Source organism: Papio anubis, chromosome 2 (genome assembly GCF_008728515.1).
Source record: "Papio anubis isolate 15944 chromosome 2, Panubis1.0, whole genome shotgun sequence".
NCBI lineage: Eukaryota > Metazoa > Chordata > Mammalia > Primates > Cercopithecidae > Papio > Papio anubis.
Window position 1 is genome coordinate 8,843,643 of NC_044977.1, and position 144,179 is coordinate 8,987,821.

Below are 144,179 nucleotides of genomic sequence, written 5' to 3' on the forward strand. Positions count from 1 at the left end.
GTACAGACTGAAGAAATAAGGAATACTGGAGAAAGTTACAGTTAATGGTAAAAACTATAATGACTTCATAATTTTGCCAATTTAACTTAGTTTCAGCAATTTTAAAACCATCAAAACTCATGCATAATAGAATTACATACATCAATAAGCAAGTGCACATTCCCGATATTGACACAAAACCCTACAAACTAAAAAACACTTCTAGATAAACACCACATAATGTTCATTGAATTTTTTCTTGATTTTCCAGCCAGGTAAAAAGTAAAAATGACAGTGAATTAGGCACCAAAGATACAAAAAAATCCTTAGAATAATTCTGCAAAATAATATAATTTCTTGTGACTCTGTTCACTACATGGTGTGAACAAACTAAATAAACCGCATTTTTAACATTGAATTATCAATGTAAAGGGACTGGTTTAAATAACAAGACTTGTGTTCCACATGGCAGTATGCTGCCACAAATGGATACAGCTCCACAACTGCATTTCATTATTTGTGTTCTGAAAAACTATTAAAGCAGTTGCTGACAATTTCATTTGTGCCTACAATACTTGTTGCTGACTCTGTTTTCATATACTAAGACACCGAAAGATCATTCCATCATATTTGCTGCTTTTCAAGCCTATAAAAATAAATAAATTTAAATATGTTAGTCTAATATTAAAAGAAACTCTCATTCTGTACAATAATTTCTATCAGTATTGCCGGATTAAAGGTGTTTTTTTTGTTGTTGTTTGACTCTATTTTAGTATTTATGTGCTTTACCGATAGCAGACTTTATTAAATTCTATAAAAGAATCATACCTCCTATATGACACACACTTCCGTAAGAATATAGGACAATACCACAAAGAAGATTTAACAAAAATGGTACAGTATTCTTCTATGGGATTTCATCTAGGATAAATCAATTTGCTGTACACTATAGAATATTTGCCTATGGTTATAGATTTGTCTTTTAAGAATTTTGGTGACAGTCATCATCTTGGCCAGTGCTCATTGGTGCTAGCTTTCTTTCACTTGTTCTACATACAGATGTGGAATACGGAAATACAAAAACAGGTCAGATTTAGAAGTGTACTTCAGGCTGGGCGCAGTGGCTCAAGCCTGTAATCCCAGCACTTTGGAAGGCTGAGGCTGGTGGATCACCTGAGGTCAGGAGATCAAGACCAGACTGGCCAACATAGTGAAACCACATCTCTACTAACAACACAAAAATTAGCCAGGCGTGGTGGTGGATGCCTGTAATATCAGCTACTGGGGAGGCTGAGGCAGGAGAATTGCTTGAACCTCAGAGGCGGAGGTTGCAGGGAGCTGAGGTCGCGCCACTGCCCTCCACCCAGGTGATAGAGTGAGACTCCATCTAAAAAAAAAAAGTACTTCAGATTTCTCATAGACTTTTAGTAAGTCATCTATAAAGAACCTTTAAAATTTAGATATAGCACGTCTTATGTCAGAACAAACATTAGACTAGGTAAAGCTTGGAAATAATATATTCCATTCCATCCCATCGTCTAGCTCTTCAATCTATCTACCATTTTGATTATCTAAATTAATTTACCTATTGCAAAAGACTTTGGAGAAGAGTTTGGATACTTTCTTTCTTTGGATTTAACCAATCAAGAAGAAAGGAATTCTTTACTGAGTAATTTTTCCATCTTGACAAGGTTTGATTTTCTAAATAGCTACCATAATTGATTTAAGTACAATATTGTACCCACATAGGAGAAGAAACTAAAACTGAGCCAGATTTACACAACGTAGGTTAGGCATTACCAAGAAGTTGCACCTGAGACTGATCATATGCCTCCATTTCCTCATCTATTAAATGTCAATAACAAAATAGCCTGCACGAGAGAGCATTAATTAAGGAACAATGGTGTAAAGTGCTTATATTACCTGGCACAAATTAAGCATGCTAAAGATGTTTTTGCTCATTATTTACTATTTGTTTATTCAAACTTTTGTACTTTTAAGTTCAAAGAATTCAATTTCTCATCATTTAAAATTTGTCCATTCTTTTATACTTGCAACATGTCTTCTAGCCTCAATTAATGAGTTGAAAAAAATAAAACAGAAAAGAGTTTAAGATGTATTCAAGTATATGAAAATTTCTTTAAGTACCAATTAAAACAGCAAAGAGAGTTGTTACAGCATATATTGTTTTTGTTTTTGTTTTTGTTTTTAAAAAAGAATGAGTAGTTGTTTGTGTACTGAAAAGACAGAAAGGCCATTGAGGGTAGAAAAGAAACCCATAGAAAGACATTTTGTAGTTAAGAACATAAAAATGTGAGATCTCAGAAGGTAGAAGACTACATTGTAAATATAGATAAATACACCACTTGTGGGGCATGCAAAGCAGTTAAGCTTCATTATATAAACAGACTAAATTATAATTATAAAAACAGAAATTGTATCAAGCATTTAACATGTACCAATTGTAGGAGCAAGTGCTTATGCTCTTATATACTTAAAACAATCTTATGAGCTAAATGCAGTTGTTAGTCACCACTCACTAAATGGTAAAGCTGAGGTTTAGACAAACTATTCATTTGCTTCCACTGTCAAAGTCTTTATTTGTACGTAGGCAAGTAGAATCCTGAACTTTTGTTCTTAAACACTGCAATAGTCTACAATTTTAATCAATCATATTTTTATATTATAATGTAAAATACAAATAGTCCAAAGACGTTGACTTATTGTGATTACTTAGTAATATTTAATTGTGAAAATGAAATTTTAGCTTGGAATCTATTAGCATAAATGTATCTTTGAAGTACCGAAAATGTCTCATGAAATTATTTTTTATATCATAGCTTTGTTGTTGACCTTCCATAGCACTTTTCTATTACCTTTTATGGTCCTATTTTTTGTATGTAATTCAAATATAATAGTCTGAAAGTTTCTATTCCAAGTTTTATTTTATTTTTAACTAGAATTAAATGTCTTTATCAGCTCATATGTCAATACTTTTAAGAATGATACATATTTTTTGATAGGCAATTTGGCAGTGGCTATCAAAACCAAATTACATACGTTATGTACACATACATATCTGATTCTCTAATTTTTTTTAAATTTCAACTTTTATTTTAGATAGCGGGGTATATGTGCAGATTTGTTACCTGGGGATATTGTGTGATGTTGAGATTTAGATCCCGTCACCCAGCTAGTGAGTGTATATATCTGATAAGAAGTTTTTAACCCATTTCCCCTCCCTCCACCCTCCGGCATTAAACAGTGTCTATTGTTTGCATATTTATGTCCATGTGTGCTCAATGTTTAGCTTTCACATTTGGTTTTATGTTCCTGCATTAATTTGCACAGGATTGTGGCCTCCCACTCCATCCATGTTGCTGCAAAGGACATGATTTTATTATATTTATGGCTGCATGGTAGCCCATGGTGTATATACCACTTTTTCTTTATCCTGTCTACCATTGATGAGCACCTGCATTGATTCCATGTCTTTGCTATTGTTAATAGTACAGTGCTGAACATACAAGTGCACGTGTCTTTAAGAATATAAATCATTCTACCAAAAGGACATATGCACTCATATGTTGATCACTGCACTATTCACAATATCAAAGATATGGAAATATTCCTTGGTATTTACGCATAAAAAACATATCCAAATGGTATACTGATTTTGGTTTGGTCAACTCAAATTTATGCCTAATATTAAATGATAAAGATTTACCTGTTCTCTAGCCTTTACAGTGCTAGAGTCCATGACCTAAAACTAACACATACAAAAAGCTTTGGGATCAGACTCAGCTGAATTCAAATCTAACATCTGACATTTATTCAATCTGGCTATGATTGTAATTTCAGAAAATTATTAAATTTATTTAATGCCCAGCTTCCTTGTTTTCACACTGCAAATAATAATACTTAGCCTGTATGTTTCCAGTAAGGATTATAAGATGTAATATTAACACGCTGAATGCATTGACAGATATAATAGGGTTTCAGAAAATAGTACTGCCAATGTCATTTGTTTGGTTATTGCTACTGTTGTTATCACTAAGATGTGATCAGCCTAGCCTTCTCGCAATGTCACCTATCCTAGTTCCCTTGACCATTGATGTTCATTTGCTTCCAGATTTTCTGTGTTAATGTGGAAAATTTAAAAAAAAAAAAAAAAGCCATTCTCTCTTTAAGCTCTCTCACCAGGGAATATCTACTCACTAGTAATTAATTGACCATGGAGTGTATGTAATACCCAAACTTCTACTAGGAGTGACTCTCTTGAGGGAATGTTCTGTGGTATATCTAATGTTTTCAGTATAGTGAAAAACTTGAAGCAAAAGCTTTCTGAGACTTAAGATAGAGTTTTCTTTAAACAAGTTAGGATCAGAGTAATACACTAATATGGTTTGGCTGTGTTCCTACCCAAATCTCATCTTGAACTGTAGCTCTTACAATTCTTACATATTACGGGAGGGACCCAGTGAAAGATAATTGAATCATGGGGGCAGTTTCTCCCATACTGTTCTCATGGTAGTGAATATGTTTCAAGAGATCTGATGGCTTTATTAGGGGAAACCCTTTTGCTTGGTTCTCATTCTCTCTGATGCCTGCTATGCTGTGAGACATGCCTATCACCCTCTGCCATGATTGTGAGGCCTCCCCAGCTCTGTGGAACTGTGGGTCCAAGAAACTTCTTTTTCTTTATAAATACCCAGCCTTGGGTACATCTTTATTAGCAGTGTGAGAATGGACTATTATATACATTTAAAGAACTGCGTGTTCATGCTAGCCCCTACATCTCCAAGCTCCAGTACTACCAACACAGCCCCAAGCTCCAGTGAACCCAGGGACCAGCTCTGCCCCAGTAGACTACAGCACCTACCCAGTTCCCAAAAACTCAGGCTCCATACCCACCACCATGGACCCCATGTGTATTAATTCATTTTCACACTGCTGAAAAGAACTGCCCGACACTGGATAATTTATTTAGAAAACAAAAAGAGGTTTAATTGACTCATAGTTACACATGGCTGGGGAGGCCTCAGGAAACTTACAATCATGACAGAAGATAAAGGGAAAGCAAGGCACGTCTTACATGGCAGCAGGTGAGAGAGACAGCAGGGGAAACTGCCACTTATAAAACCATCAGATCTTGTGAGAACTCACTATCACAAGAAGTGCATGGGGAAAGCCACTCCCATGATCCAGTCACCTCCCATCAGGTCCCTCCCTTGACACATGGGAATTATGGGAATTATAATTCAAGATGAGATGTGGGTCAGGACACAGAGCAAAACCATGCCACCAGGACACAGGCTTAACTCATTGTCCCAGACACAAAGCCCATGACTGTGGACCTCAGCACCAGGCCAGAATGTGGACTCATGGTCAGAACTGTTCTTACGAAATAATATAGCAGGCCCACTCTAGTACCAGGCCAGTTTCCATGGCTCCAGGCTCAAAGATTTCCAGGCTTCTAGCCTACTTCAGTGGACCAAGGGTTGAGGCCTAAAACAGTAGACCCTAGTGCCAGGCTTTACTCCACAGATCCATGCTCCAGGCCTTTCCCTGTGGAACCAGGTTCCAAGTCTAGCTGATGGTCCCTGGTATGCAGCCTACTCCTTGAACCTCAGTTCCAAGCTAGCAAAATGAATAAAAAGGACTAATAATAGCTTATGAGATTTCTGGGACAGAATCAAAAGAGCAAATTTTTAAATTATAAGAGTATAAGGAGGAGAAGACAAAGAAAAAAAGCCAGAAAACTTATTTAAGTAAACACTAGAAGAAAACTTTCCAAATGTGAAGAAACACATAAGTATTCAGATACAGAAAGGTCAAAGGTCTCCAATCATATTCAATTCAAACAAGACCATAGCAAGACATTTTATAATCAAACTGTCTAAAGCCAAAGACAGGCTGGGTGTAGTGACTCATGCCTGTAATCCCAGCACTTTCGGAGGCTGAGAAAGGAAGATAATTTGAGGCCAGGAGTTCAAGACCAGCCTGGCCAACATGGCAAAATCATGTCTCTACTAAAAATACAAAAAAAAAAAAAAAAAAAAAAAAAAAAAAATTAGCTGGGTATAGTGGTGCAAACCTGTAATCACAACTACTCAGGAGACTGAGGTACGAAAATTGCTTTAACCCAAGAGGCGGAGGTTGCAGTGAGCCAAGATTTTGTCACTGCACTCCAGCATGGGCAACAGAGCAAGACACTGTTTCAGTAATAATAATAATAATAAAGTCAAAGACAAAGACAAGATCCTGAAAGCAGAAAGACAAAATATGCAAATGACATGTAAAGGAGTTCCAATAAGACTAACAGTGGCTTTCTCAGCAGACATTTTAAAAGGCCAGAGATAATGGGATGATATATCTAAAGTGCTGAAGATTTTAAAAAAGTGTCAACCAAGAATATGTTACACAGCAAATCTGTCCTGCTGAAATGAAGGAGAGATAAAGGCTTTCCCAAACCACCAAGAGCTGAAGGAGTTCATTACCACCAGACCTAAGTTACAAATAGTAAAGAAGTTTTTTCAACAAAATGAATGAAAAAAAATGCTAACTAGGGGCCAGGTGCAGTGGCTAATGCCTGTAATCCTAGCACTTTGGGAGGCTAAGGCAGGCAGATCACAGGGTCAGGAGATTGAGACCATCCTGGCCAACATGTTGAAACCCCGTCTCTACTAAAAATACAAAAAATTAGCTGGGTGTGGTGGTGCATGCCTGTAGTCCCAGCTACTCAGGAGGCTGAGGCAGGAGAATCACTTGAACCTGGGAGACGGAGGTTGCAGTGAGTCGAGATCACGCCACCACATTCCAGTCTGACGACAGAGTGAGACTCCATCTCAAAATAAAATCAAAAAAAGAATGCTAACTAGGAACCTAAAAAGTTTTATACAAAAGTATAAAACTCAGTGGTAAAAGTACATAGTCAAATTCAGAATATTCTAATACTGTAATAGTGGTGTATAAGTTAGTTATATCCTTTGCATGAAGGTTAAAAGAGAAAACTACTGAAAACAATAATAGCTACATAACTTGATAAGGAAGACACCATAGAAAAATATGTGAATTGTGAAATCAAAAATATAAAATGTGAGGGTAGAGAAGGGTAAAAATGTTGAGTTTGGTTTTGTTTTCTTTGAGACAGGGCTGCATTCTGTTGCTCAGGCTGGAGTACAGTGACACAATTATAACTCACCGCAGCATTCAACTTCTGGTCTCACATGACCCAGTCTCCTAAGTAGCTAGGACCAAAGGAGGAGTGTATCACCTTGACTGGCTAACTTTCTTTTCTGTAAAGATAGGATCTCACTATGTTGCCCAGGCCAGTCTCAAACCCTGGCCTTTATCAGTCTTCATGCCTCAGACTCCCAAGGTGCTGGGATTGCAGCCATTAGTCACCACACCCAGTGGAGATTTTTTTTTGTGACCAACGTTAAGTTGCTATCTGCTGACAACAGCCTGTTAAGGTTATGTAAAAATAAAAGGTGTTTTACATAAGCCTCATGGAAACCACAAAGAAAACACCTGTGATAGACACACAAAAGATAAAAAGTAAGTAATCAAAGCAGATCACTAGAGAAAATGATCTCATCATAAAGGAAGACAATAAGAGAGGAGAAGCAACCAAACAACAAGAAAACAATTAATACAATATAAATATTAAATCCTTGCCTATCAATAATACCTTTACATGTAAATGGATTAAATTCTTCAAACAAAAGAAATAGAGTGGGTAAATGGTGAAAAAAAAATTCAACAATATGTTCCCTATAAGACTTTAGTTGTAATGACACACACAGGATAAAGTGAAGAAATAGAGAAAGATATCCCATGCAAATAGTAACCAAAAGAGATCCAGGGTGGCTATGACTGTTTCAGACAAAATAGAATTTAAGTCAACATTTTTCATAAGACACAAAAAAGGTCATTATATAAAGGAGTCATTTTAGCAATAAGCTCTAATAATTTTAGATATACATGCACCTAACATTGGAACAGCTAAAGATATAAAGAAAATGTTAACATAACTGAAGGGAAGTTATATAGAAATACAATAATATTAATAGCAGGAAGTCTCAATACCCCAATTTCAATAATAGTCAGACCATCCATACAGAAAGTAAGGAAAACAGTTAACTTAAACAACTATAGACATAATGGACTTAAAAAATACATATTGGCGATTCCCTACAACTGCCGCAGCATACACATTCTTTACAGGTGAACATACAACTGCATTGGGAGAGATCATATGTCAGGAAACAAAGTAAGTTTTAAAAATTTAAGATTAAAATTGATCATATCAAGTATCCTTTTAGACCACAATTGTATGGAACTAGCAATCAATAGCAAGAGAAAAATTGTCAAATTTACAAATAAGTAGAAATTAAACAAAACACACATGAATAAACAATGGGTTAAAAAATAAACCAAATGGGAAATAAAATATATTCCAAAGCAAATGAAAATGGAAAAGCAACATAGCAGAACTTACAGGTTACACTGAAAGTGATTCAAAGAGGGAGATTTATGGTAACAAATACATATACTAACAAAAAAGAAAACTCTCAAATAAACACCCAAACTATACACCTCAGTCAACTAGAAAAACAATAACAAGTGAAGATCAAAGTTGTTAGAAGAAAGAAAATAATAAAGATCAGAGAAGAAATGAATAAGATAAAAAATTAAAAATGGTATTAAAAATAATGAAACTGAGTTGGCTTCTTTTGAAAACATAAACAAATTCTAAAACCTTTATTTAGACAAATAAAAAAGTAAAGAAGACACAAATAAATATATTCATAAATGAAATAGTAGACATCACAATTGAGGTCACAGAAATACAAAGAGTCATAAAATACCATGAACAATTATACACCAACAAAATGGATAATGTAGGAGAAATGAACACATTCTTAGAAGCATACAATGTACCAAGACTGAATCATAAAAAAACCCAGAAATTTTGAAAATAACAATAAAAGTAAGGAGATTGAATGAGTATTCAAAACCCAACCAATGAAGAAAATTCCAGGACTTAATAGTTTCACTGGTAAATTCTAGCAAACATCTAAAGAAGAATTAATGTCAATTGTTCTAAAACATTTCAAAAAATATTGAAGGAAATGAACACTTAAAACTAATTCCATAAGACTAGCATTACCGTGATACTAAAGCCAGGCAAGAATAAAACAAGAAAAGGAAATTACAGGCTAATAATCCTGAAAAACATAGGTGCAAAAAACTTCAACAAGGTATTAGCAAACCTTTCTCAACAGCACGTTAAAAGGATCACACGCCATGATCAGGTAAGATTTAGCTCTTAAATGAAAAGATGTTTCAATATACACAAATCAATCAATATAATATGGCACATTAATTAACAGAATGAAGGGTAATAAGTACATGACCATTTCAATAAATGTAGAAAATGCATTTGACAAAGTCCGACGTATTTTCATGATAAAAAATCATAATATCTTAGATATAGAAGAAGTGTAGCTCAACATAATAAAGGCCATATATGGTAAGCCCACAGCTAACATTATACTCAACTGTGTATATCTAAAAGTTTTTCCTCTCCTCAGAAACAAGGCAAAGATACCCACTTTCATGACTTATTTTCACTGTAGTACTAGAAATCCTAGCTAGAGCAATTAAAACAAAATATATCCAAATTCTAAAGGAGGAAGTAAAATTATTTCTACTTGCAGAAGACATAATGTTATATATAGAAAAGCTTACAAATAACACCAAAAATCTGTCAGAACTAATAAAAAAATTTGTAAACTGATACAAAAAAAAACTATTACATAATATATATATCATAAAAAATCAGAAGATTTTGTATACTTTATCTGAAAAAGAAATTAAGAAGATAATCCCATTCACCATAGCATCAAGAAGAATAAAATAATTAGGAATCAATTTAACCAAGGAGGTGAAAATTATAAAACATCAATGAAAGAAACTGAAGAAAAGACAAATAAATGGAAAGATAGCTCCTATTTATATACAAAGAGAGTTAATATTGTTAAAAATGACTCAAAGTGATCTACAGCTTCAACTCAGTCTCTATCAAAGTCTTAATGGCACTCATTACAGAAATGTAAAAAATAATCCTAAATTTCACACAGAACCACAAAAGACCCCAAATAGCCATAGCAATATTAAGCACACAAAATCAAGATGGAGGCACAACACTGCTTCATTTCACAGTATACTACAAAGCTGTAGTAATCAAAACAATATGGTATTGGCATAAAAACAAACTCATACATCAATGGAACAGAATACTGAGCTCAGTAATAAACTCATGCATTTACAGTCTAACTGGTCTTTGACAAATATGCTAAGAACACACAGTGGATAAAGAATATTCTCTTCAGTAGCTGGTGTTGAGAAAACTAGATGCACACATGCAGTAGAATAATATAGGATCCTTATTTCACACTATCAACTCAAAATGAATTAAGACTTAAATATAAGACGTCAAACTGAAACTACTAGAAGAAAACAGAAAAGTTTATTTACCTTGATTTGAACAAGAAATTTTTCGATATAACCTGAAAAGCACAAACAGCAAAAGTGAAAAAGACTAATGAGACTCTATCAAACTAAAAAGTGTCTGCACAGCAAAGAAAGCAATCACCAAAGTAAGAAATAATATATAGCTGGAAGGAAACATGTGTGAACTATACATCTGATGAGTAGTTAATGTCCAAAATATATAAGAAATTTAACACATTAGCAAGAAAACAACCCAATTAAAAACAAGCAAAGATTCTAAGTAGACATTTCTCAGAAGAAGACATATGAATGGCCAACAGGTATGTGAAAAAAATGTTCAATGCCACTAACTACCAAGGATATGTAAATTAAGACCACAATGATATAGAACACCATACCTGTTAGAATGGATATAATTTAAAAAAAAAAAGTTATGATAAATATTGGCAAGGATGTGGGGCAAAGGGATCTCTTGTAGATTTTGATGGAAATGTACACTTTTACTAACATTCTGAGTATGAAGAAATGTGTAAAGAAGAGTATGAATGTTCCTCAAAAAACTAAAAGAGTGGGCAAAGGACATGAATAGACAATTTTCAAAAGAAGACATACAATAGGCAATAAACATATGGAAAAACACTCAACATCACTAATCACTGGAGAAATACAAAGTAAAACCACGAGGAAATATCATACACCAATCAGTATGACTATTATTAAAAAGTCAAGAAAGAATATATTAGAGAGGATGTAGAGAAAGGGATACTTTACACTGCTGGTGGGAACGTAAATTAGTATTAGTACAACATCTATAGCAAAATAGAGAGATTTCTCAAACAACCAAAAATAGAGCTAAAATTGGATCCAACAATCCCACTACTGGGTGTCTACCCAAAGGAAAAAAAAAAACACATTATTTTAAAAAGATGTCTGTACTTGTGTGTTTATTGAAGCACTATTTACAATAGCAAAGATATGGAATCAACGTAAGTGTCCATCAGTGGATGAATGGATAAAGAAATTGTGGTCTGTATATACAATAGAATATTATTAAGCCATAAATAAAGAATAAAATCTTGTATTTTGCAGCAACATGAATGGAACTGTAGGCCCTATCTTAAGGGAAACCACTCAGAAACAGAAAATCAAATACTGTATGATCTCACTTATAAGTGGGAGCTAAATAATGTGTGCATATGAATATAGAGTGTGGAATAATAGACACTAGAGACATAGAAGGGGGAAGGGTAGAAGGGGGATGAAGGATGAGCAATTACTTAATGGATACTATGTACATTATCCAGGAAATGGTAACATTAAATACCCAGACTTTCACCACTACATAATATATCCATTTAGCAAAACTGCACTTGTATGCCTTAAATTTACACAAAACAATTTACAACGGAAATATCATATTATACAACAATCCCAGTTCTGAGTATATATCCAAAGGAAATGAAATCAGTATCTTGATGAGATACCTGCACTTCCATTTTCATTGCAGCGTTAGATATGGAATCAATCTATGTGTCCATACTTTGAAGGAAGGATGTGTATGTGTGTATATATCACATATACATATGCGTGCACACGCGCGCACACACACACACACACACAGTGCAACAGTCAGTTTTTAAAAAGATGGAAATCCTACCATTTGCAATCCGAGGATCAACCTGAATGACATTGTGCTAAGTGAAATGAACCAAGCACCCAAACACTAATACTGTATGATGTCATTTATATACGGAATCTAAAAAACTGGAAGTTATAGGACAGTAGAGTGGTGGTAGGCAGTGTTGGAGGGTGGGAGAAGGGGGGTGATGTTAGTTAAAGGGTATAAAGTTTCAATTATGTAAGATGAGTAAGTTCTGGAGATGTACAACAAGTTGGCTACAGTTAATAATAGTTCTTGTATTGTATACATAAAACTTGCTTAGAGTGTAGATCTTAAATATTCTCACCACAGAAAAGTAAAATGGGAGGTGATAAATATGTTAATTCGCTTTATTGTGGTAATCATTTTACAACATATGCATATATCAAAAGCTCACATTGTATACTGCAAATATATACAGTTTTTGACAATTACACCTCAATGAAACAGAAGAGATAAAAAGAAACTATATGTTATCCCAGTTGCCTCTAATGGGATAATTTTTTTTCTAAGACTGACGTATTCCAGAATATTTGATGCTACACAGGGTTTTCTCTGAAAACTTATTGCTTTTTAGACAATGTTGATATCTCTCAGTAGAAGTAAGAAATGGCATTTTTCCAGAGATCAGAGTTTAGAAAAAAATATTCAGATTTTTCTGACATATAGAGTTAAAGAGGGGGAAGAACAAATACTGGCTGTTTTGCTTCTCTACCAAATAGTTGAGTCTTATGATTTTCCTCAAATATGGGTGTTAAAAGAATATCTGGAATTAGCAAATGGAAAAAAACATGTAAGTATAATTATTACCTTTTTTTTTTCAAATTGAACTCTTTTCTCATCAAAAACGTTTGTCATCTATCATTAGTAACCATGCTTAAAGACAATTGTGAAGGCTTGATTCTTGCATAAATTTATATGTAAATGATATAAAATTTTTAAACAATTTTTCCTTTACCCAACTTTTCTCAAAAAAGACAAGTTATAGGTATGTGAATGTTTACATATGTGTATATTTACTGATATGGTTTGGATCTGTGTGCCTACCAAATCTCACATTGAATTGCAATCCTCAGTGTTAGAGGTGGGGCCTGGTGGGAGATGACTGGACCGTGGTGACAGAGCTCTCATGAATGGGTGAGCACCATCCTCTCCATGCCGTTCTGATGACAGTGAATGAGTCAGTTACCATGAGATCTAGTTGTTAAAAGTGTGTAGCATTTCCCCGTGCTCTCTCTTGGTCCCGTGCCTGCAATGTAAGATGCCTGTTCCCGCTTTGCCTTCCACCATGAGTAACAGTTCCCTTAGGCCTCCCCAGAAGCAGATGCTGCCGGGCTTTCTGTACAGTCTGCAGAACCATGAGTGAATTAAACCTTTTTTCTTTATAAATTACCCAGTCTCTGGTGTTTCTTCATGCAGTGTAAGAACTAATATAAAAAAATTGGTGCCAAGAGATGGGGCATTGCTATAAAGATACCTGAAAATATGGAAGCAGCTTTGGGACTGGGTATTGGGCAGAGGTTGGAAGAGGGTGGAGGGCTCAGAATAAGACAGGAAGATGAGGGCAAGCTTGGAACTTCCTAGATACTTGTCAAATTGTTGTGAACAAACCTGCTGAGAGTGATATGGACAACGAAGTATGGGCTGAGGAGGTCTCAGATGGAAAGGAGGAACTTACTGGGAACTGGAACAAAGGTCACTTTTGTCATGCCTTAGCAAATAGCCAGGGTGCAACGTGCCCCTGCCCGAGGGATCCATGGAACCTTGAACTTCAGAGTGAACATTTAGGGTATCTAGTGGAAGCAATTTCTAAGCAAAGGGTCAAGATGTGGCCTGGCTCCCTCTAACAGCCTATGCCCATGTGTGTGAACAACAACAACAACAAAATGATGTAAAACTGGAACTTACATTTAGAAGGGAAGCAGATCACAAAACTTTGGAAAATTTGTAGCCCAACGTGTGAAAGAAAACCCCATTTTCAGGGGAGGAATTAAACCAGGCTCAATAAATTTGTGTAAGTAAAGAGGAGCCAAATGCTGATAGCCAAGATATTAGAGAAAAGATTTGTGGCAGCCCCTCCCATCACAGACCTCAAGACCTAGGAAGACAGAATGGTTTCCTGGGCCAGGCTCAGGTCCTCCTTACCCTGCACGGCCCAATGTAGCCTGTGGACCCTGCTCCCTGTACCCCAGCTACTCCAAATCCAGCCATGGCTAAAAGGGGCCCAGGTACTGTTTCAGAGGGTGCAAGCGGTAAGGCTTCACAGCACCCACATGTTATTAATCCTGCAGGTGCACAGGGTGCAAGAGTTGAGGCTTTGGAGTCTCTGACTAGATTTTGGAGAACGTGTGGAGAAGCCTGAATGTCCAGGCAAAAGCCTGCTGCGGGGATGGAGCTCTCATGGAGAATCTATACTAGGGCAGTACAGAGGGGAAACGTAGAGTTGGAGTTCCCACACAGAATGACCACTGGGGTATTGCCTAGTGGAGCTGTGAGAAGAGGGCCACCATCCTCCAGACCCCAGAGTGGTAGATCCACCAGCAGCTTGCACACTCAGCCTAGAAGAACGGCAGGCAGTCAATGCCAACCTTTTAGAGCAGCCACAGGGGCGAACCCTGGAAATCTATGGGGCAGAGCTGCCCAAGGCTTTGGGAGCCCAGTCCTTTCATCAGTGTGCCTTAGATGTGGGACATGGAGTCAAAGGAGATTATTTTTGGAGCTTTAAGATTTAATGACTACTCTACTGGGTTTCGGACTTGCATAGGGCCCGTAGCCCTTCTCTTTTGGCCAATGCCTCCCTTTTGGAACTAGAGTACTTACCCAATGCTTGTTACCCCCCATTGCATCTTGGAAGTAACTAGTTTTTGATTTTACAGGTTCATAGGTGACAGGGATTTTCTTTGTCTCAGATGAGACTTTGGACTTTGGAGTTAATATTGGAATGAATTAAGACTCTGCGAGGTTTTAGACCATTGAAAAGAGATAACTACATTTTGCAGTGTGAGAAAAATGTGAGATGTGGAGGGGCCAAGGGTGGAATGATATGGTTTGGATCTGTGTGCCCACTAAATCTCATGTTGAATTGTACTCTCCAGTGTTGGAGGTGGGGCCTCATCGGAGGTAACTGAATCGTGGGGGCAGAGTTCTCATGGATGGATTAGCACCATTCCCTCAGAGTTATTCTCATGATAGTGAATGAGTGAGTTATATGGGATCTGGTTGTTTAAAAGTGTTTAGCAACCACCCTCAACCCCTCGGCCCTGCTCCTGCCATGTAAGACACGTACTCCACTTCGTCTTCCACAGTGAGTTAAAGTTCCCTGAGGCCTCCCCAGAAGCAGATGCTGCCACGCTTCCTGTGCAGCCTGCAGAACTGTGAGACAACTAAACTCTTTTCTTTATAAATTACTACAACTAGTCTCAGGTAGCTCTTTATAGCAGTGCAAGAATCAAATAATATGCTTACACACACACACATATATTTACTTACACAAAATATACACTTTTAAAAATCCCAGGTTATTTCTTTATTTTCCTTTCACCTTATTCATATTCCATTTTCTTTCTTTGATTCAACATAATCCCACTCATTCACCTTCTGTTATATTTCCAGTAAGTTATACATATCATTACTGCAACTATCTTAATCCTGCAAAACAAATTCTCACAACTACTCTCATAGATTTTGAGAGAGTGAATTCTTCAAATGTCAGTCATCAGCTCTGTATTTAAAATATCTCACCTGACAATCACTAAAATTCCAATTCTTACTTTGGTTCAACTTCACTTATGATAACATAGAACATAGAACATTATTAATAAGTAAAGGGTAATGCCACATTTTATATTCAAACGTGCCACTGTCTGTCCAGATCAATAGAACCTCCCAAAAGTGAACCCATAATTTCAAGCAGGAATTCAACATGCTTGAATAGTGATGCACAGAGGTTAGGTTTCCTGTGTTAGGCTAGCAAGACAGCCAACACAAGTTCTCCAGGGTGGCATTCATTACTTTAACAAATTTGCTGTGGTCAAAGTTCTGCCCTTCAGTACTGCAGATACATAAACCTGATTTTGTCAGCACATCCAGAGAGTGTCCATCTCTCAGGACCAGCTATTGACCAAGTTCACGTGACTGATGTATAAAAGCAGAAAGTCAATTGTTCCGTGGATAAGGTGCAATGGGTTCTTAACCCTCCTTTTGGCTACTACTCTTTGTTGTTTGTTTTCCACTTCTAATCAAATGATTCCTGCTTACTAAAAGTGCAAGTGCAAATTCTTCCACCCCATAGTGTGCTGTCTGCTTACAGAATGGAAAGCGGAATCAAAGTATCCCCCCACTTTGTTGCCTACCCCCTTTAAGAATATTTCAGGGTTTTTGAGTGAATTACTCTAAAGGTGTTTTTCATATGCACAATTCTTTTTGAATGGAAAAGATAGGAAACCAGCCCTCTACATTTAAAAAGTACATACAAATAAAATCAAATTTAAAGAGGAAATGAAAAGAAGCAAAATATTGCTTAGAATTTCTCACACCCTGAAAGTTTAATGACTGTCTAAATCTTTCCTGGGTCTACCCTGTGTACTGAACACATGACCTCTGCTTTCTTCTGCCATTGAACAAAATATTTCCAGAAAACTGCCTTGCAACATTTCTGAACTTGACCCCAAATGGACTTTTTAGAGGGTTCACTGACCATCAATTACTCTGATAAGAGTCAGGAAATCATATGTTTAATAACAGATATTTACCCTATGAGCCATGGAAGCCAAACCCAACTTCCCATGATACCTGCAAAAACAAAGAGATTGACTAGAAAGTGCCTGTATAGTACTGCAATGATTCACACAAGCTTTCCCAAGGACAGTCCTATGATAAAACATTAGCTAATGGAAAATAAAAATCACTGATGCTCTGATGTCAATTCAGGGACTAAAAGCCACCAGTGAATACCAGTGAATTCTTTACATGATATAAGACTCTTCACCAGCAACGATTTCAAGCAATTCATATTTTTTAAGTCTTTCTTGCTCAATTTAGAGAGCATCCTTGGAATCTCTTCTGGTGGCAAGACCATGTTTCCCAAGTTGTCCAGGAAACTGTCAGTTTTTGTCTGTGATCCTGGCAGAAGTATTAATTATGGTCAGTTCTCCGGAAACCATCCTAGTTTCAAAAAGTAAACGATATTGTTTCTTGCCTATAGGACCAAACCCAGAACCAATAGCTGAGGACTAACTTCCTTGTTTAGAATCTATTTCTGTCCAAAATGCCATCCTTTCTTAGAAAAAAAAAAAAATTGTACTAACATAGCTGTATTGTCAGCTTTATCTCTCACCTAGAGGGTGCAATCATTGCATAACTGTCCATCTTGCGTCCTCCTTTTAAGGAGTTCCATTTAGCTTAGGATAATGTACAAGACTCTTAAAAATGTCAGAAAAGCCTTGAAATGTCAATTCCAGGTCAGCCTGTCCAGATCTTATACAACTTTCACTTTTGCACACATGACTTCAGCCACTATGGCTTTCCGCTAATCTCTTTTAAGCTATGCTCACTCTTGTCACATGGTCTTTGCATATGCTGAATGAAATGATTGCTGTTTTCTCCTTACTTACAACTAATAATTCTATACATTTTTCAGATCTCAATTCAATGATCATTTAAGAAGTCTTCCTTGACTTCACTGAATTAATATTCATTCTAAAACTATTCATCTCTATTGTACAAAGTACATAGTCATCTCTATTGGCACTTTTTACATATGACTGACTCCTGAATACACTTTTGTCATCTTCACTAAACTGAAAACTTCATGAAAGCAAAACCTGGAAAGTTTTGGAGACTATAAGTCCCCAGGATCTATTTCTATTCCAGACATACATTAATACTTTAATAATATTCGTTGAAATTGTAGAATATGATGCAATGAAGTGAAGGACACTTACACAACCAATTACAAATTAGCTTTCCACTTTCTATTTGCTTAATTTTACCCTACTTCTAAAGCACTGATGCAGTATGAGGAAAAAGGAAGAAAAAAATGTATAACATACAAGGATGAATATTGGGGATCCTACCAGTCTGTGACCAGAAAACCATATGCTATCTTCTTTATATTTGTCATTCCATCTCAGAGTAAGAGAAAGAAAAAGCAAATGTTGAATTAGAAAAGTACGTGACAGAGTGAACATTCTTTATGTCTTCCCAGCGTATCTTATTTATTCTAAGACCTTGAAAACAAGGATCAGAAGAGGGAAGGTTATACTAATCTTTGAGAATTGACATCTTTTTTTTCTTTTTCTTTTTTTTTTTAAATTATACTTTAAGTTCTGGGATACTGGTGCAGAACATGCAGGTTTGTTACATAGGTATACAAATGCCATGGTGGTTTGCTGCACCAATCAACCTCATGTACATTAGTTATTTCTCCTAATGCTATCCCACCTCTCGCCCCCAACCCCCAGACAGGCCCTGGTGTGGGATGTTCCCCTCCCCGTGTCCACGTATTCTCATTGTTCAACTCCCACTTATGAGTGAGAGCATACAGTGTTTGGTTTTCTGTTTCTGTGTTAGTTTCCTGAGAATGATGGTGTCCCGTTTCATCCACATCCCTGCAAAGGACATGAACTCATCCCTTTTTATGGCTGCATAGTATTCCATGAGGTATATGCGCCACATTTTCTTTATCCAGTCTATCATTGATGGGCATTTGCATTGGTTCCAAGTCTTTGCTCTTGTGAAAAGTGCTGCAATAAACATAGCTATGCATTATAAATCATTCTACTATAACTAACATTTTTAAAATAGAAGAACATAGACCTATCCCACTTCTTTCTCAGTTCCCATCTCTGTATTTATACTTTGGATTAAAGTAACTTAGCAACAGTAATTTGCTCTTTACAAAGAGTTACCTACTATTTTCTATTAATTTTATTAAAAAGTTTTTAAAAGGCTTATACAAGGAGCTAGTATGACATTTTTTAAAAAAATAATATTTTTAATTGCATTTCTTAAATATATATATAATATGTATACATATATATGTGTGTGTGTCTATGTATATTGTCCAACTTGTAGAAGAAAGTTAAACATACTTCATGTATTTAGCCCCATCCAGGTATTCAAAGCCTAGCACCTAATCTAGATTTCCCACACAGTACATTGTAATAACTATTTATTATTTTATAATAAATAATAAAATTTATCACAAGGGCTGAAATCTTCAAATCCATGAGATTTGTGCATTTTCTGTTTTAATGAGATCTGCAAGGGGAAACAATATAAAATTTGCTTATTTTGCAAGGAATTAAAACAAAACAAGGAGTTGGGTGTATTAAATGTTCAGTGGCATCAAGCTAGAAGAGTATCTCATCATCCATCTCACAGTTAAGAGAGCTTCATGAACAAGACGGGTAGGAGAATAATGAGATGAATACAGGGAAGAAGGAGAGAGGAAGGATAATGTGTACAGAGGGTTCAGGTTATTGATCAAAACTCCATCCAAGAGAAGTATCTGGATGGGTGCTGCTGAAGTTTATAGGTGTTACTTTCGTTTATCTATGATTTTACCACTGACCAACTTCCCTGATGAACGTATTATTCTTTTACCAGGTATATTAATACATTTATTCAGGAAACAGTTAAGTCACATAGGCCTTGAAAGTATTCTTTCTCTTTCCAGTGACGTGTATATTTCCGCTCTGCTCTACTGTCATTATTTAACAGTTAATCTCTCAAAGAGCTGTTATACTTCACTTATTTCTGAATTCTTGAGTGATATCTCATTATAGGCCCAAGTTAACAATACTTATATTCACATATGAAATACTTCTCAGAAGTTCTACTTATTAGTCCTTATTTATATAGTGTAGAGAGTTTTCTTAAATACAGTCGCACTGAACTAAAATTCATTGTTTAACCTACTAATTAGGCAAACTGTGTCTCCGCTTTTTAATGCACAGCACCACTTCACAAATTCTAGGTAAAAGACCAAGCATGTCTTCATTAATTTGATTTTGAAATTAATCATTCTCAACAAATGAAGATTTTATAATTAAATACATTTATTGAACAAATTGTCTTTTTGTTTGGTATGATAAAGGAGATTTTTCACCACTCTTACCAAGAATCCTTATATAAAGATCTATATGTGTCTGTCTCCTCTTTAGGAAATTAAAAGATAAGACAGGAAATATAAAAATTGTCCATATTAATTATAAATTCGTACTTAACATACCTATTAAAATGATTTTATGTACTGTAAGAATGATTATGATTGTGATTCATCACAAAGTTCCAAAGCTTATTCTGTCAAAGCAAATTTCCCATCATACCTGTAAAGTTTAATCTTATTGAGATAGTAACTTGTGAACTCTATTTCTAATTTGGCTGGAACCACTAGTGTGACTCTCAGTGTTTACGCTGGCTTAAATATAGCTAATTGGTTCTATGTAACAAACCTGCACATCCTGAACATGTATCTTGGAACTACATATATACATAAATTTTATATTTATATATAAACCATATATATATATATAGGGAGAGAGAGTTAGCTACATAGTTATATAATTATATATAACTACCTATATATACAGCAATTTTGTGCATTTTTCAGATCTCAATACAATGATTATTTAAGAAGCCTTCTTTGACTTTGCTGAATTAATATTCATATTTACTACTGTTACATATATAGTTAGTTGAAGTTGAAGCCTATGCCCATAGCTGACAGCAGTTGTAATTGCACTAGTCAACTGCCTCCCAAGTTCAAAACTCAGCATCAGATTAACTTTATATTTTTGAAAACTAAAAATAAAATAATGAGGTACAGAGAAGTTAGACATCTCCATGTGCCTACGTTGCTTCTAGCCTTTCAGCAGATAGCGTAGCTACAGCTTTCTGATGGAAATCTAGAAGGGAAGAATTATAATATATAATACATATATTATACTATTTGAAAGAATTTTCCTTGAAGTTTCAAGACATGGAAACAAATATACCTTTCCCATGTGGCCTGTGAACTAGACTCTTGCTATTCAAAGCACGGTTCATGGAACGTCAGCAGCAGCATCATGTCGCAGCCTGTTAGGAATGCAGAATTTCAGGTCCTATCCCGCACATACAAAATTAGATTTTGCTTTTATCGAAATCCCCAGACAATTCATATATGTACAATGAACTTTGAGAAGCAGCGGTCTAGAAAACCTTCCTCAAATATATAAATTACATTTCTTATGAGTTTCTTAGAAACGTGTGTTAACTATGCATTCATTTCAATGAATTTAGAAGTTATAGCTGCATATTCATTTCTAGTGAAAAACACTAAGTTCAGTTCAATAAGATAATTCAAATGTTTTTACTAAGCAAAACCCAAGACACCTTCAAACTAAGCATTACTAACATTAAATTTTAAACACAAATGTATTTCAAAGAGATTTAATCTATATATTTTGAGTTAATTTACACTTAAATTTTTAAAGCACACTTTGATGTCTACACAGTTTCAAGAGTGTGTGTGTGCGTGTGTGTGTGTCTTTGTTCATACCAGGAACTTTAGAATATTATGTATGAATCCTGAAATATAAAACTAAAGTTTTAAAATGTATTTAACTTAGAAAACGATGATTTACAATTCCAGTCAAAATTAACATTACTTAAAATAATTTATTGTACCAAAGCTCCAAGATAAAGAAAAATCCATTTAAAGCAATCAATTTGCTAGTTTTAAGACTATGCAGGAAAATATAGTGATAGGCTTTGATTATGCAATTTTAAGTAAAATGTTAAAGCTACAGTGACATATGTGGGTGAATACTTAATTTTTTTCCCTCATATTACCTCTCAAGTAATTTGCAAATATTAAGGCTAAAAATGGAAACTTCTTCAGAGGTATGTCATTAGATGTAGGTGAAAGATTGATAGTAACATCCTTAAAAAAAGATCCAAGAAAGTGCAATAACTGCCAAATACCTGAGCAAAAAGTGGAGAAAAGAAAGGAAGAGACAATTAGTGGGGTGTAGGAAGTCTGAAAGGAAGCATAAATTATATAATCAGATCTATCATATTTCCCATAAAATGAGTAAGAGAGCTATATTAGCTTCCTTTGTAAATGAGTCAGGAATTGGCCAGGCACATACTCATTTGTCTCCCTTTCACTAACATATTTGTCTTCTTTCTTCTTAAATCAAATAAATGATCAATATGATGTAGCTATGGGGATATTGACTTGGTTCTCTTATAGTCTCAGAGAATTAGCCTTACTGATATTTTGGTTATATATAATTCTTACTTAAACTAATACTACTGAAGATAATAATCTATCATATAATTTTAAGGGCATGATAATTCAATTAAAAACAGATTTAATGAGAATTGCTACTTCTCTGAATTACCAATATACTCTCCTGATTTGTTGAAAGTTCATTGTGCAAAAAAAAAGAAAAGTGTTTTCTTTCTATTCTTTATTCTATGCTCAAAGTTAAACAGAAGATGTGAATCAAGCTAGAATATGTCAACTGTCTTCTGCAAGCACAGCCAGCTTGCAGGTCTGTAGCAGACGTATCTCTTACTTGGCTTTGTTTCTTTCATTTCCTATCCTCCCTCTCTTCCACTCTTCCTTCATTTTTTCTTCACTTTTTTTTTTTAATTTATTTTAAATGGGGCCATACATTTAGTGAAAAAATCCAATCAAGAATGTAACCAAAAAAAGAAAATTTTAAGAACCTGATAGCAGGAACTCTGCCTCTTTTTTTTTTTTTTTCTTTTTTTTATTAATGTCTCTTCAGTCTCTAGCACGGTGCACTGTCAGGCCTTAGCATCATGCATTGTGAATGGTGGGGCCTTAATAAATGCCATTTTCCTTAAGGTTCTCGCTTTCACACTCTCGCTGTCTCCCTCCCTCTCTCTCTTTAAACTAGTTCATGCACTTACTGTCTGAATTTCTAATTTCAGACAATACTAAAGACGGCCCTAATGAGACTGTCCTGAGAAATGGCACCTTGTCCTCAGATTTCTCAAAGAGTCCCTCAAAATCACAAAAAAACAAGAACCGAAACCAGTCTATGCAAAACCAAGTATCTGGACAACGCTGCAGTTGCTTAAGGTCAATTTTCACCTTGCACCAAGCTCAAGTCTAGGGCCATCAGAGTCCATTAAACTTAGGTAACAAAACAGGTAGCAAGAACACTAAGCTTAACAAAATGTATTCCCTAAGGGAAAGAGAGTTCTTGATTTATGCTGTTTCTGCATATTACAGTTTCTTGCAATCCAGTTAATATTGCCTAAGTGCAATAATAGTACCTTTATGCCCTACTTCTAACCCAAAATCACTAGTTTTTGACCACATTTTTTCCACTCCAATCTATTCAACTCCTGGGAATATGAGAGTAGAAGAAGCCAAACTTTCTAAAATCTTTACCTGACTCATATACTCAGGTATTTCACACTGTAGCCCCCAAGGGTCCTTATTAGTCCTAGGACCTGTCTAATAAACTTGGATATTGGCAATCTGCCTGGTAAAATCTGTAGATAAATTAACACTTTGTCCAGTCCTGATTTCCTGATATGGATCAGTCCTTTAAACTAATTTACTTATTTCCTACTGAATAGAACTATGAAATTAGAAATAAAGCTTAATATATCTCAGTTCAGGCTACCTTAAAAGAAACTGAAACATTGTAACTGTAACTGTTTGGAAATTTTAGTGTATTTGATTTTGAAGAAAAATAATCATCCAAAAGAGCTTGGCTGAGATCTGATGGATTTTTTTTTCTTCTAATCAAACAGCATATTTAATTGAAATTAACTTCATAACTTCATTGCAGAACCAACACTCTATTTAGCTTGGGGAGTAAATAAATTTTTTTATAAGTATTAGAAGATAAATAATAACTCTTTGTTATGAAAACAACTTAAATTACTGGTTGGGTTTGAAACAGAGGTTGTAAAGTTACTGACTTTTCACTATATATCCTAAGGAAACTTTGATGTTTACACTATGAAAATGCATGTAATTAAAAAAAAACCAATAAAACATTAGTATTTTTAAATGGCCAAATCTAACCTCCAAGATCGAAATGATATTTTATTTAAATATAGAGAAATTACAGACAAGTGTTACTATAGAATTTTTCTTGGCTATACTAAGCCAGTTTTCTTAAACCATCTTAAATAGCAATAAGATGTTGGAGAATTAAATGAAAATTACGTATCAATAGATTCAGCAATTCTTTCTACAAAACATAACAGGAAGGAGTAGGAGGAAATGAAGAAACAGGCATCATTTTATCTTAAGAAAATGCAGTATCTTTTTCTTCCTTTTCTTTCAAAAAGCACAAAAAAGCAGCCTGCAGTGAAGGGATTTGAAGAAGCTAAGAAGATGCATTGTTGTACATAATCCGACAGCATAGCGTGAGGGATTAAATTACCAGTGATACAAACAAAGAAACGATACAGAAACAAAACAAAACAGAAAAACAAACAAAAACATACACGTTATAAACAGACATGCAGCTACTTAGAACTTTGATGCAAAAAAATTCTAAATGTTGACAATAAAATAAAATTTTTTTTAATTTAAAAAAGAAACACGTGTTTATTTCCATGGCAATGAGCTATATTTATATCAAATAGAAGACTCGGAGTTTTCAAAACAGTCCTACTTGAGTGACTGTTTGGGAGTCAGACTTCTTGAATTTGAATGCAGATTCTGCTTCTTACTAGCTAAACAAACATGGACAGTATATGTATATACAATCACTCTCTTTCTTCTCCATCCCTCCTCGAACTCCTCTTTATAAAGACTGAGCTTCCAAGACAAAAAAATACACAAACACAGACATACACATATGTATATGTATGTGTATAAATATAATAGATATGTATATATTGTATATAGTAGATATATGTATATATTATATACATATGATATATAATGTGTGCATTATTAGATATGTATATATTTTATATATACTACTACATAATACATATCTAATATTTTATTGTATATGTGTTTTATACATCTAATATAAATTATATATGCATACATATCTAATATATAACATATATACATATGTATATATTATATATGCACATTATATATACATATATAATGTCATGCCAGTGAAAAATTAAATCACATAATTCTATTTACATTGGCAGCCTTGCATAAATACCACATTAACCCACAAGCTATTTTTTTTTCTTTTCAGGAATTCACACGCAAAAAATAAAGGGCGAGAAGTTGGGGGATTCCTTGGTTTTAACATTTGCTGCTTCAACTTACTTTTCTGAAGTAACGTCCATTTAACAAACCTCTAGCTACCTCAACACAATTAAACTCATAATCACTGATCAAAAATTAACATAGTTTGTGTGAGAACATCACACAACACATCAGACCTCTCTAGGAGCATCACCCGCAGAGTTGTTAATGAACAAGCATCGGAGAACATGCCTTGACCTTGTTTCTCTAGATAGAGGGGAAAGAGTACAACACAAAGAGGACAAGAGTAAAAGTAAACCAAGCCAAGCCAGATTTAGAAAAGTTATACATAAATGCGACTCTCCGAGAAATAGTGAATGATGCAACAACCGTATCAGAGGAAGCATATTCATCATTCAAATAGCCAAAAAAGCCCTAAGAACTTTATCTCATTGCACAAATACAGAGACAATAATAGCCAGTCAGGTACGTGTATGTGTTTCATCTCTCAAACTGCTACATATTGTAGCTGCAGGCAAGGCAGTTTAGTGGTTGAGAACTGCAAACTTGTGTTACTCTAACCCTAATACCTAATACCTGCAGAGAACTCAGATTTCAACGTGTGTTACTAATATAATGACCTCACAAAATAGACAATTTTTAAAGTGTTTATGTTTTGTTCATGAAAGAAGACTATGATATTGTTACTCTAATATTTAGATACAAAAAATCTATACTATAAGAGTTGTAAGTGGAAAAGTAAGCAAGTAAATACTTCAGTATAAAAGATGAAAGAAATACAGAAGACCAGAATATGTCCACAAGTACACTAAAAGTAAAGCGGTTTTTAAATAACTATGTATTGGTGGTGCACAGAACCAATTGTCTGGACAATATTTATTCTATATTTAATGGAAGACCTGTTTGGGGGGACATCAAATGTTAAATTATCTTCTCTTAAATATTCCTCACCTGATATAAATTACCATCATCTCAGTTCAGAGAACTGTGCTTTTGAATAAACTAAGGATTTTCTTCCTTGTGTTCACTCAATACCAATGATAATAGACAGGAAACTATATACCATGTGTTTCTGTTAATTAAGGTTCCTTGCTTATAAGCCATTCCAAGAACTGAAGGAAAATATCAATTCAGGAGTCTCTAGATATTATTAATTAATGGTTAAATCCTTTCTATTACTCTAATAAATACGATTTTTTATTTGAAAGAGCTCCTTTATTTAAGAATTTGTTAACATGTAATAGATTCTCCCTTGACAATAATGATAACCAAACTACAGCTTGGAGAATTTCACTAAAATTACTTGTAATTTTTTAGCAAGTTTGAACCAAAATACTATTATCCCAATTCATAAATTGATATATAATTAATTGGCATTATTATTGAGTATTTGGGCATGCTAGAAAGAGAAAAAGGTGATCAGAATTCTGAGTTCTACCTATTCCCAAGGTTATTACATTTGGTTGGTGGAAAATTGAGCAGCAGTGGATATTTGTATTAAATGAAGAGCCACGCACTCTTGGGTCACTCTTCCCTTCACTGGGAGGCGCATTGGGGTCCCTGGAATAACACTGAATTTTGGCATATTTAGAACAAACACTTGCTGCTTTTTGTGGCCCAGTTTAGTCTGAAGGGACTCAGGCACACTGTGCCCCTGGATGGTCATAACGAAGATGAACAACAGATTAGTCTCAAATTTGATCACTGAGACATTGACTCTCAAAATATTAATTGAATGCCTTCTGTGAACCTAGCTTTCCATATTAGCAAAAGTTGTCTGGTGTGAGTACTCTTTTTATAATGCCTGCATGGCAGAACTGAATACCAGGTTCTGGGTCATACTGTGACCACACACATCAATAAATATTTGAAAAACTAAAAATAGCAAGTTTTGGTTAGATTTTTAGAAAGATCTGATCAGCACGGGAGTTTTGACCTGCTCCGTCTCCGACCTGGGCCGGTTCACCCCTCCTTAGGCAACCTGGTGGTCCCCCGCTCCCGGGAGGTCACCATCACCATATTGATGCAGAACTTAGTGCGGACACCCGATCGGCATAGCGCACTACAGCCCAGAACTCCTGGACTCAAGTGATCCTCCAACCTCAGCCTCCCTAGTAGCTGGGACTACAGGCAGGCGCCACCGCACCTGGCCGGGTGCGGTGGCTCACGCCTGTAATCCCAGCTCTCAGGGAGGCAGGGGCGGGAGGATAGCTTGAACCCAGGAGTTCGAGACCTGCCTGGGTAATATAGCGAGACCCCGTTCTCCACAAAAAAAAAAAAAAAAAAAAGAAGAAAAAAAAAGACAATAGAAAGAGAGCATAGATTAGTGGAATGAAATTTCTTTTAAAAGAATCAGTATGTTTGTCTGTTACTGGTGTATAAGAATGCTTGTGATTTTTGCACATTAATTTTGTATCCTGAGACTTTGCTGAAGTTGCTTATCAGCTTAAGGAGATTTTGGGCTGAGACAATGGGGTTTTCTCAATATACAATCATGTCATCTGCAAACAGGGACAATTTGACTTCTTCTTTTCCTAACTGAATATCCTTGATTTCTTTCTCTTGCCTAATTGCCCTAGCCAGAACTTCCAACACTATGTTGAATAGGAGTGGTGAGAGAGGGCATCCCTGTCTTGTGCCAGTTTTCAAAGGGAATTTTTCCAGTTTTTGCCCATTCAGTATGATATTGGCTGTGGGTTTGTCATAAATAGCTCTTATGATTTTGAGGTACGTTCCTCAATACCGAATTTATTGAGCGTTTTTAGCATGAAGGGCTGTTGAATTTTGTCAAAAGCCTTTTCTGCATCTATTGAGATAATCATGTGGTTCTTGTCTTTGGTTCTGTTTATATGCTGGATTATGTTTATTGATTTGCAAATGTTGAACCAGCCTTGCATCCCAGGGATGAAGCCCACTTGATCATGGTGGATAAGCTTTCTGATGTGCTGCTGAATCCGGTTTGCCAGTAGTTTATTGAGGATTTTTGCATCGATGTTCATCAGGGATATTGGTCTAAAATTCTCTTTTTTTGTTGTGTCTCTGCCAGGCTTTGGTATCAGGATGATGTTGGCCTCATAAAATGAGTTAGGGAGGATTCCCTCTTTTTCTATTGATTGGAATAGTTTCAGAAGGAATGGTACCAGCTCCTCCTTGTGCCTCTGGTAGAATTCAGCTGTGAATCCATCTGGTCCTGGACTTTTTTTGGTTGGTAGGCTGTTAATTATTGCCTCACTTTTAGAGCCTGCTATTGGTCTATTCAGGGATTCAACTTCTTCCTGGTTTAGTCTTGGAAGAGTGTAAGTGTCCAGGAAATTATCCATTTCTTCTAGATTTTCCAGTTTCTTTGCATAGAGGTGTTTATAGTATTCTCTGATGGTAGTTTGTATTTCTGTGGGGTCCGTGGTGATATCCCCTTTATCATTTTTTATTGCGTCAATTTGATTCTTCTCTCTTTTCTTCTTTATTAGTCTTGCTAGCGGTCTGTCAATTTTGTTGATCTTTTCAAAAAACCAACTCCTGGATTCATTGATTTTTTGGAGGGTTTTTTGTGTCTCTATCTCCTTCAGTTCTGCTCTGATCTTCGTTATTTCTTGCCTTCTGCTAGCTTTCGAATGTGTTTGCTCTTGCTTCTCTAGTTCTTTTAATTGCGATGTTAGAGTGTCAATTTTAGATCTTTTCTGCTTTCTCTTGTGGGCATTTAGTGCTATAAATTTCCCTCTACACACTGCTTTAAATGTGTCCCAGAGATTCTGGTATGTTGTGTCTTTGTTCTCATTGGTTTCAAAGAACATCTTTATTTCTGCCTTCATTTCGTTATGTACCCAGTAGTCATTCAGGAGCAGGTTGTTCAGTTTCCATGTAGTTGAGCGGTTTTGATTGAGTTTCTTAGTCCTGAGTTCTAGTTTGATTGCACTGTGGTCTGAGAGACAGTTTGTTATAATTTCTGTTCTTGTACATTTGCTGAGGAGTCGGGAAGGGGAACATCATACACCGGGGCCTATCATGGGCAGTGGGGGGAGGGGGAGGGATTGCATTGGGAGTTATACCTGATGTAAATGACGAGTTGATGGGTGCTGACGAGTTGATGATTGCAGCACACCAACATGGCACAAGTATACATATGTAACAAACCTGCACGTTATGCACATGTACCCTAGAACTCAAAGTATAATAAAAAAAATAAATAAATAAAAAATAAACACACACACACACACACACACAAAAGAAAAGGTAAAGTTTTTTTGTCTTTTATTGTTTGTTTATTTGATTCATGTACCTTTGTGTAACATTGGTCGTGCGGTCTTATATCTGTTCTCATGTATCTTACCAAATCCTTCTATTCATGAATATATCCTGTTATTCTTTAGGAGGTGGACTCAATGTCTTCCCATCAAATATTTTCCCAACCACATGACAATCTGTGCTGAAATTATTGGCATTACGGTAATTTCCTTTTTTCTCAACACCAGCTGTCCCTCAATGCACATTCAAAACTAACATCACACTTACGAAGCAGCTGCGGCTTCTCCAGCTCAGAATGATGTAGACCTCATGTTTATACCTTATCAAAGGAGATAAATGTAATAATGCTTTGAAAACAAAACTCTATGTGAACTATTTTTTTTAATTTCCTCTTTCTTACATACTTCTATATGTTTTCACTTTATAGGCTCTTGGTTCATATTAGCTAAACAGTTATCTGTCAAATCTGTGCTGATCCCATCATTTTGCAGGCCCAAAGTTAGCATTAGAGACACAAAAAGAAGAAATAAATAATATCTGTTTTTACAATGTTCACAGGCATATGACAAAAACAGACAATAACATTTCATTAAGATATAGTGGCTACACAAAAGTACGCACACTATTTGTGACTATCTGGCATCCCTGAGGAAATAGGGGAAAAATTTAGAAGTACTTTGGGAATATAGATCATAGTTCATCATGCTATTTTACTGAATATTCTTCTCCCTCTGTCCTCACATATTCTCTTTATTTTTTTACTGGCATGGAAACATAGCAGACATTAATTAAATATATTTTAGTAACTAACAACCAAATCATGTGCATATGGTCATTTAAGAACACAAAAACAAAAGTAATAAGATTATCTATTTCAGAAACATTATCTGTAAAATTAAACACATATTTTTTTAAAATAATCTTTATTTGTTCTACTATTAATACTTATTGATCAAAAAACAGTTACTCTAAAAAGATCATTTAATATTTTAATCTTTAGAACTTTGAAATGGACAACAAACATAAAATTTTTTTCATAAAAATACATCCCAATGCTATTAAATTATGAATAAATTAAAGAATGCATTAAAGCAGATATCTTAATCTTACTCTATAAGTAAGATTTAGATAGATAAATAATTATCTATAACTCTATAGATAATTATTTCTTTTGTACACATCTTTTAGCACTGTATTTTTTAAGTAAATGTTTTTCACTTTAAATTTATCAAACTGAGTCTCAAATGATTTAGAATAAAGGAAGTTTGATCACAGACAGGACAGCTGAACAAAAACATAAATTTCCCCAGATGTTATGACCTGCCTTTAGGCAGAGAAAAAGTTATAACAGCCTAAGGCCCCTCATTCAAGAATTACTCTTTGTTCAGATAAATTCAAACTGATAATTCTTCACTTTCCCAATATTCTTGGGAATTCTCATTCTTCTCCCTTCCTCCAGCCAACAGCAGATCTCACTTGCTACCTAAAATATTCTTCTCACCGATTCATGTCTCATCCAAACAAAATTTCCTGGAAGTATCACAGCAAGCTAATAGTACCCTTACAGCAAGGTCAAGGTTCTCCATGGTTGAAATGATAATGCTAAAAGATGAATCAAGAGACTAAAAACCAAATCCCTTTACTCTCACTGACTTCAGCTCTTCCATCATTGGCTTGTTTCTGTGCTCCCCGTTCCATCATCCTGACCTTGTGAGTGATGTTGACTGCCAGAGACAGAATTTTTCAAAAGGACGTTGTTAAACTCATTGCTCAATCACCTGTTTCTCAGGCCCAAAATCTGGGAAACTGAGGAATAAGGTAGGAGAGGTCTCATTTTATAAATCTGATTGTAAATGCCAAACACTGTTTAATTCATGATTTGTTAATTGATAGTATTTAGGCTCCCTCTGGGATATTTTAGGTTTATGCTTACTAGGATTACAGGGAGTTTAGAAAAGTGATACTTCTGATGGTTAAGGTGAAGCACACTTATTTTTCCTCTGTTTTATATTTGGTAGCTCTTCTAAGAGTAAAGGGATACTTTATTTTAAAATAGTGAGATCTCCAGGTAACAACTGAATTTTGAGCTTCCGTATTTATAAAGGTCATGAATATTTGCCAATTGGTGATTTTAATCAGATTTTAAAGTTAATGGAAAACCTACATTATAGAGGCATAAAATTTAATCAGCACCCTTTTATCTATTTGTCATATAAATTCTTTTAGTCAGTTTCAGATTTTGGATTGGACCAATTTGTAGACCTTTGTTTCAGTTGTTTGTTTTTAGGTAATTACCAGATAGAATTTGAGGAATTGTTCTATATCCTCCTCATATTTGTAAGTTTCTTCCTCTAGAGAGTTTCGGGTCAGTACCATAAGTATTCAGGACCTACCTCAAGTCAATGGTAGCTTTGTGGGTTTTAAGCGCTCATAGCTGAAGTCAGGTTTGAACTGGTCCCTTTGCTATGTCACAAGTATGTCATGGGTGTTTTTCCCTATATCTCTGAGTATAAATATTTTTTTACTTTTACGTTTATTTCTTGCAACAGAGGCAAAAGGGTCTAAGGCACGTCATCTACTTAGGAGTGTGGCCCTCTACAGATTGCTCCACCTGAGCAACTGCCAATGGGCCTTCATTCTTTCTCCTGAGCATTCGATACAATGGAAGTCAGTGCCAGGTTGAGACACAATCAATTACCACAGAGAAAGAATCATTCCGTTGTACCTACTGTTATTCATGGTTTATGCTAGACTTGAGACACACGGATATTTCCCAGCCAAGACACAGGGACTACAGTCATTTTAGGAGAGTTCTAATTCCATACTACTCTCTTTAAATGTCTATTATGAAAACTTTCAACCTGGGTCAGTTAAATCTTTACACTGTTGGTGGAAATGTAAATTAGTTTAACCATTGTGGAAAGCAGTGCGGCAATTTCTTACAGATCTAGAACCAGAAATATAAATTGATTCAGCAATCCCGTTACTGGGTATATGCCCAAAGGATTATGAATCATTCTACTATAAGACATATGCACATGTTTTATTGAAGTACTATTTACAATAGCAAAAACATAGAATTCAACCCAAATGCCCATCAATGATAGACTGGATAAACAAAATATGGTACATATATACCATGGAATATTATGCAGCCATAACAAGAAATGAGATCATGTCCTTTGCAGTGACATGGATGAAGCTGGAAAGCATCATCTTTAGCAAATGAACACAGGAACAGAAAACCAAACACCACAAGTCCTTAATCATAAGCAGGGTTTGAACAATGAGAACACATGGACACAGGGAGGGGAAAAAAACACACCAGGGTCAGATGGGGGGTGAGGAGCAAGGGGAGGGAGAACATTAGGACAAATAGCTAATGCACATGGGACTTAAAACCTAGATGATGGGTTGACAGGTATAGCAAACCACTATGGCACATGTATATCTATGTAGTAAACCTACCCGTTCTGTTCTTGTATCCCAGAACGTGAAGTAAAATAAAAAAATAAAAATTAAAAATGTTGAAAAAAATGTTAACTTGAAAATAACCAAAAATACAAACAAACAAACAAACAAACACCTGTAAGAATAACTTATGCACAGAACAGCAGGGCTCAAAGCTAACACTAGCCAGTAGCCAACAGCTCCATGTGCACACTTGCCAGCAGGCAACAAAACCAATTAGCAAGCACTAGAAGAAAGACAACTCCACTACACATTCCGGTGATATTGGCCATTGTTTGGACATCCTCCACACCCCATGGAAGTTGGATGGATCTCCACACACCTAACCTTTGGTTAAGGTTTGTGACGGACTATGCCACATCTGCATCAACAGGTTATGAAAAGCTTTATAACTAACATAATGAAGCTTTCTACAACAGGCAGGGCAACCTCCCACACAGGTCCAAAAACAGTGTCTTGAGAGAGCAGAGAAAGGAGATTGGCTTGACTTTTATTATGATTAGTAGATGAGTCTAGGGTGAGGGTTCTCATGAATGAGATGGGGCTTGCATGGTTTGAAATTCCTGCCCTTGCCAAAGAAGAGAGCACCCAGTCTTTCTGATCAACTTGACCAACTGTGAAGCAGAGGAGAAAGGAGAGTGGTAGGGCTTGAACACTGTCAGCACTTAGACATCAAATGAAGTTAGAGTCTTTATTAAAATTTCAAGTGAATTTCCTACTTCAGGGTCTTTGAAACTACTAGTTCCTTTCCCATAAGTTATCATTCAACTAATCAAAATGTAAAAAGATGTTGATGATTTTTTCCACTGTTCTAAAATCATGGCTTAAGCTGATGCTATACATCCTTAAATACTTCATGAGAGAGACACAAACCATCAAAACAATTGAGAGGTACAAGTCAGGGAATGGACTGTGTCAGCTCTACTCATCCCCATTGATTACTGTGGGATGAAGATCAGAAAACAAGGCTAGTTGACATTTCAGAGTACCCTGTTCATGGAAAGTGAGCCAACAATTTGAAGATGTGGAAGGCGGCTCTGTAAGATTCCTCTGTAAAGATTGGTAGAAGAAAAAATAATTCTTATTCTTTGTTTATGCATTTACGTAGAAAGAGGACTTAATGATATGCTCCTGTGCTAAACAGAAAAATGAAAAGGAGAATTTGGGGAATAGAGAGAGATAAACAGCTGCAAGACATAAAGGGAGCTATAATCACCTTTAAGTGTATAAGAGAAGCATTCTGCAGGGATTCATCAGACTCATAGAAGGATAGACGAAATTGAAAGAGAGTTTTGGCATTTCACATACAGATTTGGGGAGTGAAGTGAGAAAAGAGATATGGGCATTAGAATAATACACTATAAAAGTCATCAGCTAAAGGTCAGCTAAGACATGAATCCAAACCAAGATGTTCAAAATGCCTAGAGGAGCTGCACAGGAATGAACACCTTATCAGCATGATGTGTTGAAACTCACAAACAACATCAAAAAAATAGTTGTTATATTCAAGCAAGGAAAATACATATATCCTGCCCCGGGTAATTCAGAAGACATTGAATAGTTTAATGTGTAACAAGCAAGTCAAAGTCTTAAATGCGAAAGTCAGATGATTCCAGAAACTGTTTTTGAATCTGTTCTTTTTGTAACCTGTCATTTAGGAGAAAATTTCATTAACATGGTAGCATCTGTGTATAGCTATGAAAACATAAAACTTAAACAAAATGATTCAAAATATATTCACATAACTGGATCCTTCTTAGACTTCAGTTCTCGGGCTATGTGTTTTGTCTCTGTAGGGTTATCTCTGACCACTGTAATTAAGAGTTTTTTACCTGCTGTCATGGGTAGTTGAGTTGAGAAGGTATAATAGACAAATGGAATCTGAAACTACTGCCTTTCTCTCTTTTATACACCTGTGTACACATACACATGCACAGGTGCACACAGACATACACACACACACACATGCACACGCACGCAGTTGCATATAATTATCCACATATGTGTATTACAGTAGATGTGATCAATCTCAACCTTGGGGTGTTTATACAGTAAGAAAAGTAGAAGTCTACAGTCTGAATGAACATTGAGAAAAATCAACATTTGTTAAATAATTTGTCATACAGAAATGAGAGGAAGCAGAGTTAAAAAGTTACAAGTTGAATCAGAATGAGATAGAGTCAAGTTCAAAGAAGGGTGGAGAAGGGAAGAGTAATCCAGAGTGTCAAATCCAGCAAAAACTTTCTGAGATAAATACTAAGACATTCCATTGCAGGTAGCATTTCACAGATCTAAGTATCTAACAAGAGGCATTTGATTAAAAATTTGAGATAAGGAGTTTGACTAGTAAATGGGAAGTGGAAAAAATGTGGCTGAATACCATTCAGGAGGAAGTATGAATGTTCTACTCATGGGGAAAAAAATTTGAAGTATATATCAATAGAAACTTAAGTGAAAAATACTTTCTCTGCCTAGGCTTTTAAAGATCTCAGGTGAAAAATGTCATGTTAGCAAAATATTTCATTAGAAAAATTGGATATTCATTTGGCTCTGAGTCCTTACCCAAATCTTATATCAAATTGTAATTCCCCACATTGGCGGACAGACCTGGTGGGAGGTGATTGGATCATGGGGGCAGACTTCCCTCTTCCTGTTCTCATGATACTGAGTTCTCATGAGATCTGGTGGTTTAAAAGTGTGTCGCACCTCCCGCTTTGTTCTCTCTCTCTCTCTTTCTCTCTCTCTGTCTCTCTCTCTCTCTCTCTCTCGCTCTCTCTCTCTCTCTCGCTGCCACCTGCAGAAGTGCTCACTTCCCTTTCACTTTCCGCCATGATGGTAAGTTTCCGGAGGCCTCGCAGCCATACTTCCCATATGGCCTTCAGAAGTGTGAGTCCATTAATCCTCTTTTCTTCATAAATTACCCAGTCTCAGGTAGTTCTTTGTAGCAGCGTGAGAAATGACTAATACAGGTATCTATTGCATAATTGCCACAAGAGATAATTTTTGACTGGTTTGCAACTTTTGACATCATCCATTGGTAGTAACTCCAAGAAAGCTGTAATGGAATACTGCCTGAGTCACACTCCAGAATTGGCAACTGCCTAGCTGTAGAACTAGTGAAAAGTATTTATTTCCTCTGGATCTCAGTTTATGGATTTAGTTTTTATTAAAATTCTAGATTTTATATTTTATTATACTCACCTGCCCGAAAATAATTCCTATTCCTACACAGTATAGGGAAGCTAGACTGCCTGTACTTACATTCCTCTCTACCATATAGAAGCTATGCAACTTTGGGCAATTGACTTAAGTTCTTAGTGTCTCAGTTGCCTCATTAAGTAAATGGAGAAGATTATAATAATAGTCACTTCATAATGTTATGAGAATAAAATATTATATGTAAAGGCTTTCATAGATTGCCTAGCATAAGATAATTGCTCCATAAATGTTATCTATCATTATATTTTAATAACACACACTGATAGAATACTATAAAGCATATATACACATATATACACATGAGCTCTTATCTGTGTGTTTGTCTATACATATAAAGATAAATACATATATAGTCCTATTTAGTGTACGTGAACATATATGTCTTTAAAAATATTTAACAGATTTGTACTTTACAAAGTTATTTTTCATAAAATCTACATGTGTAAATAGGAAGCTCAAAAAGTAGAATTTCTAGTTGTCCAACATTCTCACAAGAGGGGAAAAAGATTATTTTCATGACTGGAAAAATACAAGTACTTTTAGACAAATATGTACTGGAAACTATAATCCACTTTCCTTTCCTACCATTGCACTGACAGCATTATGAACCAGAAAATTGTTTGAGCAGCCACAGATAAGGAATTACAAATCTAGAGGTTCAAGAGTCATATAAAGCAGATGTAAGGTTAATTTGCATGGTTTAGTTGCCTCCCATATTTTTTCAATATATTTCAATGGCTTGAGACTCTGAAAAACTGATAGCAAATAAAAAGGTTTCTATAGACTGCTAGATTTCGTGCTGACTCAGCTGTCTGAGGGCAAAGCCAATGACTATGGCTTGCATTTCCTTGTGCAGAGACCAGAACATTTTCATTGTTAAATAGAGCCATTAAATATTTAGGGGAGGGTGAAAAGTTTTATGAATTGAGATAATAACAGTGAAAAACTACCAAGGATATTTTTCTCTTAAACAACAAGAAAACACTTTTCTAAGAGTAACTTGAAAATCTCAAGCATGAAATATGATTTGATTTAATATCCTTTTAATAGTCTTTTTAAATGTTGATATTTTAGGTTGGCGTATAAGAAAAAAAAAGCCTCTGATATAAAGCTGAATTTTCTCTTCAGAGTAATAAAAGAACCAATATGGTCTCCTGAACAAAGAACTAGCTGAAGAATTGGGATTCTATTTTTGGCTTCACCAGTGACTTGCTCAGTGACCTTGGACATATCACTTAAATGGCTTTGTGCCTTAAGGTTCCCAGCTGTAATATAGAGATTATAATGCCTGCCCCTACTTCATGGGACTGTAGAACTATTTCAACTGAGTTTGTTAAAAACCCCCAGAGCTTTGGAAACAATCAGAAATAACTGTGAAATTCAAAGTTATATTTTATTAATTTCTTTTTATTGTTTGCTTTGGTTTTCTTGTAGTCTTCCATAATCCTTTTCCTACTAAAATAAATCACTGTGATAAAATTAACAGATGGAGATTTTCATTACATATTAAAAAACACTTCTAACAGTGAAGTAAAATTAAGAATACACTTCTGAGATCAATTGATATAATTTCTACTTTTCAGTATATTTAAAACTCATGATTCAAAAGATAATAATATTATGATCATATAACATAGAACTTCTCACTAAATTTGTAATTGACAGTTTTTGTCTTAATTCTGGGCCTCCTCACAATTCCTCTCCCTGATTTCATTCCATCAATATTGTCTTCTAAGGTCTTTACAAATGCACTGTATTTTATCTCCAAATCCAGAAAACCCATCAATGTCCCTCCCAAATGCCATGCTCTTCTAGATTCCTCTGCATAAAAATATTTGCCCTCCACCATGAGGTTCTGCATAGTTGGAAGACTTTAAGTAAAAGAGACATCTTTTAACTTTTTATACCCTTTTGCAACTTTTTTCTCTTTTTGAACCATATAAATTTATCATTTGTTCAAAATTAATTAAACATTATTTTTTCAAAGTTGTTCTTCTTAAACTCCAAGTTAGAAGTCCCTACCCCAACCACAGAATTGCCTTTTTTGGCCTCTCTCACAATATTTCTTATAGAGTCTTGGACTTTATGCCATAAAATCTTGGAATCAAAGAAGACTCAACATTTTTCACCTACAAATTGGAGGAGCCTCAGTCATCCTTTCTCCTGTCATATCACTTTAGTGTATCCTCCACAATGTTTCCAGAATGAATTTTCTAAAATAAGAATATATGTAAAATTAACTCTCCTTCTCCACTCAAAACAATCTGAGGGTATCTCCTTTATTCCTAGACAAAAGTTTTAACATGGCACACTCAAATCTTTGATCCTGCACTTTAATACATTTCTCTTACAACCCTCAATATATACCATATTCATTTCTGCTTCTCTGTCTTTCTATATAATATTCTCTCTGGCTAGATTGACCTTTATCATATTCTCATGTGGCTAACAAATTCCCTTTTCACACTCAGTTATAAAACATTTACCATTCTGACGCCTGCTCTAAAACTTTACAAAGATCAGTGATACCCAATGTGTTCATGATCATTCACAGGCATGCACAGAGTAGCAAAACATTTGATTTGCCCCAGGTACCTGTTCCCTGCCTATGTCAAACAAGGAGACATTCCACCTTGTTGTTTTAGTTACATACTGTAAACAAATGTTTTCTTTTTTCTTTTTCAACCTATTTGGTGCCACATTTTTTTTTATACATTGTATACCTTAAATATTTATGTATTTACATATTGAGTGTATCTATTTCATTTGTATCCAAACACTGGCTTCAGTCATATATTTAAGCCCTCTTTCATTTCCACAATAGCACATTTTTTACACACATTTCTAACTTTCTGGTCATTTTAGTTACAAAGTACTTTTTGTTGTTGATATTGCTGTTTAAAAATGGCCTCCAGGCATAATGCTAATGTGATGTCTAGTGTTCCTAAGAAATCATGATGTGCCTTCGTGAGAAAAACATGCTGGATAAGCTGCATTCAGGCATGACTTCAAGTAATATTGGCTGTGGGTTTAATGCTAATGGGTCAATTACACATTAAATAAGATGTCCTTAAAACACACACACATAAAACACGGTTATGCACTGATTAGCTAATTAAAATGCTATGATCAGAGGCTTTCAGGAACCTAATTCTGTGTTTTCCTTAGGAGCACTGGTTCTCTGTTTGCTAACCCAATGTTTGTGGTACCTTTCTAGAACACAGTTACCATAAATCATTAGAACTGATTGTATATATATTTTATTCGTAACCAAATACTACCTTCAGTCATATTTTCAAAGACCTCTTCCAATTTCCTAACAGCACATGTCTTGCATAAATTTCTAATTTTTTATTTACTTCAGTTATAAATAAAAGTTTGGCCAACCTTAAAGCATCAATCAAATGCATCCATTTAATGCTGACTTCTTTATATCCCCAAAATCTAGCCAGATATCTACTTTAAGAGTGGGAGGAAAGCTGCAGTTCTTTTACTTTCCCTCTTCTCATGAATCTAGGTTGTCTTTACCTCTGCTGACAGGGAAGGGGACATGTGATTATGTGGGAGTTGCTATAGTTCTCTCTTCTTTGTCCCTCTTGCTCTTGGTAAGACTAACTAGTCATTGATACTGGCTCTGTGGCTGCCATCCAAATGCTGGCTGGCTTTTCAAACCCAATCTTGCACTCTGCATGTGATATCAATGCACTAGAAAACTAATGAACACTTTCTTCAATAACTGCCACATCTTTTTCTTCCTTTAATCATGGTATTATTTCTATTTTGTGTACTTGCCCTTCTATTACCATGGTAATGATTAATGTTATCCTTAGAATTTTGCTTCTCCCTTTCTTTTTTTTTTTATTATAGAAAACCTTCAAACATACACAAAATTAAAATGATGTAACAACCCCCACCCCCACCCCATGTACCTGCAACCCAGGTTTCGTAACTATCGGCATTTTACTGAACTTGTTTTACCCTCCACTTTTTTTCTTGGAGTATTTTTAATTCATGAAATACATATCTCTACATACATACAAACATACAAATACATATCTTTCACAGATAAGCAATTTACTACACCTAACAATATCACCCAATACCGAGTCCATGTTTAATAACCATTTTCAGTATCACCCAATACTTATTTTCCAGGTTGTCTCAGAAATACCTTTTTATCATATTTTTTTCCTTTCAGATAAGGAGCCAAATAAGGCTTCTTGTGTTTATTTGATGTCTCTGAGGTCTCTCTTAATCGATTTAGTCCCTGTCCCAAAGCCCAGCCCCAACATTTTGTTTGCAATGCCATTTAAACTGCTGAAGAACTGGTTATTTGTCCTGTAACCTTTTTTATAATCTGAATTTGGCTAATTAGTTATTTGTGATTACTTTTTTTATTATTATTATACTTTAAGTTCTAGGGTACATGTGGATAATGTGCAGCTTTGTTACATATGTATACCTGTGCCATGTTGGCGTGCTGCACCCATCAACTCGTCAGCCTTCTGCACAGCAAAAGAAACTACCATCAGAGTGAACAGGTAACCTACAGAATGGGAGAAAATTTTTGCAATCTACTCATCTGACAAAGGGCTAATATCCAGAACCTACAAAGAACTCAAACAAATTTACAAGAAAAAAACAAAACAAACAACCCCATCAAAAAGTGGGCAAAGGATATGAACAGACAGTTCTCAAAAGAAGATATTCATACAGCCAACAGACACATGAAAAAATGCTCATCATCACTGGCCATCAGAGAAATGCAAATCAAAACCACAATGAGATACCATCTCACACCAGTTAGAATGGCGATCATTAAAAAGTCAGGAAACAATAGGTGCTGGAGAGGATGTGGAGAAATAGGAACACTTTTACACTGTTGGTGGGATTGCAAACTAGTTCAACCATTATGGAAAACAGGATGGCGATTCCTCAAGGATCTAGAACTAGAAGTACCATATGACCCAGCCATCCCATTACTGGGTATATACCCAAAGGATTATAAATCATGCTGCTATAAAGACACATGCACACGTATGTTTATTGCAGCACTATTCACAATAGCAAAGACTTGGAATCAACCCAAATGTCCATCAGTGACAGACTGGATTAAGAAAATGTGGCACATATACACCATGGAATACTATGCAACCATAAAAAAGGATGAGTTCCTGTCCTTTGTAGGGACATGGATGCAGCTGGAAACCATCATTCTCAGCAAACTATCGCAAGAACAGAAAACCAAACACCGCATGTTCTCACTCATAGGTGGGAACTGAACAATGAGATCACTTGGACTCGGGAAGGGGAACATCACACACCGGGGCCTATCATGGGGAGGAGGGAGGGGGAAAGGATTGCATTGGGAGTTATACCTGATGTAAATGACGAGTTGATGGGTGCTTCTCCCCTTTCTAAAGAAAATTGTAGGATTACTCTGTGCCGCATCAGACATATATGAAGTCTTATTTTTATTTTTAGAATAAAAACCTCTAAGAAGTGAGGCACAATTTCCCATGTCTCCATTGAACAGTCACAACAACCTACATCTCTGCAGACAGTGGAGTTTACACCAGGTTATATTATTCAGGAAAGGCAATACAGAATGAACCCCTGTTTATGGTATCAAAAGTAGAGTGCTGCCTTAAAAAGTAAATTGCCCTGGCATCTGCTTTTAAATTCAGCAAACTTTAAAATAAAACTTGTATTCGAAGTTAAAAATTGGTGACATTTACTTTGGTAAAGTATCTCCTAAAATTATGGTTTTAAATAATTTAGAAGGATTGGTTACCTAAGAAACTTTTAGATCTAAAGATTGGAAAATCGAATATTAGTTTCAGAATATTGTTTCAGTTGCTAGTAGTTTCTTTAGGAAAGGTATTAAAAGAAACAGACAAGCTCAGATAAAAGTAGCCATTTTTCAAGCAGAAATAAAAGAAAAAAGAGAGAGAGAGAGAGATTTTAGAAATTCAGGGCCTTCAAATGTTGAAAAATTCACTGAACTAAGATCAGCATACAAAGACATGAATTAGACAACATTTTGATCCACAACAGTAGATGTATACTCAGTCTTGAAGTACTTTCAATTTACTAATAAGATGTCACTAAATGTGAGTTGGGGTAAGATGTGCACATTTGGTTCTTGCAAGTAACTGTAAGCTGGCTCTAATATCCCAGTCTGTCATCCTCCAGCAGGCTATCCTGGGCTTTTCTCATATTGGTGCCATGAGCTCAAGAAAACCGGTGGAAGTATTCCATACCATATAAGGCCTGAATTAATAACTGATGCACTCTCATTTCCTTTGTATTTTATTGCCCAGAGCATGATACAATGATAGCCCAGAATCAATAATGTAAAAAGAACCCTGAATCATGATACAGTTCGTTACTAAGTCACATTACAATGAACATGTATTTGCCAAACTTCTGATAAATATTGATTATACTACAAATAAGAAAAGGATTAAGAAAAAAATATTAAATGATTGCAGTCATATGTTCTATTTTTAACTTAATGTTTTAACATAAAAAAATAGGTATTCTAGCAAAGTTGTGAAAGATGAAGGAATTGACACAATTTCATTCCACACATCAATCACTGCCAGCCATTAAATCTATTTAGTTTTGTAATTGTTGTTACGTTTGTTACATTTCTGAAGGCTGTAATAGACAGTTTGCTGTGGTAACAAACAGCTCCCAAATTCAGTGGCATAAAACATGAGTCATCAGAGGCTTTATGTCTGCAGCTGCTGCTCTGCTCCATGTGTCTATCCTTTTCAGACTGTAGTTAAAGGAATAACTTCCATTTACACCATCCTTGTTATTAGGATGGTAAAAAAAAAAAAAAAAAAGATAGCTGATAGAAACTTGCAGTTATGTTTACTATTCAGATGTGTTAATTACACCTGCTTACATCCAAGTGACCAAAAACATCACATGGCTATCTATACTCAAAATTAATGTGGTACAGACATTTTCTTTTCCTACAATGTGTAAGGCACTATAATTCACATGCCAGTGGGAAAAAAATGTATTATCCTTTTATAAAAAGCAAATAATTGGGGCAGTAAAATCTACCAAAGTCTGTAGTCTTGATCTCTTATGCAATTCCAAAAGAAGTTACTCCAAAAGTCTTATCCAATCATTGCATTCAGTTTGAAGTCCAGAATTTTTCTGTCCTCTCTTCAGGTCTGAATATAATTCATATCATCTAGAAATCTATTGTATAACATAATACAAATAACAACGATATACTAAAAAGTGTTACCTTCTCACTATATACTAAGCTACAAGAGTGAAGATATACAGATCAGCCACAGTAAGCGTTTATTTTAGGAAAAGGGAAGATGAGAAGCTTCTAGTAGTCAGTGATTCATAGAAATTCTGAAACGTATGTAGAACATATTTTAAAAATCTAAAATGATCATAGGAAATCTTGATTAGGCCATTATCTTCTCCTAAGGATAGTTCCTAATTCTGATATATTCATTAGCCATTAGCTCTACTCTCTGAAAAATTCTTCCTTTTTCATGGTTATCCTTAGACACTTCTTAAATGAGCAATAAAAAGCAAGTGCCTCCAGGTAAACTGTGTCTATGTGAGCTTACACAGCCCAGACTTTCCAAACTCCATGCAAATAAAAAACTTCACATGCTACAAACATTTACCATTGCTAGGAGGTAGAGAATTCCATGAACCTACTGTTATAATTTCTGAAATAAACATCTTCCAATTGATCTACAAGTGACGCTCCTGCTTCAGAAGCAAGTTTATGGACATGAAGAGTGAAGGAGAGGAGTTATATTCATTTCCCAGTGCTGGCAGAACAAATCACCACAAATGAAGTGGCCTAGACCAACAGAAATGCACTCTTTCACAATTCAGAGGCCAGAAAGCTGAAACTGAGGTTGTGGCAAGGTTAGTTTTTACTGGAGACTGTAAGAGAAAATCCATTTCATCTTTCTCTCCTAGTTTCTGGTGGTTGCCAGCTGTCTTTGGGATTGATTGGCTTGTAGATGCATCCCTCCAATCTTTGCCTCCGTCTTCACACAGTGTTCTCCTCTGTGGTCCTGTGTCAATTTCCCTCTTTTTAAAAATGTTACTAATTTTACTTCATCTTAACATGATTATACCTGCAAAGATCCTATTTCAAACAAGGTTACCTTCATTGGTTTCAGGTGGATATGTGTTTTTGGGGAGACAGTACTCAATCGCCCTCTTACAGGAAGCTCAGGAGAGAACACAGGAGGATTGTAGAAACTAAAGTCAAAGCACAGGCAAAGATGTCCTCAGAAAAAGTCCCATATTAAGAGTCAAATTAGTAATCAAAAGTCTGGAAATTGGTAGTGCCTATCACTTGGTCTAGGGATGAAACTTGGAAGTTAGTGGGACTGGAGGCGGAAACCCTGGAAGAACATTTCTCTGCAGAGAAATGAGATAACTAGAGAAGGATAAGTTGCCATTTAAGATAAGACAGTAAACAAAAATTAAAAAGTTACATTGAAAAGACAAAACAGAACAACAAATACTGCCTTATTATTTTAAATATTTGCATTTTACTATACTAACAAAAGATGGTATTTTAAAACTAAAAATATGTCCATTAACTGCCTAGGAATAAAAATGTCAGATAATTTTCATAAAAAATTACCTTAACAAGAGAATAGAAAATAAGAATCAAAATGTTCCAGCTGAGAAAATTTACCACTCCCATCAACATAACCTTTATCTATTAATGAAACATATTTAAATACATTGATGAAATAATGTAATCTTAAAGTAGGAACTTGTCCATGAAATGGTTAGGAATAGGAAACATCAGACCAACTCGAAAAAAAATTACTGTAAAGTAAAACTAGATAAGAAAAATCAAAACATTTAAGGTAATATAATTCTTTTCACAAAGTAATCACAAAGGAGAAGAAAATTGTACCAATCACAAATGAAGAAAATTTAAATACATTCAAAAAAGCATGTGCAAACATAAAAAAAAAGACTCATATTTGAAAATGTAACAACAGAAATAGCAATATTAAAGTAAATGCAATGATTTTTGACTTAGGCAAGAGAAGAAATTACAGAAAATGACAAAACAATCTCAGTATAAAGAAGAAGTTGTAATTTGTACAAGACAGAAGTGATTTGAATAAAAATTTATTAAAGCAGACCAACAAGCCCATAATTTACAAGAAATTGGGTAGAGTACTCAGAGGGATCTTAATAGAAATAGCAATAAAATAAATGCTGCTCTTTTCTCCCCTAATAAATGTTTAAAATAAGGCCAAAAAACAAAATCAAATGCTGCCTATGTAAATTAACTAAGCCTCAGAACAAAACTCAAGAATATTTATAGAAACAAAAAAATCCATGACTCAACAAAGTAAAATTTAAAATATCTACTAAGAGGTCAAAAGTTATCAGCCATGCAGCAGCAGAAAAACACATCCCATAATGAGGAAGAAAACCCATCCATGGAAACTGATCCAAGAATGACACAGGTATTAGAATGAACAGTCAATGTCTATAACATAGTTATTAAAACTATAATTCATTTGTTCAAATTAGAATAGAGATATTGAAGATATATAAAAATAACCCCAATTAAACATGTTGGAGAAAAAAAACTGAATAGTTGAGATTAAAATACACTGGATCAGATTAATTTCTGATTAGATATTGCCAATAAACATATATAAATATTAGTTATTGCAAATAAATATATTCATGAAATTGAAGACAATTTTTTATTTCTTTATAAAAGCTTCAAAATAAAACAGTGAAAAAAAAAACTATTAAAAATAGTGAAAGTTTTCTTACCAGTCCTTGACAGGGGAAAACAAAAGAACGAAAGAATATAAGTAGGTCATGCGCCAACATCAATTTGCCTAAATATGTATAACTTGAAAAAAAAAATGAGGAAGGGCAAAGGGACAAAAAATAAATTTGAAGAAATAAGACCCAGAAAATTTACAAAGTTTAAATTATGTATTCCACAGATCTAAAGAGTTCAAAAAACCAAAGTACAAAAACATAAAATAACTATTCAAAATTAATTCTCAATCAAATTGTTCAAAACCAGTATTAAAGGGGAAATACTAGAAGCCAACAGAGGAAATATAATACCAATGTACAGACATAAGGACGGCAGCAGATTTCTGATCAGCAACAATGTAAGTAAAATGGCACTTAAGCAATTCACTAAAGGTACTGAAAAAGTTGTTAACCTAGAATTTCATAGTAAGGAAAAAAATATTTCAAAAACAAAGGCAGAATAAAGTCTTAAATATACATACAAACGTTCAAATTATTGTCACTATTAGACACACATGAACCAAAATGTTAATGTCTGGAGTTCCTGCAGAAAGAATAAAAATAATAGTAAATGAAATATTGATTTACACAAAGGAATGAGTGGCACTAGAAATGGTAACTCTATGGATGAATACACAATTTTTTTATTGTTTAATTCTTTTCAAAAGATAATTACCTATTTAGAAGAGGATTCTAGAAAAATGTTGGAGTAGGAAGCATCAAAAATCTGTGTCCCCACCTAGTCAACAATTGCACTGGCAGAATCAGTTTGATTTACATATTTCGGAACTCTAGAGTCTATTGAACAATTACAAATTTCAGAAGGCTTGGATGTAAATTGCAGTTAATTTGGGCTCTTAGCTCAGTATTGACTACTCTTCTCCCAACTCCTAGCTTTATGCCAGCAGCTGTGCATGTGTTTCTTGAAAACCCTGCACATAGTTCGGGTGGATGATAAGAATCCCGTCCACCAAACATTAGGAATCCATGTTTTGATTACTGCATATAATTACAGATGTGCAGACATGGAGGCAGGCAGAGACTATTGCACTTCCCAGTCGCATTGTTGCAAGTCCTTCGCCCTACACCTGAAGTGACATCCAGTAGACTTCAAGGTTCAGTACCTCCATTCTTCAGTTCACTTTTTCCCCTTTTGAGAGCCAGATTTTAAAGAACAGAACATCCAAAATCAACCACATGTATGAGGAAATTAAGAAGTCATCGTGCATGCCCAGCAGATGATGTAGGCTCTAAAAAGACCTGAGGAGACCTTAGGTTTACACCCTAGGCTTATCCTTACAACGGAGATGACCTACAGAAGTCTAAACAAAGCCACCACAACAAAAGACAGAGCAAATCCTGAGGACGAATGAGAATCTTATTTCCAGAACTATCACATTATTCAATTCAAATGTCCAGTTTTGATTTTTAAAAAGTTACACGTCTGCCAGGCACGGAGGCTCACGCCTGTAATTCCAGCACTTTGGGAGTCTGAGGTGGGCAGATCATGAGGTCAGGAGATTGAGACTATCCTGGCCAACATGGTGAAACCCTGTCTGTACTAAAATACAAAAAATTAGCCACGCGTGGTGGTGCGCCCCTACAGTCCCAGCTACTCAGGAGGCTGAGGCAGGGGAATCGCTTACACAGAGGTTGCAGTTGGCTGAGATCACACCACTGCACTCCAGCCTGGGTGACAGAGTGAGACTCCATCTCAGAAAAAAAAAAAAAAAAAAAACATGTCATACAAAGAAACAGGAAAGTGTGGCCCATTCAAAGAGAAAAAAAAAAAAAAAAACTTCTCCTAAAAAAGAACTGAGAGAAGATCTAAAATGCAGACATTAAAACAACAATCTTAAAGATGCTCAAAGAGCTAAGATATAAAATCAGGAAAACTATGCATGAACAAAAGGGAAATATTAATAAAATATTAGAAAGCCTAAAAAGAAACCAAGACATAATTCTAGAGCCAAAGAGTACAATAACTAAAAAATTCACTAGAAGGACTCAAAGGCAGATCTAAGCATAATGAAAAAAGACTCAGTAAACTTGAAGATGAGACAATAGAAATGATGAAGACTGAGGAACAGACGGAAAAAAAGATGGAACCCAAGCGAACAATGACTAAGAAAATGAGATACCATCAAGCAGGTTATCATGTGGAAATCCCAGAAGGATAAGAGAGATAAGAGACAAAGATACAATTCAGGGTGGTAACCTATAGTAGGGAGCAGACCTGAACTGAGTTGGTGTGAACATCTGCATACTGAATGAGAGACTGCAATCCTCCCATACACTTGCTCTTTTAAAGTAGGCGCCTGTTTTTTGAACTTGAAGTTGATTTCCCACATCGGTTCCCATCTGGGCCCATTCTGCATCAGAAAAATAAGCCTTTGGAAGTCTTTAATGTGCTGGGAGTGCCTTCTGCAATGGCTGGGTTCTTGGAGAGTAGAGCCACAAATCACTTATACAGTACAGAGATTGGATCACCTATGCCCAGAGACAGCACAGCTTCCCCATTGACTGTGGTCACAGGCGCAAAGGCTGAAAAGCATTCAGCATGTAATGCTTTTGGTATAACCTGATCCAAAAGGCAGCAGTACAAGTGACAGTCCAGTCATTTTTACAAATGAAGAAAAATTTCACAATATCCTCAGGACAGACGTAGGAGGCCAGAAATAGCCAAATATCCATGGGACATTATTCTGTTCCAGCCCCACCTAGGTCTCCTGTTTCCTTTTTCTTTTCTTTTTTCTGAAGACAAGTTCTCTCATGGATGTTTTCCTCCTACACTGGATCCATCTCATCGCTGCTGTTGATGATGTCACAGTGCTCACCTGTCCCAGAAAGTAAAAACGTCCTCTAAAGGAATCTGGAAAGCTTTTAAGCCACAAATAGGTTTCACTTCCTACTAAATAGCATTGGTGACTTCTTTCTTGACTCATCCAGACCTCATGATTGCCAGATCTGGGTTGGCATCATCCGCCATAGTCACTAGTCCGGAGCAGACATCGTGGGCCCAGAACTTGAGTTACTTTCTTCTCTCAGGCATGGCAACTATGTTAGAGCAAGACTAGCCTCAGGGGCTGGGACCCACAGCCATGTCTTGTTCTAGAGAGCCAGGCCTAGGAGGTGCAGGTCAGCTACACCCAGCTTTGCAGACATCCCACACCCAGAACATGCAATTTAATCAATGATGACAGAATTAAGATCAGTTGTTGCCTGGGAAAGTTGGTGCTAGTGTGGTAGGTAGGAAACTGTGATTACCACAGGGCACGAAGAAATGTTTGTAGATAGGTAGATTATGAATATATTCAATATCTTGAATGTGGTAATTATTTTATGGGATGTATACATTAGCAAACTTGTCAAGTTTTGATAAATTTAAATAAATGAATGTTATTGTATATTAATGGTACTTAAATATTTGTATATTAATTTTACCTAAAACCATAGAACTAAGTTTTGTATTTTTAGTAGAGATGGGGTTTCACCATGTTGGCCAGGCTGGTCTCAAACTCCTGACCTCAGGTGATCCGCCCTCCTGGGCCTCCCAGCAGTCCCATTTTAAACATAAATATAGGCAATAAAATTATCTTTTAAAATAAGATATAGTTCAACTGTGCTTTCTCTAATTAGAATTCCTTTGTGCAAAATGTTAGAGAAAGCTGAGTATTGATACACATTGTGTTCAGAAGTGAGGTTTAAAATAATGTTGGTTTGGACCTATTTCTTTATACAGTTATTTTGTTAGATAATTTGAAGTTGTAATAAAAACAACAGATATAGTACCTGTTCACCAGTAGTGTACCACATTTTACAGGAGAAGACACGTGCTGCTATAATCTAATAATTGGTCATGAAGATACTACGAAAATGTCATCATGATAGTAAGTCACCCATGCTTTTGGGACAAACTGCAATCTCTGGTTTCTTTTAAAAATTAAGTCCTTAAAGGAGTGTTTCCCAATTGTTCTCTTATTCATTACCAGTTTTAAAGGTGTAAATAGCTTGCACACTCATAAATTTTTTCAAAGTTCAACTCTTTCTGCTCTAGTGAGCTGCACAGATACGTTAATCCTGAATTGGCAACTTACCACAGGCCAAAATTTCGTACACTTCAGTAGGATTTATGATTTGATTTATAAAACCAATGTTCCATTTATTTTACAAATAGTCAATAATAACAGTGAATATGATACTAAAACTACCTCTCTTGGAATGTATAGGTTTCAGAGATAGTGGAAGTGTTCACCACTTTGAGAATTACTTTGTGGTCAGTTGTTCAGAAGTTATTAGAGTTAATAAATATATTTACTTCTATCACTATATCATTACTCTTACCTACATAAATCCCTGTATTGTAGGTTTCTATGTAAATCTATATTTTATCTAACTTTAATCCTTATACCTGCACATAATAAAGTATACTAAAAATCTGGGACAATAGAGTAACTTCAATAAAATGGATAAACAGACATTTTAATTTCTATAATATTTACTATTAATTGACACAATAGGTTTCATTCACTTATTTGTAGTTATGTACACATCAGAGGGTAGATAAAGGGAACATGAATTACTGAATACTTGCCTCAAACTCCAACTGACTCTGTATAAGCTGGGCTTTTTTATTTTAAATGTTAATTGTTTTAACATGTTAAGTATACTTTTACCTGAGAAACTGAGCAATCACAGAAGCACTAAGACAGTAGTGATCATATTCTAAATAGAGTGTGGGTGTAAAATCTTTTCCTTATGCTGCCAGTTTATAGAGCTCATTTCCATGCCCTGTTACTCTCTAATGTTATTATAGTTAAATTAGAATCTTGCTGGTGACAATTGCATTACATGAAATTTTTCTTTGTAATTATAATATTAGAAAAGGATATGTTGTGAAAACTGTTAGCTTGATTAGTTAAAATTCTAAAATGTGTGCTCTTGTTACATTAGCCACATATTTGTGAAAAATAGTGTCTGTTAGTATCAGATTATAAGTTTAGATTTTGTATTCTAACCAAAACAGATTAAGACCTAACTGAAATATGCGCATTATCCTTCTGAATGTTCCATCTCTGGCATCTTATTCTTATTGTGCCCCAGGAAAGGACAAATACTTTTTATATAAACATGAAGGCATTTTTTAAATGGTCCTTCCTTTCAAATAATTGAAAGAGACAATTTTTCTGACTTTAAACTTGCATTTTAACTTTGTGTTAGAGAAAGATTCAGACCTTCAGCAGAGCGCTCACTACCAGGGATTTAGAAAATACTCTGCCAAGCGGGCAAGACTATGACACGCTCTTTGTTCTTCTAGAAAGATTTTCAAATATTAGAGGTCCAAACAACAATTTGTAGTGCTGAATGGTATGTTTTCATTATCAATTTTCTTATATTCCTGGATAATTTTCTTCTCTATCATTTGCTTCATTTAGAGATCATCCATGGATTTTTGCCTTATTAATATTACTATACACTTTCATCTATACCCAACACCATCATAACAAATAAACAAACAAATCAATGGGAGAATAGGTAGAAAAAGCATATACCTTTCTGCCTACTTGAAGCCTGATATTAATGAGAGATCCAGTTTATAATTGGTGTATATTAGACAAATGGAATTGACTTCCTAAAACATTTCTACTATCTCTGGTCCTGGTCGTGTTATCCGAGAAGTGCTCCTGAAAAAAGGATCTACGTGCAAGTAATTTATTTGAGAAGTGGTCCTGGAAGCATTAGTGTGGGATGAGGAATCCATGGGACAGGAAAGAGAAGGGATTAAGTAGAGGGTGGAGCCATAGGTGGATCACTGTTGTGAGCAAATGGAGTTCATTCCCAATGGTGATCTCTGGGAAATGGTGGAATTGATATCAGCAGGCCACAGCTTTCAGGTCACACCTGGCACACTGCCTGTTTATGTAGCCCCATGCGCACAGAGCACTACTCCCTAGCAGTCTAGCACTGTGAGTTATGGAAAACAAGCTAAGACATCCCCATTTGCCCATTTCTCCCAGCACTTGCATCATCAGTCTATGACTCACCTTACTGCTGCACAGGGCCCATGCCAGCTGCCACCTTTGCATTGGTTTGAAACTTCCGGACACCTAGCATTGGAATCTCAGTCTAGGTGGGAGTCAGGGACTCGTAAAATTGCTTCCTCACTGTCCAGATACCCAAATTGAGTTTGCAAAACTCTTCAGGAAAGAAAGGAGCACAAAGATCTGGGTATTCCTGGGGCAGAGGATGAAACTGATAGGTGGAGATGAAGCCATCATTTCCCACTTCCAGGTGTTCCCTCTCTCGGATTGGTGGTTCTTCCTCTGGAAAAATTTTCCAGCTGTGCCACAGCAGGCCCACCATGTGGGATGACACATCCCAGGAAAATGAAGCAGGGCATGAGTTTTTCTCTCTTTTTACATAAAGTGACTGCACAATAGCCTCAACTTTGCCTCTTGTCAGATAGTACTTACATATTTATTATCCAGCCCGTGGTAGGCTAAATAATGGCTCCAAAGAGGTCTCAGTCCTGTGAATATATTGCCTTCCCTGGCAAAAGGGACCTTACAACTGTGATTCATTTAAAGATCTTGATATGCAGAGATTATCCTAGATTATTGTACATTCCCAATGTAGTCGCAGAGTCCCTGTCAGAGGGAGGAAGGGAGTCAGACAGAGGACGGCAATATGAACACAAAAATAGAGTCAGTGAAGGAGATAAAACACTACACTGCTGGTTTTGAAGATAGATAAAGGATCACAATTCAAATAATAGAATTTGGCAAAGGTAAGGAAACAGGGCCTGTCCTAGAACCTCCAGAAGTAACCAGCTCTACTGACAGTCTGACTTCAGCCAAATGAGAATGATGTTGGACTTCTGCCTTCCAGACCTGTAAGATAATATATTTGTGTTATTTTTATCAACTTGTATTTGTGGTGGTTTGCCTCAGCTTCAATAAGGAACATAACCTAAAAGGTTTTTTGGCTCCTAGTGTGAAATAATGCTTCCCAAATTTTAGCATATGTAAGGGCTACCTAAAGATTCACTTAAAGCAGAATCTGAAGCTCATTCCCCAGATATTCCAACTCCATAAGTCTAAGATATGCCATAGGGATTTCTAAGAAGCCCTCAGATAATGCAACTGCTTCTAGGTGTGGAATTGGAGTAGCCCTGAGGTAGAATGTACTTATAAGTTGTCCTATTTATGAGGCAAGGAAGCTGCTGTAATTTTTCTCTTACACTGTCATTGGATAAGAGCTGTTCCCTGGGCATCCACTTGCCCAGCATTTCCAGCCTGATTTCTAGGTAAGTGCTTCTGGCAAAGTCATCAGGGGGAGAGTTCCAGGTGCTTTCAGTAGCAAGATTTTCTGAATGCATGGAAGAGTGAGGCCAAGGTGATACGGAAGAGTGCACCTAAACTGTGTTTGATCTCTTGTTGCATTACATATACATGGTGAAGAATGGAAGGTTTCTCTCTATCTGAATCATGCTGTTTTAACAAATAATATTGTTAATCCATATGTTTTAGGATGATAGGAAATCTACAGTCCTATTTTATTTATCTTTATTAACTGATCCTCATATCACTGGGGGTACTGATTTTCTGAGATTATTCTGTTTAATAATGCTCCTAGACTACTTGAAAGGCTAATGTTCGGTTTTGTAACACCCATTTTATGTTGGCTGTGCTGATTTTGTTTAATAGATTGCTGTACCTCTACGTTGACTAGGCTTATTTTCCAATAGTTTTCTCCAATTACTTTCCCATGTTAAGAATATTATTACTGAAAAATACCATTACATTCTTTTTCTCTGTATTTATAAAGGCTAAACTATATTATATTTTCAAAATGAGAAAAGAACTTTAAATGATTCTTACCATAAGACCAACTATTATCTTCCCAAAGGGAAAAAAGAGCTTATACCAATAAACAAAAACAAAAAGTTGCCAGAAAGTACTGACATTGGGCATTAGAGAGCATGATGGACAGGGATTGAACCTTGCAGCTGAATGAGCAGGATAAATGATAACAAGCTTTAGCGATAGCAAGACTAAACAACGGGTCCACTAAGGAAAAATAAAATCTGAACATTGTATGTCAGCAATACACAAAGCCTCAGAACAGATTATCCAAGAATGTAACAAAGATGAAATTAGCATTAGTATCTCCAGAGCTTACAAACAACATCATAAAACCAAGATAAGCCATTTTGGTATGCATATAAACAGGCAATGCTAAAGCACTCATTTCTTAATTTAGAAATTGAGATTTAGTTTTAAAAGCTGTAGGGATTAAAGATAGAATTCTTTACTCCAATATGCCATATAGAAAATCATAATGAACATATTGCATGTAAAATAAGAAAGGAATTGGTTTTTGGAAAGGTGAGGACTAAATCCAAAACTGTCTTTAGAGTGTAAAAAATCGGTTTTTATAAGTGAGAAATCTGCAATTATACTTTTATGTGATTAGTGTCTTTAATCTAAAATGTGTTTGGGGTAAAGTTTTAAATTATGTACCAATATAAGAAATGAAGTTTTTTTGGGGTTTTTTCCCCCAAATTTCAACATTATCACAGTTCCATGGTATATTAATGTATAAAATTATTGAAAGCATTATGACCTCAATTAATCATATGGTCACTGATTTTAAGCTTAGAAATGTAGTTATTTTTATAAATAAGTATCCACAAAATACATTTGTTTTGGTTTTCCATTTTGTCATATTAAAATTTTAAATCTTTTCTATCAAAGTCAAGGGAAAATAAGCAACGTGTAGCACAGATGACAAAAAAAAACTCCAATGCAATAGAAATATGCATATGTATACATACACACATATATATTTCTATTGTTACAAAATATATATTATTACAAATATACATATATGCACAAATATACTTGTTACAAAATATATGCGAATTTATTGTTTTTACTGGTGATAAAAAGGAATCCAGGGTCAATTCTGTTTTCCCATAGAACAAACTTAGCTAAAACTTATGCGCCACCAAGAATAAACATTAATCACTTGATTAACCTAATACTATATGTGATTTTAACAGTATTTGGTATGCAACCAGCTTATTGAAAAATAACCGTAACAAGCTTAACAGTATCCCCCCCAAATTTATATCCACCCCAATCACAGAATGTGACGTTATTTGGAATAGTACTTCTGCAAATGTAACTGAAGGATCAAGATCAGTTCATATTGGATTAAACTGGACTTCAAGTCCAGTAAGAGTGTCCTTATAAGAGACAGAAAAGAACATGCAGACATAGACAAGTGGACATGTGAAGAGAGAGTCAGACATTGAAGTGATGCATCTACAAGCCAAGGAATGCCAAGAATTGCTGGCTGCCCTTAGACTCTAGGGAGAGATGCTTATCACAGATCCTACCTTGGAGCCTCCAGAATGAGCTAACCTTGCAGAACCCTTGATTTCAGATTTCTGGCCCTCCAGAATGTAAGATAATACATTTATGTTATTAAAATTATCTAGCATAGGGTAATTTGTCATGGCAGCACTAGAAAGATATATGTAATTAATAAAGAAAAACATAGAAGCTCTAACTTTTATGCTTTGATGAGAATAACTAGTACCTGAATCAGGAATATTACCAGCAATCGAAGGGGATACCACCTTGTAAAGGTATACGCACACACACACACACACACACACACAAAATTTTCATAGGTGAATGTACATTCAGCTTTGCAAACTGATTCAGTTTCCCAAACTGAATTAGTACATTATGTAAACTAAATTAGTACTGACTGTAAACTAATTCAGTCTCCCAGACTGATTGGAGTACATTATGCTCACATCGATAAACCACAATACAAATATGCAAGTTTCAGTTGTTTATGTCTTTGCCAATACTTGATATTTTGCACGCTTTATAATTAGGTGTTCTAATGAGAGTAGTGACATCCAATTGTGATTTTAATTTTTATTTCCATTATTATTAATAAGGTTGAACACCTGGCAATACGTTTATTGGTCATTAGAATTGATATTTTTATGAAGAAATCAGTTCAATTATTCTTTTTCCTTTTAGGCTGTTATCTGTTTTATTGAACTTTAGAAGTTATTTGTATATTTCACATAATAATACTTTCTTAGATGAATATGCTATAAATGCCTTCTCCCAATCTAGCTTAAATTTCCACTCTCATTTTGATGACTTTTAATAATATTATTAATTTTAATGAATTACTATGTATCAGTCTTTCCCCTATGTTTAGTTCCTTATATGCCTTATTTTAAAATACCTTTGGCTACTACAATGTCATAAATATACTCCCACATTCACATATAAGGTTTTACTGTTCCACCTTTTACAAGTGATATAGAATCCATCTAGATTTAGTTTTTGTGTATGGTAAGTCAAAACTCATATATATATAATATAACTCATATATAATTTATATATAACTCATATATTTTATATATATTCAATTGTTCCAACATTATTTTGTAAAGCTAACCACTTACTTTCTGCACCAATCATTAATATCATAAATCAAGTAATCATATATGTGTGAATGTTTCTGAAATTGTCTCCCATGCAGAATATTACATAGTCTTAAATACTGTCACTTGACAATACATAATACACAGTAGTTTTAGCCTTCACTTTGTTGTTCTTACTTAAAATTACCTTGGCTTACACTTGCCCCTTTGAATTCTAACATATATTTGGGAATCAGCCTGTCAATTTAATAAAGAAAGAAGGGAGAAGAAAAAAAAAGGAAATGAGAAGAAAGGAATGGAAAGGAGAATAAAGGAAAGGGAACGCGAAGAAAGGAAAGAAAAGGGGAGGGAAGGAAAGGGGAAAGTGGAAAGGGGAGGAAAAAGGAAGGGAAAAGGAAAGGAAAACTGAAGAAAAAAAATGTGTCATATTTTAACAAAGAATTCATGACTAAGACACCAAAAACAAAGCAACAAAAACAAAAATAGACAAATGGTACATAATTAAACTAAAAAGCTTCCGCACAGCAAAAGAAACAATCAAGAGAGTGAACAAACAACCTGCAGAATGGGAGAAAATATGTACAAAATATGCATCCAACAAGGGTCCTGTATCCAGAATATATACAGAACTCAATTCAACAACAAAAATTAACAAATAATCCCATTAAAAAGTGGGCACAGTATATGAACAGATATTTTTGAAAATAAGACATGCGAATGGTCCACAGGTATGTGAAAAAATGCTCACCATCACTAATCATCAGATAAGTGCAAATTAAAACCACAAGATATCATCTTACCCCAGTGGTAATGACTATTAGTAAAGAGACAAAAGTAACACATTGGCAAGGGTGTGGAGAAAAGAAAACTCTTAAACACCGCTGATAGGAATGTAAATTACTGCAACCTCTATGCAAAACACTATGGCAATTTCTCAAATAATTAAAAATAAACCTACCATTTGATCCAGAAATCCTGCTAGAATCTATCAACTCAAAGAAAAATTATTATATTCAAAAGATATCTGCATTTGTATATTTTTCACAGCACTATTTCCAATAGCAAATATATGGAATCAACTTAAGTGTTCATCAATGGATGGCTGGATGAAGAAAAGATGGTACATATACACAATGGAATACTACTCTCCCATGAAAAATGAAATCGTCTTTTGCAGCAACATGAATGGATCTAGAGGCCATTATCTTAAGTGAAACAAGTCAGACACAGAAAGATAAATGTTTCATGTTCTCACAAGTCAGAGCTAAATAATTTATACACATGAATCTAGAATGTGGAATGAGACAATGAAGACTCAGAAGGGTGTAGGGGTGGGAGAAGGGATGAATAATGAGAAATTACTTAATGTGTACAACATACATTATTTGAATGATGGATACCCTAAAAGCACTGACTTCACTGCTACACAATCGATGCATGTCACAGGATTCCACTTGTACCCCATAAATTTACGTAAATTTTGAAACATGCATTGAACAACAGATAATTATGAAAGGTGCTGGTGTCTTATGAAAACTGAATCATCCAATTTATAAATTTAATATATCCTCTGGTTATTTAGATATTCTTTGATGTTTAATAGTAATATGTACATTTTCTGATAGAATTCTTGATGGGATATTTATATAAAATTTGAATCTATCAATTTTTAAAAATTTGCTTCTAAATTTTAGTAGTCTATTGATTATTTTGGATTTTCTGAGTATATAACTATGTCATCTGAAAATAGATGCAATTATATTTCATCTTCTTCACTCTCTTTTGTTGCTGGATTTCCCTATTAACATATGCTAAATAGAAGTGAATAGTGAACAACTTTGTCTCATTGTCAATTTCAATGTGAAATTCATTATAAAAATCACATTTTCTATATAACTAAGATATTCCTTATTAGAATACAAAGTTCTTAGATATACATCATGTAAGAGTTTTTATTATGTTTTTATTAAATATATATCTGCATTTATGAGATTATAATTTAATTTTTTGTTTATTAATATAGTTAATTACATTCAATGATTTTCAAATATTAAACCACACTTGCATTACTAGAATAAAGTCAGTTTGGGAATTACATATTATTCTCTTTGAATATCTCTGAATTCTACTTGTTTTATTTAGGTTTTATATCATCTATAATGATTATAGGAATTACTATATAGTTTTTCTTTCCTATTAGTAATGTTTTCATAGTAAAGTTATGCTGGCTTTATGTAATGAGCTTAGAGGTGCCCCACTCCCTCAGTTTTCTTCTGGAACAATTTGTGTTATTTCTTATTTCTTCTCCAAATGTTTAGAAGAATTTACTCTGAAAGCCATCTGGAGATTTCTGTGGTAAGATTTTACTTCATATTCAATCTCTTTAATAGATGTAGGACTATTTAGATTTTCTATATCATTACATAGTTATTTTAACATTATTATCTGTTTTACATTTGAAGGCACCATAGTGATGTCACATTTCAATTGCTACTATTAGTAAATTCAGATATCGCTCTTTTTTAAATAAATATTAACAGACTTTTCAAAGAACCACTTTTTATCATTATGTTTTATTGTACTTCTGTTTTCTGATTAGTCAATTTCTGCTATTATATTTAATTTGTCTTTAATTTTACCTGTGTTAAATAGAGGCTGGTATGCATTTTTCTTCTTGAGATGTACACACAATTTTTCTGTCATCACTAATATACAAATTGAGACTCTAAAGTTTACACTAACTTTTGGATGGTTCCTTTTATATTTTTCAATTTAAATTTTTTTTCTGATTTTAATTGTGATTCATTTTCTAATCTATGAGTTATTTAATCGAAATTGCTATTCAATTACAAAATATTTGGAGAGTTTATTGATTATTTTTATATCCATATTAATTTCATGTGGTTAGACAGTGTAACTCTGAATTGATTCAATACTATAAAATTCATTTATTTTTCAATATTATTAAAATGGCCATACTGCCAAAAGCAATTTATAGATTCAATGCTATTGCTACTAAACTACCAATGACATTCTTCATAGAACTAAGAAAAACTATTTTAAAATTCATATGGAACTGAAAAGGCGCCTGAATAGCCAAGGCAATCCTAAGCAAAAAGAGCAAAGCTGGTGGCAACACTCTACCCAACTTCAAACTTTACTACAGGGTTACAGTAACCAAAACAGCATGATACAGGTCCGTAGAGAACCCAGAAATAAGGCAGTACACCTACAACTGTCTGACCTTTGACAAAGCTGACAAAAACAAGCAACGGGGAAGAGACTTCTATTCGATAAATGGTGTTGGGATAATCGACCAGCCGTATGTGGAATATTGAAACTAGACCTCTTTCTTACACCATATACAAAAATCAACTCAAGACGGATTAAAGACCTAAATGTAAAACTCAAAACTATAAAAACCCTGGAAGGCAACCTAGGTGATGCCGTTCTGGACATAGGAATGGGCAAAAATTTCATCACAAAGATGCCAAATGCAATTGCAACAAAAGCAACACATTGACCAATGGGATCTAATTAAAGATCAACAAAAGAAACTATCAGCAGAGTAAACAGATAGTCTACAGAATAGGAGAAAATTTTTGCAAACTCTGCATCTGACAAATGTCTAATATCCAGCATCTGTAAGGAACTTAACAAATTTACAAGAAAAAAAAAAAAAGCAACCACATTAAAAAGTAGGCAAAGGACATGTACAGATTCTTTCCAAATGAAGACATCCATGGAACCAACAATCATATGAAAAAAATCTCAGCATCATTGATGATTAGAGAAACGCAAATCAAAACCGCAATGAGATACCATCTTATACCAGTCAGAATGGCTATTACTAAAAAGTCAAAAAATAACAGATGCTGGTGATGTTGTGGAGAAAAAGAAGCATTTATACACTGTTAGTGGGAATGCAAATTTTTTCAGCCACTGTGGCAAACAATGTAGCAATTCCTCATGGACCTAAAATAGAAACACTATTTGACCCAGCAACCCATTACTAGGTATATACCCAAAGGAATATAAACTGTTCTATCATAAAGACACATGCATGTATATGTTCATTGGAGCATTATTCACAATAGCAAAGACAGGGAATCAACCTAAATGCCCATCAATGGTAGATTGAATAAAAAAAGTGTGGTACATATATACCATGGAGTACTATGGAGTCTTAAAAAAGAAACGATATCATGTCCTTTGCAGGAACATGGATGGAGCTGGAGGCTCCATCCCTTAGCAAACTAGCTCAGGGACAGAAAACCAAATGCCACATGTTCTCACTTATAGGTGGGAGGTAAATGATGAGAACACATGGACATATAGAGAGGAATAACAGGCACTGGGGCTTATCAGAGGGTGGAGGGTAGAAGGAGGGAGAGGAACAGGAAAAAAAAATAATGGGTACTAGGCTTAGTACCTGGGTTATGAAATAATCTGCACAACAAACCCCCATGACTCAAGTTTACCTGTATAACAAACCTGCACATGTAACCCTGAACTTAAAATAAAAGTTAAAATTTTAAAGAAGATACTTATGGATTCTTGGTTTATGATGCAGACTACAGTAAATGTGCCATGAGAACTGGAGGCAATATGATTTGTATTTTCTTTATATCATGTTTTATTGTTATTTTATCCATTTCTTAATGATGTTTCTCGGACTTTCTATATTCCTACAGATTTTTTATTTTTTCATCAGAGAATGAGAAAAATTTTTAATCTTTCACTAAGATTGTGAATTTGGCTATCTCTTTTTAGCTATGATAATTTTTGCTGTATATATTTTGAAACTGTTTTATCATGTGACTACTCATTTATATTTGTTATATCTAACTTGTAAACTCATCTACTTTTGAATACCTGTTTTTCATTTTCTTAACGTTTCTGACATAAAATCAATTTTGTCTAACATTTCTATATCCATATAAGTTTTCTTTTGGCTTGTGTGTTTACTGTACATAATTTAATATCTTTTAATAATGACTTTTCTGTTCTCTTATATTTATAATGTTCTATTATAAGAAATATACAACTTCTTTGTTTTAGTAAAGTATGAGAATCTTTCCCCTTTAATTGAAGTTTTCAAGCTACTGGATTTAACATAATTGCTGATTGTGTTTACATCTGCCATCTTACTATTTGATTTTAATTATCCCTTCCCCATTTTTAATATGTCTTATGATATTTTTAACTAAAACTTTTTCATTGAAATATTTTTATGGAAAAATGTTTGAAAGAGTTTTAGGCTTCGGATGACATTATTTTCCTTTTGGGAAGAGTTACCTTATCCTTTGGTTGAAAGCTAAATGGGGAGATCCCTTCAGTTCAAACAGTGAGTGAGTTGAATGGAGGTAGTGTTTCTGAATTTCTAAAGTTCAAACTATATCATGTTTTCCTTCAGTTAAGCTTTCTCAAATGGAAGTCTTGAATTTTTACTAGAGCAGCTTCATTTAGGTAGGTCTTGAACTCCAATATTTAGCCCCTTAGCAGTCTGAGGCTACAAAAGTAAATGAACAGTCATAATAACTCACAAACAAAAAATTCTACTCTATTTATATTTTCCTTTCTGTTAGCCTCACAAAACTTAAAATGTTGTTTAATGGCTTCAGGGGAAAATCATTAGGTCTAAGAACGTCAATGTTTCATAACTGCCTTCTTTTAAGAATCTTGGTCCTTTAGATGCTTGCTATCCCAGAAACTATCCTATGATTCTAAATAGACTTTATTCTGATACCATAACTAGAAATAGGAATTCACAAATAATTTTTATTCCATGCTTCTGAATTTTTTATAAATGTTTCTGTAAAAGAATTATTCTAGGGCCGGGCTTGGTGGCTCACGCCTGCAATCCCAGCACTCTGGGAGGCCGAGGCAGGCGGATCACGAGGTCAAGACTGTCCTGGCTAACACGGTGAAACCCCATCTCTACTAAAAATAACAAAAATTAGCCCGGGCGTGGTGGCGGCGCCTGTAGTCCCAGCTACTCGGGAGGCTGACGCAGGAGAATGGCCTGAACCCAGGAGGTGGAGCTTGCAGTGAGCCAAGATCGCGCCACTCACTCCAGCCTGGGCGACAGAGTGAGACTCCGTCTCAAAAAAAAAAAAAAGAAAGAAAGAAAAAAAAAAAAGAATTATTCTAAACACATATTTCAGTGAAAATAAATTGAAGGCTGGCTTACAAGAGATAACTGTCTTGAAATCATTTAATCATATTTCAATCTGCGACAAAAAGGCCAAAAATATTACCACTCTTTTGTGGCTTAAGACAAAGTTTTAACCAAATTCTGTCTAAAGGAAGTAAATAAATGATGCTTAAGAGGTTACCTCCTTGGAGGCATTTTAACCAATTGTATGAATTATTACAATAAAACTACAAAAACTATATTTCTACTCAGGAATTTTGCTCTTTCATTATTCTCCTTCCTTTATATTCAACAACTCTCCTTTTCCGTGGGAGTATCCTACTAACATTTAAGTATCACAAGCTTCTCTCATTTAAAAACTAAAATATTCTCTCCAGACCCTTTTTTGTTCTTCAGTGATGCAGCTCTTCTTTTGAGAACCAAATGTCTTCACATAGAAGCATACAATCCCTCTCTTGTTCTTCAGTTCTTACTCAATGCAAAGTGCACTAAAGCCACCAAGGACTTCCCCCTCTTAATCCATAGCAGTTCTTCATTCACTGTAGCCCTCTTTTAAGCAGCCAAAGTTATTGACTATTGACTCCTGGAAATACCATTTTCCCCTAACTTCAGTGTTGCTTTTTTTTTCTGGTTTTCCTTTGACCTATCTGGCTACCCTTCCTCAGATTCTTTTGCAGGCTTTTCATCTTCCGCATTTCTCTTAAACATTAGTGTCTACCAAATTTCTCTCTTATACTTTACTCTAGTCATATTTAATAAAATATATTTAAATGATTTTATTTCATCACAAAACATCATTCATATGCTGACAATTCTGAAACCTGAAACTCAGAGCTCTTTCTTCAACCTCAAATCCACATATTCACCAGCACAATTCAATGGCACAATCCCCATTAACCTCAAATTTAACACAATACAAGCTGAACTCACTAATTCCACCCCCCAGCTAAGTTACTCATCTGTCTGCATTTCCAATTTAATTAAATGACTACAGCTGGCTATCCAAGGAAACTATTGCTCCCAATTAATTACCAAAGTCTAGTCAGTGTATTTCCTAAGTGTTTCTTGAGATCTTTACCATCTCCACTGCCATTATTCTAGGGCATGCTATAATTATTTCCCTTTAAGATCATCGCAAATTTTTCTAGTTAATTTTGCTGCATCAATTTTTATCTTCCTAAAATTTATTCTACTCTATGAAGCCAAAGTGACATTTTAAATATTTGAATTGAGGCTGAGCCACCCAAGATGGCTCACTACAGATGTTAAATGTCATTTCTCCACAGAAAGAAGATCAAAATTATAGGTGAATGGTCATTATCCAAATGGAAACCTGAGGAAATACAGCCAGGACCTGTCAGAGAGCCCACAGGAAGAAGCCAGGGTACAGAAGAAGAAAGCAGCAAACCTCTAGCAAAGACCGACTCTTGCAGAGCTCAGAGCCCCACAGAAGGTTTTGGTGAGGGAGCCTTCTCTGCTCCCTTCACCCTTGTGACAAACTGTTGATTGCCAATTTGTCAGAGGCCTTATGCCTTTGCAACACCAGGCAACACTGTCGAAGCAATTGGGAGCTTCTAAGGGTCAGGGCACTGAGTGGACAGCTTGTGCTAATTCACCTGCACTCCCCTCAGGCATGAATTGAGATAGCATGTACCATATTGGTTGTGCACCCATTGTGGGCCACTGTCCTGCTTGGGGAACCTCAGCTCTTATGTCACTGAACTAACAGATCTCCAGCAAACATATCCTAGAACCTGTTTTGATTTTGTCAACTACAGGGGACTTGCAGGTCCATGGGTTCCCCCACAGATCTAGCCGTTGGCATGGCCCACCCCCTGGAGAGGGGAAAATGCAGCCTTCTAAATGCAACCCTAGGAGACGGAAAAATGCAGCCTTGGGACAAAAGAAATGCATCAATGGTGCCAATTACTAAAAGGGGGCAACAACCACCGCCAGGAAAAGAAATAGACGGGGGCGGAGGTGATTTCTCACTCCTTCTGTCCGCTGTTGTTGATACAGCAGGGGCCTTCCCACCTGCAGTCTCCTGCATGAACCCTTGCAGTCAGCCCCTCTAGTGCTTTTTGCAGCGGCTGCACCCTGTGGTAAGTGAGCCACACCACCCAGGCATGCACAAAAAACAGGGCCCGCCTCTTCCTCCTTAAACCGAGTGGTGGCATCCCAGCAATGGTGGGCAAACAAGCCACAGCTGTCTGCTCTGGACAGAGAGAAGTTCTCTGAGCCCATTTGAATGGTAGCCACCAGATGGGACATTTTTGAGAACCCCAATTGCACAGCAACAAGGAACTCTTCAGCCATCATTAAAAGCTTCCTGAGACTTCACCAGAAGCTGTGCAGATGCTGGTGTCATGCTTATACAGCTACAGAACCATAAGCCAAACAAACCTATTCCTGAAAATAAATTCTCTGGTCTCAAGTATTCCATTTTGGCAGGGTAAAATGAACTAATACAGTATCTAAGGACAATGCTGAAGAAAAATTCTTAAAGGCAGATAAAGAGAGGAGTCAAATTAACCTATGAAGGGAATCCCAAGAGATTAAGAGTGAAATTCTCAGCAGAAACCTTAAAAGCCAGAAGAGACTGAGGGCCATTTTTAGTCTCCTAAAAAATAAATAAATAAAAATTCAAGCCAAGAATTTTATATCCTGTCAAACTAAGCCTCATAAACAAAGGAGAAATAGTCTTTCCTAGACATGCAAACATTAAGGAACTTTGTCACCATTATGCTGGTCCTAAAACAAATGTTTCATTGAATTCTAAATATGGAAAACAAAACACACATAAATAAAATATTCAGAGATCCAATAATGCAATTACACAATTGAGATTACAAAGCAACTAGCTGACAGCACTATGATGGAAACAAAATCTCACATATCAATATTAACCTTGTATGTAAACAGTCAAAATGTTCCACTTAAAAGATGTAGATTGGAAAATTGGATTTTTAAAAAGACCCAACCATCTGCTTCCCACAAAAAATTCAGCTAACATGTAAAGACACTCACAGGTCCAAAATAAGGAGTGGAAAAAGATGTATCGCACAAATGAAAACCAGAAAAGAGCAGGGTTTGCTAACCAGCAATAGTAAATAAAAATAAAAAATTTAAAAAACACACACACAAAGAAGAGTATTAAATAATAATAAAGATTTTAGTTCAACAATCCAACAAGATGCCTTAACTGTTCTAAATATATATGTACCCAACATTGGAGCAACTAGATTCATAAAACAATTTATTCTTGGCCTTCTGAAAGACTTAAACAACCACACAATAAGAGTCAGAGAATATAACACCCCACTTACAGCATTAGACAGATCATCAAGGCAAAAGACTAACAAAGAAATTCTGAACTTAAATTTGACACTTGACCAATTGGACCTAATACACATCTATGGAACACTCCAACAAAACACTGTGAAATACCGCTCAGCCACAAAAAGAATACACATCTATAGAACACTCCAACAAAACACTGTGAAATACCGCTCAGCCATAAAAAGAATGAAACCATGTGTCTTGCAGCAACATGAATACAGCTGGAAGCCATAATCCTAGGTGAATTGACACGGGAACAGAAACCAAACACAGCATGTTCTCTCTTATAAGTGGAAGCTAAACACTGAGCATACATGGACATAAATATGAGAACAATACACTCTGTGAACTACTAGAGGGTGGAAGGAGGAGGTGTGAGGTTAAAACCTTACTATTGGGCAGTATGGTCAATACTTGGGTAACAGGATCCATACCCCAAACCTCAGCTCAAACAATACTCTCATGTAACCACCTGCACATATACACTCTGTATCTAAAATAAAAGCTGAATTCTTTCCTTCCTTCCTTCCTTCCTTCCTTCCTTCCTTCCTTCCTTCCTTCCTTCCTTCCTTCCCTCCCTCCCTCCCTCCCTCCCTCCCTTGCTCCCTCCTTCCCTCCCTCTTTTTCCTTCCTTCTTTCCTTCCTTCCTTTTTTTTTTTTTTGAGACCGAGTCTCATTCTGTGGCCCAGGCTGGAGTGCAGTGGCACGATCTCAGCTCATTGCAACCTCCACCTCCCAGATTCAAGTGATTTAGTGATTTTCCTGCCTCAGCCTCTTGAGTAGTTGGGATTACAGGCGCCCTCCATCATGCTTGGCTCATTTTGTATTTTTAGTAGAGATGGGGTTTCACCATGTTAGCCACACTGGTCTTCCTGCAGAGAAGGCAATGCTTATACACAATTGGTGGGAATGTAAATGAAATCAGCCAGGCTGGTTTCTTCTTGCAGAGAAGACAGATGATTGACAACATTTACAGGTTTCCTACAGTATTATTATTATTAGCACCAGATTATGTGAAAATCTTATTAAATATTTCTGAGCTGCAGTTATTCATTCATTAATACACTAATTCATTTTTTCATTCATCTGATCAGTCATTCACTTATTCATTCATGTCTGTTCATCTGAGATCTATTGGTCATAATAAAAATTTGAAATTATTAATAGACTTTATTTTGATATCAATTATAGTACATATAATTTAATATCTCTAACTAGGTACCAACGAATTCAGTCATGACCCATTTTAAAATCCAACTGTAGGGCTGGGCTCACGACTGTAATCCCAGCACTTTGGAAGGTCGAGTCGGGTGGATCATGAGGTCAAGGGTTCGAGACCAGCCTGGCCAACATGGTGAAACCCCGTCTCTACTAAGAACAAAAATTAGCCGGATGTGGTGGCACATACCTATAATCCCAGATATTCAGGAAGCTTAGGCATGAGAATTGCTTGAACCTGGGAGGCAGAGGGTGCAGTGAGCCGAGAACACACCACTGCACTCCAGCCTGGGCGATAAAGCAAGACTACATCTCAAAAAGAAAAAAAAATAATCCAACTGTATACAAAAGGGATAATTCAATATTTATAAAGGATTTCAAAGAAATGAGTCATATTTCATCTACAAGAGGAGTAGCAAGTGGAAAAAGAAAACCTCTACAATAATTTTTAAAAGAAGAGTTTAAAACTGTTTTCAATCACTATAAAAGCACTATTTTATTCTGAGATTCTTTATTACTGATTTGGTTATTATCCAAAAATAACTTTTTAAAAGTTAACTCAGAGAAATTAAGTATACAATCAAAGATCAAAGAATAATTTGACATATGAATAAGACTTGAATCATAAAATTTAGAGAAAAACTCAAATTGGAAAATAAAGACCTCTGAGTTTTGAATCTCGCACTCTCATCTTTCATGTTGGAAGATATTTTCCATCAGTACAAGTGTGACCGAAAAACCAAATCATGACTTATGTTTCTTTCCTCCCACTTCTTTCAAAACCTGTCACCATCCTGGGCTCTGCTTTTTAATCTAATGGATAGCTTGATGCCTATTTTTAAAAAGATCCACCCCATCTCCGGTTTCTGCAGTGCCATCTGGTCAGTCTGCTGCTCCTAATGGTGCAGGAGTCAGAATATCTGCCACAGTACCTCTGGTTCTTTTTTTGCTGAGATTGTTGTGCAATTGCTTTGGACTGTGGTCTGATTTCAGCTACCTGCAGAGCATTTCTGTCCTTCAAGACCCTTGTCCTTTGACACCTTCAAGCCTTGGCTCCCAGTATTATACTATTGTGATTTTCTTTCATCTTTCTTCTGTTTAGCTAAATCTAACTTATCTCCCATGACCCAGAATAAGTCTCATTTACTTCATTGTAGCCTCTCTTGATTACTTTAGCTGACACTGACCTTTTCATTCTTTCTCTTCTATTATATATGTAATTCAGTTTCACAATTTATCTCATCAATATTCTCTAATTGTTTCATATTTTTTCTATCACCACTGCAGATACATTATTAGCCTCTTGAAGTCAAGGGTCATGCTCTGTATTATTATTATTTTTTAAATATCCATGATAGTAACTCACGCTGAGCTGAGAACACAAAATGTTTGCAAAGGAAAAAGTTGATTTATTCTTTGCTTACATATCAACAAATATAACAACTCAAACTCAGTTTTTCAGCAATTTTTAACATAAAGTACTGTGTAGATGTCATTATACTAAGATTTTTGTAGCAAACAGGATGTATGCTAGAGTCGTATTCTTCTATTTTTCTTTTTCTTTTCTTTTCTTTTCTATTCTTTTTTTTTTTGTTTTTGTATAGCCCAGAGACGGGAATGATAGCATAATTTTGATCTATACAAATCTCAAATGATTCTAATAACTCCATACTTATTATTCTCAAGTTTCTCTACCATGCAACATGACACCTAAATAACATGTTATAGCTCATAAAAACAATTATTAACTCTTCTAGAGGTAATTGACTTATCCTAGGTGCAATTTGGTTGATGAGAATGAGCCCCATTCTGACCTGTATAAAATTTGGGAGATAGCCCACCAGCTGTACTCTCTCTTCCTCCCACCAATATATTATATTTGACCTGCATTTCACTTAACACCAGTTTCTTAGCCCTCCTTGGTCTCAGGGTTTATTACAAGGCCTTTTCTCTTAAACCCCCTCAAAACCAAAACCAAAACCAAAATTCCTAAAGGTTTTTTGTATGAAGACTCTTAAACGTTTGCCCTTTCCCAAATACAAACTTCCTGGGTTCACCCCTAATATGTTCCTTTCCTTCCAATATATGAGCATTTTAATGCCATCTTTTTTTTTTTTTTTTTTTTTTTTTTGAGACGGAGTCTCGCTTTGTCGCCTAGGCTGGAGTGCAGTGGCCAGATCTCGGCTCACTGCAAGCTCCGCCTCCTGGGTTTACACCATTCTCCTGCCGCAGCCTCCCGAGTAGCTGGGACTACAGGCGCCTGCCACCTCGGCCGGCTAGTTTTTTGTATTTTTAGTAGAGACGGGGTTTCACTGTGTTAGCCAGGATGGTCTCGATCTCCTGACCTCGTGATCCGCCCGTCTCGGCCTCCCAAAGTGCTGGGTTTAATGCCATCTTTATTCATTACTGCATTGCCTTTGAAAAGCCCCTGCCCCAGGATTTTATATCATCAATTGAGATTCCTTGTTTCAAAATATACTAATAAGAATGACCACCTCTTAGTCTTAGCAGATATATATGTTCACATTCTGTAATGTTATCTCCTGCAATCAAATCTCAACATACAAATTATTTTATTCTCTTATTAGAATTCTTAAAAATAGTATATATCTTCTTTCAGCTTATTTACTTCCCATTCACTTCTCAACCCACTAAAAGTGACATATTAAAAGCACGGTATCTGCATGGATGACATGGATTAGTTTCATAGCTGAAACCATTTCCTAACAAGAAAACTTAAACTTACCTGCCCTCCATTGTGTAATGTTCAGATTTAAAAACACTAATAATTTCATGGCATTGTTTTGAGTATTAAATCAGAAAAAAACATGAAAAGCAATTAAAACAGCACCTGAAACACACTAAACAATTTTTCCTCCTCCTCCTACTCCTTCTTTTCTTCTCCCTATCATTATTATTAGTACGCATGCATTTTTTTTGTTTTGTTTTACTTTAAGTTCTGGGATACATGTGCAGAACGTGCAGGTTTGTTACATAGGTATACATGTGCCATGGTGGTCTGCTGCACCTATCAACCCGTCATCTTGGTTTTAAGCCCTGCTTGCATTAGGTATTTTTCCTAATGCTCTCCATCCCCTTGCCCTCCAGCCCCCAACAGGCCCTGGTGTGTGATGTTCCCCTTCCTGTGTCCAGGAGTTCTCATTGTTCAACTTCCACTTATGAGTGAGAACATGCGGTGTTTGGTTTTCTGTTCCTGTGTTAGTTTGCTGAGAATGATGATTTTCAGCTTCATCCATGTTCCTGCAAAAGACATTAACTCATTCTTTTTATGGCTGCATAGTATTCCATGGTGTATATACACCACATTTTCTTTACCTAGTCTGTCATTGATGGGCATTTGGGTTGGTTCCAAGTCTTTGCTAGTGTAAATCATGCTGCAGTAACAAACAACACATGCAATTATTTTAAGGAACCCAATGATCTCCCATTTTTCAAATGCAATGGGACACTTTTCTTCCCTTTGTCTCCCTCTCTGCTATGTTCCATTAATTCATTCAAGAAATATTGACTGAGCAACTAGTATGTGTCAAGAATTGAGCTAAGTTTATGATGTGTAGTGATAAATAAAATAAAGAACCCCATCCCTCTCCATAGCTCTTCAAGCTAGAGGAAAATAAAAAATGAAAGAAAAAAAACCAATAATGAATAAGCAAACAAGCAAAAACAAAATGAAGATAATTGTGATGGAAAAATTACTGAAACAAAAGGAACGAGTTATTATAAGAGTAACAATTAGTACTTACTATAGACAAGGTAGGCTTGGAGGTCTCTCTATTAAGATCATATTAAGCATCGACCTAAAGGATGATGAAGAGGTGACATAAGAGGAGTAGACAAACATTTGAGGCAGAAGAAACCAATAGTGCAAAGGCATACTGTTGAAAAATGTCCACCTACCCTCCATCTATCTCTATTTTCTCCCTCTGTTTCCATAAACTACTGCCCTCTTTTACAACTCCTAACTCTCTGATCATCATATTTCAGTTTTCTGATGCTTTTCCTTTACTACCTACATCGTATTAGGGGCTTAAGATTTTACTTTCTGCCGGATGCAATGGGTCACAACTGTAATTCCAGCACTTTGGGAGCCGAGGCAGGTGGATCACCTGAAGTCAGGAGTTCAAGACTAGCCTGGCCAACATGGTGAAAACCCCTCTCTACTAAAAATACAAAAAAAAAAAAATTAGCCACACATGGTGGCACACGCATGTAATCCCAGTTACTTGGGAGGCTGAGGCTGGAGAATCACTTGAACTCGGGAGGCAGAGGTTGCAGTTAGCCAAGATCATACCACCGCACTCCAGCCTGGGTGACAGAGTCAGACTCCATCTAAAAAAAAAAAAAAAGATTTTTACCTACAGATTATTTCATCTAAATTTTGAGGTTCTTTCTCACACATTATCATTCTTTTTATTAGCACTTATGTGGAATTGACCCTTTATCACTTAAACCATGGTTATTTTACTAAACTTCAAATTTCTAAATGTAACATGTTCCCAAACTCATTCAATGACCTTTTATCCTCAATAAATTCTGTTTGTGAATTGTCTACAATCATCAATAGCATAACCATCAACTGAAGCACCTAAACTACAAACCAAAAGAATCATTTATGACCTATTTTTCTTTCTTCTTTTTAGCCAGATTCTTTTTTTTCTTCTTCTTCTTTTGTTCTAGCACTCAGGCTGGAGTGTAGTTCTGCATTCATGGCCCACTGCAGCCTCAACCTCGCAGGCTCAAGCAGTCCCCTCACCTCAGCCTCCAGAATAGCTGAGACTATAGACATGAGCCAATACACCTGGTATTTTTTAATTTTTTTTGTAGAGATGTGGTCTCACAATTTTGCCCAGTCTAGTCTCAAACTCCTGGACTCAAGAGATCCTCCAGCACTGGCCTCCCAAAATTTTAGGATTACAGACATGAACCACTGTGTTCGGCCAAATTATTTTCTATTTTGCATGTTTAATGTAATTTTTGTTTCCAGGTTCCATCCACACTATTTTCCTACTTCAGTAATTTTTCATATTTTTCCTTGATAATTAATTCCTAGTTCAGGCTCCATCTTATTTTTCAGATGAAAGATTATGGGTCTTTCAGTGGTCTCTCTTTCTCCATTCTTGGCCATCCTATTAATAGGCCACAAAGCATCAAAAGTAATCTAAAATAAAACACGACTACACCATACCTGTATTTAAATTTTCTGTGCTCAAATATATACAAGGATCCCGTGACCTGGCCTGGCCCAAACTGCCAACCTCAAAATCTATGTCATCTCTGTCCCATTAAGGAAATGTGAATGTGCCATTGTTCTCCATACAGCATTATTTTCTTCTTGCTATGTCTATTCTAACAGCTATCTTTTCAACCTCTCTTTTCCTGGTGAAATTTGAATCATACTCTAAGAAATATTATCAACTTCTTTCATAATTATCTTTATTCATAGGACTTCCTTACCACTGCACTCCAGGATTGCCTGGAAAAAAAAAAAAAAGCATTTACTTGCATGAAAATAAAGAAAGTGCCTGCCAGCTGCTCAAGCCAACTGTCTTAATATAAGGAGACCCCATACTTTGATGTGTTTAGAGAATGAGCAGTATGAAAGAGAAAAATGAAAATCAAACACAATTACTGATCCCTGGGAAAACATATAATTAAGGAGACTAGAGATGATATACTTTAAACTTTGTGTATTGTTTGAAAATACAAAGCATCCATAAAACATGGTTATTTTAATGCAAAGGAATAAATATCACATAACAAGAATAAATACTTGGTATGAGAAATATGATAAAAGCCCAAGAATGAAAGAATAGGAAAAAAAAAAAAAAAAGATGGAAGGGAAGTAATTACCAACTAAATAGTAGACAACCATTTTTCAAAGAAGAAACAGGATAAAACCTTAGTTCCATAAAATTTCTGAAATATATGCCTAAACAAAAGATGCTGTCCAATGTAGGAGAAAGTAAGACCACTACAACATACTGCTAGACTAATTATCAGAAAAAGTAATGCAAGAACACCATGGAGGAATGTGTTGGTGTTTCTGAAGGAAAATTTGCAATCTAGAAAGAAATGGCCATACAGCAATAATGAAGGCAATAAAGCCACATTCAAATATTAACGGACAAACTTTGTCTATGGCACATGCACCCCTACCTCAGTATGTTCTCCAGAAACATGAAACACAAATCAAGAAGTAGAAAGTCACAGGATCTTGAATATCATAGACTCTAACATGTAAAAACAGTAAAAAGAAGGTCCCAAACTGAAGACCTGGAGAACATCAAGCTGCTATGTAAACCAAGTGCCTACCACAATATCTGACTTCTAATACATACCTAAAAGTATTGCTTAAAAAAATGAATAAGAAGTAATTGAAAAGGATAATGGAAGTTTCCGTAAGACAGGATCGAGGCATAAAAGTCACTTGGTAGTGTGAAAAGGTTGACTGAAATCTTGTAAATCTTAAGAGTGTGATAAATACGCCCCTCCACACACAAGCATACACACACAGACAGCAACAACAACAACAACAACTCAAAATCAAACAAGCAGCACAAAAAGCCTAATACAAATATTTTTAAATGGAACTGTGACCTATTTCTTAGCCAATGAGATGTTTAAAATGGAATATATTTAATCCTAATACTAGGTACTTAGAGTGGCTCAGGTTTAAGATAATGAATAGGCAAGAAGTAAACGTAATCTTAGTGAAATAATTGGGGCCAATTTGAATAATATTCAAATAATCATCATGTGTTTGTTTTTAGATATAAAAGTCAGCCTACGAACAAGTCCAGAAGTCTTTACTGCAGCTGTGAGACAGAGTATAAACAGAAGATAGGACTGGAAATTGTCAAGGATTATAGAGGAAAAGATGGCATTTCTAACACACTGTATTAGAAAGTGGGACTCAGAAAAATACCATCAATGTATACCACATCTTCTTTTTTATTCTATTTTCCACTGATGGACACTTAGGTTGATTATATATCTTTGCTATTGTGAATAGTATTGTAGGCACCAGAGACTCAGAAGACGATAGGGTAGGTGGGGAGTAAGGGATGAGAAATGACTTAATCAGTACAATGTACATCATTTGGGTTATATTTACACTAAAAAGTCAGACTTAACCACTACTCAGTATATCCATGTAACAAAACTGCACTTATACCCCTTAAATTTATACAAATAAAATAATACTGACAAAAATACATGAAACAGGACAAATAGTTTTTATAACATTTATTCAAGTGTTTATCTTAACAAATAAACTCAAAATATAAATATGAATGCTGGAAATAAATGAGGTGGTAAATGTTAGCTAAATCAGGGCCTGAACATATACTATCCAAATCTGACATATCAGGAAGAAAAGACCAGGCGTACTTTCAAGAATTATGCAGGGAATCACCAAAAGAACTAAAATAGGAGTAATAAATAGTTTGCCTCAAAAAGTGGGTCAGAGGTAGGAAAGATAGGATTGTAAGAATATGGCTTTTTCTCATAAGTTCCTTTGTGAAATTTTATTTTTCATTGTGTACATGTATTATTTTGGTAAAGACTCATTTTAAACTATGCATGTAAGTTATATGTTGCAATATATACGGTAGGCCTCCCTTATCTGCTGGGGATATGTTCCAAGACTCCCAATGGATAACACCTGAAACTACAGATGGTACCAAACCCTATATATCTTTTTTTTTTTCCTATACTCACATACCTACAATAAAGTTTAATTTATAAACTAGGCAGAGTAGGAGATTAATAACAATAGCTAATAATAAAATAGTATAACAATATACTCCAATAAAATATATGTGAATGTCCCTCTCTCAAAATATATTATTGTACTGTACTCACTCTTCTTGGGATGATGTGAGATGATAAAATGCCTACATGATGAGATGAAATGAAGTGACCTAGGCATCTGCTTTTGGTGCCTGGATCACGGAGCCATGACAATGTCAATGGTGGGATATCAGGGGCAGATGATGTTGATGACTAACGGGCTAGAGCATTCACAGCGTGGATATGCTGTGTGAAGGGATGACTCATGTCCCTGGAGGGACGGAGTGAGATGGTGAGAAATTTTATCACACGACTCAGAATATCATGCAATTTGAAACTTGCAGATTGTTTTATTTCTGGAATATTCTATTTAATATTTTCAAACTGTCATTGACCAATGACTGAAACCAGAAAAAAGGAAAAATGAAAAAGGGGATAGCTACTATAAATTTCAAACTGTGAAATTAATTTGTACATTTCTTAAAAACTGTTGTATATCGGAGAAGCTTATTTAAATACAACAACTGTTCAAGACGTAATTAGCTTCAAAACGATAGATGAATAGAAAATGTCTCCCAGGCGTGGTATGGGTTTCGCTTTTTTTTTTCCGCATTAGCGGTTATAATTTTTTCCCAATAGAGGTTACAAATAAAATTTGTTTATTTAAAGAAAACACATATATATTTTAAACCGTGGCACAGGAATTGTGTTTTCACTTTGTTTTTGCCTTGATTTTTGTAAAAAACAGAACTTGGACAAATGGTGACAGAAGTGCTAAGTCAACAGAAATCAACCATATTTATATGTTATTTGCTATTTGTTATTTGGTTTTTTTGTTATTTATTTCTTTTGTTTATTTGTTATTTCTCAGCGTTTTGCTTTTGTATTTATGAATTAGCAAATGTTTTTATCTTAGGTCAAAATATTCATTGTACAATATATTACAAGTCCAAATATCCAGAAGTATTTACAGTTAATAGTTGTCAGTAGAAATTTGAATACTACTAACTTGCTTCAACAATTTGGTAATACTTCTTAAAGCTTTGATTTTAGTCTGAGACTGATATTCATACATAATTTGTACATTATATCTCACCTCAAAAATGAGAATAAAATAATATAGGGGATCTAAATCTATCTAGATAGATACAGATATTTTCATATGTGTACTTAAATAGTAACTTTTTAAATGTAGTCAATTGTATTTCCTTGGTAAGTTCAAGAAGAAACTTCAAAAACTCCTTATGAAGCCTCAGGCAATCTGAAAGGCAAGTATGATTCCATTGCACACACTCATATATGTATGTGTTTCTATATATCTATATGTGTGCACATGTTATAATTTTGCATTGCATCTTTGGATCATTTATAGAACATTAACTTTATAGGTTTAAACAATCCTTCTGTCATATATTTAGATGAAATTTAACTTTACCCATAACGTAAAGTCCAACAATTCAAGATTTCTGAAGAGAGAATAAACTATCATTAGGTATAACTTTCTCTTTTATTTCAATTTAGTTATATTCTCACAATCTTTAAAAAGTTTTAGTAGAGTATTTTGTTAATCTCATTCTCCAAAAAAAAGTAGCATGAAACAGACCATTAATGCTTAACTTCAGTATCTGAATTACATATAAGACAAACTGAAATTATAATATTAATTCCCAAGATACCACCCCAACTATTTATCTAAGTTTTAGGTTAATAGAATGAAGAAACATTTAAAACTTTAGAACAAAACTGACTTGGTTCTATGTACATAGCAGATGTGCATAAAAGTATTCTTTAAATGAGTAAATGAGTGAATGAATAAATACGTGAATAATCTTTATCTTGATAACTTCTTTGGCTATAAAGTACAGCTAGGGATAAAAGGTGTTGTTCAACATCTTTTTAAATGCACTTAAGTAGGGTTATATCAGAGACAGGGACATATTTTAACAAAAGTGGACTTTTTTTTGTTGTTTGTCCTTCTTATTCCTATCACATGAAATTTTGAAAACATCCATTTGCTACTCCACAATGTATTTCTAAACTCGTAGGCTGCATATATAACCTGATTTAGGTGTATTTTTCTTTCAGTTATTTATTTATTTATTTATTAGCTATAATATGCCAGTGAATTGAAGTGCTCTGGTTATAATATAATGTTAAGCCTCTTAGAGGTAATGGGTATTTATATGGTGAGTTTTAAGACTATGAATTTTCTATTTTATCACAACTGAATTTAGTTTGTTTCCCAGTTGTTACATATGCTAAAAAATGCCCATAAGGATAATGGAAAAAACAGAAGCCTCTTCCAAATAAAAGTGTCCTACAAATAGCCAGGAAAAATTAGTACATTTTCAGTATACTTGGGTTTTTATTGTTCACCCCTCATAGTTCAAGTTTTGTTTCAGAAATATAGTCAAATAACTTAGAGAAAATAATTGTATGGGCTTCTCATTGATTGTAAAACAGTCCCAAAGCAGAGTCAGGACAAGTAGGTCCGTTTCTTACTTTCCTGAAGTAGCAAGAGGAACAGGCAAAAACATTAGACTTCCCCAGCAATTATTCCACACAAAACACACTTACAAGTAAAAGATGCTGGTCTATCTTCCCAGCACTTGTTCTGTTTTTCTCTTCTTCCAATATACTATGTTAACAGGAACTTCCGACGAACTTTTTAAAGAGAGCTGAAAGATATCTTACAGACCAGTGAGGCTTCATGTCTGGTTCACCTTTGGCTCGAGAACAGTTCACCAGAACAATAGTTTCAAAGGAAATGCTAGTGTTATTATTAACTGAACAATCAAAATATGTACTTGTAAAATATAAGAGGCAATATCCTGTCCTCTCATAATTGGAGCAAAAGTAACACACTTCGGTTCAAAAAAAAAAGTAAAGCTAAAGGCAGGGAACAAATTGTCCATCATGAAAGCAGCTGGCACACTAAAAACTGTAAAAGCTCCAGCTGGTAGCTCACACTACCGCCAACTAGCCAGCTCTTCACATGGGAAAAGTGCTATATGATTTCATGTGAGAAAGCCACAAAACAGATATTTGTGAATAAATATTGGTTTGACAGGAAGTCAGACAAACTAGATTTTTTACTCAAAGACATGTACTTAAGCACAAAGTGCCAAACAGAACTTCTATTTAAAGAGAAAAAAAAAAATGGAGAGAAAATCCACATCAGAGTGTAACTGAAGCAGATGGTGTAAATTGGTCCTTTGTTAGTCTTATAAAGTTTAAATAAAAATATACTAAATTGGAGGGGTTTTTTAAGTTATTTTATCAGGAATAAAACAATTCTAACATAACATCTACAACTTCCGGAATTATGTTTTCTTCAATTTCCAATCCTTTGAAAGTTACACTTCTGATTCAGTATACTCAACCCAAGGAAAACTCATGTAACTAAACTGTTTTAAATATAGGAGTCTCAGAAATCTAATAAATACTTATTGGTTCCAGGATAAGCACTTAGCCAATGCAGAGTACATAACTGCCTTCCTTATGTGAGGTAAAAGATTTTTTTTTTTTTTTAATGAGGCCTCCTTATTTAAAAGATTGTTTTTAAATTTTTAGAGATAAGACACTTCTTCTCCAGAAGATCTTCTTAAAATATCAATATTACATCAACTCTTCATCCATCCTTTACTACCCTGGCATGTATTTATGTATCATCTTAGCTAGCCATGTCCTCAAAATGCATATATTCATTTATCGAAGGGATGAGACTTCATAAAGGTAAATTTGGATATGGTAAATAAAAAGAAATGTTATCCATATATTAAGTGGTAATGATGAGCGCAGACAAATCACTTTATCCATGGAGTTAGGATGGAGTATTTAATCCTATCAATGAGAAGTATCTGCATGTGTATCAGGCTGCTCAGCGGTCTTTCATCAGAATGTAAACCAAAAACAAAATTCTACCCCTCCCAACCAACTGAATGGACCTCTCCCTTGGCCAGGGGCATTCTAATGTAAACCTGAACCATTAGTTCCAACGCTGATGGGAATGGGTGGTTGCACGTGCCTCATTATACCTTGCTCCCTTTTGAATTCAGGCCCAGCTGACTAGCATTACCTTTAAAAGAGAAACCTTAAGACTGACAAAGCTGACTCAGTAGCAATCAGATGCCGATATGACAGACAGCGGGCCCTAAAACAAATCCAAATATTTTACCCCGAAATGTATTTATTTGCCGTTTTTTGAAGCGGCCTTGCAAAGTGTCTCTTGTGGGGAAAATCTTCATTCTGTAGAGAATCCCTTCCATTTCCAGGTCTTCCCTAAACAATGAGAGAATTAACTAAGAGTCTGGCACCATTTTAGGTCTGATAAGAGCTCTAAAGCATGCTACCTAGAGGCTTTATCTACTGATAAAACTCTGTTCCCTGCAATCCTTTATCTTAAACCAGACATCCCTTTCTACTGATTCCAGGTCTTTAGAAAACAACTCTTTCAACTGGGCACGCTGGCTCATGCCTCTAATCCCAAAACTTTGGGAAGCCGAGACCAGCCTGGCCAACATGGTGATACCCCATCTCTACTAAAAATACAAACATTAGCCAGCATGGTGGCACGTACCTGTAATCCCAGCTACTTGGGAGGCTGAGGCTGGAGAACGGCTTGAACCCGGGAGATAGACGTTGCACTGAGTCGAGATCATGAGATATCAAACCATTGCACTCCAGCTTGGGTAACAAGAGTGAAGCTCAGTCAAAAAAAAAAAAAAAAAGAAAGAAAGAAAGAAAGGAAAGGAAAGGAGGTGAAGAGAAAGGAAGGGAGGGGAGGGGAGGGAAGGGAAGGGCAAAACAACTCTTTCAACCAATGGCCAATCAGAAAATCTTTGAATCCACCTACTATCTGGAAGCACCTGCTTTGAGTTGCCCTGCCTTTCTGTGCTGAACCAATATACATCCACATGGATTGATTTGTGTCTCATGTCTCCCTAGAATGTATAACACCAAGCTGTAGCCTGACCGCCTTGGGCACATGTTTTCAAGATCTCCTCAGGCTGTGCCATGGGCCATTGGTCACTTAGACTTCGCTCAGAATAAATCTCCACATATTTTACAGAGTTGGATGCTTTACGTTGACAATACAATTCTTTGCATAGTGATGTTTGTTCACATACTTGTCACTATGGTTGCAAATTAACAGTTGCAATTTGAGATATACCCTCTACATTCAAGACAGGAAGAAAGAAGAAGTACTCAGGAACATCTGATTGATTTTATCAAGAAACGAAATTAGTCCTAACTCTCCTTCCCCGGTGGTGTCCTTTTATTAATCTGTACAGTCCCTACAGTAGAGGAAGAAAGGGAAGAAGAGGAGCAGGGATGTGTGATGATGAACTGCCATCCTATAGCATCTACTAGAGATATACAAGATACACGAACAGAATGATGCTAAATGAAAACATTCGATACTTAATTTTTCTTTGGTCAAGCATTATCCTGCCAAGTGAGCAAAGAAGTTACCTATTTTACAATCTGTGGATGCCCCAGATAATTTCTAATCTGAACCTTTTATAGATGTCAATTTGTTAATTTCTCCAAGGTGAAAAACTTAAGAATACAGAATTCAGAACATCGAACCATCCGCCTATCTTCCTATTGTTCCAATACATGGTATTTTCTTCCAGAGAAAGAAAAGTGAGAAAGATATTGTAGTGGCCATAAGAATGCAACTCACAGATCTCCAAACTGGGAGAGCGTAATTGACTGAGAACTCTTGCTGCTGCATTCTGAGATCCAAGCCTGGGTTAGTGGTGAGGCCCCAACTTCCCACAGGTTGCTCTCACTCAGTGACTAAGTGCAGTAATAGTAAGGTATGTTGATATTGGGAGACCCAGTGTTTCTTTGATGATGGCTTCAGCTTGACTCCAGATGACCCTGTTGAACCTTTCTTAAATTACACAGCAGTCGACGATGCTTCCACTCAGCTTTCCCTGCTCCCGCTTTCTCTGGGGATTCGGTGTGCATCTTACTCTGATGCCTCTCCCAACCATTTCAGCCTCCCTTCCCGTTTCTTCTCACACAGATCTTTGCCCTAGTAAAATCATTGCACATTTAATCCTATCTTGGTGTTAGCTTCTAATAGAACCTGGACTAACACAGATACATTTATTTTCCAGTGTATATGCATTAAGGTTTTATTCGCTACACTGGTTTCTTCTGAGTTTTTATTTTTATAAAATGTTACTATGAAATAACAGACTTTATGTCATGTTCACTAATACATTAATCTCCTTAAAATCTAATTCATCCTTTTTATGAACAAGCATTTTTTCCAAGATAAAACTTCAAGTTTTGAATAATTTCTAGTTGTAACTTTCTCTGATGGACATTTTAATCAACAAAATTAAATTTTAAATGCTGTGCTACTTCATTTTATTTTATTCCCCTATTTTAGTAGTTATACTCTTTTAGCCCATGCTGATGACTTTCACGTTAACATAATGATACATGATTTACTAAAATATAGAAAATGAACTGACCCATCTGAAGTTATAGACGTGTAACTTTCTTCATGGTGTGATAAGCAAAAGTAAAATGCCTTATATCATGTATCTTAAATTCTCTTAAAACTACTTAACATAATCTTAAAGTATTGTCACTCTTTTCTACCCCAAAAAGCATGTAAATGTATTGTTTTGGATTACTAACAGCAGTTCTGACACTTCTGCTAATTTAGTTCAGAATATTTTATTTTATGCAATACTTCATAATTCTAGATAATTCACTATTGAGTTACCTCAAATGTAGGCAGTTTTTATGTCAATAAATGTAGAAAACGGACTGTGAACAACTTCTAAGATTTCCCTAGGTCTCTGTAGTCTAAAACCACCTGGGGTTAACTATTGCATTTTTTTAACGATCAGAAATAATTAAGAATAGACAGTGAGTTATTACGGGTATAATTCACAGTGCCCTAAATTCTGATTCATCTATTCAGTAATCATGCATTATAATCTATACTCTCTAAGTAAAGTTTATGAAAGACTATTTTTTAGTGGTCTCCATCATCTAAAAACTCAAACAAGTGAGTGATGAAGACACTTGAATAAATGAAATTTAGCGTGATAATTACTACCTGCATTTGAGCCTAAAACTGAAAATAATTCTCTTTGCTTCAGTAAGTTGTGAGGCTACATGGGGAGTGATGCTCACCTGGGTTTTGAGAAATGGGTCTGTGAGAAAGAGCAGAGTGAGACAAAAATAAGTGAGGACTATATATGCTAACATAACGGGGCATAAAACAGCAGAAACAACTCAAAAACCAGAAGCTCAATGTGACTGGGTAATAGAGGGGATTATGGGGTTTGTGGGAGGTTACTATTAGAATGGTAAAATGAGTCAGGTCTAGGAAGTTCTTTCATGGTGTGTTAAGGAATTTGAAAATTATCCCATAGACATTGTGAGTTGTTTATATTATCATTAATGCAAATAAATAATATGAGTAAGTAAAAGGACTTTAAACATAACCTTTGTAGCCACGAAAAAGGGAAAGACTTGGGGCAGACATACAATTCACTGAAATAGTCCAGGCTAAAATAAAGACCTTTATTAGGAAGCGCAATCAAAAGGAACTCTGAGACTTAAAAATGGAATTTGCTACCAAGAGGCAGACTAATGGAAGTAATCCTCATTTGTCAGCCAAAATCTCAGTGAAGTTTTGATTATATGGGGTTGGAGGAGCTGAGGGTCCTGCAGCTGGATATTTGCACATAGTTAGCAATATGAGTCTGGAGACTTCCAGAGGAACGCAAGTTATAGAAACAGATTTGGAAGTCACAGACATATACACACTATTGGAAAGTGTGAGATTTGAGTGCTTTTTCAATATAGTTCAGCAAGATTTGCTTCAGAAGTATTTGTGTCTCTCAGACTGTCATCACTGAGGTATTGTAGTGATGAAAAAGTGAAACAGACTGTCACACAGACTTAGGTTCAAATACTAGCCTTGTCATCTACCAATCGTCTATTGTCGAATTATTATCTCTAAAACTTAGTTTTCCTGTCTGTGAATAATGGGGATAATAATAATTTAATATTTCACAGTGACTGAATGAGATAATTTAGACACAGCATACCTTTTCTACAATCGTGAGATATATCAAGTTCTGAAAACTGAAAGTTTGCTTTTTTTTTTTTTTTCTGGTAAGTTTATTGCAAAATCATCTGTTGGCAAAACCTTACCCGACCTGAAGACAGGCTAATGTAGTTCTTGGTAGTCATTATTTACCACATATTGTGTAATATTTTTATGTTTGATTTGGGGATAGTGCCAATTACACCATATATGCAGTGTGCAGGCTTTCTAAAATCTGTGATACTCAAAAATGCAAACCATCTGACACACAGAGTTTCAGAGAAGAGGTCATAACCCTGAATATATAAATTGCCTATATGATATCAATATAGAATACGTTCTTAATAAACATCACCTACTGTTATACTTATCACTACCTGACTCTACGAACCTGCTGTTGATACCTGCCATTCAATCTTACCTTACCCAACATGTTGCTTATTATCTATTTAATATTTTTATGCTTGACAAACTGACCTTGTTTTGACTTTGGTTTCTTATAGATGTCATTTCCTAGGATTAATACTCTTCTTCTTCTTTTCAGATAAACCTCATCCCAACTCCTTCTCAGTCTGAAGGCCCAACAGTAGCCATAGTTGGTGCCTAATTTTCCTAAATCCCTCAAAACTGAGGAGAGCGTATTGAATAATATTCAAGAAAAATATGATGAATGATAAGAGAATAGGATTTAGAATTAAAATTCTAGGAAAGAAAAAAATCTAAAGAGCACAGCAGTCACAGGAGGAAACTAAGGAGAAAGAGAAACAAATACTAAGGTCAAAGAATTCTTGAATTCTCTTGAAAGAGAAATTCTCTTGAAAGATTTGAGTTCTCTTGAAAGATTTGAGAAAAAGGAGTGGTCAAATATGTCACATGTCAGAGAAATACAATCAGATGAGGAATAAGAAACCACTGGATTAAGTGTTAAATCACTGGGAAGCAAGAATAAAACTGTAGTATATTGACACATGGAAGAAAGTGATGAAAATTACTGGAGTTTACATTTCCATAATACATGATAGTAGGTGTATTAGTCTGTTCTTACACTGCTAATAAAGATGTACCCAAGACTGGATAATTTATAAAGAAAAAGAGATTTAATGGACTCACAGTTCCTTATGGCTGGGGAGGACTCACAATCTTGGCAGAAGACGGATGAGGAGGAAAGGCACATCTTACATGGCAGCAGGCAAGAGAATGTGTGCAGGAGAACTGCCCTTTATAAAACCATCAGATCTCATGAGACTTATTCCCTATCATGAGAACATCATGGGAAAAACTGATTTTCAATTTGAAAAAATCATGATTCAATTTACCCATGATTCAATTACCTCCCACTAGGTCCCTCCCAAGACACCTGGGGATTATAGGAGTTACAATTCAGGATGAGCTTCGGGTGGGAACACAGCCAAACCATATCAGTAGGTATGATCAAATCAGGAAATGTTACATGTTTCAGAATATATTCTATTGAACCCTGCTTCTGCAAGTCCAGAAGTACAAGAATCCATGTTTAGTCCCAATTCAGAGAAACAAAATGAATAAATCCACATGGAATACATTATATAACATATACATTTATATATGTTTTATATTTATATAAAATAGAGGTTAGGTAAGACTTCTGCAAAAAAAAAATGTTTTTAACTGTTGCTTCAATAAGAAAAACTTTTGTTGCAATTTTTAGAAGGAAAAAGTAGTATGTATTACTTATTATTTGATGTTGCAAAGCTGATGCTTAACTACACAGACTTTTCTTTTTTCATAATCATTATGACGGCATGTTTTGAACACTATGCATGAGAGAATCACCAAGACCTATAGCAGGCCATGAAGGAGTGAAAGATAGATAGACTTTTGTTGTAGTAAATGAACCAAAAGATAGGGTTGTTTATAAACGATATCATCTTAATTCATATAAGATGTCACAGAATAAAAGAAACAAATATTTTATCCTCCCTTCTACCTTGAATTAGACCATATAATAATGTGCATCAGATATTAAAGAGCTGCTTTTATATTAAATTAATACTTTGGCTTGCTTTCCTACTTTGCTTATACACTCTCTCAGTGCTCTAGGAAATAAAGTCGCCTCTATCTGCTTACAAAGACAGCCAGTTAGTTCTCACTTCCTCTAAAAGTGCATTCTCTCCCCTGCGTCTTTCTAGCCTTGTAGCAGTTAAGAAAATCTCCTGTAGACATATGGGGAGATACTTTGGTGCATTTTCATCAACCTGTGCCGAAATTACAACAGCACATATGCTAACAAATATTTCTACTAAATATGTCCAAATTATATGTATTTCTAAGGTGAAACAATAAAGATATGGCAAAATTAGGTAAAGAAGAAGAGGGCTGAAGTGAGTTGAGGGGAGCTGTGGGCATTAATTTTCACCAAGCCAGGTGTAGAATGAATTTAAATACACACACTAACTCTCTCGTAGATATATTTACATTTATTACACCTAAGACCCAATATTTTATTTCTACAAAATAAGCAACTTAGATTAACCCAGGACATCCTTTCATGCAGTAATTCAATAGTGAATCTCATATTTACAGGAAGAAAATAGGAATCACAAAGTTAACAGTGACTCCATACTATATGTATTTGTTTAAAAAGAGAGGATGACTATTTTTCTTTTCATGCTATAAAATTGGGTCTTCATTGAAAGTAAAAACTCCATAGTTCAAAATGTGTGATTTTACAGGTAATATTGCAAAGTAATGTCTTTAATGTATTTACAGGCAAATAGTGATAATGTCTCGAAAGGATTTCCAAAGAAATGATTTCCAACTAAAAGATAAATATTAACCTAAAACACTATTCTCACATATGTGCCTTAGTATATATTTTTATTTTACTTAAATCTGATGAGTAACCCAGGGCTTGTTTAACATTGCTTCTTTTACATTTTTTGGACTGGACTAAATGTATATGTACAAGCCTTTTAAACATTTAAAAAGTTACCCACATTCATGGACACTCAACCTCCAGGTTTGTTATGGTATTGGTGATACTCTTTAGCTAAAAACAAGGCAAGGCTGATGTTTCTAGATTTATCAAAGTTCATCCTATTCTGGAAACCTGAATGAGATCTCTGGAAATTCATCTAAGTACACTTCACTTTTCTTCACTTCTGGTGGATTTCGTTGTAAGAAAAAATCAAATGGGTTAAGTCACATGGAATACAGCTTCTAACCTCAGCAGGACAAAAATAGATGTACATCTCTATTAAGGATTATATGTGTGCTTGTGTATCACATAGCCTCTAAGCTTGCTCCACTTGGATAATTGCCCAAATTATATTTTCCTGACAGTTTGTACTAGATTAGTTACATGGTTATGCATTAGATTGGATTATAAAATGCAATGGAAAGCTAGCATTGATTCCTTTCAAACTGTATAAAAAACATTACAATGTTCACACAAGCCAATTATTCTATTTAAATAAGATGTTTTAAAATTGTCATTATTCAGTCAGTCAAACCCATATGATGCTTATTATGTTCAAGAATCTGTTCTAAAGGCTTTAAAAATAACACATTTCCACTTCCCAACTACCCTCATAGACAGGTTATATCATTTTTATCATCCTCACTTTCCAGATGGAACATGATGGAGTAATGTAGCTATAAGGAATTTAACTTGCTTATCTAAGTCACAAAAATGGTAAAAAATGGAAATGAGATTCGAACCCAGGTAGTCTAGCTGTACATCTCCAGTATCTAACCCCACTGGTATACTAACAATTTATGTATTTTAGAATCCAGAGTATCTCATCTGAATGCTAGAATATTACAAGCTGGATTATTTTCAATATATCTCTATCATCTTTCAGTGTATCCAGATGTACTGCTCCTGGTAAAAGGTAGTTTAGTGAAAATTATTTATTTTAATTTGCTAGTCACATGAGGAAGGAGACAGGGCAAGGCAAACAGGAGTTGTGAAAAGATGGTTTCTGTGCTCCCACAAATCTTAGCGTAGTTTGTTCCTCTCTCCTCCAAGAACAAAAGCATATATTCTGCCGGGGTCAGGCTTGAGAAAGAAGCGCTCAAAGGGGACCTGCCCTAACAAAGGTGTAATAATATTTTATTTGGTGTAAACAGCACTAAATGTGCCCTCAAATAAACTCTATTCTTCATGATGAGGCGCACAGATGGATGTTATTAACCATGTGTGCCATCTGGTAACTTCCTATTTTAGCTCATCATTCTTGTTAAGTAGGTGCTAAGTCTTTACAATTATTATTTTCGTGTTGTACCCTCTAAATCTGGGTGAGCTGGGGCAGAGTACCAATTGTCCCTTTCTAATTATAGTTCTGTGGCCTGAATGTGAAACTCCAGGAACCAAAATCAGACATCGGGTAAAGTACTGAGCAAGTTGAGCTCTAAATGTTCAATCCCCAAAATAACATCCCACTTTAAGTTTTACATACAAAACAAGAGGAATTATGTTTATATCTCATGAATTACTGTGGTTACAGTAAATAGAAATCTAAAATTTCAGTTGCTCAGGAATTTTCAGTCTACATAAGTATGTAACATTAGCCCACTATTGTATGAAAGTGCATTTAGGAGATTTTTTTGACAAATTAAACCTCTTTATTAACTTCAGACGAATTATAAGGCATGACATATTGGAAGACATATATTTTGTGGTTCTGTGCTACATTAATTACACTGAACTACCTCGTTGTTCATACTATTCATACTATTGGGATGAACCACAATCAGGGTCCTTTTTATTAATTTATTTTTTTGGTCTTGCAAGAAATAGCAATAACATATATGAAACAAAGAGGCAACATTTTACAAGCTTACAACACCTTGGCATTTAAAAACAACTCATTAATTTAAATATTTAATTTGTTCTTATATGTTCAGTTTTACATGTTTATACATTCTTAAACATTTAGTCACTGAAGAATAATATTCAGTATAATAAAAAAATTACCTATAGTTCAGACGTTTGTAAAAGTTGAAATTTGTGTCCTTTACTGTTTTTGCTTTTTTTTTTACATCACAGGATAGGTTAATTGGAAGTGGAATAATAAAAGCATTTCTTTTGTATTCCCTTTTATTTCTAATAACTCAGGTTTGAAATACTGAAAATAGCATAAGACTGGTTTAAATGTGTAAACTCTGTTTTAACGTTTGTAATCTAAATACAAAAGAGAGAAATGTATGGTTTGACTAAGGAATCGAATATTATTAAAGCATGAATACCAGTACTATAGCCATTATATTTCACGGTTTTTTTATCATGCATGTATTACTCAGAGGAAGCTACCTGCTATAACAAATATCCCCAAAATCTCATTTATGTAGCACAGTAAAAGTTTATTTTTTTACCTGTATTCATCCAGTCAGGTTTTGTCAGGCAGCCTTTTATATTCAGGGATCAGGCACCAAGGGGTCCATCCAAGGACCTCGAAGTCCTTCACTGGATTCTTTGCCTTCGGCCATCTGATAAGTAATGAAAGATAAAATTAAGATCATTTCTGCCCACGTTCTGTCAGATAAAATTTGTCATATGGTTCTTCCTAAATGCAAAGGTTGAAAACATGGTCTCTGTTTTCTCAGAAGTAAAAATGCAATAAACTGGTGAAGACATAGCATGGTCTCACATTCTGAGAATCCCTATATTTATCAATAATTCGGATCTTTTTGTCAGTTAATAGCCAAATAATGAAGACAGCTTGTTAAATTCAGTTTTGGTTAAACAGCTTGCTAGCAATTAGCTTCTGATCCACATGCTTTTAGTTCATTTTGGATGCAGCCTACTTAGTATTTCAAGTGGTGTGATTAGGATCCTCAACAGAGAGAATCTAATAACAATCTTCCAAGCTCCTCAGGAGTGCAGTTTCTATTTGTTCAACAAGCTCCCATTTGCCTATGCCTGATTTAACAGTAGAAAACACCTTGCTCTGGCTTCAAATACATTCTGGGTTTTGAAGGGGATGGAATGAGAAAAATCAGTGGTTGGTATACATCTCGTTTACCACATTGACTGCTAGTCCTGCAGCAGGCAAAGCAGTCTTTGAAAGAGCTGCATAATGTCACCCCTGTTCTGGGCGAATACCACATGCCACGTTATCACCTCCTTATTAGTAATAATAAATTGAACCATCATGAATGAAGCATTCAAGATTTACAAACACTTACAACCATGTTTTCTTTAACGAAATGCATAATGTATAAATCAAGTTTAATTTTGTGCTTGCTCCTAGAAGCAACATTGGAGCTCAAAAAGTAAGCTGCCTAATTCTTCTAGAAAAGAAATTAATGTTCAGAATATGTGTAGTAATTTAGAAACCAAACAGTTGTTAGTTACAAAAAGGGAAATCAAGAGCATTGCAAGCAACTAAGCATCTAAGTACAATAAACTTGAATTTGATACAATGCACATGATTGTATGGATATCTAATTTTCACAGTGGAAGTTCATCAGATCTGAGTTGAACTATCAATATATCTGAATTGAATGAAGATTAGCTAGCAATGAATTAATTGCTATCTCCCACTGATAAGACTTCCATTGAATTACATGGGATATAAAGAAATACAGCTATTCTGTAATCCCAGCACTTTGGGAGGCCGAGACGGGCGGATCACGAGGTCAGGAGATCGAGACCATCCTGGCTAACACGGTGAAACCCGTCTCTACTAAAAATACAAAAACAGCTGAAGAGTAAGCAGGTGCCTGTAGTCCCAACTGCTTGGGAGGCTGAAGGGCAGGAGAATGGCATCTTAAACCCAGGGCGGAGCTTTGCAGTGAGCAGAGATCCCGGACCTGCACTCCAGCCTGGGGCGACAGGCAGAGATTTCCGTCTCAAAAAAAAAAAAAAAAAAAAAAAAAAATACAGCTATTAAAATGAAGAAAAACAAAATTAACTATAAAGAGCTTCATAGTCTGATTGCAAACTGAATAGCAATATAGTGAATTATGAAAGGTCAAGTGACTCATACATCAAATTACTGGCTAAAACACCATATCTTAACTCTTGCTGAAGGATGAAAACCATAGCCAAATCTCTTATTTTTTTGCTTTCAAAAAATCCAAAATTAATAACAGTTAGAGCATGTTTTAGCAACCATGTTCCCCACACCACCAGACTCTATACAATTATTTTAGGATGTTTCAGTATGCACAGGCTGTTTTGATTGACCTGACCAGTCAAAGCAGTCCATTGATTTCTCTCAAAGCACATCCTTGACTACAGTTTCCTTAAATTCCTGCTGCTTCTACCATTTAGATTCAAGTGCAAAGAAGAAACATGTAGGTAGAGGAAACAATTATAGTCTTATGTGGAATATATCATTTAATGAGTCACACACATCATTCCATTTATTTAACAAGAAATGAAGAGAATCCTAGACACCCAATTATCTATAGCACCGGAGTAGAATATCATACCCCCTTCCTGTCAACAAATTGAGTTCACCACATCCAGTATCTAACTGTGGTAAACTTATAGTTCAATGTTTTCTTAATAGTGATCTGAATTATTTAACATCTCAGTTGGAGGATGAACTAGAAAACATCTAGATATCTTTTGGGGGTTGCTATGCTTCTTTGACTTTCTTCTATCTATCCCCCAAATCATCTCCTGGGGATAATTGTGAAACCATAACCAAGACATTAGTTATTGAGTATTGTGCTTATGATACAAATATCCCTTTAGGCTGTTGAAGTATATGCAATCTCAAAAGAAAAATAAGCTCCTTTTAGAATAAAATCTGTATACTTTTCAAACAATCAGTACAAAAATCCCCTAAATATGTATTGCTACAGATTTTCACAAATAGAGGCAGGATGCAAAAAAGCATCAAGTTTGAAAATTAAATTGTAAGATCTAATTTACATATAGAAAGTAGAAACAAAAGTTAAACATTTAGTTGTACTTTTTACTCTGAAAAATACATATGAACAGGCTCCAGAACTCAGTAACACAAAAAAATTGAAAATAGTTGAGTTGAGTTGGCCTTTAAGAGTACACATTAGGCAGTAACTTAAATATGATTGAAGGCTCTAAAGAACATAGCCTGATCAAAAGTTCCTTGTCCCTGACAGAACAGGTACTCCTATGTATTTATTATTCTGAGTCTTCTGAGTTGCTTCATTAGGTAATTTTTCTTAATTAGAAAATGAAATTTATTAGCTCCAAACGCATGTGAGTGCCTAGAATTTGGTATTTTCTCACAGAAATAGGAATCAGGACTGGTTGCTGGATGTGGACACGGTAAGATTCAGGAGAGAATAACAAAAATGGGCAGAAGAACACCAGAAACCATTTCCTCATTTGCATTATGACTATGTCCTAAATCTTATGTAGATAGACATTGTGGTTATCACTATGCTTTATAGTTTAAAATAATAATAACATGTTGAGATGGTTATGCTTTATGGAACATGTACATTTAAGAGCATGGACCTTTTTTAGATACACCTCCTTTCCTTGTTCTAAAACATCTGCAAGGAATTTTGTGTCTGCAAAGACACAAAATTGTTCTCTTACCTTTAGAATTTACTCAGAGTATGCATTTGGTATTTCTTTAATATAAATCCGCTTCTAAATGGTCCCTTTCTGGTAATAATATACTAGTAGTAGTAGTAGGAACGATAATAAATGCTTGAGTGCTTACTCTTACAAGGGGTCATGAAGTAATACTGCGACATCTGTATTCAACCAAATGTTTTGCACTGACCAGAGTTATATAAGATTGTACATCAAAATCAACCTTTTAAAGAGACGTCCTTCTGTTCAGCCATTCCCTTGGAAAACATCACCTGGTAATCTACAGAGGAACTGGGACCATTAAGGACTATTGATTAGTTTAACTTTGTTTATAGTCAACAAGGAGGTTGATTGACTTCTGAAACACACAAGTTAATGATTGTCTGTGAAACTCCTGATACCTAATGTCACAATATTAACCTGTAAATTAACATTTGAAAAGTTTGGATTCTTGAGTTAGTTGTCACAAAAATCATCATAGTATCTGTTAAAATAATTATCATTTTATTTGTGACCACTCGCTTCATTATTAGCCTATCCCCATGAAGAGCCACTAAGAATTCTATCACTACAAAGCCAACTTGTATTGAATTACTACAAGGAACAGCGAGTCAAAATTTTTTATAAGCAGAAATTGAATATTCATGCAAAACAACTTAGCTTTCGCTGCCTGGAGACTTTCCACAGCAAAATGAAGGGCCATGCATTACTTGAGGATTGTACAGAGACTGTCTTCAGTCTCTTGAAATTAAATCACTAAGTGAGCTTCCATGTATAAATATAGGGTCACTGTGGCAAGAAGAAGAAACGTACGCCTTCTTGTGGCAATCGAATAATGGCAACAATTTTATGTCACTAAGTCGACTCACGTACAGAAATGGTGGTATGAACGTGTCAATGGTAGTCTAAACTCATCAGCAGACAAAAGCACTGACAGTTTGATTGTTGAAGGAGTATATTCACTGCTCTCACATCTTTGCAAATGGAAAAATGATAGCGAGATTAAAATTGAAAAAAAAAATCTCTGGCCCAGAGTCCTGTGTGATAGCAGTAAAACATGTTAATTTCTTGAAAAGCTGCAACTGTAAGATAGAAACCGGTTCACTTGCAGTTGAATCTGGAACTGTTTCAAAACTGGAGAAGGAACTCAAATTTATAAATACTCTCAGAAATGTCTGCTTACTCAGACTGTTTCAAGACAGTTTTCTCAAGGTAATGAAAAGACCAAAGTCATATACGTCTGCATTTGTTGTTAAAAAACAATAGACAAATTTTAAAATGAAAATATGTATTTTTAGAAGGGGTCCCCAAATCTCCATTATAAACATGTTTTTATCACAGTGAAAAGCTACATATTTTTCAGTGTCTTGTTGACAAAAAAAAGAAAATAGACTTTCAGATTTGACTTATTTAAGTAGTCATGAAAATAAGGTTAGGAAATCTAATTAGGATGTTGACCTAGAGATAGAAACTCTAATATTCTTATGGTAAGTATATTTGTGCAAGAGCTACATACCCCCAAAATCACTGGGAATTGCAAAAAGGAAGTTTCACTGATTTTTTCAGAATCTGGCAAAAAGAAAGTCAAATGTTAAAAATAAAAAGTGATAAAGAAACAGTAGGATGCATGAGCTGCATCCACTGAAGCCATAATAATTGAATCATTCTGCCCCCCTTCTTCCACTGAGATTATAATGGCTCCATACTAGGTAAGCAAGTGAGACTAATAACAGCATCCATCCTCATAAGCATGCCATTAAGGCAGAAGACGAGATAGCGGGAGCAAGAGGAGAAACAACACTATGCATAAATCACTCTGACCTAGAAGACTGAAGCAAACATAAAAAGAAACCATGAAAACACAACTAGTAGCAGTGTCAGAAGATGTACTAGGGTGACTTGGCTATAAGTAGTACATGCAGAAAGGTATGGCTCCTAATGCAATGTAATACATCCAGGAAAGATTTCAAAGGGAAAAAAAAAAAGATATTAGTCATCAGTAAAAAACATTGCTTGGGGGAAAAAAAAAAAAAAAAGCCCTTATTAAAGTATTTGCATGTAAGACCTAATAGCTCAAAGAAACTACAAGAGTTCTACATGATACTATGACACAACTGATCATAAGTAGGTGACTTTGTATTGCATTTTTGCTTTACCAGCAAAATTGGACTAATCAGTACCCTTCAGTATTCAGTAATATTGATGATGTTAACATCTTAGGTTTTAGTAACTATGAAGTAATGATGTTACTGCACGACTACGGATTGTACCCATAGCCCTATGTAGCTCCTTGATGCTATTCCAAACATTATTTATTTTTATAAAATTTTTATTTGTATTTTTTTCTTTGAGATGGAGTCTCAGTCTGTGGCCCAGGCTGCAGTGCAGTGGTGCAATCTTGGCTCACTGCAACCTCCGCCCCCCAGGTTCAAGTGATTCTCCTGCTTCATCCTCCCAAGTAGCTGGGATTACAGGCTTGCACAACCACACCCGACTCATTTTGTATTTTTAGTAGAGACGGGATTTCACCAGGTTGGCCAGGCTGTTCTCAAACTCCTGACCTCAGGTGATCCGTCCACCTTGGCTTCCCAAAGTGCTGGGATTACAGGCATATTGATTTTTCTCTTGGAACGTTTTTATTTTCTCAATATTTGTATTAGTTGTAAAGGACAACCTGGTAGAATAAATAAGTAGAAAAATCAACATCTCAAATAACTTCTTAACATTCAAAACGACACAATTAATTTGCTGAAGTTTAATATTTGAAGGTAATTATAAATCGCTACAATAAAAAAAAAAAAAGATGTAGCAAAGAACTGATGCTTGGTTTTTGATGGTTTGGGGCAGGGATCAGCAAACTTTTCCTCTAAAGGGCCAGACAGTAAATTTCAGTTTAGCGGGACATATGGTCTCTGCCACAACTACTTGGCTCTGCCACTGAAGTGTGAAAGCAGCGACAGACCATAGATAAATGAATGAACATGGCTGTTTTCCAATAAGACTTTATGTATAAAAACCAGCAGTGAGCTGGTTTTGACCCATGGGTCATCATTCATCCATCAGTGGTTTAGAAAAAGGTGAAAGTAAAAAAATACCTTAACTGTAATTTTGGAATCAAATGTATACCAGGCAGATTTTTCCTCCACATCATACGCTGTCTTTCCTCTAAAAATAACATTGTAGGTAACAGTATTCTGGCTGAAATATTCTTAAATCCATGATTAGTTTTAAAAAGTTCTTCTTCATTAGAACATACATTTATTCCCCAAAACTCAAAAACTCATTTTCTTAAAATATGAGGGTGTGAAGTGAAAAAATAGGCAAAGACTAAAGTGTTTAGGAATTAAACATACAGTATAAGTTGTATAATATTGTGCAGTTGTGTCTAGACACATGTTTATTACCATAGCTGGAAGCTGCTTAGATTGACGGTATGATACTTACAAATGTTACCAAAGGTATATTTGTTCACCAAACGTGTGTTAGTTATTGAAACCCTTTCTGGCTCTGTGCACTAGCTCGTGTCGTCATGCTGCTGTTTAGGTCATATTATCAAGAAATGTACGTCCAGCAGCCACTTTCTCAGATCAGAAACTGTACTTTGCTTACTAATTTATGACTTTAAATAAAAGAATCACTGATTCAGAATAAAATAATTTGTCTTAAACTTTGGCTTGTGGATTTACCAGCCCAGCAAAATATTCATTTTTATTCCTATTCATTTTTAAGGGAAGTACCCTTCACTCTTTTGAGAAGCAGAATACTTCACTGTGTGTCAGAATTTTCTGGTGCTCCACAGTAAATAAAAATTGTCATTCAATCAATAAAATGTGTAAAGAAGCATAAAATTGTAAAAGTTACCACATAATGTGGGATTCCCCTGATTTCTTCTAGTGCTCTCCTGCAGAATTTAGAACGATGAGCCCCTTATATTCTTCACATCGCTTTTGGAGTCTTTGGTTGGTATTTTATCCTCTGTCGCACTTTTCCTGGTTATTCATTCTCAGCATTTAAAGTTGGATAGGAAATGCTTTCCTCCTCTAACTTCTGGTGACACAGTTCTGTCCACATGCAGCACTGTTACTTTTCTTTACGGTGTTTGTAGGCAATGGGAGCTATTTTGTAAATGTATCTCTTATATTAAGAATCCCTCCTGAAAGGAGAAAATTTAGTCCCGTAATTCTTAGACTCTTCTGATAGCTCAGACTAGTGTGGTTAGAAAGCACTAGGGGAGCTATACATTGCCCAAAACATCTTTTTAAATACAATTTTCTTGTATGTATTTATGCAGAAAAACGTAACGGTGGACATACACAGAATGCATACATCCTAAACAAGTTAATTTTATTTCGGATTTTGTTTGCCACCAAATTCTATAGTAAAGGTGAAAATATATTTAATTCAGTTGATCTGAATTCAAAATAAATTGTTATAATGATATCTTGAATTACAAAATAGGCATTAAGTTATATTGCAATGTTACACTAACAGGAAATTTGAATACCAAGTTAGCGTTTAATTTTTACTTCACAACATTTTTATAGTTGATATACTGTGGTTTGTCCTTGTATCTTATTTTCCATCAAAATTTCCTTTTAAACTATAAAATTTTCTCAGGCTTGTGAAACTCTTGATTCTTCTATGAATTATAAAATTGAATGCCCTCATTCATTTCTTGTTTGAGTATTAGCAGTACCTGGAGAAGATAAGCCAATAGATAAACATCCACATATTAACCCAGAAGATACTTATGGTTTTAAGAAAAAGGAAAATCATGTCACAAAAATAATATATTCAAACTAATTATGTAACATATACATAAGGTCAGAAGTTTATTTTATGTGAAAAGAGCTTTAAACAAACTGTTTAACTGAACACTTTAGTAACACGGAAAAATCTCTCTGCTTGCTATAAGGTCTGGATATTGCAGAAATAAAAATATATGCTTCTCAGGGTGAACTATTTATCCCAAAACAGCAGAACATTTCTATAGTATTTTGATATTTAATAAAAATTAAAGTAGGATGATACACACATTAGAGACTAAGAATTTAATTCTAACTCACAAAACAAAAAGTTTCCAAGACAGTAATAATTATGGGAATCAAACACAGAGTGAAATATTTAGGTTTTAGCATTTCACATGCTGCCTTTGATCTTGTGGTCACATTAATTGCATTCTCCTATTTGTGTATGAGAATATTTTCCATTGCTTTCAGTTAATTTCAGTCAAACTATTCAAATTAAAGAACATTTTGCTTCTATTAGTATAAAAGCAACTTTGATTAATGCATTTAACTTTCACATAGTGTCAGATTTGTGACCAGTTCAAATAATATTACCTACAGATATTGATTTAAAAATATTTCACAGTTAACTTGAATTTATTGATATTTTTCACTGACTCTCATAGAGCTGAGAAATTATACAATCCCAATAATAGTAGTGTTAATTTAAATACTAAGCAGAAGTTTTTATCCAAAAGAACTCTATTGATATGTATTTGCAAAATTTTTGAGTTAAAAGTATGGCTTGGTTTGAACTTTACAACAAAGATAAACCCATGATAAATAATATTTGTTCATTATTATGCTTAACCAAAAATAATTAAGAGTTAAAGACCTCATGCTTAAAAATAATTGGTGGTGAGATTGTAACTAACAAAGAAGCTCCATGAACCCCAGCAGTAAATGCTTAAGTAGGACATATGGAATAATTTCAAACATATCAGACATTATAACAAATAAATAAATGTGAATTTGCCCTTAATGTTCCTAAGTCAATGATTAATAAAATTATGTTGAATAATTTTATTCCTTATTTAAATATGCTGATTTCTTACTATCTTTTATGGAAAAAGGTATTTTGGAAAAACAAGGCATCTAGATTTATAGCTATAAGATACATTTATTCATTTATCAACAACAACATGCTTGTGCAACAGCAGTTGTCCAGGTTTTCTCATATGTTACAGAGGTAAATATTTAGAATAAACACATACACAAACACACAGACACACAAACACACACAGTGGGTGCTCAACAGCTTACCACATGCCAGAGGAAAAAAGATAAGTAAATAGATAAATATACTTATAATAAGTGCTACAATAGAACAAATTTGACTCAAAATGCAACCTTGAAGTTTTCCCTCACATCAACACAATGTAATTTTACTGGGTTTATGTATTTTTTAAAAATAAACCAATGAAAAGCTTGGATAATTATAACTATTATTTCAAAATGTGACTGTTTAAAGTTCTTTATTTAGACTTTATATATACATCAATACACTGCATCCATAGATTTCTTCTATTATCCAAAATAATGTGATTTTTTAACACGTTTATCGGTTTTTCCTCTCCTATATGTACCAAATTCAGAGAGAAACAGACAATAAATGAGAAGTGTCAGGGTAATAGACAAGGAACTTAGACGTAATCCTAGGACTAAGTCAAATACCCAAATACATACATACATATACTAAACATACTCTCTCTCTCATATGCATATATTATACAGACGTATATGTTTTAAAGCCTTGTCTTTGAATAAAAGAAATTGCTTTGCATATATGTTTAAACTTGAACAAGTATTTTAAAATGGATTGAGTGAGAATAAATGAGTAAATATTCAACAAAATAAAAATAGTATATGCAATCAAATATAGTATGTGTTTCAGACAGTGGGTCTGAGTTTTCGAAGGAGAAAGTTTAGAATCAGTCAAAATATAAAAGATTTGAAAAATTATAAAACTTATCCATGTGAATTATCTGTGCGACATGACTAAAACTAAACCTTTAAAAGATTATGTTGCTAGCACTGTAAAAGTTAGATTGGAATCATGAGCAATGTTGAAATCAGGAAAGCATTCGAAGATACAATATTCTAATTAGAAGAACAAAATATGAAGTCAAAAAGAAGCCATGAGAATGGAGAAGGAGGCTTGATATATGACAATTTTGTGGGTGCATTGCTGAAGTTTTTGGTGAACATGTGGCCATATATTCAAGTCCATGCATTTAAAAACTAAACATTTTCTTGGGGTTTTTGGTATTTTATTTTATTTTTTTGGAGATGGGGTCTCACTCTGATGCTCAGGCTGGAATGCAGTCACAAGATCACAGCTCACTACAGCCAGACACACACACACCCAGCTATTGTGTGTGTGTGTGTGTGTGTGTGTGTGTGTGTGTGTAGAAGTGAGGTCTCTTTTTGAGAGGGCCTACAAAATGGCCAGGCACCATGGCTCACGCCAATAATTCCACCAGTTTGAGAGGCTGACCTCCCCAAGGCGTAAACCACTGTGCCTGGCCATTTTCTTGTTTTTAAATAAATCACTTGACTCATTTCAATATCTAATGTAAACCTTTAATTCAAGGGTGATCACCCTAGGCGCTATTGACATATTGGGCTACATGCCAGTAGTTCCTTCTGATTTGTGACTACCAAAAATTGCAGGCTTTGTATAATGTCTTTTTGGGTGCAAAGTTTGCACCAGTTATGAATCTTTTCTATACATTAAACATTTACCTTTTTAGAAAAAATTTCAATACTTAAGGTATACATTATCTTTGTCTACAATAATTAATTACATAATAAACACTCTCAAATGTTTAGTCATTTACAACAACAAATATTTACTTTCCTCACTCAGAACCAGAGTGTCAGATGGTATTTGGCTGATCTTGGCTGGGCTTGGCTGGATTTAGTCAGCATAGCTCTGGGCTACAGATCAAGTTCAAGTATATTTCATGTGTCTCATGTGGGGCTTAGGTTAAAGGGATAGTGACTGCTGAGGTATACTCTTCTGATCATGATATCAAAAGCCCAATATGGAAGCCCAAACATGTATGTACATTTCAAGCCTCCACTTGTATTGAGTGCTGGAACATCTAGTTGACCAAAATCCAATACTGTAGCAAAGGCCTAGGTGAGGAAAGAAAGTTATTCTGCCTACCATGTGTCTAAGGCAAGAATGTAAAATAAATAATTGAAACCAACTATTTAATCTATTATATTATATCTACCACATACTCAAATGATACCTAGAACATAGTCTGTAGATTTAGATCAATTAATTTACTTATTCTCTTTTTTTTTTTTTTTTTTTTTTTTTGAGAAAGAGTCTTGCCCTGTGGCCCAGGCTAGAGTGCAGTGATGTGATCTCAGCTCACTGCAACCTCCACCTCCCAGGTTCAAGTGATTCTCCTGCCTCAGCCTCCTGAGTAGCTGGGGTTACAGGCACGTGCCACCACACTTGGCTAACTTTTGTGTTTTTAGTAGAGATGGGATTTCATCATGTTGGTCAGGCTGATCTCGAACTCCAGACCTTGTGATCTGCCTGCCTCAGCCTCCCAAGGTGCTGGGATTACAGGCGTGAGCGACCACACTTGGCTACTTACTTTTATACTGATGCATGATTGTACAAGTTGTCACTTATCTGAGACCCACCATAAGACTATAAGCAGACTTTTCAATAGAAACATTGCAGCATAGAAAAGTGGGAAGATATTTTCAAAGTGCTGAGGGGAGGCGGGGGAGAACTGACAACCAAGAATACTATACCTGACAAAACTGTTCTTCAAAAGTCAAGAGATATAGTTCAACAGCTGTTCTAAGTGCCTCCTAGTACACCTTCCTGTACCACAACATCTAGCAAGATAATAAATGGAATTGAGACATTTTGTTACTGACATGAATATAGTAGATTGACTGAACTTCACAAACTCTATTGCAGCTGCTAGTGTAGTTCAGTCTCTGCCAATGTTTGGACTGACATGAGATTTAAATTCAAAACAAAGTGAAGTACAGAGAAAAATATTGCATTTAAGACATTCAAATTGATGATGGACCAAACACCTCATGAGGCAGCACTCTTCTAGAGTGTAGCTAATGTGTAATATCCTGAAGCCAACAGTTGGCTCAGAAACTTCCTATTCTGTTACTTCCTGATTGTAGAACAGGTAGCAATTTCCTTAGCCACTTATGCATTGGTTTTAGAAAATCATTCTTACAAGCTCAGCCTAGAGCCCATTCCTCCAATCTTCCCTAGAATTTTTAGTGTACATAATTCACTATATTACATCTCTTTCTTCTTAATATTGTATATTATACACAAAGAAATTCTAGTTATACATTTGCAAGTATAACCATATGCAACTGGATTCCTACTTCATGTTGTACTAAATAAATTTCATAAAGGCAAAAGGCAACACTTTGTATCAGAAGAAAATGCAGAATAGAACCTTTATGTCCTCAGGATGCAGTTTTTTTTTTTTAAGTACTACGTATAAGATAAATGATTGATAAATTTGAGCACTTGAAATTAAGAACTTTAGTTCATTTTTTAAAAATCATAGAGGAAAATACAAGACAAAAATTAGGATAAAATGTTTGAAAGACATATAAATAAGAAGGAATAAGTATATGTAGATTATATTCAATTTAAAAAGATAGCCTGTTAAAACATGAACAAAAGGCATTTCACAAAAGAGAAAACACAAATGGCCAATATACATATGAAAGGATGCTTAACTCATTTAGTAATTAAAATGCTAATTAAAATCACAGTGAGATACCATTTTCCACATAGTATATGGTCCAAACTTACAAAATCTGATAGTACTAATTGTTGGCAAAGGTATAAAGCAAGAAAAACACTTAAATACTACTGATATCATAAAATGTTTGCTGAAAGGAAAGGCTAGAAAGAAGAAATAAAACAGGAAAGTATATTAAGAGTCACAGTATGGAAACAGAGTGTATATGCAATGGGAGTTCTGAAAATGGGATAGTCAAAGAAGGCTTATTAATGAAGGAAAATTGCATTAATAGATGGCTTCCAAACTATAGTATATCAGCATGACTTCAGGTATTGGTTGAAAAATGAAACCATTTGATGCATTTTGTAAGAGTGATTAGAATTCAAAAACTCAGATGAGAAAAATAAAAGTGAAGCTGAGCATAGATGTTTTTATAATGTAGCCTTCGAGAAACTGAAGGAAGCCGAGCAAAACAGAGACTGATGCCTTGCAGTCACGTTACCACCCTGCAGGGTTAGAAAGAGGTGTCCTTTGAGCAAAAGGAGTTGGAACCATCAGCATTCTAAGTGTTCTGATAAGAGGTCATATTAGGTGATTCAGGTGAGTTAGAATATGAGGGTTTTGACCCATTTATATATGACTTGGGGACAGAGGTGAAGTAGACAGTTAGCTAAAGATATTTCTATCTTCCATGTCTAAATAATTCTGTGTCTACAAAGCCACCATTGGTGGATTACAGAAGCAAGCACATTATAATACTCATACCAAACCTAACAGGCCACATAAAAGTTATAGAAAAATTTTTAGTTCTTTTACAAGAATAAGGTGAAATAATACTTAAGACAGTATTAAAAGCCACAATTTTATTCTTCTGAGTACATATATCAAAGATCCTAAGAAATACTCTCTCAAAGCATCACATTCACCCAATTGAAAATAAAACTACTGTGATTTTTAAAAAGCCAATTGCAAATTTTAGCCTCTGAGAATGAGACTATTGGAAAATTGGACAGTTGAGAGAAGAAAGGTATCTCTTATCGAGTGTTTTCCCTTTATTAAGAAAGAACCATCTAAATCTTTATACAACTTACAAGTAAACAAGTATATTAGTTATTATCGCTCTCTTTCGTCTCTCACTCTCTACCTTCAGATTAATTACTTTTTCATGCTTCATGACTGACAAACTTGACAAGACACACCTTGATTCTTTCTGAGTTTCTGACTTAAAGAATCATGGAAGATAGCCTAATCTCCAAGAGATCATAATTGTTAGAACTACAATTACTTAAACCTTTAATGAAGATTCCCAGTGGCTATTCCTCTAATTCCCATTGAAAAACTGCTTTCCTCTTCCCATTTTTTTTTTTTCTAATTCAGAAGTATATGCCTATGTCTGCCAGCTCAACATCAGCGCTGGTTTTTCAAGTGTGTGACTGGGGCAACTGCACAGGACTTACACTCAGAAGAGACCCATGCTTGCTTCAATGCTCTCTTGTTACTGCCTTTAAATTCTTAATAATATTGTCTTTGAGCTTTTTAACTATCTCCAATGGGACAACGGAGTATCTTTGTGAGCACAAGAGGCACATATAATATGTGTATGCATCATTTCTTGCTGCCCCCGATTTCAGATAGCATAAACAATATCCCATGAATATCAAATTCCAGTGGATCTGTGAGATGAGGGTTTAGTGAGAGTTAAAGAGAGTACAAGATAAGTGTGTGACGTGTACCACCGAGTAAGTGGGGGCGTCGACAGTCCCAAGATGCTATACTTTGTACTCCAAGCAGAATTTGCTTTGAACAAAGAAAGAAGGCAACTGTGTACTTAGAAATATAAGTTACCAAGAAAACGCTATTGTATCCTCACTCCGTGCCTTTTAACTTCATGTTTCATGACTTGATAACTTCCCTAGTTTACAGCCAAATATTACTCTGAAAAGAATGAAGAAAAAGGAGTCATCAGTCATTCCTTTACTTTTTAGTTCTTTCTTACACATAAGTAAGGTAAAGTCTTGGTAGAATATGTGTAAATCAAGAAGTAAGGTGAATAAATTTGTACAGTGGCTCTAATTTTCTGGTAAAAATGAAATATATATGATATGTGAGTTATGAAATTTGAATTTAATAATTTTGATAATCTGCATGTAAATTAAATGTTCTAATATTTGCATTAAAATTGACATAGAACAATATAAAGTTGTATGGTAAAATTTATTTTAATAATTTAACATTTTCATTTCAAATAACCAATTAAAAAAAAACTCAGAACAAGCCAAGAGAATAACCATGAAAAACAAAGAAAAAAAGCTTTATAGGTTAGTAGCTACAATGACTTCCTGTTTGTTGAACCAGTGGTCCCATATTTGTATTTTTTAGTGGGCCCTGAAAATTACGTAGCTGGTACTGGCCAAAGGCACTTTTATGTAGAGGGCTCCAGGTAATAAGCCATGAAATGCAGCATATCTCAGCTCTCACAGCAGCTGAGGGAAAAGGCATAGCCATAAATAATGACAAGAGCATCTACTCCAGTCTAATTCTTGCCCCGCACAAATGTTAACTACTTGCTTCTTAAATTAAGTTCACTCCAGGAAAGCACCCATTATGGTTGATCACAATTTCAGGGAAAACTTACTTACAGGGATGATTGGCGGGACAAAGTACAGCCCTGATGCTATGGTTGATTTGGAGGTTTTAATTGATACTGACTATCTCCCTGTCAGCATCTCGAGTGCCCTTCCTTTCAGCTAGCACTTTTTCTTGTCCATATAGCTAGCCTGAGTTGATCCAGATCTCCAAATTGAGACACTTGAACAAAAAACCTAAAATATCATATATATATACTTTACACAATTCATGAGAAGTGGCACTTGGAGGAACTATAAAATGATGAATGATGGGTCTGTGGGCTCAGTGAACCCACTGTTAAGACAAATCTAGGCAAAAACCTCATTAATTACCTGATTCCTACGAACCCCTACTTTAAGAGATGTTCTATGAAGATATGTATCTGACTTTAGTGTAAATTTCAGAATTTGTGTTCAAAAGCCCTTGAAATGTCTAAGTATTCCATTTCCTCCATGAAATATTATCCAAATCAATGGACCTAAGTCCCTTTGGAGAACAATTCGGGAAATTACTGTACATATTGTCAGTGGTGTTCCAGGTTCTTCCTCATGGGAACCTCAATTTGTCCATTGGCTAATAAATTCCAGGTATGAAACTGGCTTAATTCTGGGCCCTGGGAAAGGAATAGTAACATTTCTACAGGGGTTGGTTGATGTAAGCCTTCTCCTCATCCATTCTTGAACATCTTTGATAATATATGTTAAGCAGTAACCTGGCAGATTGACTTGTCTTTAAGGTAAGTTTTCCAGATATAGCAAATAAAACACAGAACACCACCTAAGTTTGATTTTCAGATAAACAATGAAAATGTTTTTAGTATAAACATGCCCCGTGCAATATGTAGAACATATTTATACTAAAAAATTAAGTAAAATTTATCCAAAATTTATATTTAACTGGATGCTCTACATTTTGTCTGGCAATGTTTCCTCAGTGAAAAAAAAAAAAAATGTTATTGGTCTAGATCCCTTCGAGTCATATTACCCGAACTTGACACTGAGATATTGATGGTCCTGCCAGTCATATCACTCTAGCCTGACACTGAGATATTGATGGTCATTAGGATAATTATGCCTATCTTGCTTCTATTAAGTGTTGCCACTGGATTTCCTTTCCGGGCGTTGATGATCAGTTATGGGCCAGAACCTCCATGTTCCAGCCTATAGAACTATTCAGTGTCACTGTTATCCCACTTAACCTGCGCAGTTTTACTGCCGTGTCAAATGAAAAGTCCTTCCAAGAAACATAGCCAGCAGGGGGAGGGGTCTTCTGTTCTTAAACAATCAATTCGCTTAACATGTCTACTTCTTTGAGTTGTTTCACCACTCCCTCCTTGTTTTCCAGGGCAAGTTCTGACAAGTCTACTCATTTAACGCTCGTTTTTGTCACCACCACCACAAAGTCTCATTACGGCAGTGAATTAAAACTAGTCCTCCCCGCTTTGCTGCCCTGGCCTCTGTTAATGTCTGTTTCCTAAGAAAGTGTTCCCATATGATAAAAAGTACTATTGCCAGAGAAAGGTCCTGATCCAGACTCTAAGAGAGGGTTCCTGGATCTCCCATAAGAAATAATTCATGGCGAGTCCATAAAGTGAAAGCAAGTTTCTTAGGAAAGTAAAGGAATAAAAGAATGGCTACTCCATAGACAAAGCAGCCCTGAGGGCTGCTGGTTGCCCATTTTAATGCTTATTTCTTGATGATATGCTAAACAAGGGGTAAATTATTCATGCCACCCATTTTTAGACCATATAGAGTAACTTCCTGATGTTGCCATGGCATTCGTAAACTGGCATGGCTTTGGTGGGAGTGTAGCAGTGAGGACAACAAGAGGTCACTCTCCTGGCCATCTTGGTTTGGGTGGGATTTAGCTGGCTTCTTTACTGCAACCTGTTTTATCAGCAAAGTCTTTATGAACTGTAACTTGTGCTGACTTATCTCATCCTGTGATTTAGAATGGCTTAACCATCTGGGAGCACACCCCAGCAGGTCTCAGCCTCATTTTACCCAGCCTCTACTCAAGATAGAGCTGGTCTGGTTCAAACACCTCTGACAGTGCCATGTGCGGACTGATATTCCACTCCCCTCGATCTAACACCATCAGTATGTTCTCCAAGTCCTTCCTAATGAAACAGGGTCAAATCCCTCAGTTTATAATTCTTCATCCTGTAATACTTCTCTTCCTCTCTTTCCTTAATAGTCCCATCTAACTAGTTTCATCAGTTAGTTATGCTGATATTTCCCCCTAGTTATAGTTTTGTTTTCCCGTATAGGGAATAGGAACAGATAGAAACACATCCCTTTTTTTTTTTTTTTTTTTTAAAGCATTATCCTATAAGGCCACCTCCCAATTTGAGACCTCTGCAAGAACTATAAGCAAAGGCAATACAAAGTGGGATGGAGTTGTTCCCCTCTAACATGAGGGAGTGAGCCACATCTGGAGGCCCAGAGGGTCAAGGGAATCTGGGTGCTCTATGTTCTCAAGTGGGTATATCCAAATATCCCAATAATTTAATCTCAGGGTTTTATTTTTTCCCTACCAGCCATAGGAGATTTACTGGGACTAAGAATGTAAATGTTCCTGGAGTTTTGAGACTTTTACATGTAATTTCTTAGCCTACTCTTCAGTGAGCAGCCTCCAGCTATGGGAGATGAATATTTTTTAAAACACTGACGTTAAGGCCCTTTGATTTCACATTTCATATTAAATTGATGAATGATTATCCCGAATCATCTTTTTTCTTGCAAACATCATTGGTGCTCAGCAACAGCCACCCAATTTCCCTGTCTTTAAAATTAGTATATTCCCGGTTTGTTTCAAACGCCAGTTATTGCACATTGCATGAACCAGTGCATGTCCCTCCACCCCTTTCTTTCTCATAGGGAAAGTCTTAATGACAAACTTCTACAGAATGCTAAGGACTATTAATATTCCACGTACCCTCAGCAGTGGAGTGCTCATTGTCAAGTAGCCAGAATCAATCATTAGTGTTCCTCCCAGGACCACTTCTAGTACCAACTATTCAAGGTCAGGCACTGCAGAAGCAAAGCCAGTGTCAGGGGTTCAGGTGTGGAAGACTGAGGGAGCTCTCATCAGGAAAACCTGTGAATGTGGGGAGCCAAATAGGAAAGAGGAAGGAGCTGGGCAAGAGTATAGTCTCACATAGATTCTATCCTTGATCTGATTCATGAGCATGCTCTGGAGCATAAATCACATTGCAGAGTCATCCCTCTTAAGCAACACAAATAGACCACAGAGCCCCCGTGTTAAGTCATAAGTGTAATGGACAGGAAATGTAACATCCATCCCAGGTATAAGCTGTTAACATAGCCCCTCCCAGCTAGAAGGTAGGTGTATACCACCCAGTAAATTGAATATGGACAGGACATCAAAAGCACCCACTATGTATAATTGCTTTATATAGTAAATTGTAACTACATTTATTCTTGTATTTACATTTCAAAGGACCCTCCTGATCACTTAAAATATGCTCACTATGCCTACTTTTCCATAATGCTTTTTCTCTGTAAATTGTTTTTTTCTTTTTATCTAAGTCATAACTCTGCTTATCCTGCTCTTTCAATTGCCCCAAACTTTTCTTCACCCACTGGTATTAACCTAAGTTACATAGGTTGAATTATACAGCTGCTCACCCTTCAGCTGCTTCCCTTGTTGAAGTAAATAGACTCTGGCCCTAAGTTGGGGTTCTGTCTCATCTAATATTTATCCTGGGGTCTATTTAAACTTCATTTTTCTACCTTAGCTTTGGGACAATTTCTTGTTCTTCTTTTTCTTTCCCTGAACATCAGTGGCAGGTTTCCCACTGGCTACCATTCTGACCCCTGCTCCCTACTCCTTATCTATAAGTTACCCTTACAAATATTATCTAATATAATTGCTTTCTTCGACTCTAAGGTAAACCATGCACGCTCTCTGCTAACCCATTTTAACCAGGAGGCACACACAGGCAGGAGACTAAGTAAAACAAGTGTTCTTCATAGCTCGCCCTTCATAAATTGCTGTTCCCCTGGGAAGGAGGCTAGCGTATGATTGAATTATCTTCCTTGCAGAAGCACGATGTGCATATGTTGTACCAGCACACCCCAAGTTTTTAGGAACCAAATGAACTGCTAAGATTTACATATTAAATTTCAACTGAGAGAAAATCTCCATGAAGGAAAACTCATTTTAAATGACAAATGGTAATAATAAATATGGAAAGGAAATATAAGATGACCAGTTTACTTTTGTTTGGGTTTTATTTCGGCTCATTTGCTAGGACAAATGTTTTCATCAAAATATTTCTTTGTATTGCACTTTATTTAAGTCACTTATAATCTTACTTAACATAGTTGACCATAATGAAAAAGGAATCCACTGTTCCTTAATGTTATTTAAATTGTATAATATCAGACATTGTGGTTAAATATTACAATTAAACTGTGTAATCAATTGGGTATCAATTTTTATCCAAATAATTTGCTTTTTCATGTTAATAACACAAAGCTACCAGAAACATATTGATCTCTTCATCTATTTTTCATTGTTAATTCTGCCTCTCTGCTCTTTCTTTCTCTAATTGTGGATTTAATGCCATATCATGGCTCTGAAAATAGCCACTAGGAAATAAACTGTGGAATAAATGTCTTTTGTGCCACAAATATCTGGAATATTTTTATCAATATCTGTCAAAACCATATCTGTAAATATTAAATACCATAAAATCCTCAAGACAATAAAAAAATCTCCAGTAATGTAAAACAGTATCATTGCCCCACACAAATAGGCAAAATGAAAAGGAGATTTTTTTCCTCACAACCTCTGTTGCTGCTAAAAGAAAAAAAATTAAACTTGAATAACATGCATCAAAACAAATTCTACCTACTACTATATCAAAAGAAAATATTCCTAAACTACTGAGAACTTTTACATACAGTTCAAATCAGCCATATAATTTTAGTGATTAGTGTTTCTGAGGCAAGCAGGTAATTTATTCAAAGGAATATAACACATATGATTCAATCCTACTAGACAATGCCCTCCCAATTCCCTGAGAATCATTAAGGATCTAGGGAGATAGTATTTCAAATTTCACGGCTTGTTCTATGAGAATCTTTCTTTCTCTACCTTGGGCTACTAGAAATGTTATCCACTGCTTTAGGGAGGAGAGGATAGATACGAAATAAAAATCAAAAGGTGGAGGATACATAATAAGTATAATGACTTAGGTTGACAGTTAAGTTTTAGAGAAAAACAACCATTATTAGTTGTATTGTCCCTAGAGAAAAGCCAAAATGAAAGCTGTCATGGACTGGTCAAACACGGATTAGTGATCAAGGAAATAAGAAAAGCATGAAAGTTTAAAAGCGATAAGCCTTTACTAGGAAAGCCACCATTTGTTGTCACCATGATGGAACCACAAGAAGACAAATTGGTACTCAGTTATCATCCTGGACCACCAGTTGAATGCAATCAGCACATGTCCAGTTCAGCGGCTGGTAGGAGCAGGGATGAATCTGTTTTTGTGAGTCCTTGCATATATACAATATTGTCAGTTTTAAAAAGAAAAAAAAGAAAAGAAAAGAAAAAGAGCATGTAAACATATCGCTGGGGCCTCTCTCCTGCTAGGGAGCTTCCTCAACAAAGTTAGTAAGCTCTATTTACTTCATGGTAAATCCACTTCTGAGCTGGAGTAATACGCCTCTCTTCCTCCAGACTGTGCCTGTGTCCCAACCCAACATTACATTCTTACCAGGAATCTAGGACTCACATACGATTTACTCTCCACCATCAGGAAAATAGGGAGCAACGGAACTTGAGAACAGTGACGGTGGTGAGAAGGAAACTGCACCTATGGAATAGGTTTGATAGAATCCAAATTAAAATTTAAGTGAGTCTGCAAAGGCAGTGATTATAGTGCTCACTCTAATTCTCAGTTTCTTTTTCAAATGTTATCCCCTCTCCTCCTTCCATTCTCTCTCAGCAAATGACCTCAATGTGTAGTTCATGGAGTAAAGGTAATTCATAAAACAGACCTTTAGATTTATGTCACAAACTCACGTGTTTCTTTGCATTTCTACCTACTCTTGCTTCTTTTTCCTCAGTTATAATGAAAACAGTGTTCTTTTGCCTTTTTAAGATTAATTCCTCTACCTGTGTTTCAGATTGTGTCTCTCTCTTCTTCCACAACATCAGCCTGCTAAAAAAGGTTACACTCACTGACGCCACTTTTTCATGACTCATTCAATCCTCAACTCACTTCAATCTAGATATAGTCCCCATAACTTCACCAAGTAACTCTCTCCATGGTACCAATTCGTGCTGGTAACTCATGGACCATCAGTACTTATTTTATCTGATATCACCATTAATTATCTCCTTTTCTTAGAATATTTTCCTCCTTTCTAGCCACTCTGCCACAGCATATTATTTAATTTATCTTTTAAATATTATATTATTTAAGTTTATGTGTTAAGCCCATTTTATTTCACTCTAATCATGCTTCCTAGGCTACCTCATACTATTCATTGTTTCGAGTGCCATCTACATGTTTGGCTTTGATGTCTCCAAAACCAGAATCTCCAACATAGAACTGATTGGATGTTGAAACATGATGCACATATCATATGTATGTTAAATATATTTATTTGACTCTGACAATGGCACTTCAGACTCCACATGTCCAAAAACAAATGCTTCATCTTTAGTTTCAAATATGTTCTTCTGCACTCTTCCTGCTTGAAGAATGACACAGATTTCCACTCAATAATCAAAGAAACAACCACATTATCCCTGACTCCTTCCTTTCCCATATTCCGTATACTCACTTGATTAGCATTTCCCTGGATTCTACTTCCTAATACACCTTATTTCTAATTACTTATCTCTATCTAGACTTCAACTTCCAAAAATTCACATGCCCTTATCTCTCACTTGGATAACTGCAACTATTTCTAACTTCTTGCTTCCTTCTCCAAATTTATCCATACTCTAATCCATTCTCCATGCACCAGACTGAATTATATGCTAACACAAAAAACTTAATAAAATTTTTATCCAAAACTAAAATGTATCAATGACTTCTAATGCCTTCATGTGTAATTCTAAACTTCTTAATTTGGTCTGCAAGGCTCTTCCTTAACTGCCTTCTGTCAGCATCTCTAGTCATAGTGAACTTTCTCTACTTTCAGAAAAGTTAATATTTTCCTTGACTCTAAACTTCCAATTTTTCTGAAATATCCTTCATAAATCCTCTTAGATTATGTGTATTTTCACCTGAACAGTTCCAATCCTTTACTCATCAATTTAGAATCTACGAAAAAGGATGCCCTTCTTGATTTTTGAAGTATTTTCCAATGTGCTCACAAGAGAAAACTGTACGTTCCTCATGAAAGCACTTTCACAATGTCACCGGATCTTTAGGGTGTCGCTTCGCCAGCCAGAAACTTCTGTGGTCGGCGGCGCCTTCTGCTGGAGTAGTGCTTGCACCTGCTGGGCTCGTTCCACCCACTTGGCCTGGCAGGCTGCACTTGGCTCATGCTACTAGCCCGTGCTGATGACCCACACCTGCCGAGGGTGAGCCAGGTGCCCGCAGAGCAGCGAGGGGTGTGGGGTCAAGCGAGCACGGGGTCTGGCCACTGCACACAGCCAGGCACGGCAGCTGCTGTGGTGGGGTGGGTAGCTCCAGGCACCAACACAGGTGTTGGTTCCGTGTGAGGCTGTAACTGGACAGGACGTACCATACGCAGCTTCCACTGTGGGCATCCATGCGTAGATGAGGGGAACATGGTGTTGCCCAGAAGCAGGAACTGCAGAGCCCCAAAGATAATGTCACAGCTCTGGCTCAGGGAGCCCCCAGACCTACCCTGAAGCGTAGCAGCTCTTCCCTCCTACTGTCATCCACAATGTGGTGAGTGGGGGTGTGTTTCAGCCCTGTTTGTGTTACAGTTCTTTTAGTCCTGCCATTCAATGTGTTCCGAGTTCTTCTCCTGCATCCAGGAAGAATGAGGTACACAGACAACAGGAGAATGAGCAAGGTAGAGAGGAGCTACGCTGAGTGGCAGAACAGTTTTTGGGAGCCCTGAAGTGGGTAGCTCCTTTCCACAGGCAGGTCATCCAGATGAGTGCCCAGCTCTCAGTGGAGAGGATACCCACAGTGGGTAGCTCCTACCTGCAGGCAGGTCATCCCAACGGCTTTCTGCAGGCAGATCATCCATCAAATCTGCTGCCATCCACAGAGAGGAGACCCAGAGTGGGTAGCTCCTACCTGCAGGCAGGTCATCCCAATGTCTCTGCAACCCTCATCAGAGAGGAGACCAGAATGGGTCGCCCCTAGCCACAGGCAGATCATACTGTCATCTGCCTGAGTCTGGCTGAGACTGGATATTTTACAGACTTCAGAGAGAATACAGTGCATGCTGATTGGTCCATGGGCAGACCTGGACAAAGCACCATAAGTCCTCACTCCAGTCTGTGGAACTGGCAGCCCAGGCCCCAGGCTTAAGGCCGTCCCTGGCTTGAAGGTGGGGATTCACTGGAGACCCACCCCTTTCCACCCAGGAGCCTATCTGCCTCCTACCATCACTATATGTCATCCGTAGTGCCCAGGCTGTTCAAGCCAAGGGGGCACCTGCAGGCCCACATTGAGCTTCTCTCAGAGCCCCTGGCCTCCGTCCCATGCTCATTGGTGCTCAAAGTTTGGAGGGAGCTGAGGAAGTAGCAGGTTGGTGTGTCAGTGCCACCCTGAGTGTGCACACACCTGGCCAGGTCATGATGGTTCCCAGGCTTAGCCACAACTTTGCTCCAAAATTGGAGCAGGTGCCAAGAGCAGGCAGAGGCCATGCAGTGGGAGCAGGAACTTCTGAGCCTGCAGAGGAACGGGGGGCTTCCTGGGCCCCAAGAGTACAGGTATGCCCAGGTCTGCAGCCGTGGCTGGGCGGCTACTGCTGCACCCAGAAGGGCAGGGCTCTCCCCCCTTCAACTAGGAAGGGGGCAGGGCTCCCACCAGCTTCACGGAGCACACAGCCCCAGCTGTGCCTCCTCACTGCAGTCAATGTCATAGCAGTGGCCACTCCAGATGGGCTGCTGCTGCCACCAACACTATATTTATTTACCTAGCAGTCTATACCACTCTATACCACTATTAGAATGTTTGCAGGACCAATATCTGTCTCATTTGTCATTTCTTGGAACCAGTTATAGCAAGTAGAGGGTAATTGAGAAAATGTGTATGGTACAGAAAAGGTATCTATAAAGACAAAATAGTACTCTGAAATGTCCAACAAAACAAAATGAACTTCAAAAAGCACAATTTACTTATTATTCCAGACATCCCTAGAGAAATGTGGGTCTGATTTAAACTAAAATTTTCAATTTCAACTGAAATACATACAGAAGCAATCCAAAATCACATTAGTATTTATCATGAGCTTTTGGAATTGCAAATAAAAAAATAACATGGGGCCACACATGGTACCATGTGTTTGCAATCCTAGCTACTCAGAAGACTGTGGTGGATTGTTTCTTGAGCCCAAGAGTTCAAGATTGCAGTGAACTATGATAGTACTACTACTCTTTAGCCTGAGTGACAAAGCAAGATGCTGTCTCTAATGAATACATAAATTCATTAAATCATAACATGAACACAGGTTCCTAATGACCTGCCCCATCTCAGAATTCCATGGAAATAACAAATAAAGAAGAAAAAAATTAAAGAAAAATTTTTATTGATGTTAGAAATAAACTGAAAATATGCAGTCCACATTGCAGTAAATCAATGCAGAGTGTTGTGATACTGGCATTCTCACAGGTTGGAAATAATTAATATTAGTACAAATTTCAAGGCCATAAAAATATTTAGTTTTTGGCATAGTCATTCCAGATCTAACGAGTTATATTAAAAATATTATGAGGTGTGTGTTGTTTTTTTTTTTTTTCTCTCCCCAAGATGGAGAACAGGAGGCAGTGTTGGTGTGCCTCTCCCCCAGCTCGGAAGGACTGAATAATGGGTGAAGATTCACACTGTGAACTTTTGTTCCAAGAACCACTGCAGGAACTTGCCAGAAAAACCCAAAGAATTCACAGATCGTTTGAAAGAAGTCACAGGCTGCAGCATATTCTGTGAGACAGGCAAAAACCGTGAATTTCTGGAGTATGAGAGGGGTAGAGCCTGCCTCCAAACACATATCTCCACTGGCGAATCTGAAAATCCAAATCGTGGGAGAAGGTCTTAACCCCACCTAGAGCTGGAACAGATTTAGGAAGTGTATAAAATATAAAAGTAGAAGCAGGAAGAGGCTGATAAGCATTCCCAGTCTCCAGTGTGAACCCAGGAAAGTCATCCCTGATTATGTCTCACAGGGGCCCTCAGGAAAGGCAGCCAGGAAACTCAAGCAGGAGTCAAAGGGTGAAAGAAGCTCCCAATTAAAATTTGTGATATGATTTTGAGTGGGCATCGACTCCCTTGAACAGAATCTGGTGGATGAATGGGAAGTGCTGCAGATACAAGCGCAGGAGCTGTGTGCCCAGCATTGCAGGAAAACAGGGAGGGGCATGGCCTGATAGCCATGATTGCTTTCTCAGAGGGGAAGCTTATGGCCTGGGCAGGTCTGATTTCTGTGTTCAGGCTGCCTGGATCTAGACTGGTTGCTGTTGGCAGGCAACTGTGGGAACAACACTGGCCTCACCAACTGCATGGGAATTGCTGCCAGCTATTTCCCACTACCCGTGTGACTCTGCTGCACAGCAGAGGTATTCATACTCCCTCCCCTCTGCAACATTACCCCAAACGGCCCAAGAAACACTTCCGCATCCCCCACAGTGCCGTGGCAAGCCCTGCCTAGGGAGTCTGCCTTCAGACCAGCCTCACCCTGCCCCGACCTGATGGTATTTCTCTACCCACCCTGGTAGCATAGCACAAAGGATATAAACTCTTGGGAACTTTATGGCCCCGCCTATCACCTGAGAAACCAGAATACTTCCTCTGGTAAACTTAGGGGAAGCTCAAAGCCCACTACTACTACGGCAGAAAGGATATTAGAAATGGAAGATCAACTTAATGAAATAAAAGAGTGAAGACGAGATTCGAGAAAAAAGAATGAAAAGGAACAAACAAAGCCTCCAGGAAATATGGAACTATATGAAAAGACCAAACCTACATTTGATTGGTATCCCTGAAAGTGATGGGGAGAATGGAACCAAGTTGGAAAACACTCTTCAGGATATTATCCAGGAGAATTTCCCCAACCTAGCAAGACAGGCCAACATTCAAATTCAGGAAATACAAAGAACATCACAAAGATACTCCTCAAGAAGAGCAACCCCAAGACACATAATCGTCAGATTCATCAAGGTTGAAATGAAGGAAAAAATGTTAAGGGCAACCAGAGAGAAAGGTAGGGTTACCCACAAAGGGAAGCCCATCAGACTAACAGGGGATCTCTCTGCAGAAACCCTACAAGCCAGAAGAGAATGAGGGCCAATAGTCAACATTCTTAAAGAAAATAATTTTCAATCCAGAATTTCATATTCAGTCAAACTAAGCTTAATAACCGAAGGTAAAATAAAATCCTTTACAGAAAAGCAAATGCTGAGAGATTCTGTCACCACCAGGCGTGCCTTACAAGACCTCCTAGAGGAAGCATTAAATATGGACAGGAAAAACCGGTACCAGTCACTGCAAAAGCATACCAAATTGTAAAGACCATTGACACTATGGAGAAACTCCATCAACTAATGGGCAAAATAACCAGCTAGTATTATAATGACAGGATCAAATTCACACACAATAATATGAACCTTAAGTGTAAGCAGGCTTAATGCCCCAATTAAAAGACACGGACTGGGAAATTGGATAAAGAGTCAAGACCCATTGGTGTGCTACATTCAGGAGGCTCATTTCACATGCAAAGACATACATAGGCTCAAAATAAAGGGATGCAGGAACATTTACCCAGCAAGTAGAAAAAAAAAAAAAAAAAAGCAGGAATTGCAATCCTAGTCTCTGATAAAACAGACTTTAAACCAAACCAAAAAAGATAAAAAAAAAAAAAGAAGACAAAGAAGGACATTATATAACATAATGGTAAAGGGATCAATGAAACAAGAAGAGCTAACTATACTAAATATATATGCACCCAATACAGGAGCACTCAGATTCATAAAGCAAGTTCTTAGAGACCTACAAAGAAACTTAGACTCCCACGCAATAATAGTAGAAGACTTTAATACCCTACTGTCAATGTTAGACAGATCAATGAGACAGAAAAGTAACAAGGATATTCAGGACTTGAACTCAGCTCTGGACCAAGTGGACCTAATAGACATCTACAGAACTCTCCACTCCGAATCAACAGAATATACATTCTTCTCATGATCACATCGCACTTATTCTAAAATTGACCACATAACTGGAAGTAAAACACTCCTCAGCAAATGCAAAAGAACGGAAATCATAACAAACAGTCTCTCAGACCACAGTGAAATCAAATTAGAGCTCAGGATTAAGAAACTCACTCGAAACTGCTCAACTAGATTGAAACCGAACAACCTGCTCCTAAATGACTACTGGGTAAATAACACAATTAAGGCAGAAATAAATGAGTTCATTGAAATCAATGAGAACAATGATACAACATATCAGAATCTCTGGGGCACAACTAAAGCAGTGTTTAGAGAGATATTTATACCACTAAATGCCCACGGGAGAAAGCTGGAAATATCAGAAATCAATACCCTAACATCTCAAATAAAAGAACTAGAAAAGCAAGAGTAAACAAATTCAAAAACTAGCAAAAGACAAGAAATAACTAAGATCAGAGCAGAACTGAAGGAGATAGAGACACAAAAATCCTTCAAAAAATCAGTGAGTCCAGGAGCTGGCTTTTTGAAAAGATTAACAAAATCGATAGACCACTAGACAGACTAATAAAGAAGAAAAGAGAAAAGAATCAAATAGACTCAATAAAAAATGATAAAGAGATCACCACTGATGCCACAGAAAAATACAAACTACCATCAGAGAATACTATAAGCAACTCTATGCAAATAAACTAGAAAATCCAGAAGAAATGGATAAATTTCTGGACACAGATACCCTCTCAAGAATAAACCAGGGAAAAGTCGAATCCCTGAATAGACCAATAACAAGCTCCGAAATTGAGGCATTAATTAATAGCCCACCAACCAAAACGAGCCCAGGAGCAGATGGATTCAAAGCCGAATTCTACCAGAAGTACAAAGAGGAGTTGGTACCATTCATTCTGAAACTATTCCATACAAAAGAAAAAGAGGGACTCCTCCCTAACTCATTTTATGAGGGTAGCATCATCCCGATACCAAAACCTGGAAGAAACACAACAAGAAAAGAAAATTTCAGGCCAATATCCCTGATGAACATCGATGCAAAAATCCTCAATAAAATACTGGCAAACCAAATGCAGCAGCACATTAAAAAGCTTATCCACCACAATAAAATCCACTTCATACCTGGGATGCAAGGCTGGTTCAACATACACGAATTGATAAATGTAATCTGTCACATAAACAGAACCCATGACAAAAACCATATGATTATCTCAATAGATGCAGAAAAGGCCTTCAATAAAATTCCCACTCCTTCAGGCTAAAAACACTCAATAAACTAGGTATTGATGGAAAATATCTCAAAATAATAAGAGTTATTTATGACAAACCCACACCCAATATTATACTCAATCAGCAAAAGCTGGAAGCATACCCTTTGAAAACCAGCACAAGACAAGTATGTCCTCTCTCACCAATCCTATTCAACATAGTATTGGAAGTTCTGGCCAGCGCAATTAGGTAAGAGAAAGAAACAAAGGGTATTCAAATAGGAAGAGAGGATGTCAAATTGTCTCTGTTTGTACATGACATGATTGTATATTTAGAAAACCCCATCTTCTCAGCCCCAAATCTCCTTAAGTTATGAGCAACTTCAGCAAAGTCTCAGGATACAAAATCAATGTGCAAAAACCACAAGCATTCCTATAAACCAATAATAGACAAACAGAGAGCCAAATCATGATTCAACTCCCATTCGCAATTGTTTCAAAGAGAAAACAATACCTAGGAATACAACTTACAAGGGATGTGAAGGACCTCTTCAAGGAGAACTACAAACCATTGCTCAAGGAAATAAGAGAGGACACAAACAAATGGAAAAACATTCCATGGTTATGGATAGGAAAAATCAATATCAAGAAAATGGCCATACTGCTCAAAGTAATTTAGAGATTCAGTGCTATCCCCATCAAGCTACCACTGCCTTTCTTCACAGAATTAGAAAACACTACTTTAAATTTCATACGGAACCAAAATGAGCCTATATAGCTAAAGTAATCCTAAGCAAAAAGAACAAATCTGGAGGCATCATGCTACCTGACTTAAAACTACACTACAAAGCTACAATAACCAAAACAGCATGGTACTGGTATCAAAACAGATATATAGAACAATGGAACAGCACAGAGGCCGCAGAAATAATGCCACACATCTACAACCATTTGATCTTTGACAAATCTGATAAAAACAAGCAATGGGGAAAGGATTCCCTATTTAATAAATAGTATTGGGAAAACTGGCTAGCCATATGCAGAAAACTGAAACTGGACCTCTTCCTTACGCCTTATAAAAAATTAACTCAAGATGGATTAAAGACTTTAATGTAAAACATAAAACCATAAAAACCATAGAAGAAAACCGAGGCAATACCATTCAGGACATAGGCATGGGCAAAGACTTCATGACTAAAACACCAAAAGCAATGACAACAAAAGCCAAAATTGACAAAAGGGATCTAATTAAACTAAAGAGCTTCTGCACAGCAAAAGAAACTATTATCAGAGTGAATAGGCAGCCTACAGAATGGGAGGAAATTTTTACAATCTATCCATCTGACAAAGGGCTAATATCCAGAATCTACAAAGAACTTCAATAAATTTAGAAGTAAAAAACAAACAACTCCATCAAAAAATGGGTAAAGGGTGTGAACAGACACTTCTCAAAAGAAGTGCAGCCAACAAACATATGAAAAAAAGCTCATCATCACTGGTCATTAGAGAAATGCAAATCAAAAACACAATGAGATACCATCTCACACCAGTTAGAATGGCAATTATTAAAAAGTCAGAAAACAGCAGATGAAAGAGAGGATGTGGAGAATAAGATCATTTTTACACTGTTGGTGGGAGCGTACATTAGTTCAAACATTGTGGAAGACAGTGTGGCAATTCCTCAAGGATCTAGAAGCAGAAATACCATTCAATCTAGCAATTCCATTACTGGGTATACACCCAAAGAATCTTTTTTTTTTTTTTGAGACGGAGTCTCGCTCTGTCACCCAGGCTGGAGTGCAGTGGCCAGATCTCAGCTCACTGCAAGCTCCGCCTCCCGGGTTCACGCCATTCTCCTGCCTCAGCCTCCCGAGTAGCTGGGACTACAGGCGCCCGCCACCTCGCCCGGCTAGTTTTTTGTATTTTTTAGTAGAGACGGGGTTTCACCGTGTTAGCCAGGATGGTCTCGATCTCCTGACCTCGTGATCCGCCCGTCTCGGCCTCCCAAAGTGCTGGGATTACAGGCTTGAGCCACCGCGCCCGGCCCACCCAAAGAATCTTAAATCATTCTCTGATTATTAATCTATGCAAGGACACAGCAGAGAAAGGTAAAACCAACTTAAAGAAATTTAAAAAACAAATCCAGGATATGAATGAAAAATTTTCAGATAAGTGTATATTATAAAGAAAAAAACAATCACAAATTCTGGAAATGAAAGACACACTTAGGGAAATACAAAAGGCAATGGAAAGTTTCAACAATAGGCTATAACAAGTAGAAGAAAGAATTTCAGAGCTGGAAGACCAGTTTTTAGAATTAACTCAATCTGACAAAGGCAAAGTAAAAAGAATTTGAAAAAAATGAACCAAGTCTGCAAGAAATATAGGATTATGTAAAGTGGCCAAACCTTAAGAGTAATTGATATTTCTTAGGAAAAAAGAGAAATCTAAAGTTTGGAAAATTTATTTGAAGGAATAATAGAGGAAAAGTTCTCTGGCCTTGCTAGAGATCTAGACACCTGAATACAAAAAGCTCGTGTAATTCCTGGGAAATTCATCGCAAAAAGATAATCACCAATGTCCATAGTCGTAAAGTCATCTAAAGTCAAGACAAATGAAAGAATCTTAAGAACTGTGAGACAAAAGCATCAGGTAATCTATAAAGAAAAATTTATCAGATTTATCAGCAGAAACCATAGAAGTCAGAAAGGATTGAGGTGATGGGTGAACCAAAATCTTAGAAACCACCACTAAAGAACTTATGCTTGTGACAAAAAAAAAAACCCTGTACCCCAAAAAATATTGCATAAAATTTTAGAAATATTGTGAGTTACATATAAAGATTTACATATAAAGACATTTTGTCTTATGTAAAGTTTCCTTGAACCTTAGAATTGCTCTGTAAGTGATTTATTGATCAAGTGTCCACAAGAGAAACCAATAGAACAGGGAAAGGAAAATAAGTCAATCAGGGTAAGATTTCAGGCAACACACCAGCTTTAAATTAATCCCACAAATTTGCTCTAGACTACAATGTACAGTATGAGTAACGTATATCTCTATTTAATCCAAGGGAGCTGGGTTTTATACTTTAGTACACTGTACTGCATGAAGGAATAATCTACCAGACACATTGACTTTGCTTTTAGCCTCCTAAAAATGCCTCCTTTACCACAGGGGCAGTCTTTCAAGAGACTTTACAGCAATTAGGCCATTAGAAGCAAAGAAAATAATTTTTGGAAGGGACAATGGACATATAAAATGACAAATTAATGATATGGTTTGGCTGTGTCCTCACCCAAATCTTGAATTGTATTATAGTTCTCATAATCCCCATGTCTTGTGGGAGGCACCCCGTGGGAGGAAATTGAATTATGGGGGCAGTTACCTCCATGATGCTGTTCTTGTGATAGTGAGTGAGTTCTCACAAGAGATGATGGTTTTATAAGGAGCTTTTCCTAGTTTTGCTCAGGACTTCTCCTTCCTACCATCACATCAAGAAGGGTGTGTTTGCTTCCCCTTCTGCCACGATTGTAAGATTCCTGATACCTTCTCAGCCATGCAGAACTGTGAGTTAATTTACCCTCTTTCCTTTGTAAATTATCTACCTTGGGCAGTCCATTATAGCAGTGTGAGAACAGACTAATACAATGTCTAATGAAATTCATAGTGAAATATGAACTGAACATATGTTATGACTGAACATAAACATTGGCCGAAGTATTTTCTAATCATAGTAAAATGGAAGAAATATGAGAAATAGTGAATTCATGGGTAGGTAAAACATTCTTGTTACAGATTTCTAGACAGTCTTTAAAATAATGTTTCTGTTTTTGACAATACTTAATAATATGTAATGCTTAATTTTATGAAATGGGAAGAGAATGACTCTTTTAATTTTCTATACACTATGGGTCACTACATGTTCACATCATAACATATTTATATGCAATATATGCACATATAATCTCTATTTTATAAGAGGCTACACTTAAAAGTACAAAATTTAAAGAAATCTCTACAATCAGGAAATAAAGCAAGATAATTCATGACTTTATAATAAAATAACATATTATAGACCTATAAAAATGAGGATATTTGTTCACCCAATTAAATATAGTAAGTATCATGAATGGAAATCTAGATTGCAGACACTGAAGAACAAAGGCTCTAGAGTAAGATTCTCTTGGTTCAAAATCTAACTGCTCTGTTCCACCTTTCAAGACTAGCTTCCCACTATTCACAATAGCAAAGACATGGAATCAACTTAGGTGTCCACCAATGAAAGATTGGATAAAGAAAATGTTATACATACACACCATGGAATACTACAGCCATTATAAAAGAAAAAAAATATCATGTTTTTTGAAGTAACATGGATGCAGCTGGAGGCCATTATTTGAGGTGAATTAACTCAGAAACAGAAAAACAATTATTGCATTTTCTAACTTATAAGCGGGAGCTAAATCTTGGGTACACATAAACACAGAGATGGGAACAATAGACACTGGGGACTCCAAAAGAAGGGAGAGGGACAAGAACCGAAAAACTTACTATTGGGTACAATGTTTACTATCTCGGTGATGGACCAATAGAAGCCCAAACCTCAGCATCACACAATTTTACCCTTGTAACAAACCTGTACATGTACCCTTGAATCAAAAATAAAAATGGAATTTTTTACAAAACAGTCTTAACTTCCTTATCTGGAAAATAGGAGCAATAACAGTCTGTGTTGTAGAAGGTTGTTGAATTAAATGAGCTGATAGGAAAATTAAATTGACTCCATAGGGAAATAACTTATAACCATGATTGGTATGTAGAAAACACTCACTAGAAGTTAGAAATTATTAACATATAGGTAATATTTAGTATTTACTGCATATTTATTCAATCATAAGGAAAAGAATCATCTCTTTCACAGACAAACAAGCAGACAAAACCACAGATAAAACTGTCCTTCAACTGTTTTTAGGTAATAACTAGGAAAATAGAGTCCTCTGGTCAGTGCTAATATAAGAAGACTTCAACAAAGTAATGAGTATTGTGAGAATAAAAGCTCTTTAAAAATGTGAAATGAGAATTTTTGTGTGGGTAGGAAGTGTGGTAACTTAATGTTCTGTGGTAAAATGTCAAGTGTTTGGCTGGAACACCAGTTGTAAAAATCTATAGCCAAAAAGGTGGAAAGGTAGAAAAATGCTTATAGAAAAAAAAAAAAAAAAACAGTTGCTGCCTTTAAAAATTGTCTAACAAGAACTTCCTACCCAAATGGCACAAGTTAACCATCAGATGAAGTTATTTATTAGGGAATCAATGGGTATCTCATTGAGAAAGAAAAACAAGTTTCAATTTTCCATTTGTATTATCTCTAAACGTTTGAATACTTTCTAATGAATAATCTGTAGGAGTGATTTCTTGATCCCTTGAATATTTTATAATCCCCGACAAAGTTTTGTGCTAGTAGCACTGATTTGATTTTCAACCAAATATTGCAGTTTTCTCCTTTGAGTTTTTATGAACAATTACACAACTTTTCTTTTCTTAGTCTAGTTATATAAGATGCATTGAGCATACATAAGCGGGCCTACTACCATTGCAGTATTCAAATTAATAATAAAATAAATACAACTTTAGCAACATATTTTAAAAGTTCATGAAAAAAATTTTTGGAGAGTTCTTAAAGAACTCTTTTAAAGAACTTAAGGCTACAAGCAGCTTGATCTGCATAGTGAAACAGAATCCCACTATTGGAAACATTGACAAATAACAAATAAAAATAAGTAAATATGGAAAAGAAGGAAGAACCTTGAACTGGGATTGAGGGTAACTGATAGTTTTGAGCTTGCAATTAATCTGCATAATCAGAAATACCACACAATCTCATGAGTCAAAATATTGATCTAGAAGATCTCAAGATTTACTTCTATTTCGTATTTTATAATATTTATGTAACTTATAATTTGACTTCTTTGTATGTTTTTGTTACAGTACTGCAAATTCCAAATGGTCAAGAATCATGTCTTATTTACACTGGTATATCAAATATATGATAAGTTCCCAATAAATGTTTGTTTAGTAAATGAATTATGTTCAGAAATATTATAAGTTAGATAGTCAAACATACACTCCAAGTAAAAGTAATAAAAATGCTGATGTGAAATCACCAAAACAACAGAATACCAAAAATAAATATATACTGCCAAGATTATTACCAGCAATATCCTGAAATTCAAATACAGGGATGAGACAGTTTCTAGGGCCATAAAGAATTTTAAAACTCCATGCAGACAGTAAAAGAATCAGACTATATCAGTAATGACTGGTCCCAAACTACCAGATATCTTCACATATAGAAACTTTCCCCTGAGCTCACAGTTCCTACACGGGAAAAAGTGAAATCAAGATGGACAACCACTTTGTTACTGTGTTGGTTTCCCTGGCAGGAGAACTGTCTCTGCCTCAACCCACAAAAGCATCTCGAGTGCCCAAAGGGAGAAAAACCACTGAGGGCAGCCAGAGACAAACAAAGGAGGCAGGACTAGCAATCTCAACACACAAAACTCTGTTCTATTTCTCAGTTAATGGAGACACCAAATCAGAGGGCCTGTTTGGTAGAACGATACTGTTGGAAGCATATTTCAGTTCCCCTGGGCATGAGTTCCTAGTCAGGCTTCCCGTACTGTTGGGGTACTTGTTGCTGTTGTTGTTGAAATGGAGTCTCATTCTATCACCCAGGCTGGAGTACAGTGGTGCAATCTAAGCTCACTGCAACCTCCGCCCCCTGGGTTCAAGTGATTCTCCTGCCTCACCCTCCCGAGCAGCTGAGATTAGAGGCACCTGCCACCACACCTGGCTAATATTTATTTATTTATTTGTTTGTTTGTTTATTTAATTTTTGTAGAGACAGGATTTTGTCATGTTGACCAGGCTGGTCTTGAACTCCTGACCTCAGGAGATCCATCTACCTTAGCCTCCCAAAGTGCTAGGATTACAGGCATGAGCCACCGCACCCAGCTGGGATATTTTTTATAGGATCTCCCCCATTCAGGATGGGCAGTATTCCAAACTTTTGCTAGAGTCAAGGCAAACATGGGTTCAAGGTGCTACCTAGTGCCAAATAGAAGGCAGTAACCTTGTGCAAATATATTCAACAGGTTGGGTGCAGCAAGCTCCCATGCATGTGTCTACCTATGTAACAAACCTGCATGTTCTGCACATGTACCCCAGAACTTAAAGTATAATTAAAATATATATATACACACACATATACAAATATGTGTATATGTGTGTGTGTGTGTGTATTCAACAGGTATGTGTGTGTGTGTGTGTGTGTGTGTATTCAACAGGTAAATTGTAAACGTATCTAAGAACAAAACATAAGAAACCAGAGAGAGAAGACTGGAATATATAACTGATTCTTCAATGAGAAAACATAGAGGTACATCCACGGGAAACAACAGTAAACAGGGAACCATGGTCTCTACAAATGAACAATGTATGAAACCAGTGAGTAAGAAAGAAATATGTTTGCTGAGCTGAAAATTTTTAAGAAACTGTCCAAAGAAAAAAAGGGATCAAGTAGAGGAGAGAATCAGTGAGCTTGAAGACAGGCTATTTGAAAATACACACAAAATGAATGAAAAGGAACAAAGAACACCTATAAGATATTTTTTAAAATCACCTCAAAAAAGCAAATTTAAGAATTATTGATGTTCAAGAGAGTTGAGAAAGAGCAAGAGGCAGAAAGTTGATTCAAACAAAATAATAGAAGTCCTCCCAACTTGAGAAAGATACAATTATCTAGATACAGGATGGTTAGAGATCACCAAATAGATTCAATACAAATGAGACTACCCCAAGGTCTATAACAAGCAAACTTTTAAAGGTCAAGGACAAACAGAGAATCATAAAAACAGCAAGGGAAAAAAGAAGCAAATAACATTTAAAGGAGTTTCCATTTGTCTGGCAACAGACTTCTCTCAATGGAGAAGATCATACAAGCCGGGAGAAAGTAAGACAACATATTCGAAGTGCTGAAGGTGATGGGCTGCCAACCAAGAAAAATGTACCCAGCGAAGTTGTCCTTTGAATATGAAAGAAAGATAGTTTTTCCCAGACAAAGTCTAAAAAGGTTTATCACCACCAGACTTGTCTGACAACAAATGCTAAAGGGAGTTCTTCATTCTAAATAAATAAATAAATAAATAAATAAATAAATAAATAAAGTAAAACACAAAAATCCAAAAAAACAAATTGGAGTTGTGTAAAGACTACTAAGTGAGTACACAGAAAAACAGAATACTCTACAACTGTAACTGAAGTGTATAATCCCCTCAAAATTATAGTATAAGGACTAGAACATAATTATGCAAAAAAAAATAGCTAGAGCAACATGTTAAGTGATAGATAATATTAAAAAAATGAAATTGAGATAACATAAACTCAAAATGTGTGGACAAGGGAGTTAAAGCTGTTTCCATTTTTTGGTTTTGTTTTTTGTTTTTTTTTTTCTATTGTATTCTTCATGATGAAAGATAAGTTGTCATCTGTTTAAAATAATTTCGTATCCAGCATCATAGTGACCACAAAGCAAAATCTTGTAATAGATACACTAAAAACACCAATTAATTGAAACATACTGTCAGAGAAAATCACTTAACTATAAAGGAAGACAGTAAGAAAAGAAAAAAAGGGACAGGAGTTACAAAACAAGAAAACAAGTAACAAAATGGCAATTTTAAGTTCTTACCAATCAATAATAACATTAAATATAAGCAGACTAAATTCTGCAATTAAAAGACATAGAGTAGCTAAATGAATTTTTAAAAGTAAGACCCAACTATATGTTGCCTACAACAAACTTACTTTACCTTTAAAGACACACATAGACTGAAACTGAAGAAATGGAAAATGTATTCCATGAAAATGGAAACAAAAAAGAGCAGAAATTCCTGACACTCATGTTAGATATAATAGACTACAAGTTAAAGACTATAACAAGAGACAAAGAAGGTCACAATAAAGGTCATCATAAAGAGTTCAATTCAATAAGATGATATAACAATTATTGACACCTATGCACTCAACACTGGACCACTAAAATATATAAAACAAACTTGATCCAGCACTTTGGAAGGCCGAGGTGGATGGAACACGAGGTCAGGAGATCAAGATCATCCTGGCTAACATGGTGAAACCATGTCTCTTTTAAAAATACAAAAATATTAGCCTGGTGTGGTGGCGGGAGCCTGTAGTCCCAGCTACTTGGGAGGCTGAGACAGCTTTGCCCAAGAAGCAAAGCTTGCAGTGAGGCAAGATCACGCCATTGCACTCCAGCCTGGGCTACAGTGTGAGACTCTGTCTCAAAAAAAAAAAGAAAAAAGAAACTTAATAGATCTAAAGTGAAATCTGTCCGGGCATGGTGGCTTACACCTGTAATCCATTTGGAAGACTGAGGTAGGCAGATCACTTGAGATCAGGAGTTCAAGACCAGCCTGGTCAACATGGTGAAACCTTGAACCTTGTCTCTACTAAAAATACAAAAAAAAATTAGCCAGATGTGACAGCATGTCCTTGTAATCCCAGCTACTTGGGAGACTGAAACAGGAGAATTGCTTGAACCTGGAAGGTGGAGGTTGCAGTGAGCCGAGATGGCCCTGCTGCACTCTAGCCTGGGGGAAAGAGCAAGACTCTGTCTCAAAAAAAAAGAAAAAAGAAAAAAAGAAAAAAAGTATAACTAGATAAATAAATAAAGTGAAATTCAATAATAGCAGGGTACTTCAACACCCTTTTCTTAGTAAAGGACACATTATCCAGACAGAAACTGAACAAAGAAAGTTGTACTTAAACTGCACAGTAGACCAAATGAACTTAACTGACATTTACAGAACATTGCATCCAACTGCTTTAGAATACACATTCTTCTCATGAGTAAAAGGAACATTCTCTTGGATAGACCACATGTTAGTCACAAAACAAGTCTAACAAACTCAAAAAAGTTAAAATCATATCAAGTCTTACAACTCCAGTGGATTAAAACTAGAAATCAATTTCTACAGGGAAAAACTATAAAACACTAATGAAAGAAATTATAGAGGACAAAATAAAATGAAAAATATTCTATGCTTATAGATTGGAAGAGTCAATATTGTTTAAATGTCAATGCTATAGAAAGCGATTTACAGATTCAATGCAATCTCTTTCAAAATACAAATGACATTCTTTGCAGAAATAGTAAAAGCAATCCTAAAGTTTATGTGGAACCACAAAAGACCCCAAAGAGCCAAAATAGTCCTGAGCAAAAAGAACAAAGCTAGAGGTATCACACTATCCAAATTCAAAATATACTATAAAACTATAGTAACCATATCAGCAGAGTGCTGGCGTGAAAACAGACACGTAGACCAATGGAGCAGAATACAGAATGCAGAAATAAATTCACTCACTTACAGATAACTCATTTCGCCAAAGCCACCAAGAACATAGATTAAGAAAAGGAGTCTCTTCAGTAAATGGTGCTAGCAGAACTAGATATCCGTATGCAGAAACCAGATCCCAATTTCTCACCATATACAAAAATCAAACCAAATTAAATGAAACACTTAAACCTAAGACCTGAAACCAGGAAGTGACTAAACGAACACACTGGGGAGACACTCCAAGGCACTGGTCTGACAAAGATTTTAAGTAAGGCCTCAAAAGCACAGACAACAAAAACAAAAACAGACAAAGAAGATCATATCATGTTAAAAAGCTTCTCCTCAGGAAAAAAAAAAAAAATCAACAAAGTGAATGACAACTCACATAATAAGAAAAGTATTTACAGACTATTCAACCGACAAGGGACTAATAACCATAACATATAAGAGACTTGAACAGTTCAATAGCAAGGAAACAAATAATTCAACTGAAGAATGGGCAAAAGATCTGAGTAGACATTTTTCAAAACAAGACATACAAATGGCCAACACACATATTTTTAAAAAATGCTCAACAACACTAATCATCACAGGGATGCAAATCAAAACCATATCATTTCACCTCAGTTGAAATGGTTTTCCTCAAAAAGACAGGGAATAATATATGCTGGTGATGATGTGAAGAAGAGGGAACACTCATACACTGTTGTTGGGAAGGTACTATGGAAAATTGCAAGAAAGTTTGTCAAAAAACTTGAAATAAAATTACCATATGATTCAGCAATTCCATTAGTGGCTATACTTCCAAAAGAAAGGAAATCAGTATATCAAAAAGATATTTGCACTCCCATGTTTATTGCCACACTATTTATAATAGCCAAGATATGGAATCAACCTACTGTTCATCACAGATGAATGGACAAAAAAATATGGTATATATACACAATAGAATATTTTTCAGCAATAAAGAAAAATGAAATTCTGCCATTTATAGCAATATTAATGGAACTGGAAGCCATTATGTTAAGTGAAATAAGACAGGCACAAAAGGACAAATATTGCATGTTCTTCTTCATATGTAGGAGTTAAAATGTGGATCTCATAAAGATAGATGCTGGAAGCGGTGGGAGGATAAAGACAGTTGATTAATGAGTACAATACAGTTAGAGAGATGGAATAAGGCATATTGTTTGGAAGTTCGATAGGGTGATGATAGTTAACAGTAATCTATGGTATTGTATATTTCAACTTAGCTAGAAAAGAATAATTCAAATGTTCCTAGCATAAAGAAAAGATACATGATAGAGGGTAAGATAAAGGATATCTCCGTTACTCTGATTTTATGACTGCATATATTGTAATATGAATGTATCAAAATATAACATTTATCCCAAAATAAATACATCTACTATGTAATATATTACTATGTAGTAATAACTTTCAGTATTAAAAAATAAAACTTTTTAAAAATAGCCAAAGATGTAAAAGATAGTATTGAAAGATAGTAAGAAAATATGAGGCCATACTCTTAATGAAGGCTGGAATCCAGAAATGTAAGTTGAATGTAGCACATACTTTTGAAAGGCACCTGCCAAACTTGAAATATTTGAGCTATGGTTTTTAAATATATTGTAGTTATATGGGGAAAAAAGAAAAGAATGGAACTTGCCCAAGTAGTATAAGATACATACATATTAAAGTTGTATGAGACTAACTATTAGGTTTATATAATTTCAAATGCTCCTCTGATATAATTCAAATCCCAGTGTCTACACTCTCAGTTTAATTATGAATCCAAAATAAATATGCCCTTCTTACAATGCAGGGTAATAGAAAACTTTTTTTTTATGAACATAAAATGAGGCAAAAATTTGTACAAGTTACATAAATTTAATATAAAGAAATAAATATGACTGTCTTGCATCATATTTGTGATTTGCAAAATTGTATCATCTTATGGTCAAAACAAAGAAAAACTAACTTATAAAAATTATTCTAGTTTGGCATTGCCACCAAGTGGCTAGTAGAAGCAAGTACAAATGCCTTAATTAAATAACAAGTTTTCCAAGAAAAATAGTCAAATCACGTATAAACTGAAAGACAAAAACATGGAATCATGAGAAATAATTGAAAGAAAGGACATACTGCAAAAATAGTTCTGCATAATTTTTAATATTAGAATTATCGGAAGACTTATGAATAAATTTGCCTACTATGTTTTGAGAAATAAAATACAAAATTGTAAATATTTATTAGAATATTAAAATCAAATTAAAGTAAAGCCAAATAAAATGTTTAGAAAAAAAGTAACAGTAACAACTAACATTACAAATAGCTTTTTAACAAGTGTATAGACACTGCTGAAAAGAAAATTAGTGAACTGACAAATAAATCAAATGAAAATATTCCCAATGCACGACATAGATACATAATTTCAAAATAAGAGATAGTTATTAATACATATATTTGTTTTCTCTTCTGTCTATAATAAATTACCACAAATTTAGCAGCTTACACAATACAAATTTGTTATCTTTTAGTTCTGTAGATCTGAAGTCCACTACTGGTCTCACTAGACTAAAATCAAGGTGTAGACAGACTATATTCGTTTCTGAAGGTTGTGAAAAAGAATACATTTTATGCTCATTTGAGTTTTTGGAAGATTTCAGTTCCCTTTTTCTTTGCAGCTACAAATTGAAGGCCATTCACACATGCTAAATACCACCCTATTCTCTGGCTCCTGGTCCGCTCCCTACTGACTCAAAGACAATAATTGTGGGTCAAGTCTTTCTCAAGTTGCATTTCTTTGACATGTTATTTTTGTTGTTGTTATTTTCTCTACTTTTAGGGACTATGTAATTAAATTTGGCCCCGCTTTGATAAGTCAGGATAATCTTTTCATCTCAAGGTTCTTAATCTTAATTTTATCTACAAAGTCCCTTTCCATTAGAGGTAACGTATTTAGAGGTTCTGGGGATTCAAATATGGGCATTATTGGGTAATTATTAGTTTGCTATTGAAGCATTTTTAAAAAAACATAATTAGAAGGTAGGACATATGTTGAACTAGCATTTTAGAAAAAGGAGAGAAAATATAAAACCAAAAATTTGTGAAGATATAATAGTGGGGATTTTTTTTTCAAAATAATAAAATCAACTAATGCACAAAAAGCTCAAGAAATTTCAAGCAGGATAAGTAAACAGAAATTTTCATATGGTCACAGCTAGAACACCAAAGCACAGAGAAACATTTTTGGTTTGTTTTAAAGGGGCCAGAGAAAAAAAATCGTGATTACCATCAAATTATCAACCTTTGCATTGATAATTGACATATATATACAAATAATAGAAGTGAAAAGTTGGTGTTCCTATATCTTCAATATACTGACAGAAAATTACTGCTGAACACACAAGCAATGGATTTAAAAAGTTTTCATACTCAGAGCAATTATATTTATATTCACAACAACAACAAGAATTCAACCTTTCCCCCAAGAACTCTTCAGGTTAATATGGCTTCACTGGTGAATTTTAAACAATATTTAAGAAATAATACCAATCAATAATACCAAACTGACATCAACTCTTTCAGAAAATACAGGAAGAAAGAGTAACTCTCAATTTGCTTTATGAAGGTTACATACTCCTGATACTAAAATGTGACAAATCTCTTACAGGAAAAGAAAAATACTAAAATCAATATTACTCATTCACAGGAATATAGAAATTATTTTAAAGTACAGTAAATTCAGTCCAGCAATATATAATAAGAAAAATTCATCATTACCCATTGTGATGTATCACAGAAACACCTTTTAAAACATACAATTATATACCATGTTATAAAGAAGAAAAATGATGTCTCTTCTTAATAGGTACCAAAAGAGCTTTGGGCAACATTCAGAATACATTTAATAATATGAATTCATAGAAAACTATGACTCAAAAAAGAACTTTCTGCTTCTGACAAAAGACATTTATTGAAAAAATAAAAGTCTATAGCTAACACCAAAATTAAAGGTAAAATATTGAACATTTCCCACTAAGATAGGAAATATGGCAAAGATGTCTTATCAAATTATTTAACATTGTATTGGACATTCTAGCCACAGCATTACTGTAAGAAAAATAAATAAGAATCATGAATATTGTAAAAGAAAACTAAAATACCTTTATTATGAGATGACAAGAGGTTTTTTTTAAGAAAATTCAAAATAATCTACAACCAACAAGTAGAACTAATGAGTGAATTCACCAATATTGCAAAATTACAAATATAGAAAAAATAATTACAACTCTACATGCTAGAAACAAAGAATTGAAAAATAAAGGAATAAATGTTATTATTTACAAAAGTATAAAAACCAAAATATTTAGGAATCGATTTAAGAAAAGATGTGCAAGGCTTGTATCCTGCAAATAACAAAATATTTTTGTATAAATTAAAGTACTAAATCAATAGAGAGATATTACATGTTCATGGATTACAAGATTCAATTTTATTAGCAGCTCATTTTTTTTCTAAAAGGATTCAAAGCAATCCTACTCAAAATCCCACTGACTTTCTATTAGAAACATGACAAAGTGGTTTTTTAAATTTACATAGAAATACAAAGAACTTGTAGAGCCCATATCCTTCATGCAGTGACTCAGTAGTTCAGTAAGCAATGATCTTTTGACCACATTTTCAAAATAAACACTCTCTTCCATAATTGTGACAGGAGGCCAAGACAGGCGGATCACTTGAACACAGGAATTTGAGACCCACCTGGGCAATGTAGCGAAACCCTGTCTCTACAAAAAATAAAAATAAAAACAATTAGCTGGATATGGTGCCACTTGTCTGTAGTTCCAGCTACCTGAGGGTCTGAGATAGGAGGACTGCTTAAACTCAGGAGGTCAAGGCTGCAGCGAGCTGTGATCGCACCACTGCACTCCAGCCTGAGTGACAAAATGAGATGCTGTCTCAAACAAACAAACAAACAAATAAAAAACTGTTAGAGTTGACAAACAAGCTCATCAATATTATAGGATCCAAAATTATTATCAGAAATCAACTGTATTTCTTTACATTAACAATACACAATCTGAAAGTGAAATTAAGAAAACATTTCATTTACAACAGCTTAAAAATAAAATTCTTAATATTAAATTTAACAAAAAGTGTAAGTCTTGTATAGTGAAAACTGCAAAACATTGTTGAGCAAAATTAAAGAACTAAATGAATGTAATGCCAGTCTATGTTCCTGGATTAAAAGATTTAATATTTATCTACAGGTTTATCATGATTTATATGAAACCCTCCCACTTTAAAAAAAAAATCTTAAAAGGGACCAGGCACAGACAGTGGCTTACGCTTGTAATCCCAACAACTTGGGAGGCCGAGGGAGGAAAATCCCTTGAGGCCAGGAGCTCGAGACCAGCCTGGCCAACATGGCAAAATCCAGTCTGTACTAAAAAAACAAATATTAGCTGGTCGTGGTGGCACAGGCCAGTAATCTCAGCTATTCGGGAAGCTGAGGCATGCGAATGGCTTGAGCCCAGGAGGTGGAGGTTACAGTGAGCCAAGATTGTGCCACTGTACCCCAGCTTGGGGGACAAAGCAAGACTCTGTTTCAAAAAAAAAAAAAAAATCTTAAAAGACAGTGTAGGCATAACACTGCCTGACCATGGATTAGGCAATGATTTCTTAAATATGACACCCCCAAAAAAGCAATAAAATAAAAAATAGATATATTTTACTTTATCAAAATAATAATATTTTGTGCTTCAAAAGATGCTATCGAAAAAGTAGAAAAAAAACTAAAATGGGAGAATATATTTGCAAATTCTGTATTTTTTTTTAATTATTTATCCACTTTATTTTTTTTTTCTAAATTCTGTATTTGATATTGAACCAGTATCTAGAAAATATAAATAACTCAAACTTAATAATAAAAAGACATTTATAAATGGTCAAAGGATTTGAAAAGACATTTCTTCACAGAAGACCACTAAGCACATTTTTAAATGCTCAACATCATTAACTATCACGTAAATGCAAATCAGAATCACAATGAAATAACACTTCACTCCCCTAAAATGGTTATAATCAAGAAGACAGAAAATAATAAATGTTGGTGAGGATATGGAGAAATTGCAATCTTCAAACTTTGTTAGAAAGTGATATAGCCAGTTTGGAAAACTTTGGCAGTTCCTATACTAGGAAAGCACGGCTTTATCATACGACTCAGTAAATGAAAACATACGTCCCAGTAAAAACATACATACATGTTGACAGCAGCATTATTTATAATAGTAAAGAAAATTGCAACAACTCAAATGTCCATCAGATGAATAAACAAAATATGATATAGCCAATCAATCGAATATTTGGCAATAAAGAGGAATAAAGTACTGATTCAAGTCACAACATGGGTGAATTTTGAGACTGTGATACTAACATAAAGAAGCCAAACAACAAGGTCACATATTGCATGATTCCATTTACGTAAAATGTTTAGAATAGACAAATCCACAGAGACAGAGTGGGTAAGTGTGAGATCTAGGATTAGGTAGAGTGGGGAGGCAATTACTTGTGACTGAATGGATATGGAGTTTCTTTTGGGGGGATTAAAATGTTTTGGAATTAGACAGTGGTAATGGTTGCACTACTTCTTTGTGAATATACTAAATAAAGCTTAAGTACACTTTAAAAGGATGAATTTTATGTCTGTTGTTTAAAGGAATAAAGCAATATAATTGAGGTAAATCTTTACTCCATAATAGTGTAAATGAATGAACCACAGCCACATGAACAGTGCGGAAGAATGGCCAGACATAATGTTGATTAAAGGAAAAAATTACAAAAAAAGACTGTAAAAATGATTATATAAAAATAGGGTTTGGTAGGAGACAGTGGGATGTAATAGGAGGACCCCTGAAACCAGAGATTGGTCTTTAATATCCCAAAATACAGCCTGAAGTCCTTCAAGGTCTTTTCAATGGTATACATATGAGAGAAACACAGGGCAGATGAAGGTCTCTAAGGTAATGACCATGTTAACTTTTATCTTTGGAGGTGGTTACACAATTCTTTACTTATAATTGTTTATTAAATTGTGCATAGTTGTATAAACATCAGTATTTTGCTATATTTCACAATAAAATTTCATAAAAATGAATGAGTGGCTGCATGAATCAATAAACATAATATTATAATAAATGTACAGTAGGCTAGTCAAGCATATGAATTTTGTTTTCATTTTCAGAATAAAATTTCAAAAATGAGAGCCATGTCACATGTTTTTTGCACTCCCCCATTGCTTCCAGGTTGGATTAGAATACAACATGTATTCATGAGTGATGGACTGGTAAACGTTTCATAACTGGTTCTCTGTGCAGTGGAGAAAAAGATCTTATTTGTAACATAGGTCAATACTGTTGGGTAAATAATCCTACCATACATAGAATATTCATGATATATAGAATGTATTCAATATATATCATTTGTGTATATTAAGCATCAAGTATCTCATATTTAGAGAGTGAAAGCCAACAAGAAAAATCAGTGCTTGCAGAGTTAGTTCTACTTACAAAGTATTTTATCAATAACATTAGAACCACATTTTCCATATCAGAATCAATAGATTAACCATCACTCTTAGTGTCACCAAATACAAGTCAATCATTAATTTTAGTCCAAATGGATATTTTCTACCAATCTATAGCAAATCAGAAGAAGAAAATGATCTAATATATACTAAGTCTACGTCTTGAGATGTCTGGATTCTGTCACTACTTACTTGCTTCTCAGACTGCCATAATAAATACGACAGGCTAGGTGCCTTCAACAACAGAAATTTATTTTCTCACAGCTTTGGAGGCTAGAAGTCCAAGATTAAGGTACTGGCAAATTCAGTTTCTGGTGAGGGCTTTCTGTCTGGCTTGCAGATAGTCATTTGTTTTTTTGTGTCTTCACAAAGTCTTTCCTCTGTAGTTGGGGAGAGGGAGATTCCTGGTGTAACTTCCTCTTCTTGTAAGTACACCAGTCCTATCAAGTAGGGCTCTACGTTTATGATCTCATTTAACATTAATTCTCTCCCCAAAAGCCTTATGTCCAAGTACAGTCACATTGGGGGTTAGGGCTTCAACATAAGAATTTTAAGGATTAAGATTCAGTCCGTAATACTTGCATAGTAAATTTCCCTTAGAAAGATACATGCTTTCAAAGATATCAGTGATGATGTGTGTTATTGTGCAAATACTCAAGAGTGAGGCTTGAGTATCTGAAGCACAGTTAGGCAATACATAAAATGTGTTTTTGCCCTAGTATAAATGTTTAATGTTTAAAGTAGTCTTAAGTGCCACATAGATATTTCTTTACAGAATTCTTTTATTTTTTTCTCTGGAAATTGAAGATACAAGTGTAATTTAGACAAAACAAAATAAGATTTTCTGAGGTCTTGGAAAAATTTCAAAATGCTTCATAATGTGACATTAAGTATAGAATTCAGAAGCAAAGAGGTTAAATTTTAAATATAGTTTTCATTAAAAGCCTCACAAAATATATTTTTAAATTATTAATGAACAAATTAACCTATTATCATCTAGAATGTGAAAAGCCTTCAAAAGCACTAAGGGAATGTTTTTCTTGGTAATAAAATTCTTATCTCCCAAATAAAAATTTAAGGGACAGATAATCGCTTTTCTGAAATACTAAATGGAAATTTTAATGCATTAATCTATTAAATAGGAACATGGAAACCTGATGGCCCAGTGCTCTATAGAAATGCCTTGGTTCTATGAATTGGCTTATTTTCTTTACAGCCCAAGATAATGTACTATTTTTTTTAAATGGTAGTTTGGATCAGTGATCCAAATCTCCATATTTTAAAGTATAGATCTTCAGCTGAGTATGGGATCCCAAAGTAAATTTAAAAATTAGAGAAAAAAATCAGCTTTAATATATTTTCAATATCTAACTCTGATGTCCCACTACTCCCCAGAAGCAAAAGGTAATCACATTTCCCTGGATGAGGGAAGTACTGTCAAATCAGATTAACTACCTTTAAGTGAGCCGAAACCACAGAGATTAAATGAAAACACTGTTTCATTATTCATCACAACTTGAGAATCACAAAAAAAAATCACTTGTTTGGTCTTGTATGGACAGTGGGCTGCCACACTGATTTTTTCTGAGCCACCTGATTTTTAGCTTTTCATCCAAACTGTTTGGTGTCGTGCAGAAAACCTATCCCACTCAGGTACAGACCAATCTACTGAAGCTGTAAGCTAGCTTTTACAAATTTAAACAGGTAAATTGATTGATTCAAGTAAGAAAAGAAAAGCCAATTTAGGGTTCAAGTTATCTGCCCTGGATGATCCAAATAAGAGGATAATAGCCACATCGTCATTTCACACAGAGTAATAGGAACAAAGCTAGTGTATAGGATTTCACAGCCCAAAGTGGGGATTGACAATCATCTGAGTAATTTATAGTGTTGATATTCTGTCTGAACAACAGAAACCAAACAAGATTACGTAGGATGTCTTTTGCTCACCTGAAGTGCCTCAATTGCTGTAGTTATACACATCTGGGAGATTTGAAGTCAAATTAATTTATACTTGTAGAATTTTATGTCAAGAATGCTGTTGTTGCTACATCCAGTTCCCCTTTTCCAGCCAGTGTACCCATTTTCCCAGAAGCTGGGAGTCTTGGTCAACAATGGCTTGCAACTGCTGCCTTCTCCAGAAAATTGTTGTAAACAGACTGGAGTTATTTCCCCCAGAAGCTATGGCTTTCCAACCCATCTCCTAACCACCTTGACCAGTGGCTGCCTGATAAGAGGTTATAAGACATATTTCCTTACCTCGGGATGGACTACCTCTGTGGCACGTTTTGTGCCCCAGAGCTTTTCTCTGAGATCAAACTGCAGCTGGTTCTTCAGTGGAGCCAGGAATTTAAGTTAGCTTTTCTACTATACCCTATCATGCTTCCCATACTTCTGTTGACCGAGAGCACTCCCCCAATATATCATTTGAAGATGATCTCACATCCTGGGCTCTGCTTTTGGATAACCTGATGTAAAATAGGTGGTAAGTCATCATAGGAAGCAGGTTTTTAAGAATTAGGTCTTTAGTCAGATTATTCACCACCTGGGTAGTAAAGAGGACTCCATTCCTGCGGTAGATAGATAGGTCAGATGCACCTAAATATCAATCACAAACCTTAATTCTAAGTGTGCCAAAACTTTAGAGAATGCAGAATTCATATGGTGATCAAATCTTCTATGTCAAAATAAGAACTCTGATAGAAATGGAGTGGGATTCTGAGACATGAGATGAGGATTACAGGACGTACCCCAGTTATTTAATTATGAGATGCTAATTTGGCATAATTACTGTAAAGAGGGTTGAAATGTGAGCTCAGGAGAAGTCAATCAGAAGAGAAAACAATGTGATGACAGAAGCAACATCTGGAGTGATTCACTCTGAAGATAGAGGGAAGGACCACAAGCCACATTGGCCACTAGAATCTGTAAAAGACAGGGAAACAGATTCTTTCCTAGAACCTCCAGAAGGAAGCAGACCATGTCACTTTAATTTTATCCCAGTGAAACATATAATGTATTTCTGACCTCCAAAACTGTAAGATAACACATTTGCATTGCTTTAGGCCTCTAAGTATGTTGTCACTTGCTCCAGCAGCAACAGGAATCTAATACGGGTAACATGGAATGCTAGCCTAGGTTTTTCTTATTTTGTGTACACTGGGCCCATGGCCTCACCTAGTAGCCATTTATATTTGTCTCCAAATTTTTATTTCTATTTCCTAATGTATATTTGGGATGGACATACTTACCAGTGAGCAGAACCCTCACATTAGTTCCTTGGCTTGTTAAATGTAAAATACAATGATAAAAAAGGCTAAGTGGTATCAAGTAAATACTCATTACCATTGCCACCAATGAAGAACATAAAATAGTCCCTCAATATCCACTGGGGTTAGTATCTAGAACCCCCTGGTGGATACCAGAGTTTGTGGATAATTAAATCCTTTATATAAAATGGCATAATATTTTCATATAACCTATGCACATCCTTGTGTATACTTTAAATCATCTCCAAATTAGTTATAATACATAATACAATGTAAACGCTATGTAAAGAGTTATAGCCTATTATTTTTATTTTTTATTAATGTATTGATATTTTTATTGTTTTTTCTTTTAAAATACCTTCAAGTTGAGGTTGGTTGAATCTATGGATGCAGAAGCCAGGGATATGGAGGGCCAACTGTGTGTATCAAAAATAGTATTGTATTTTGGAGGATATGGTAGAGACGCAATTCTCAGAGACTTGTAAGAAGCAGAGATGGTGTTCTCCATCATATTCCCCATTCTATTAACCTGTCTGACTCCTACAAAATTGTATTAATCCTAATAAACGACAGTGGTCTACTGCAAACTTTAACCAAGTAGAAACGCCAGTTGGAGCTATTATACAAGATGTAGTATTTTTGAAAGAGCAGAACAACCCAAACTCAGATATGTTAAAGGAATATGCGACTATTAATCTGGTGAATGCATTCTTTTCCATATCCATCAGGATCAAAAGTGGTTTGTGTTTATATGGGATGAACTACAATACACATTCACTGTCTGGTCCTATGGATATAATAATTCCCCCTTTCTTTGCTGTAGTATAGTCAGGAGGGACTTGGACCATTGGGATATTCTAAAAAATAAATCACACTTCTCCCTTTGTTGATGGTATCTTATAAGTCAATTTTGTTGAATAAGAAGCGGAAAGTTTTCTGGATTCCTTGGTAAAACACATGCAGCCCATTGAATGGGAAATAAAACTACACAGTTTCTGACCCTACCACATTAATAAAGGTTTTTGGGGAGTCTAGTGTTCTGTAATATACCAGAAAATTAGAAGATAATTTATTGCACCTTGCAACACCTGTCACTAAGAAAGTCCCCTGGGTTTGGGAGGCATCGTATCCTCCACTCGCAACTACCATTCAGATAAATTTGTTGGATGATGTGTGTGGCTCCTAGTTTTGAGTAACGTCCAGAATAAGAAAGAACTCTAAAGTAGGTTCAGACTGCTGTAGAAGCAAGCCTGATTGGGCCATATCACCTGGAGAATCCCACAATATTAGAGATAACTGTGTTAGAGAAAGATAGGGTGCTTCTGTCAAGCCCCAGTAAAAGTCACAGTGCAGAACTCTAAAGTTCTATAGCATGGTGAAACTGTCCTTATCAGAGCACTATAGGTTATTCAAACAACTAGCATGCTACTGAGCTCAGATATGTATGGAGCATTTTATGCTGTAATACCATATGGTCATGGAATCAGAACTGTTCTGAATAAGCTAAATACCATTATATGCACCACGGTTCAGCAGCAATACGTTATAAAATAGAAGTAGAAAATTTGAGATTCACCTGAATAGATACAGTAGGTATAATATGCTACATAAACATGGGACTCTCATGGATTCCATGTCACCTTTTCCTATTACATATATCTCTCTTCTTCCATTCAGAACAATGGCCTCATGAAGGATTCACTAGGATTAGATAACAGAGAGAAAAAAATAATCTGTGTTTAGTTAATCTGCTTTGTATGTAATGCAATATGAAAATGGACCACCAGATTGCCTAACAACCATATTCAGAGATAACCCAGAAAGATCGTAGTGAGAAGAAATTAAAAAATATTCTCCCACTAGGCATTGGCAGAACATCTTTTCATTCTTTGTATGAAGAGAGAAGCCCATAATATGAAAAGAGACTTCACTTTTCTAGCTAGCTATGTACTTTTCTTTCTCTACATCTCAGCCTTTTGATGACTGACATTAGGGTTAATAAGACAGGCCTCCTTGCTTTCAGATGGGACTAAATCTATGATGAAATTTATGCTCCAGATGGTCCTGTGAGGTCACCCAGAAACTGATCTCTGAGATCATACTCTAGCTTTTCCCCCTGTCTTATCTTGCTCCCCACATTTTCCTTTTGCAACCACATAAAAAGAAATTTCCTTTCTCAGGCCCTGCTTTCAGAGAACCCAATCAAGACTTTATAATTCTGAAACACATTGATGATGGCATTTATTATATGATTATAAAACTCTCCCCTTACTACTTGTAAAAAATCTACTACATATAACAATAAAAGCACAGTAACATTGACTAAGATATATACATCAATATTATAACTAGACTTAACTATATATAAATAATATATTATAATTAGTAGTTATAATCTAATATAAATAATCTAAACAAATGCTGTCCATTCTGTCTTTTGCAGTTTAGAGAAAATGCTTCAGCATCCTATTTCTGTTATGGCTTTGTACAACCCTAAAGTGATTCAAAAACTAAAATGGTAGAGCCAGAGAACTGATATTTCAGTAAGATCTCAACATATTTTTCTAAATGGAAAACATCAACATTTAAAAAGTCAAATAAGTTTGTCCAGTATCTCTTTCTTTCTGTGTGAACCACCAATTGGCAAATAAACACAAATTAGGAAAAATGAAAATAAAATCGAGTGGGAAAGTTCTTTATAAATAATTGATGACTATGTTTACATCAAATCTACTTTACTAAAATAACCTTAATGAATCCAGCCATTTTTCTTGACTCCACAATGTGCAAAACTGTATGAGGAGGTGGGCCCAAAAATTAATTCATTTTCATATACCAGGTATTTTATTCACACAAGGATACAAATATAAATTAAATCATATAAATAATAACAATCAGTGTTTTGTAAATCAGTTCACTTTCTAATCAGTGTTTTGTAAATCTTCAGCTTAAGAATAAGGAAATTTTCATTTTAAAAAATATTTCCAGTGAAAGCAAGTATGCCTCACTGCCTTGAGTTGGATGAATGAGCAACGCCACTGGAATGTCAAAGGCCTGCAAATAAATGGATTGCAGCAACTAACCCTATATTTATTTGTGGCTTTTGACACATAATAAAGACCTTATCTTTTCCCATTCCAATAAATATGGATGTTCAAAATTATCAGAGATTAACCAGTTACTTTGTCAAAGATCACTCCAGAAATAATGTCTATCCTTAACCTTTGGCTCTGTGGCTTCTGCATTCAGTACATTACTCAAACTCTACTCTCAAAATCACTGACACCTTTCAAATCACCAAATCCCATTCTTAAGAGTCCAGAGAGCTAAAATTTTAGAGTACATTAAACTGAAATATTTCTTTGTGTTTACACTACCAATAATATCTAGTAAATACTAAGACTGTACATATAAACTTCCCCAACTACTAATATCTTCTGTACATGTCTGAATGAGTGGTATAGCCAAAAGATATCTATAAATAAGTGTATCATCTTCAATATCTAAACACGAAAGAAAAACATGCAATTTTTTTAAGGTCGCAGGAGAAGTTAACATCCATTTTCGTTGAGGATCGGGTATTTTAAATTTTTTATTAGGTTTCTCTCTGATTGTTGTTTCTTTGTTTATGCAATCAATGTTAGGTTGTCATCAGTTTAAAATAAAGAATCGTAAGATAATATTTGGAAGCCTGGTGTACCAATACAAAAACATACAACAACAACACAAAAAATAAAAATCAAGAAATTAAAACTACAACCAGAGAAATCACCTTACTAAGAGGAAGACAGGAAGGAAGGAAAGAATGAAAAAAAGACTACAGAACAACCAGAAAGCAGACAGCAAAATGACAGGAGTAAGTAACTCTTTACTTATTAATAATAACATCGAATGAAAAATAGACAAAACAGTCCAATCAAAAGACATAGAGTGGGCTGGGTGCAGTGGCTCACACCTGTAATCCCAGCATTTTGGGAGGCCAAGGCGGGTGCATCACCTAAGGTCAGGAGTTCATGACCAGCCTGGTCAACATGGTGAAACTCTCTACTAAAAATACAAAAATTAGCTAGGCATGATGGTGCACACCTTGTAGTCCCAGCTACTTTTGGAGGCTGAGGCAGTAGAATCACTTGGACCTGGGAGGCAAAGGTTTCCAGTGAGCCAAGATCATGCCATTGGACCCCAGCCTGGGTGACAGAGTGAGACTCCATCATCCTCCGCCCTCCCCCTGCCAAAAAAAAAAAACACACGAATGATCTTTTGCCTACAAGAAAATACTTCACTTATAAAGATACCCAGAGACTGTAAATAAAGGAATGTAAAAAGATATTCCATGCAAATAAAAAACAAAAGAAAAGAGGAAGAATAGCTACACTTATATCAGATAAAATATATTTCAGGGGAAAGTACTATAAAAAGAGATAATGTAATTATATAATGATAAAGAAATCAATTCATTCAGTAATAGGATATAACAATTGTAAATATATATGCACTCAACACTGAGGCACCCAAGTGTAAAAAACAAATATTATTAGAGTTAAAGAAAGAGATAGACCCCAACAAAATAATAGCTGGAGTATTCAACAGTCACTTCAAGCATTGGAGAGATCATCCAGAGAAAAAAATCAACAAACATCATACTTACTCTGCATTGTAGATCAAATGATCTAATAGATATTTATAGAACATTTCATCCAAAGGTTGCAAAATACACATTCTTCTCCTCAGCACATGGATCATTCTTAAGGACAGACCATTTGTTAGCCAAAAAACGAGTCTTAAAATCTTAAAAATTCAAAACAAATGAAATTATATCTATCTTCTCTTATTGCAAAGGAATAAAACTATAAATCAATAACAAGAAGAATTCTGGAAGCCTCAGAACCACATAGAAGTTTAATAATATGCTCCTGAATAAACAGTGGGTCAGTGAGGAAATTGAGAAGGAAATTTAAAATTTTCCCAAAGCAAATGATAAATACAATATATTAAAACCTATGAGATATAGTGAAAGCAATCGTAAGAGGAAAGTATATAGCTATAAACACCTATATTTAAAAATTAGAAAAACTTCAGATAAATATACTAATAATTCATTTTAAGAATCTAGAAAAGCAAGAGAAAATCATACCCAAAATTAGTAGAAGGAAAGAAATAATAAAGATCAAAGCAGAAATAAAGGAAATTGAAACAAATATAAAAATACAAAATACAAAATCAAATAAAAAATTGGGCACCAGCAAGGTGGCTCACACAACTAATCTCAACAATTTGCACGCTAAGGTAGGAGGATTGCTTCAGCTCCAGAGTTCAAGGCCAGACTGGGCAACAAAGAGAGACTCTGTCTCTACCAAAAATTTAAAAAATCAAAAAATAGCCAGACATGGTGGGATACACCTATAGTCCTAGCTATTT